At 37.3% G+C, this 144,179-nt stretch overlaps 5 protein-coding genes and 1 long non-coding RNA gene across 7 annotated transcripts; 3 read left to right on the top strand and 3 right to left on the bottom strand.

The window, feature by feature from the left end:
* The first annotated feature begins 9,535 nt into the window (after positions 1-9,535).
* LOC133529310 (uncharacterized) lies at positions 9,536-21,174 on the top strand. Its single transcript, XM_061867006.1, has 2 exons — positions 9,536-11,720; positions 20,138-21,174. The coding sequence occupies exons 1-2, from the start codon at positions 11,685-11,687 to the stop codon at positions 20,732-20,734; spliced, it is 633 nt and encodes a 210-aa protein (XP_061722990.1). The 5' UTR covers positions 9,536-11,684; the 3' UTR covers positions 20,735-21,174.
* Positions 21,175-42,560: 21,386 nt separating this feature from the next.
* Positions 42,561-44,617, bottom strand: LOC133528793 (uncharacterized). Its single transcript, XR_009801056.1, has 3 exons — positions 44,491-44,617; positions 43,573-43,732; positions 42,561-42,804 (listed from the first exon to the last, which is right to left on the bottom strand). It is a non-coding gene; the product is annotated as an uncharacterized LOC133528793 (long non-coding RNA).
* Positions 44,618-44,703: 86 nt separating this feature from the next.
* On the bottom strand, positions 44,704-52,008 carry LOC133529338 (sulfotransferase 1A2-like). The gene is made up of 3 exons (XM_061867034.1): positions 51,857-52,008; positions 51,186-51,285; positions 44,704-45,016 (listed from the first exon to the last, which is right to left on the bottom strand). Exons 1-3 carry the CDS (start codon positions 51,903-51,905, stop codon positions 44,704-44,706), a joined length of 462 nt encoding a protein of 153 aa, XP_061723018.1. The 5' UTR covers positions 51,906-52,008.
* A 7,756-nt stretch (positions 52,009-59,764) lies between these two features.
* On the top strand, positions 59,765-127,610 carry LOC133528776 (TWiK family of potassium channels protein 18). 2 transcript variants are annotated; one of them, XM_061866240.1, is made up of 13 exons: positions 59,765-60,586; positions 90,776-91,029; positions 93,645-93,745; positions 104,650-104,794; positions 110,354-110,490; positions 110,930-111,031; positions 111,384-111,484; positions 113,754-113,878; positions 119,007-119,054; positions 121,803-121,976; positions 124,928-125,017; positions 126,155-126,284; positions 127,469-127,610. In XM_061866240.1, exons 2-13 carry the CDS (start codon positions 91,013-91,015, stop codon positions 127,535-127,537), a joined length of 1,239 nt encoding a protein of 412 aa, XP_061722224.1. In that variant the 5' UTR covers positions 59,765-60,586; positions 90,776-91,012; the 3' UTR covers positions 127,538-127,610. The 2 variants fall into 2 exon arrangements, with proteins under 2 accessions (XP_061722224.1, XP_061722225.1); XM_061866241.1 differs by lacking the exon at positions 119,007-119,054 and having other exon boundaries at positions 59,768-60,586.
* Positions 81,349-85,629, bottom strand: LOC133529142 (uncharacterized). Its single transcript, XM_061866780.1, has 2 exons — positions 84,742-85,629; positions 81,349-81,439 (listed from the first exon to the last, which is right to left on the bottom strand). The coding sequence occupies exons 1-2, from the start codon at positions 85,599-85,601 to the stop codon at positions 81,427-81,429; spliced, it is 873 nt and encodes a 290-aa protein (XP_061722764.1). The 5' UTR covers positions 85,602-85,629; the 3' UTR covers positions 81,349-81,426.
* A 2,989-nt stretch (positions 127,611-130,599) lies between the features above and the next one.
* On the top strand, positions 130,600-136,912 carry LOC133528781 (uncharacterized). Its single transcript, XM_061866247.1, has 5 exons — positions 130,600-131,427; positions 133,236-133,304; positions 134,280-134,353; positions 135,064-135,250; positions 136,287-136,912. The coding sequence occupies exons 1-5, from the start codon at positions 131,365-131,367 to the stop codon at positions 136,374-136,376; spliced, it is 483 nt and encodes a 160-aa protein (XP_061722231.1). The 5' UTR covers positions 130,600-131,364; the 3' UTR covers positions 136,377-136,912.
* The last annotated feature ends 7,267 nt before the right edge of the window (positions 136,913-144,179 follow it).

The raw sequence follows: 144,179 nt of genomic DNA, 5'->3' as shown, positions 1-144,179 counted from the left end.
AGTAGTTTAGGAGTTCTGGTGACCAACTCCTGACTCCATCATGAGACCCTGGACCTCATCTAGATCGATGGTGTTCATCAGGGCAAATCTATTGAGCCCAAACACGATGGAGTTATGATGAGTAGATTAGGAGTTCTGGTGACCAACTCCTGACTCCGTCATGAGACCCTGGACCTCATCTAGATCGATGGTGCTCATCAGGGCAAATCTTTTGAGCCCAAACACGTTGGAGTTATAATGAGTAGATTAGGAGTTCTAGTGACCAACTCCTGACTCCATCATGAGACCCTGGACTTTATCTAGATTGATGATGCTCGTCAGGGCAAATCTATTGAGCCCGAACACGATGAGGTTATGATGAGTAGATTAGGAGTTCTGGTGACCAACTCCTGACTCCATCATGAGACCCTGGACCTCATCTAGATCGATGGTGCTCATCAGGGCAAATCTTTTGAGCCCAAACACGTTGGAATTATAATGAGTAGATTAGGAGTTCTAGTGACCAACTCCTGACTCCATCATGAGACCCTGGACTTTATCTAGATTGATGATGCTCGTCAGGGCAAATCTATTGAGCCCGAACACGATGAGGTTATGATGAGTAGTTTAGGAGTTCTGGTGACCAACTCCTGACTCCATCATGAGACCCTGGGCCTCATCAAGATCGATGGTGTTCCTCAGGGCAAATCTATTGAGCCCAAACACGATGGAGTTATGATGAGTAGATTAGGAGTTCTGGTGACCAGCTCCTGACTCCATCATGAGACCCTGGACCTCATCTAGATTGATGGTGCTCGTCAGGGCAACTCTATTGAACCCAAACACGATGGAGTTATGATGAGTAGATTAGGAGTTCTGGTGACCAGCTCCTGACTCCATCATGAGACCCTGGACCTCATCTAGATCGATGGTGTTCGTCAGGGCAAATCTTTTGAGCCCAAACACGATGGGATTATAATTAGTAGATTAGGAGTTCTGGTGACCAACTCCTGACTCCATCATGAGAACTTGGACTTCATCCGGGTCAAAAATAATAATGCAAACCCTAACGTAATTTCAAGTGAAAATGCGTTTTTCAGAAAATCGCAGCCAAATAACACTAGACCTTACTCATAGTGTTGTGTTCCTGCCGGTGAGTAAGGTTGCCAGAGCTCAACGAGGGGTGGGAGGGGGTTAGGGTCGGCAACGCGCATGTAACTCCTCTGGAGTTGCAGGCGTACATATGCGGGCCGTATGCTTGTTTGCCACCGACTTAGTATTAAAAAAAAAGTAACACTGAAAATCCATCAATAAGCGAGTCTGTTAGGCATACTGTAAAAAATGAACTTTTATTAAGATTTTCTAATCGCAGTATATAGCACTTCTCGGAACTCCGTAGCTGATTACGATCGCAACGAATGCCTGACAATCGAGCACAGGTCCGTCCTCTAAGCGCGCTCCGCGCGGACTGAGAGCGGGGCGTCGCTGCTGCGTGATTTATACGTGTTTTAAAAAAATATAAATTTACGGCAATGTAGGTCCCATAGTTACGATTTTTTTTTTAAAGGGTAACATAAAGTTACAGTTTGCTATAATATTATTTTGAAAGCAAAATATGCGTACAATTTGAGGAAATAAAATATAATAAAACCCTGTTTTCGCCAAAAAAATGAAGAAAACTCGGAAGGTATTTTATCAGTTTTTTCAGATGAATCTTCGATTGTTAATCATTCCAGCCCCTCGTACGAGATATGTTGAATCAAATTGTAGTCATTCATGTACCAAATGATTCTTGTTTATAGCAAAATTGAGAACCGAAACGCCACATCTCACTGCAAAATTTGGAAAAGACTCCCAAAAAACCTCATTAAAAAAGAGGTTTAAAAGAGAAAATGAAAATTTGAACTGTTGGAGCCCCTAGTTTAGGAAACGATTATTTAAGTACGTTATCAGTTTTTGAATAAATACTAATAGTTACGTCGTAATCTTGAATGAAAAAGGAAGCATTTTACAAAATACGCTCGTCTGTAGGAATAAGGACTCTTAAGTCATACTTTATGATGAAGCTGTTGGGAGCAAATGTTTATCTCAAAAATACTCGGATTTGCAAATAAGCATGAATAATTTGAATATGTGTATAATAAGTCATGAATTTATAAAGAATCCCAATTGATTTGAAAATCCACGTAACAGAAAACCGCAGCCAAATAACACTAGACCCTACTCATAGTGTTGTGTTCCTGCCGGTGAGTAAGGTTGCCAGAGCTCAACGAGGGGTGGGAGGGGGACAGGGTCGGCAACGCGCATGTAACTCCTCTGGAGTTGCAGACGTACATAGGCTACGGATACTGCTTACCATCAGGCGGGCCGTATGCTTGTTTGCCACCGACGTAGTATAAAAAAAAAATTACTAATTAGGCCTATAGGCACGGTGACATTTACCAGTATTAGTACCAATTTTGAAACTGCCTCTTTCTGTCATAAAAATATAAACGCTTGGTAAACATTTATTCGCATATATCATTAAGTTAAAGCAATGAATGACGCATTTCTGTTTCGCTCTATGGTTGACTGGTATAGAATGCCTAGAGGCATTAAGTCCACCTGTTGTACTTTTTTTGTGTAGTGAAGTTTTAGTAAATAAATAAGTAGTAATTACAAGCGCTTCAATATTTTGTGATTAATAAAAGTTTTTTTTTTATATATTGCATTCACCGTTGTTATGAGGACCGGTTTGGCCTAGTGGGTCCACTACCCACTAGGCCAAACCGGTCGTCATAATCATAACCTGCCTACCCTGCCTACGAAGCTGATGGTCCCGGGTTCAAATCCTGGTAAGGGCATTTATTCGTGTGATGAGTATGGATATTTGTTCCCGAGTCATGGGTGTTTTCTATGTATTTAAGTGTTTATAAATATTTATATATTATATATATCGTTGTCTAAGTACCCTCAACACAAGCCTCATTGAGCTTACTGTGGGACTTAGTCAATTTGTGTAATAATGTTCTATAATATTTATAAAAAAAAGAGTATTACGTAAATTGATATTAATATCCTAAGTACCAATCTTTGCCACCCTTTTACAGGATTGTTATAACCAGGACATCGAAATAAAGTTTAACGAGTCATTCTTATTACCTTATATTTCCACCTGTTCTCGATAAAACCTTTCGACCCAGATAAACCCAATCAATCAAGAACTTAATCTAGTTTTTCCGCAAACGGTCTCACGTGTGACTGTAATGAGTATAAGATCCACCTGTCCGGCCTCTTAGCCACTATTAAATCTTTACCATGACCATGACACTCTTTAAACTATGTGTTACCATAGTTACATTTATACTGGTCGTCTTTAAACGCTCGTCCTCGGTGAGCGATTAATATACTCCTGTCCTGAACTCAGGATCATCGATCACTCTACGACCATCATAAACTGACCCTTAAGACCGTGGATTTCCAAAAACGCTTGAACAACACTACACTGGGAGATCCAGTATAAGCTGAGCTGTCCACTATTCTAAGATACTAGTGTTCGGAGCTCAGCTAATGATGGTCGTAGCTAATCGGTTTAATACAATCAATACCATCATCCCACTTACGATTTTTAAGCCTTATTTCAAAGGCATTAGGTATATGAATCGTCAGTTATATTAAGAGTGTTCGAAATTCGAATAGAATTGACTTTCGAAGCTGTTGGAGGTGACATGAGCTTTGACTGAGCCTCGGGGCTCATTTTGTTGTAATTAGCGTGATTGTATCCATATTTTGTTGACAAATTACTTTTTAAGTCCCATGGGCTTATGAATTATTAAGGTTTTTTGTCCAAATGATAATTTGTTTTGAAACTGGATTTGCAGAAAACATTTTTGAAGCATTTTTAGGGTTCCGTAGCCAAATGGCGAAAAACGGAACCCTTATGGATTCGTTATGTCCGTCCGTCCGTCCGTCTATGTTACAGCCACTTTTTTCTGAAACTATAAGAACTATACTGTTGAATCTTGGTAAGTAAATGTATTCTGTGAACCGCATTAAGATTTTCACACAAAAATAGAAAAAAAAAACAATAAATTTTGGGGGTTCCCCATACTTAGAACCGAAACTCAAAATTTTGGGGTTCCCCATACTTAAAACTGAAACTCAAAAAAAAAAAAAATGCGAAAGAATCTTAAAAATTAAATTGCCAATTACTCGAATTTTTTTCTACAAAATATTACAATTTATATAAAATACATATATACATACATATAAACAGTCAGAATTTGAGTAGTAATACGCAATCGAATTAATATTCAAATTTTCATTATGATTTTGTCCTCTTCTTCTTCTTCCTCGCGTTGTCCCGGCATTTTGGCACGGCTCATGGGAGCCTGGGGTCCGCTTGACAACTAATCCCAAGATTTGACGTAGGCACTAATTTTTACGAAAGCGACTGCCATCTGCCCTTCCAACCCAGAGGGTAAACTAGGCCTTGTTGGGATTAGTCCGGTTTCCTCACGATGTTTTCCTTCACCGAAAAGCGACTGGTAAATATCAAATGATATTTCGTACATAAGTTCCGAAAAACTCATTGGTACGAGCTGGGGTTTGAACCCGCGACCTCCGGATTGCAAGTCGCACGCTCTTACCGCTAGGCCACCAGCGCTTACGCACCCGGCACGGCTTACGGCTCGGACCCAGATCATTCTAGCTTAAGTCATACTTTATGATGAAGCTGTTGGGAGCAAATGATTATCCCAAAAATACTCGGATTTGCAAATAAGCATGAATAATTTGAATATGTGTATAATAAGTCATGAATTTATAAAGAATCCCAATTGATTTGAAAATCCACCTTACAGAAAACCGCAGCCAAATAACACTAGACCCTACTCATAGTGTTGTGTTCCTGCCGGTGAGTAAGGTTGCCAGAGCTCAACGAGGGGCGGGAGGGGGTTAGGGTCGGCAACGCGCATGTAACTCCTCTGGAGTTGCAGACGTACATAGGCTACGGATACTGCTTACCATCAGGCGGGCCGTATGCTTGTTTGCCACCGACGTAGTATAAAAAAAAAAATTAATAATTAGGCCTATAGGCACGGTGACATTTACCAGTATTAGTACCAATTTTGAAACTACCTCTTTCTGTCATAAAAATATAAACGCTTGGTAAACATTTTGTATAAGATTTAACAATTCGCATATATCATTAAGTTAAGGCAATTAATGACGCATTTCTGTTTCGCTCTATGGTTGACTGGTATAGAATGCCTAGAGGCATTAAGTCCACCTGTTGTACTTTTTTGTGTAGTGAAGTTTAAGTAAATAAATAAATAGTAATTACAAGCGCTTCAATATTTTGTGAGTAGTAAAGGTTTTTTTTTTTAATTTAGCATGCATTATTGTATTGCATTCACCGTTGTTATGACGACCGGTTTGGCCTAGTGGGTAGTGACCCTGCCTACGAAGCTGATGGTCCCGGGTTCAAATCCTGGTAAGGGCATTTATTCGTGTGATGAGTATGGATATTTGTTCCCGAGTCATGGGTGTTTTCTATGTATTTTAGTATTTATAAATATTTATATATTATATATATCATTGTCTAAGTACCCTCAACACAAGCCTTATTGAGCTTACTGTGGGACTTAGTCAATTTGTGTAATAATGTCCTATAATATTTATTAAAAAAAAAATTTGCACCAGAGTATTACGTAAATTGATATTAATATCCTAAGTACCAATCTTTGCCACCCTTTTACAGGATTGTTATAACCACGACATCGAAATAAAGTTTAACGAGTCTTTCTTATTACCTTATATTTCCACCTGTTCTCAATAAAACCTTTCGACCCAGATAAACCCAATCAATCAAGAACTTAATCTAGTTTTTCCGCAAACGGTCTCACGTGTGACTGTAATGAGTATAAGATCCACCTGTCCAGCCTCCTAGCCACTATTAAAACTTTACCATGACACTCTTTAAACTATGTGTTACCATAGTTACATTTATACTGGTCATCTTTAAACGCTCGTCCTCGGTTAGCGATTAATATACTCCTGTCCTGAACTCAGGATCATCGATCACTCTACGACCATCTTAAACTGACCCTTAAGTCCGTGGATTTCCAAAAACGCTTGAACAACACTACACTGGGAGATCCAGTATAAGCTGAGCTGTCCACTATTCTAAGATACTAGTGTTCGGAGCTCAGCTAATGATGGTCGTAGCTAATCGGATTAATACAATCAATACCATCATCCCACTTACGATTTTTAAGCCTTATTTCAAAGGCATTAGGTATATGAATCGTCAGTTATATTAAGAGTGTTCGAAATTCGAATAGAATTGACTTTCGAAGCTGTTGGAGGTGACATGAGCTTTGACTGAGCCTCGGGGCTCATTTTGTTGTAATTAAGCGTGATTGTATCCATATTTTGTTGACAAATTACTTTTTAAGTCCCATGGGCTTATGAATTATTAAGGTTTTTTGTCCAAATGATAATTTGTTTTGAAACTGGATTTGCAGAAAACATTTTTGAAGCATTTTTAGGGTTCCGTAGCCAAATGGCGAAAAACGGAACCCTTATGGATTCGTCATGTCCGTCCGTCTGTCCGTCTATGTCACAGCCACTTTTTTCCGAAACTATAAGAACTATACTGTTGAATCTTGGTAAGTAGATGTATTCTGTGAACCGCATTAAGATTTTCACACAAAAATAGAAAAAAAAAACAATACATTTTGGGGGTTCCCCATACTTAGAACCGAAACTCAAAATTTTGGGGTTCCCCATACATAGAACTGAAACTCAAAAAAAAAATGCGAAAGAATCTTAAAAATTAAATTGCCAATTACTCGAATTTTTTTTTACAAAATATTACAATTTATATAAAATACATATATACATACATATAAACAGTCAGTATTTGAGTAGTAATACGCAATCGAATTAATATTTAAAATTTTCATTATGATTTTGTCCTCTTAAAAGTTTATTTTTAAATGCGTAAATCTTTGCAGAAATGTCCCAAATCCAACCATAATCTTGATCTTCTTTCTTCTTTTTATCCTGTTACCCCCCACTGGGAATCATTTTCTTCCGCTGACTCCGGTCCTGGGCAGCTTGGGTAACCACCTCCCACCCGATCCCCAATACACCCATCTCTTGCTCCACGGAACGGCGCCAAGTAGAGTTAGGGCGACCATGTTTCCGTTTTCCGCGCATCTTCCAGGTCAGGGACACATTGGATAGGTGGGTGTCAGGCTTCCTGAGGATAAGCCTAATCCAACGCCATTTGCGCGTTTGGATCTCCTTATGTACGAACGGGTGCTTGATAATAATCTTGAGAGTAATACAAAAACAGAGTCAGACTCGCCCACCGAGGGATCCGTACAAATTTGTAGGTACAGCTATATTGTTTAAGATTTAATTATAAATGTATATTTTACCCCTGTACCTACTTGTAGCAAAGACAATTTGAAATAGAGGTGGATTGTCAAAGAAAGGCTGCTTTGAAGAGCTCCTCTTTCTCGGTGGAGTTAATACGAAATCCCAATTTGGGACAACACATGTATGTAATTTTTTGTTGACATGTAAAAAATCCATACGCCATAAGGCAAACGGTAACCACCAAATTTTATCGAAAAACAATCGACACCAAAATAAAAAAAATTCTATTAATGCCAAACAATAGATTATCAAATAAAATAAATTATGTAGTTAGGATTGATAAATCGTTTTATTTATTTTATTTTGGAATCCATCGCCACATGAGCATTTACGAAAGAAATCAGTGCGCTTTTCAAAATGTGTTCTTTTTCATTCGAAAAACTTCTAAAAGATTGTGATTACGGTCCCAGAAAAAGTGTCCAAAGTATCAATTCCGACCTCCGTGACTCTGCGGAAACTCTCCAACAATGTAACTCTTTTCCCACACGTTACAAGAGACCAAGAATTTAGATTAAAAATCCCCTTGTATAAAAAAAGTTCCGGCGATGTTGCGATGAAAATGATGAAATGAAGGAAGTTGTTGAGTACAGTCAACGCCGGCGGCTACATCAACAAACTGTTTGAAATTATTTGAACACAACTGATATATACTTTGGGAAACCCACTTTGTCAGTAGAAAAAGGCGCGAAATTCGCATTTTATATAGCGGTACAACCCATCGCGCCTACTTTTTTTTAAATTTTTCTAATGAGAGAAATGGCTTGCCAAACTATGTAGTAGGAGTATTTTATTAATGGGATCCAACAACAATCTAGGAAACTTTATATTAAAATAGGTACATGCGTGATATTGATATTAACTATAAACTTCTGTACCCCTAGTGTAAATATTTTCGACAGCGAAACGTGACGAACGCGTTTGCGTTAAGTGTCATTTTGTATGAGATTTTTGACTTTCCAAAACGTCCCGCTTGGCGCGGTGCTCAAAAACCCATACAAAATGAGACAACGCAAACGCGTTCGTCACGTTTCGCTATCGACTAAAATTACACTAGGGGTACCGTACATATAATATAAACTCACGTATTATTAAGTCGAATAAAGGCGCACATTGTTTCGTCCGTTTTACATATCGTGGGCTCGATCAGTTGAGGCTTATCTATATACGTATGTGTAGTATATCGTCGCCTAGTACCAATAGTACAAGCTTTGATTAGTTTGGGTCTAGGTCGATCCGTGTAAAATTGTCCCCAAATATTTATTTAATTATTTTTAGGCAACGTCGCGTGCAAAAACTTTGGAAAATATAAACATAATTTTAGTAACTATGGAGAATATAGGCAATCGGAACTTTTTCCGCTAACTGTACAGAAGGAAAACTTTACTATTAATTACAGGCTCGGCTTAAAAAATTCTTGGACAAATTGAATGGGCCTTAATTTTGTGATCAAAAGTATATTAGGTCGTTGATAATCTAGGAGTTTAGGAAGGTGTCCTTATACTTAGTGTGAGGTAAAATCCTTATCACTACTAATAATAAAATGCGAAAAAAACTCTTGTCTGTCTGTTACCCATTTACGCTTAAACCGGGTGGTAAACCGATTCAAACCAAATTTGAGAGGGAGATATTTATAGTATAAGTGCCGGGAAAAGGCATTGGATAGTTTTATCACAAAACTCATTATTCTAAGCTGACAAAGTCGTTACAAAATGAAGTTAATTTTATTTGACATAGGCACTGTCCCTTCAACATTCATATATTTATACTGCAAGCAGGCCTCTTACAAGAAGAAGGCAAGGGCTCTTTTACAAGTCAATACAACATTCAACAACATATAGTGACATGAAAAATACATAACAACATTTATAAATACAACAGCCAATACCTGGGTAAATATTACATTATAATAATCTTAAAATAAATAATTACTACAAAAAATAGAGATATATAGTCTCTATGGTTAAAAATACATGAAATCTGGAGATGTAAAAGGTCCCCAATGTCAGAGTATTAATACTAATAAGATTTGGAGGTGTAAAGTCTCTCCAAGTGTCAAAATAAAATTTATACTCAATGAATAAATCGCGTCTGGACTGTTAGCTAGCAGTCTCATAAACTAATGCTACAGAATACATAACTAGTATTGTACCAAGTCAAGTATATTATATAATATGACAGAGACGTATAGTCTCCACGGTTAATACATTCAGTTTGGATATGATATGTGTATCTCATTCTTAAAATCAAAAAATACCGCGAGGATTTGTATGTTGACAGTTTCCTATTTGCCGAAGACGCCGCCTTTGTAGATACGTCACCGGAAGAGCTTCAGAGTATGGTAGAAAAATTTAATGTGGCTTGCAAACTCTTTTTATGTCGATTAATGTCAAAAAGACAGTCGTAATGACTCAAGGCTTAAATCAAGATCCAACCATACAGTTGGATGTTTTGACTCTGGAAAATGTTGGAAATTTCTGTTACCTTGGATCAACCGTGACCAATAATCTCTCGCTGGATGCTGAGATTAATTTTCGTATTGGTAAGGCCTCCACAATTTTCGGAAGGCTCAGTACTAGAGTATGGGATAATAAACATCTAATCATAAATACGAAGATGATTGTTTATCAGACATGTATTATATGTCCATACTTTTGCACGGTTTTGAAACTTGGACGTCATATGCTAAACAGGAACGGAAATTGAACAACTTCCATATGCGCTGTCTTCGATGCATTTTAAATTTCTCGTGGAAGGATTGAGTCACAAACGAGAAGGTACTTAGCATCGCACGTTTACCCAGTATCACCGCAGTCTTGAAACAGAGACGCTTACGGTGGTTGGGGCACGTGCACAGGATGGAGCCCTCTCGTTTGCCACGTAAGACTCTCCTGAGCGAAGTAGCGCACGCGAAACGACCGGTTGGGCGACTAATGCTTCGTTTTAAGGATAGCGCAAAGCGAGATATTTTGTCCTTCCGGATCGATCCCATCGACTGGGAAAGGGAGGCTGAAGACCGCGAGCACTGGAGGAAGATCCTGGGAGATGGAGTAGTTGCACACGATGAAGCATGGCTTAAACTAGGTGAGAACTGAGACACCAGCGCGCTGATTTCCCACCATCGTCACCGGGCATGGCATTCTCCTGCCCGCTATGCGGTCGCGGCTGCCGCTCGCGAATTGGACTTACTAGTCATTTACGTAAGTGCCGTAATGTTATGGGCGCTGTTTAAACCATCATTTAATTGATGTTAAAGAGGATTTATAAGGTTCCCAGGGTCTGAGAAAGAAAAAAACACAATAATAATTATATTAATAAGATTTGGAGGTGTAAAGGCTCTCCAAGTGTCCAGGACCAGGACGTCTAAATCATAGTACAAACTCAGTTTTATTACCTCCTCTAAATCACTAACCATAAAACCGCTGACGCCATTAATATGATTGTATTTCACTTTCAACCTCTTCAGTAAATACAAAAGACATTTCGACTATTACATTGTCCTGAACAACATTTCACCTGTCTTATAAACATGGCTTTTCCCAGAACTTGCGAAAAACCCCACCTCTCACCACGTAAACCAAATTTCGTTATGGCATATATTTATGGCCCAATCTCGCTTGGCACGACCTTGCCGAATGTATACCAATAACAGTGACGTCATTTAACAGGCTTTACCCACTAGCTATCTTATAGAACACTGTGTCACACTGTGCCAAACGTTAAATCAAAAATCCAAAACACAATCATTTTAAGCTATTAGTTGGAAATCAGTGTGTTCGATGCGTTACGTCTGACATACATTTAATTTTCTACCTTATCACAATCATCATAAAGTCTACATTGCACGCGTCATATTATCACGTAGTTTACTTGAATATAGATTCTATCCTGGTTTGTTAAGGTTGAAAATCAAAATATAAAATGGTGTGTCATTCCCAACCTAAAAATTCGCTACGTTTCACCTGTGTCGTCTGCTACGTTTCACCCAGTGCTCAGTGGTTTCAATTTCAGCTGCCCATTTCGTGCTGTGAATACTCGAAATTGAACCGATTTCTGTAGGTTATTAAGTTCATTTTTTATTTTAGTAATTTTTATACGTAAATAGTGTTACTTCTCTTAACATGTTTTGAAATGTTTTGGTTTAGTTCGGGATTTTGCAGTGCTAAAGCTTGGTTCTTCGTAAGCAAAAAGTTCTTCGTTATTTGGGTATTTGAGGTAGGCTAAAAGCCGAACCTAAAGCGAAAAGAGTTGTGATTTGAATTCAAGTGCATAGTATTAAAATGGACGCCGGTATTATAGTAGCCTTGCTAAGTTTGGTAAGAAATAATAAAAATTTTATACTTAACTACCATTCATGAAGAATTTTATACTTTTTACATGCTTTTATTTAACTTGCCCTCTTATGTATGTATGTTAGTTTTTTAGTGGGTGTCAAATCTTGGAAGTTATATTTGATCTACTTCCCAATTTCCGACTGAGCTGAAATTTTGCATAAATCCGATGATAATCCAATATTATCATGACACGGAGCTGATCTGATGATGGAGACAGGAGGTGGCCATAGGAACTCTGTGATCATTTCATAAAAGAACGCAAACTAATTGTGTTTGGGTCTCGATGAGTATTAGTTGCCTGTGGAAAGAAAAGTACAGTCAGCGATAAAAGATTCTACCAAAAATGAAATTATTGCCAAAAACTTATTAGTGCTATTCGTGCATGATACAAAATATTGTTTAAATACAATATACATTAAAATTTATTTGTAGTTTTACATGTATATAAAATGTATAATTGTTGGTGCGATAAAGAATATTTACTTACTTACATTCAACAACCCTATTCTACTTAAACCCTACTATGTTTGTTGAATTTTGTTGTGCTTTACTTTTCGTTGCAGTAAGTTTTTTCTTGCAATAATAAATGACTTTTTATTTTTATTTATACTTGATTACTTTTACTTAATTTACCATGTGTGTGACTGGCCAAGTCTTGCATGAAACTTATTTGTGTCATGTTAATTAGCAAAGAGGTAAATAATTTATAAAATATTTTGATCCCAAAAGTCAGCTAACTTCTACTAGGAAACCCCGTAACTTCTTTACCAACTGCGTGAGATAACGAAGTGATCACTATAGTTAGCAGTGGCGGATCGTTCAAAGAACTCGATTCCCACCGGCTTGTCTAATATCAGCCCGTTGAGTACTTTCACGATCAGTTCATGGAGAAAAGGAAAGCAAAATTAGCGCCGGGTTCCCTACGAATATTTGTGACGCGCCGCCACTGATAGTTAGTATATTACTACTTTTTAATGTTAGGTACCTACAACGTAAATTATCTCAGACTAACAATATTACACCATCAGCGGCAAGCCCCTAGAACTTCCGCACGAAATTGACTTCCAATTTAGACTTTTTTTTTTCAGACAAAAATAGTAGATTAATTCTCAGCAGAAAGTTTATTGAATTTAATTACAGGGTCCTGTTTTAAAAGTGATTCCCGGGATCATTATTTGTTATTAGATCTGCTAAAAAAAACTAGTGAAAATATAACAAAAAAAATCGACAGTTATATTAGAAGACTTGAGGCGTATTCAGATTGACATCAACAGATCATATTCAAAACCAATCCTGATTAAATTCATAAGCTGTGTAAATATACCGATATTTACACAGCTTATGAATTTGATCAGGATTGGTTTTGGGTATATGATCAATCAATCAATCAATATCTTTATTGCTTACTTTTACATAGGAACATAGCTTAGGTACATAAATTGCTATATATATGGATCTATATATTTATACTTATATGGATGATGCCAAAAAGGTACCTAACGAATCTAGCGATAGCCGATTTCATAGAATTTGTCATTGCCATATTAAACCCACGTGAAGCAAGTGTCATAGCTAAAGCGAAGAAAATTTTCTGCAATTGATTTAAAAGTACTTTTCGTCAATATACACTTTAGTATAATTATTAATCTTGTAGCATCAAAAAAAAACGTTCACTGTTCGCAAAAAATTTCAACAATAAAATTACACTCAAAGGGTAAACAAGTTTATTTGAATAATGGGTTAAATAAACCCTGCATTTTAACACTATACAAATTATAAGCCAACCGTCTTAAAGCAAAGAGATTGAAATACCAGCAAGTGTCAATAAAAATTGTAATCAATATTTTCAGCAGTTGCTTTCCCTTACCATAAGTCAGCGTGGAAAGATCGTTTACTGATTTAAAATTGATATATTCTACAAACGTCAAAGGTTGACACCAAAATTCATGGAAAATTTTGTAACGTATGAAAATGTATATAATCTTTTTGCGTCTTTCAATTCAATTCAATTCAAAATATTCTTTATTCAAATAGGCCTAGCAACAAGCACTTTTAAATCGTCAAATTTTACAAATATCATCTTAATCTAAATATCAGAGCAATTTATTGATGCAGTTATTATTGTTCTAAAAAAAACATTGAACTATTATAGATATGGTAAACTTAATAATAAGAATTTCACAAAAAGATCGTCAAACATCAAAATTGTATAAAAATACTGGTCTAGAACCTTTCTAGAATAAAATCTAAATGTCAAAAAATACGGTATATATATACATTGAATTATCAATTTCATCATTAATAACATAACAATAAATAATTCATTCTTTACAATCACACTTAATCCCACGGTGTTTCATCATTCATGTAGTCTTGTGTGCTATAATAGGCTTTAGAGATAAGCTTACGTTTTACATAATTTTTAAATTTACTAACAGACAATTCAGTTATAATATTAGGAAGTTTATTGTAAAATCTTACACAATTACCCATGAATGATTTCTTAATTTTATGGAGCCTAGTGAAGGGCACTGCGAGCTTATGCTTATTTCTAGTATTAATATTATGTATTTCACAGTTTTTCTTAAAACTGGCAATGTTTTTATGTACATACAGAATATTCTCATAAATATATTGACAGTGCACTGTCATTATGTTAATGTCCTTAAACTTATCTCTAAGTGTGTCTCTATGGTACATTTTATATATTGCACGAATAGCCCTCTTCTGCAGAACAAAAATGGTATTTATCTCTGAAGCACTACCCCATAGTAAAATACCATATGACATAATGCTATGAAAGTAACTAAAGTAAACTAATCGAGCTGTTTTCACGTCTGTTAACTGACGGATCTTGCTTACTGCAAAAGCTGCAGAACTCAGTCTATTCGAGAGATTAGCAATATGGGGACCCCATTGTAGTTTAGAATCTAAAGTTATACCAAGAAAAACTGTGCTATCTACTAGTTCCAATTCCTCATCCTTGACAATGACACCTGTTTGCTCATTTCTTATGTGACTTGTAACAAACTTAATGCACTTAGTCTTTTTCTCATTTAACAATAAATTATTAACATTAAACCAATTTACTACTTTAGAAATAGCATTGTTTACATCACTGCAAGCTTGTTGCTGTCGTTTGACTTTGAAAATAAGTGAGGTATCGTCTGCAAACAATACTATGTCATGGTGGGTCTTTACAAGGTAAGGCAGGTCATTAATGTAGATAAGGAACAGGAACGGCCCCAATATTGATCCCTGCGGTACACCCATAGAGACCAATGACCCCGGTGATCGCTGTCCACTCACATCAACCCTTTGTATTCTACCGTGTAAGTAAGACTTTATTAAATTCAGTGCCGAGCCTCTTACTCCATAATAGTGCAGTTTCCTGATCAATGTTTCATGACAGACGCAATCAAAGGCCTTAGATAAGTCACAGAAGATACCTAAAGCATCCTGTGACTCCTCCCAGGCATCGAAGATCTGTTTAATTAGCTCAACACCAGCGTCGGTTGTTGAGCGACCCCGTGTAAAACCAAATTGTTTGTTGTGCATTAGATTATTAATGTTAAAATGTTTCAATAACTGACTCAAAACTATTTTTTCAAAAATTTTGCTGAATGTTGGTAACACTGATATCGGTCTAAAGTTAGTGGGGTCGGATGTGCTACCTGATTTAAATAAAGGAGTGACTTTACTATGTTTCATTAGATCAGGAAACTCACCGCAGTCAACACTGTTATTAAATATAACTACCAGGTCAGGCGCTACAACTTCTATTAAGGATTTGACAGTATGAACGGAGACTCCCCAAAGGTCACTAGTTTTTTTTACATTAATTGATTTAAACGCCTTTAATATATCTGAGGCACTCACATGTTCAAAATTAAGGTTTCTAGTACATTCTGGGACATTCTCTTCTAACAGTGTAACGGCAGACGAGGGTGATGAATTTAAGTTCTTAGTTGTGGAAGCTGGTACCTCGGTGAAGAATTTTTCAAATTCTGTTGCTATATCTAAACTGGAATCTACGATTTTGTCATCAATTTTTAGTTTAAGATCTTTCATCCTTTGCTTTGATCTACCAGTCTCCACATTAATTACTTTCCACGTTGTTTTAATTATATCAGAGCTAGTTTTTATTGTTTGACTTAAATAATTACGCTTTGCGATATGGCAATCTATTTTAAACTTCTTCGAATATTGTTTAACATATTCCTTAAATTCATCACTCGTATTGAACCGCCGTTCCTCATACAAGGCATACAATGCACGTCTTCGTTGATGTAACTCTGCAGTAGCCCACTCACTAAAAACTGATGCATCACTAACCATGACCGATTTTGTAGTAAATATCGCATTATAATTTTCCATAAAAGTGTGAAAGAATGAATTATACATATCATTAGGACTCATGTTGGAAGACAGAAAGGGTAGCGCCTGAATTAAACTTTGTTTCATTCGTTCCACGCGGTCAGAGGTTACTGGTACAAAAGTTATTTGTTTTCGCAAGGTATTTTTCCTTACAGCCTCAAACACCATTAATTGGCCTAAGTGGTCTGATTCTAACTTGCTGATTACATTTTTAGCGGTAGGAAAAATATCAGTGAAAATATTATCTATACAGGTGGCACTAGTGGCAGTCACTCTAGTAGGCTCCATAAACATGTGGTTGAGATTACATGATTTGAAAAGATTCAACAATCTACAACTTACTGTTGAATTTTCCAAAATATTTACATTATAGTCGCCGCATATAAGTAATTTCTTACTAGAAGGTGATATTTTAAGTAGGACGGATTCCATTATGCTTTCAAATATTTCAAAATTACTTAAAGGCGGCCTATACACACAGACAACAATAAATTGCTCCAATTCTACTGCACTTAGTTCTATAGTCCGCTCAACAGACATGGATACAATGTCCTTACGTTCCTTAAATTTTAACTGACTATTTAATATAATTAATGACCCACCATGTATGGAACTAAGTGTGGTGAACGAACTGCCCACCTGGTGATTATTAAATTGAGGCATTAATTCATTATTATTCAACCAATGTTCAGTAATACATAAAATATCAATATTATAATCATTCAAAAAAAATTCAATCTGTAAATCTTTTCCTCTAATACATTGAATGTTTTGATGCACCAGGTGGATGTACATTCCATGTTTGCAGTATTTTTCATCAGATTTACTAAAAGCTAAATTGCCAGAGACAGATTCTTTTGTCTTAAGAGCTAATTTAAATTATTGGTTATGACTGGAACCAAAACCAAGTTCATACCGGTCTGCTCAATAGAAGCAGGATAAACTGCCAAATTTTTGGCAGAAATGTCAAACAAATATGATAGCGACAAAGCTATTTGTCTTTTATAATAATTTGAAAGGTATAACTTACCTTTAGTCCAAAAAACCATAGGCATATGGTATTTGCTAACAAATTTGTTAGTGTCAATTATACTAAACTTATCACTATATGTACAAAGATTATATAAAAATATATTTAACTTACACCTAGTGTTATTTTCTGCCTCTGACATTTGATCACAATAGGGGAATGTGAAAATAATAATTTCATTTACTATAAGTGTCTTTAATTGTTCAAAGAATTTTATTAAATTATTTTTATTCACATTACCCCTATTCCCCATAAGAATAAGCAGTGTTGTCTTTGAATTAATAGTACTATCATTTAAAATTCGTTTTGAGAGATTTTCAAGGCTACTATGAGGCAGACAATTGTTGATTGTACTAAGTCCCTTTAAGTAATAGTTTAAAAATGTGCTCATATTGCTTCCAATTTCATCACAGTACATAATGACATTAGGTTCAGGTGTGCTTTGTTGTGTAAATAAATAAAATAAATAAATAAATATTATAGGACATTATAACACAAATTGACTAAGTCCCACAGTAAGCTCAATAAGGCTTGTGTTGAGGGTACTTTAGACAACGATATATATAATATATAAATATTTATAAATACTTAAATACATAGAAAACACCCATGACTCAGGAACAAATATCCATGCTCATCACACGAATAAATGCCCTTACCAGGATTTGAACCCGGGACCATCAGCTTCGTAGGCAGGGTCACTACCCACTAGGCCAAACAGGTCGTGTGTAGTGTGGAAGGAGCTATTATCATTTTGTTGTGATGGAGTCAAACTGTCACACAGGTTCGGCTCGAGTGCTCCACTCGACGAATGACCATTCATTTGCATACAAGCACATGACTGGCCATTGGTCAGAGACTCAACCCGCTCTGAATTTTGCCTAATTTGGGATATTAAATCATCCATGGCTAAAGAATATTCATTGATAACTTTTTTTGAACTCTCATTTATTGCATCTAAGGATTTAATTGAATCCTCCAAACTCTGAACTTTTAATTTTAATGTCTGTGTGTCAGTTTCATATTGTAATTTACTATGTTCTAACTGAGCAGAGTATAAATCTAACTCATCCACTAAGCTTACATTAACTTTACAAAATCTCAATTTTTTAAAAAACAATTTATTTATTTTTGACAACTTTTGTTTTTTTTTTAATAAGTCTATTTAATTTAATATATTTCTTTAGTTTGTTTCCGCTGCAACTTACTAACCTTGGTGTGGTGGTATCATTGGCTAAATCTGTAGTGGCCACAGGGTTTTCAATTGGTGCGGTAACCAACTGAGAGTCGGGCCGAACCAGTTCTTCGAATAAAGTCTGAGTGTGTGCTGCTGCTACATTGTTTTGGGCCTCCTGTAGCTCGTAGATTTGTTCGTGGGCGTCGTGCAGTGCTCTCTCCAATGAGTTGATGTCCTTCAGGGCCTGCTCATAGGCAGCACTACACTCAGTGAACCTGTCAACCGTCTCCTGAAGCTGGGCCCGCTCTGAATTTACATTATTATAGTCAGTTTCTAAAGAACACAGTTGCTTTTTCAGCTTATCATTGCTATTAAGTACTAATAATAGTTCCTTCTCACTGTCTTCTCTTTCACTAAGCAATTGAGCACAAGATTCCTTGGATTTTTTCAATTCCAGCAAGGTAAGTTGGAGTTTATCAGTCTCCTGCTGGCGAGCCGCTACGGCTGCTCTGCGGGTTAGCATTGTAGATGTTTTTTTTTATTATATTAAACCGAAAAAAAACAAGGATTCGCTTACTCAAGCCAAGTGATATTTAGGTACGTACTTACATGAAATAGTGACGATTGACTATGTCTACACTGTGTTCTAACCCTGTGCAATGATTTACGCTTTATTATACGCACACTTAGTAATTACTAGTGATAAAAACAACCAGAAAGGATTTTAAGGCGAACACAGATTTCAAATGTATAACCTATAACGGCTACAAATTTGAGATATTACAAGACACGTAAACGTCACTAAAGCACTTCACTTATTATGTATACATAAAACTTAATGTTAAAACTATTTAATACACACTTAAACAGCTTAATATTACATGAAATATCATTAAAATTAAAATAATTACAAGGGACCTAGCAAAATCAGCTGCTTATCGTTTGACAGCCAGGGTTGAATTCCTTTTGTTTTATAAAAAATAAAGGTTCAAAATGGGAACTAGATGTCTTTGTTTGTATATGTTTTTCTGCTAATCGTACTTTGCCACGAAAATTGAACGTTGACACCGATGTCTTATTTTATTACAATCAAAATACGCCTTCTTGTGGAATCGATAAAGTCAAGCTGGACTGCCCTACCCGAGCTTACGTCAGCTAGATTACGTCAAGCGGTCACAACGGTTTCATTTTACGAGCTTTTATTTACATACTTTCACCTGTCCCGTTGTCTGTAATGACAATCTTGCAAGCTAAATTAGACCCACGTCCCATTATTCGATGGACCTAAAACTTCGCACACTTATGTTAGTTGGGTGTAAAATGCCATCGCTGCTGATCTGATGATGGAGACCGGAGGTGGCCCAATGGCCAGATTCCAATGAATCTGTGATAAAATAACGCCACCTCAGTGTGCTTAGGATTATCTTGATTCATTGTACTTAGTATTAGTTAACTTTTGAATGAAAAGTAGAATATCGGGGATAATAGTTTGAATCAATAATGAAATTTTTGACAAAACTTACTTTTTATTTTGAAACAAACTGAAAAAAAAACAAGAGCTAGAGCTTAAGAGCTAGAGTCTGGCCTTAAGACATTAAATAAGATAACTTACTATTTTAGTCACTATATTTTATATGTAGTCCCCAACCCGCATTGGGCCAGCGTGGGGACTGAAGTCCAAGCCCTCTCGCGCATGACAGGAGATATATGCGTTGCAGTGGACGTATATAGGCAAAATGGATTCGGTAACCCAAATATTTTAAGCCAAATAAAATACATCATTGTATATTTTAAAAATATATATATGTTTTTCAGACAGCCATCGGGATGACGGTCGTCTGCCTTTACATATGCTTATGCATGCATCCATATGAACACAGACAAAAAGGCGTCAACAGAACCCCTCGCGAAAACCATGAAACCAATGCATCGGCACCAGAAGAAGCCAGTCAATTTCCTTCAAACATTGGTCAAGAATTCAACCACCTTTTCACGAACAATAACCAGAATATCCACCTTGTTAACTACAACACGACCACCCTTGCGACTATATTTGGTCAAAGGTGCTCCACCAATACTGAAGATCTCAACCAATCTCATATTGGCTGGTCGCCTAGAATCGATTATAGTTTCCATCAGCCTTCTACTAGCTATGATGATGGCTCCTCGTTAGATAGTTATATTAGACCTCCAAGAGTGGAGACCCCGCCACCTAGCTATTCTGAAGCTACAAGAGGTTACACTACGTTTCAGCATAACAATGTAGAAGCCCCTAGTGGGTCAGTAGATGATTCAATATATAGAGATCCTAGAGGTGGTGATAGAACAAGTTCTGATGAGGAAAGGATCAGGGGGGTTTGTACAGGTGAATGTCAATGTGGTGGTGCAGATCATATACAACTTACATTTTGAAATTGAAAGACATCTTTATGAAACAATAATATCACTACATATATTTACTGAAAGACCAAAAAAAACCCTCAAGAACAATCCAGTTTATATGCACGAGTAAGATATCCAACGCAGTCTTCGCCGTGTGGCTACAAATGGAATGTAGAATGAAATCACTATGCACAGAGCTGTTAACTTTTATCTCCCGAAGTGATATTTGAATTAAGTAGGTGTATTTGAGTACACTTCATAAATAAATGTGCCTTTTATTCTTGTGTGTGTAAAAGAAAAATATGTATATGAAATAGTATGAGATTGTGTATGTAAATTTTGTGTCAATTGCTTTTATTTATAGTTATACACAACCACCTATATTAACTTGGGATTTACATACAAATTGATGTCAATTTGATCTCATTTTGTTATTAAAAAACCAACCCACTGAAAAGCACTTAATATTTTTTATACAGGATGATTCAGGAGACGTGAGCAGGATCAAGCCTGCATATTCGGTTAATTATCAGCAACTGTTTCGTACCAGTATTTGTGAGATTAACGTTAATTTAATTTTTACTGTTAAAAAAAAAGAGTTTTATTTTATTTACGATATTTATGGTCACCCTCTTTGTTTTATCCATAATAAGTAACAAATTGAATGTCATCGGAGTCTGGTTACTTTTATAAAATCGTATCTCACTCAAGTGTGACATTTTATTTTCTTCATAATCAACGTGCTGTCATAACGGTTAAAGAGGTTTTATCTTTGTTAATTAAGTGTTGTAGGGTGTCCATGATTGTAGATAATCAAATTTGTCCTTAAGAAAAAGTTAAATAACAGATAAAAAGCGTGATTGTTTTACTTAAATATGACGGTGAACGATTCATTAACATTTACTGATTGTGTAGGCTTAGCCTAGCTCACGTCTCATGAATCACCCTGTATACCTCTCCTTGTCCAGCCCCTATCTCGTCGCAAAGCATTTTTTTCCAAAAAGCAATTAATACCTAATAATAAGAAAATGTATAACCATAATTCCATCAATGAATAACCACCAATACCTCTGGTCCCTCTTGAAGCAACAAGTACTAGTTTAATACGATATCACTTGAAAAACTAAGTAACTATTCACAATCTACGTAATTTACCCCCGTAATAATTAATCGATTCCTAACCGTATTATAAAGCAGTAAGGTGGGAAATACTTACTCATTAGTATGTTTACTAGACTGGATTGATCAGATTACACGTGCTTAAAATTCTCAAGAGCACGTGTAAGATCACAATCACACGAAATGGGAGGGTGTGGGGAGTAAGTATTTTGGCCTTTTGCCGACTTCCGCGAGTGCACGGGGAGCGGTAGCTACGGGTGCCATCGTGGGTGAAATCCGTCGCACCCGTCCGCGTCAGTTAGCCCCGCTCATGCATTTTTCGTTAACTTGTTCACCCGCTCTGGGTGCACAGTGCTCAAATCGGCGAAGGGCCTTATTTAAGAGGAAAGGGGACCGCTGCTTCTCCAGACAAACGTAGTCCCCATGCTCCTCTATGGATATTGACATTAATGGAATATATTTTACATAATTTTGATTAATATTAACCATAGCCATGCCCCTAACGTTTGACTTTTTTCGATATTTTTATTATTTTAAAAATTAGGTGCGAAAAAAGATTTCATGCAATTTTTTAAATGCTCCTAACTCTTATAATAATTAAAAATTTGAAAAAAATCTGACGTAAGGGTATAGTTGTGGTTGATATACAACAAATTGTGTCAAAACATTTTCAATAATGTTAATATCCGGAGAGGAAAATAAGGACTACGTTTGTATGATAAAGTGATTTCGCGCGGGACCTCCACTTTCCTCTAAGGTGCCGTAGGTCAGCCACCGGAGATTTTGAAAAATTGTAGCGTTCTTTTAGATATATTATTATTCATAACACGGATTAAAAAAATATGAATAGCATCTTGAGGCCTTTCTTTAGTAACTTCGTCGATTCAGAACCTGATTAATGAACTTTCGTTCGACGGATAAATATCACGAAAATCTAACATGAACTACTAAAAAAAATTTATAGAAAATCACTCACGGCGCCTTAAATGAATATTTCTTATTTTACGTCATTCTAGAAAATTTGTTTAAAAACAGGCGATCTTATCGCTAAAAAGCGATTTCAATTAATGGTCTACTGGCCTAATCGGTAGTGACCACTTACGAAGCACAGAAGCAGGAGGTCCCAGGTAAAAATACGAAATTCACAACCCGTGTCGATTTAAAACATGATCGAAGGGAATGTTTTAAATCGCCTTTCGTTGCGAATTTCCTACTTTCCGCACTTGTATCATAATAACTATGATCAGTTTAACCAATAGATAATGAATCTATTTGATACTAACTGTACCTCCACTAATAAATAATTATTATTTCATAATAAACTAATGTTTATGAAATCACACAGTACGTCTGCAGACAATACTACAGAAAAAAGCGAGTAAACAGAAGAAAGGATTGTAAAAATTCGCCTGCTACTGGTAAGTTTCGGTAGCTCACTCGGTAAAACGCCCGGTGTTTCAAATTCAAACGGTCGCAAGTTTGAATCTTGCCAAAGCGGTGAAGTTTAAATTTATTCCTCTCAATTTGATATCACCTCAATTTAAAAATTTATCTCAAAACCAATATCTATAATCATAATTGCGAATGCGAAATGATAAAAGCCTGTAAGGCTATTTCTGGAACTTATCCAATATTCCTCACAGACCAAAAAGCAAAAACTCACAAATTCCACAGGAAAGTGTTAAGGTGCTGTTCGGATTCAGACTACACCAGCATTACTGCTGCAGTCATGCGGCGTGACATTACTGCCGACTGCATTATATAAATACCTAAATATATGGGGACAATCTTACACAGATCAACCTAGCCTCAAACTAAGCAAAGCTAAATACATACTTATATACTTACCCCCTTATTCATAAACGTGTGATAAAGTTGACAAGCCGCTAACAATCGTTTGTCCCTTTCCGAAGTATTGGTATGATGGAAAGGGACAAACTATTGTTACCGGCTTGTCAACTTTAGCACACGTTTATAAATAAGAGGGTTAGAAAACACCCATGACTCAGGAACGAATATCTGTGTTCATCACACAAATAAATGCCCTTACCGGGATTCGAACCCAGGACTATCAGCTTCATAGGTACTAGTGTCACTACCTACTAGGCCAGACCGGTCCTCATTGCTGTCGCACAAAAAAACCGAGCAGTGACATCGATTTTGCTATTTGCGGCAACAATGCAGTCGGCAGTATTGCCACGCTATCATACCGCTACAGTAATACTGCCGCCTGCATTGCTCCATACAACTTCAAAAAGTTCATTAAAATTGACGTTTCTTGCAGTTATAATTGGCAGCATGAAATCGGCAGTATTGCAGCGTGACATTACTGCAGCAGTAATGCTAGAGTGTAGTCTGAGTAGTGTAAATATGTATGTTCCATCTCAAAACTATTCCGCCAGAGGGCGCCACTTGGTAGTTCGGCAAAGATCCGTTAGATGGCGCCACTTGGTAGTTCGGCAAAGATCCGTTAGATGGCGCCACTTGGTAGTTCGGCAAAGATCCGTTAGATGGCGCCACTTGGTAGTTCGGCAAAGATCCGCCAGAGGGCGCCACTTGGTAGTTCGGCAAAGATCCGTTAGATGGCGCTGGTAGTTGTTCATTGATCCCGTCAGATGGCGTTACTTTGTACGTGTAAGTAAGTTAGTTACCGATGAATTTAAAAAGTTCGGCAAAGATCCGTTAGATGGCGCTACTTGGTAGTTGTTCATTGATCCCCGTCAGATGGCGTTACTTTGTACGTGTAAGTAAGTTAGTTATCGATGAATTTAAAAAGTTCGGCAAAGATCCGTTAGATGGCGCCACTAGCCCCCTTCCCGCCGCCTCCCCGCCCTCCCCCGCCCCCTCCCCGCCGCTGCCCCTTGGTAGTTGTGCATATATCCTCGCCAGTTGGCGCTACTTTCTATGTTTAAGGTATTTATCTCCCGAGGGAAAACTTCGCTAAAATAGATGGCACCACTTTGTACGTGTACGACAAACAAAAAGTGACGAGGTGGCCTCCAGTGGCGAAGGTCGGATTCGAACCAGCGTCTTTAGCTAACCGGGGCGTCTTTAGCCAGTTAACGTCATGAACCCCTAGGCCACCCCGTCACGGTGAAACTGGTCCTAATTTCTCGTTTTTGGCTCAATTTAGGTATTTATCTCCCGACGTGTTGCATCAGCCGCCACCGTGGCGCCGACGGCCACCTGCAAATTCCTACGTGGGCGTCGAGGTCGATCGAGATAAGAGAGAGAATAAGTTAGATTTAAAATATGCATATATATATTTATATATTTATATATTGGCGCTACTTTGTATGTATCTGACGCCACAGAGCACGTGTACGCGTCAAGGTCGAGGTCGATGGCCTCGGCTCGCTCCCGGTGCGGTTGGTTTTGGAGCTTGCGGTCAGCAAATATATGGACTTTGTACTTTTCCAACTGCCCAATAAGTTTGTTTTAAAATATGCATACGGGCATATTTGCAAGAGCACATAATATAGAGTGGTTACAACCGGATAGAAAAATATATTTTTCTTGAATACCTGGGTATTCGATATTTATCCAGGTACTAGTCGTAATGTTAAACATACATGTTTTTACTTACATTACGGGATGTTTCATGTTAATCTAAAAGTTGTAACTATTTCTAGTTACATCTGGTAACATTTACATCACACTTTTTAGAAAAGGGAGTTTCTAAACCTAAGTATGTCGTTAACTAGCAAAGTCGAGTATATCTGTATGTGAATAATAAATAAATATCGAATATCCAGGTATTCAAGAAAAATACATTTTTATATCCGGTTGTAACCACTCTATATTATGTAATAGGTATTTTTTAGCTGACCTAATTCCGATTCCTGGTACTGGTGAACTTATTTATACCACGTCGGTGGCAAACACGAATACTGTCCGCCTGATGATAAACTGTCATCGTAGCATATGGACGCCTGCAACTTTTTTTTTATACCACGTCAGTGGCAAACACGAATACTGCCCGCCTGGTGATAAGCTGTCACCGTAGCCTATGGATGCCTGCAACTTTTTTTTTTATACCATGTCGGTGGCAAACACGAATACTGTCCGCCTGATGATAAACTGTCACCGTAGCCTATGGATGCCTGCAACTTTTTTTCTATACCACGTCAGTGGCAAACACGAATACTGCCCGCCTGGTGATAAGCTGTCAACGTAGCCTATGGATGCCTGCAACTTTTTTTATACCATGTCGGTGGCAAACACGAATACTGCCCGCCTGATGATAAGCTGTCACCGTAGCCTATGGATGCCTGCAACTTCTAAGTTGTTACATGCGCGTTGTCGATCACTGGTATTGGTGAACATTTTTATACCACGTTGGTGGCAAACAAGAATACGACCCATCTGATGCTAAGCAATCACTGTAGCCTATGGATCATGCGCGTTGTTGATCATTAAAGTATGCGAAATGTTGTGAAATTGCATACGGCGCGACCTGCCTGATTGTAAGTGTAGTCAGTGTAGCCTTTGGACGCCTGCAACTTCAAAGTTGTCACATGCGCGTTGCCTCGCCCCAGTTTGCGTGTTTGAGGACTACTAACGTATTCTAATCTAGAAGAACTTGTGTTATACAACTATTTCTACAAGTCATGGAATTGAATAAATATAACATCACCCAATTTCTCGATCCTGCATTATATATGTACTGAGACGTCGGTGGCAAACAACCATACAGTCCGCTCAAGTAAGCACCCTAGCCTATGGATGCTTGCAAGTACTATTGTATGTACTGGTGAATGTTTATTTTCGGTTGGTTTTGGTCAGATAAACGCCAGTCCATACAATAAGTATGACCATTGGGCGAGGTTTTCGACAGAGGGGTAAGCTCTTAAAGGCGACTCCGGTTTAAATGCTCTAAGGATTGTAGGCATTTAACGGAAAATTTGAGGAAATATTCAACCTTAAACGCTTTGAAATAAGCTTCATTAATAATTCACGAGAGCTGATATTTGCTTGTAATTTCATACAAAATATTAAGGACAGTAGACCTTATTAACCTTAAATACGGCTTACCATATTACCATACCGTATTAAACCTTAAGCACTTTGAAATAATACAATACTTAATTCACGAAGACTGATATTTGCTTGTAACTTCATACAAAATATTAAGGACGGTAGATCTTATTAACCGTAAAACTCTATCTGTCAAAATCAAATATATTCTAGATTAACATAAAGAATAATGACAAACAACGATCAACTCTAAGTACTAGAAATAAAGTAGAATTTTACTCAAATCGGCCGGCTGTAATGCGACATGCATAATTGAGGCGATGGAATAAAAGTTTCACTTTAAGGGGCTCCCTAGTGCCAATGACCTTCGATCTGAATCCCCTTAGTTACCTTACCATAGCTAGTAGCCAGCTTACCATATTTACTTCAAGTTTATTGTCTTCGAGATATTTGGCATCAAAGTTGAACAATTTTAGGCCAAAAAACTGGTTTTCTGGACATAACTTTTGTGTTAGTTAACTAGTTAGTTTAAAATTAAATTCTCTGACGAGTTTTTAGAGACGACAGACGAACCCAAATGTGTAGATTTCGTGTATGTAAAACCCTTCACAGCAATCGAGTAACGAAAAAAGTGTTTTTATAGACAATATTTAAAAAAATCATAAATAAATAAGTGTTCATGTTTCTTTTAAAATCGGCAGACCAGAATGGAGATAAAATATTGAAGACCCGATAGCCGTTCGTCATAAAATTCTATCTATTGTGCAAATGTAGGAGTAACGACTCAAAACTTGTCAAAAATCTGGACTGGGGACTGTGACAAGAACAAACAATAGCAACGCCTTCTCTGCTACTCCTACTGAAAGATAAATAGGACTATCCCGTTCGGTCATTTCCCCCACCGCTCATGCCATGGTTCAGAGAAATGTTATCATAAATGAGACCACATTACCGGCAACCTGCCACTAGCGCATACGCATTCTAAAATTAATTAAAAATCAGAAAATAACAATGGAGTACGTAATTGAGCTCGTTGTGAGGCTGTGGTTCAGTAACAAGGGGTTGGGGTATAATTATAAATGCGGAGATAGCGACGGAACAAATATTGCTTTCATCTCATCAATCGAGGCGCTAGCACCTGACGTGGACATCTACAAGTGGGAGGCAGCCCGGAGCGATCTGAAGAAGCTGATCAAAGAGATTTTGGAGGAGAGGTCCGTCCTCCAGTTACACTCGGGATACCATGCGGAGGGGCTACTGCTGGAGGTGCTAAGGAAACACAACATTAGATCATTGCTCTCCGTGCCTGTCAAACAGAAAACTTTAATCTGGAAAGACGCGGGGTTGTGGTTCGTGGAGGTGATTAACCCGAAAATCATAAAAAAAATATATGTGTTTGCGGACTAAGAATAATTGTATTTGTATGCATTCCGAAAATAAAAAAGTTTAAAAGTGAATGACTAATTATTTATTTATTTACCAATCATTTAGGTATTTTATAACGTCCCCATGCAAAGGTTTTAATACCATCGTCTAAAATTAACCCTTTACCGCATACGAAGCTATGTATGGCGGATATGATATTCAACTATATTGACAACTGTTAAAGTTCAAATTTCAACAAATATCTTTATAACATGTGGTAAGGGGTTAATCTCTTTTTCATTCTTTTAATTTGTACATATTGTGCTTCATCATCATCATCTCAGCCAAAAGACGTCTACTACTGGACAAAGGCCAAATTATACATGTTATCATAAAGAGGTTTACGTAAGACTAAACAGCAAGAGCATTTATTAAAATTTAATCGTTGTCGTACAGGAGCGGCATTAATACCTTTCGTTTTTTACACATTTTAATTTTGTTTATTTATGTCGTCTGAGGCTAATATACACGCATACATTTTTTGGTCTTAACGCAACCAATTCTCGCACTATTCTCCATTTGTTTTCATCCTTCATCATGCCTAAAACTTTTTATTGACTTGTGGTAAATTATATACATTGTTATGAGAGGTCACATTAGAGTAAATTGTCTATTTATAAGGGGATTCTACGTGTTTGCTTCGGCTCCACGCACGCATACCAAATTTCAGGTCCTGAGATTATGTAAATGACAGAGATAATAATTAAGTAAGTAAATATTCTTTATTGCACCACAAACAAAACAAATTTAAAAACATATTAGGTAGCAACAGGCGGTCTTATCGCTGTAAGCGATCTCTTCCAGACAACCTTAGGGTATCAGGATATAAAGAACAGTAAGTTTTTATAACAGGTAGTGCACGAATATATTAGAGGAATAGGAAAATTACACAAACATTAAGCAGACAGTACATACAGTACATTTACAATTTAAATAAACAAATAAATATAACAATACATACCAATATTAAAATAAATGAATATTAGTTACATATCTAAATATACATACATACATACATACCTAATATAACACAGTGACACATTAAGAGAGACAAGTAATGATTTTTCAGTAGGGTTTTAAAGCTAATTAATCCCTTGCTTTTAGATTAAATTGTCTTAAAGGACCTCTGCGCTGTTGGCTTCGGCCCCAAGCATGCCTCCCAAAGGTCCCGAGATATGGAAAGGACAAACAAACAAAATAACTAACTAACTAATAACTGGAACTGGAAGAGATCCCCGAAAGGGATAAGTTCGCCTTTGTACACATGATGTGTTTTTTTTCTGTTTTATGTTTCTTTTTGTACAATAAAGTGTTTTACTACTACTACTACAATAATAATAACTCTAGACCCTAGCTAATTACGAGCGTGAGCTCTAATATGCCCTCGTAAAGCCGAAACTCTGTCGCAGGTGGGGTAGTAAAGTTGACGAGAATCATTGTAGGTATAATTATAGGAGGGTTTCGGTAGGGATTTACCTATCTGACGTTTCGCATCAAGGTCAATGAGACTCGTGCCTTCAAAGTTCTTTACACTTGTTTCAAAACGAGAACGTCATTCTGACCGCAGAGATGCATAAGTACTCCTCCCATTTGTCAGGTGGTATAGCGTAGGTGGCGCGTAAGCACGTCCTTATTACGTAGGTGCTGCCCACATTGCTTCCGATTACCAGTTGATAGCTGGGAATAGAAAACGGCTTTCCAGTCCAGTCTGCAATCCGCCATACGCTAAACATGCCTACACCACCTTAGCTGACCCTTCATTAAGAGCGCCTCCATGTCAGGCATCTTGCATCGACTAAGAACTTCAGTGTTGGGCACGCGATCTTACCATCTTAAACGCAGAATGGAACGTGGCTTGCAAGCGAATGTCGCCTTTGTACAAATACCAAGAATCGAAAGAACCATGGCTCTGTACATCGACAACTTCGTTTCAACAGGTTTTGGAAACCTGTTCTAACCTATTTTGGTTTGCCTGTTCTGTTGTGACCTGTTTTGGAATTGGTCTGTTTTAATAGTTAACAGAATGGGGTATGTTCTATAAGGGCCATGAACACAACGGCTCAGATGGACTGGGACAACTACTATGAAACCAAGGCCAGGTACATACTGCGGTACTGGAGATCATGGAGGAACGTCTGCAGCAGCATCGAAAAACAAGCCCACAGCACAACTGGGCAGCCCGATGGTACATACACATCTTCCCCTACAGAGACCCAACGCGTTCTCTCGCTAGTAACCCACTTTCCAGGACGCGTAAGTCTCAACAATGAAGATCAGCAGGACGAGGAATACAGTACAACTGACAAATGGCGTACAGAATCTCGTCACCACTGAAAAACTCAGGCGTGGGCCCATTGACAGCTTTCATCCTTACAAGACGGCTGGTCCGGATGGGATCTTCCCTGCTCTCCTACAGTGGGGTCAAGGGCTCATTTAGGAAACCCTGACTGCATTAAAAACATTTATGCCCACTAGATTCTACTCAAATCATGGTGAGAGAGCACATATTTCATTACAAGACCTTTCAACATTACTTGTTCTTTATTTCTTAAAGTGCCTCGGTCCTTGATATTATTACTATAGAAGAGAAACTCCTAACAGAAGTGTCTTCTTACAAGTGTCTTGGGAGCCAAATCAGAAAGGATAACAGACTAGCCTCCGAGATCCCAACTAGGATTGCTGCGTCCACTTTCAGTCGGTTAACACATCGTATCCGGGGATCGCATAATCTAAAGCTGCAGACGAAGTTGTCGATGTACAGAGCCATGGTTCTTTCGATTCTTGGTATTTGTACAAAGGCGACATTCGCTTGCAAGCCACGTTCCATTCTGCGTTTAAGATGGTAAGATCGCGTGCCCAACACTGAAGTTCTTAGTCGATGCAAGATGCCTGACATGGAGGCGCTCTTAATGAAGGGTCAGCTAAGGTGGTGTAGGCATGTTTAGCGTATGGCGGATTGCAGACTGGACTGGAAAGCCGTTTTCTATTCCCAGCTATCAACTGGTAATCGGAAGCAATGTGGGCAGCACCTACGTAATAAGGACGTGCTTACGCGCCACCTACGCTATACCACCTGACAAATGGGAGGAGTACTTATGCATCTCTGCGGTCAGAATGACGTTCTCGTTTTGAAACAAGTGTAAAGAACTTTGAAGGCACGAGTCTCATTGACCTTGATGCGAAACGTCAGATAGGTAAATCCCTACCGAAACCCTCCTATAATTATACCTACAATGATTCTCGTCAACTTTACTACCCCACCTGCGACAGAGTTTCGGCTTTACGAGGGCATATTAGAGCTCACGCTCGTAATTAGCTAGGGTCTAGAGTTATTATTATTGTAGTAGTAGTAGTAAAACACTTTATTGTACAAAAAGAAACATAAAACAGAAAAAAAACACATCATGTGTACAAAGGCGAACTTATCCCTTTCGGGGATCTCTTCCAGTTCCAGTTATTAGTTAGTTAGTTATTTTGTTTGTTTGTCCTTTCCATATCTCGGGACCTTTGGGAGGCATGCTTGGGGCCGAAGCCAACAGCGCAGAGGTCCTTTAAGACAATTTAATCTAAAAGCAAGGGATTAATTAGCTTTAAAACCCTACTGAAAAATCATTACTTGTCTCTCTTAATGTGTCACTGTGTTATATTAGGTATGTATGTATGTATGTATATTTAGATATGTAACTAATATTCATTTATTTTAATATTGGTATGTATTGTTATATTTATTTGTTTATTTAAATTGTAAATGTACTGTATGTACTGTCTGCTTAATGTTTGTGTAATTTTCCTATTCCTCTAATATATTCGTGCACTACCTGTTATAAAAACTTACTGTTCTTTATATCCTGATACCCTAAGGTTGTCTGGAAGAGATCGCTTACAGCGATAAGACCGCCTGTTGCTACCTAATATGTTTTTAAATTTGTTTTGTTTGTGGTGCAATAAAGAATATTTACTTACTTAATTATTATCTCTGTCATTTACATAATCTCAGGACCTGAAATTTGGTATGCGTGCGTGGAGCCGAAGCAAACACGTAGAATCCCCTTATAAATAGACAATTTACTCTAATGTGACCTCTCATAACAATGTATATAATTTACCACAAGTCAATAAAAAGTTTTAGGCATGATGAAGGATGAAAACAAATGGAGAATAGTGCGAGAATTGGTTGCGTTAAGACCAAAAAATGTATGCGTGTATATTAGCCTCAGACGACATAAATAAACAAAATTAAAATGTGTAAAAAACGAAAGGTATTAATGCCGCTCCTGTACGACAACGATTAAATTTTAATAAATGCTCTTGCTGTTTAGTCTTACGTAAACCTCTTTATGATAACATGTATAATTTGGCCTTTGTCCAGTAGTAGACGTCTTTTGGCTGAGATGATGATGATGAAGCACAATATGTACAAATTAAAAGAATGAAAAAGAGATTAACCCCTTACCACATGTTATAAAGATATTTGTTGAAATTTGAACTTTAACAGTTGTCAATATAGTTGAATATCATATCCGCCATACATAGCTTCGTATGCGGTAAAGGGTTAATTTTAGACGATGGTATTAAAACCTTTGCATGGGGACGTTATAAAATACCTAAATGATTGGTAAATAAATAAATAATTAGTCATTCACTTTTAAACTTTTTTATTTTCGGAATGCATACAAATACAATTATTCTTAGTCCGCAAACACATATATTTTTTTTATGATTTTCGGGTTAATCACCTCCACGAACCACAACCCCGCGTCTTTCCAGATTAAAGTTTTCTGTTTGACAGGCACGGAGAGCAATGATCTAATGTTGTGTTTCCTTAGCACCTCCAGCAGTAGCCCCTCCGCATGGTATCCCGAGTGTAACTGGAGGACGGACCTCTCCTCCAAAATCTCTTTGATCAGCTTCTTCAGATCGCTCCGGGCTGCCTCCCACTTGTAGATGTCCACGTCAGGTGCTAGCGCCTCGATTGATGAGATGAAAGCAATATTTGTTCCGTCGCTATCTCCGCATTTATAATTATACCCCAACCCCTTGTTACTGAACCACAGCCTCACAACGAGCTCAATTACGTACTCCATTGTTATTTTCTGATTTTTAATTAATTTTAGAATGCGTATGCGCTAGTGGCAGGTTGCCGGTAATGTGGTCTCATTTATGATAACATTTCTCTGAACCATGGCATGAGCGGTGGGGGAAATGACCGAACGGGATAGTCCTATTTATCTTTCAGTAGGAGTAGCAGAGAAGGCGTTGCTATTGTTTGTTCTTGTCACAGTCCCCAGTCCAGATTTTTGACAAGTTTTGAGTCGTTACTCCTACATTTGCACAATAGATAGAATTTTATGACGAACGGCTATCGGGTCTTCAATATTTTATCTCCATTCTGGTCTGCCGATTTTAAAAGAAACATGAACACTTATTTATTTATGATTTTTTTAAATATTGTCTATAAAAACACTTTTTTCGTTACTCGATTGCTGTGAAGGGTTTTACATACACGAAATCTACACATTTGGGTTCGTCTGTCGTCTCTAAAAACTCGTCAGAGAATTTAATTTTAAACTAACTAGTTAACTAACACAAAAGTTATGTCCAGAAAACCAGTTTTTTGGCCTAAAATTGTTCAACTTTGATGCCAAATATCTCGAAGACAATAAACTTGAAGTAAATATGGTAAGCTGGCTACTAGCTATGGTAAGGTAACTAAGGGGATTCAGATCGAAGGTCATTGGCACTAGGGAGCCCCTTAAAGTGAAACTTTTATTCCATCGCCTCAATTATGCATGTCGCATTACAGCCGGCCGATTTGAGTAAAATTCTACTTTATTTCTAGTACTTAGAGTTGATCGTTGTTTGTCATTATTCTTTATGTTAATCTAGAATATATTTGATTTTGACAGATAGAGTTTTACGGTTAATAAGATCTACCGTCCTTAATATTTTGTATGAAGTTACAAGCAAATATCAGTCTTCGTGAATTAAGTATTGTATTATTTCAAAGTGCTTAAGGTTTAATACGGTATGGTAATATGGTAAGCCGTATTTAAGGTTAATAAGGTCTACTGTCCTTAATATTTTGTATGAAATTACAAGCAAATATCAGCTCTCGTGAATTATTAATGAAGCTTATTTCAAAGCGTTTAAGGTTGAATATTTCCTCAAATTTTCCGTTAAATGCCTACAATCCTTAGAGCATTTAAACCGGAGTCGCCTTTAAGAGCTTACCCCTCTGTCGAAAACCTCGCCCAATGGTCATACTTATTGTATGGACTGGCGTTTATCTGACCAAAACCAACCGAAAATAAACATTCACCAGTACATACAATAGTACTTGCAAGCATCCATAGGCTAGGGTGCTTACTTGAGCGGACTGTATGGTTGTTTGCCACCGACGTCTCAGTACATATATAATGCAGGATCGAGAAATTGGGTGATGTTATATTTATTCAATTCCATGACTTGTAGAAATAGTTGTATAACACAAGTTCTTCTAGATTAGAATACGTTAGTAGTCCTCAAACACGCAAACTGGGGCGAGGCAACGCGCATGTGACAACTTTGAAGTTGCAGGCGTCCAAAGGCTACACTGACTACACTTACAATCAGGCAGGTCGCGCCGTATGCAATTTCACAACATTTCGCATACTTTAATGATCAACAACGCGCATGATCCATAGGCTACAGTGATTGCTTAGCATCAGATGGGTCGTATTCTTGTTTGCCACCAACGTGGTATAAAAATGTTCACCAATACCAGTGATCGACAACGCGCATGTAACAACTTAGAAGTTGCAGGCATCCATAGGCTACGGTGACAGCTTATCATCAGGCGGGCAGTATTCGTGTTTGCCACCGACATGGTATAAAAAAAGTTGCAGGCATCCATAGGCTACGTTGACAGCTTATCACCAGGCGGGCAGTATTCGTGTTTGCCACTGACGTGGTATAGAAAAAAAGTTGCAGGCATCCATAGGCTACGGTGACAGTTTATCATCAGGCGGACAGTATTCGTGTTTGCCACCGACATGGTATAAAAAAAAAAGTTGCAGGCATCCATAGGCTACGGTGACAGCTTATCACCAGGCGGGCAGTATTCGTGTTTGCCACTGACGTGGTATAAAAAAAAAGTTGCAGGCGTCCATATGCTACGATGACAGTTTATCATCAGGCGGACAGTATTCGTGTTTGCCACCGACGTGGTATAAATAAGTTCACCAGTACCAGGAATCGGAATTAGGTCAGCTAAAAAATACCTATTACATAATATAGAGTGGTTACAACCGGATATAAAAATGTATTTTTCTTGAATACCTGGATATTCGATATTTATTTATTATTCACATACAGATATACTCGACTTTGCTAGTTAACGACATACTTAGGTTTAGAAACTCCCTTTTCTAAAAAGTGTGATGTAAATGTTACCAGATGTAACTAGAAATAGTTACAACTTTTAGATTAACATGAAACATCCCGTAATGTAAGTAAAAACATGTATGTTTAACATTACGACTAGTACCTGGATAAATATCGAATACCCAGGTATTCAAGAAAAATATATTTTTCTATCCGGTTGTAACCACTCTATATTATGTGCTCTTGCAAATATGCCCGTATGCATATTTTAAAACAAACTTATTGGGCAGTTGGAAAAGTACAAAGTCCATATATTTGCTGACCGCAAGCTCCAAAACCAACCGCACCGGGAGCGAGCCGAGGCCATCGACCTCGACCTTGACGCGTACACGTGCTCTGTGGCGTCAGATACATACAAAGTAGCGCCAATATATAAATATATAAATATATATATGCATATTTTAAATCTAACTTATTCTCTCTCTTATCTCGATCGACCTCGACGCCCACGTAGGAATTTGCAGGTGGCCGTCGGCGCCACGGTGGCGGCTGATGCAACACGTCGGGAGATAAATACCTAAATTGAGCCAAAAACGAGAAATTAGGACCAGTTTCACCGTGACGGGGTGGCCTAGGGGTTCATGACGTTAACTGGCTAAAGACGCCCCGGTTAGCTAAAGACGCTGGTTCGAATCCGACCTTCGCCACTGGAGGCCACCTCGTCACTTTTTGTTTGTCGTACACGTACAAAGTGGTGCCATCTATTTTAGCGAAGTTTTCCCTCGGGAGATAAATACCTTAAACATAGAAAGTAGCGCCAACTGGCGAGGATATATGCACAACTACCAAGGGGCAGCGGCGGGGAGGGGGCGGGGGAGGGCGGGGAGGCGGCGGGAAGGGGGCTAGTGGCGCCATCTAACGGATCTTTGCCGAACTTTTTAAATTCATCGATAACTAACTTACTTACACGTACAAAGTAACGCCATCTGACGGGGATCAATGAACAACTACCAAGTAGCGCCATCTAACGGATCTTTGCCGAACTTTTTAAATTCATCGGTAACTAACTTACTTACACGTACAAAGTAACGCCATCTGACGGGATCAATGAACAACTACCAGCGCCATCTAACGGATCTTTGCCGAACTACCAAGTGGCGCCCTCTGGCGGATCTTTGCCGAACTACCAAGTGGCGCCATCTAACGGATCTTTGCCGAACTACCAAGTGGCGCCATCTAACGGATCTTTGCCGAACTACCAAGTGGCGCCATCTAACGGATCTTTGCCGAACTACCAAGTGGCGCCCTCTGGCGGAATAGTTTTGAGATGGAACATACATATTTACACTACTAGTCTGAATTCGAATGGTACCTGTATAGTTACAACTTTATGGAAATCGTATGGAAATCCTCATGAGCCCAGATCCGTAAGGTAACAACTACCAATGGAAAGTGTTACAGATACGTCCTTACAGCTTTAGGCTCGGGAATGTAAATATGACGACAAAAGCCCTATTATTATGCCTGCGTTATTAATGTTGGATTACTATTAAAATAAGTACCGAGAATTAAGGGTTGCCACAAAAACATTGAATGAAATGGTATACATAAGATCGTACAATAATATTATATTAAGTAGCAAAACATGTTTAGTCATAAATGGAATGAAAAATATTCATGGTCGTAAGTAGTAAAAACATGGCCACCTTTTCAACCGGAAGCGAAGCTTTGGTAGATTCGGACTACGTTAAATCTGCATGGGATTAACAATGACAAAGTGTGGCTATGTCATCATTAACCAGCCTAATATCAACCGTGCAACCGACAGGGCACGAAGACGCGCCGCACATGTATAATGACAGTTTCTCACTTAGATCTAATCAGATCGGCACAGAGTTAGCTTTTACGAAGAGTCCGCAGATTGGAGTACACTAAAATAGCTCGGCACCAGACCCGCACCGGAGAGGCGTGCGACTTTTAATCCGGAGGTCGCGGGTTCAAACTCCGGCTTGTAAGTACCTTGTGACTTGTAAGTTTTGCGGACTTTTTTTGCAAAATTATTTATATATTAAAATAACAATTAAAAATTTACACAAACAAGCCCCACCCCACCGTCCCCGGTGTGAAGGTGCCCATGATGCTCGCAGCATTTCCACCATGGACAGCCTTTGCACCATGAACGACTCGGAGTGGGAGACCTCTCCCTTCTGCCTGAAACAACGGTCTAGCTGGCGTGTAAAAATTAAGAAATATCATTTGATATTTACTAGTCATATTTCGCTGAAGAATCATGAGGTGACAGGATGAATTTCAATAAGGCCTAGTCTAGTTTCCCCTCTGGGTCAAAAGATAAGTCGCTTTCGTAATAACTAGTTCCTACGCACAATTCTTGGGATTCATTGTAGAGCGGACCTAAGATTCTCTTGAGACGTGAAGAAAAAAAGTGGCTGTGACATAAACGGACAGACAGGCATGAAGAATCTATAAGGGTTCCTTTTTTTTGCCATTTGGCTACGGAACCCTAAAAACCGGGACGCAGGAAAATGATAATCCTTTTCAACTGTAATCTTCCGTAGCCTATTTGATTGTAAACAATAATTTAATTTAATAATTCTGATTCTGACTCAGATTATTTTAACTTCAAGTCGAAATAAATCACTTACACGTGTCGGCCAGCCAGCGGCAGCGCGTGTAATCCTTGACCTTACTTAACTGAGTGAAGAAATGAAATTCATAATATCGGCAATGATGCGGCTAGGCGGCGAACGCTACTCATTTTAACACGCTTTTATTTGGTCGACCTGTAATGGAATGGAATCTAAGGTAACTAATTTAACCATCTTCCAAGGATCGTAGCGTCATGAAAATTGGCAGCTAGTTCTGATGACAATACAATAATATGGTACTGCTGAACTGATCTGATGATGGAGCCGGAAGATATTAACTGGAACTTCGTGATGGAACATCGTATCTTAGTTGTGTTTGGATTTGTTAGAAAGGTCTTGTAATGAACTTTGACCACGATTAGGTTTCAAGGTCTGATGATGAAGCGAAAAGATAGGCACTGGCATTTCATGATGGAATATCGTATCATAAGCGTGTGTTTCTAGTGTTTTTGAAACTATTCATTTATTGTTATCATGGAAACTGACAGATCAGTAATGTAGCTACCTAAGTTAACATCCGAACGTCACTTTTAGGTAAAACTGTTTGATGTGAAGTGAAACATGTCGTTTATACTTAGTGATGTTTTGTAAAATACATATGTATTTTACTTTCCTAGTATTAGAAATGAAAAGTAGAGTGTTTAACTCCGGTGAGAGGCATCCAATTCTGACTTGAACTGTTGGTGCTCTCTCTTCGTTCGAACGCCAAAATACCTCGTCAAAACTAAGTGACTTTCATCCCTTGGTTAACAATCTACTATAGTATCATATCATAATAGTTGTGTACAAAAATAGGCAATTCAATATCATATTTTCTTCTTCTTTGTCGCTGTACTCTTTGCAGAGCGTCGTGGTCAACTGCAGACCTCAGGCGCAGATGTTGCTTGCCGTACAATTTCTCGCCATTTTCCGCGATTGGGGGTCATTCTGGCAAATGTGTTCAGAGGTCCCTTCATGGCAGATTTGATTTGGTCAGTCCATTGCATAAGTGGCCTTTTACGCGGTATTTTTCCGTTTGCTCTACCCTGCACAACTAGACGCTCTATGGAGTCGTTGTTTCGCCTCGAGACGTGACCGAAAAAACTGATTATGCGGGTCATTACGAAAGTCAAAAATTAAAACAGATATAAAAAGTAATTTTGATATTTCAAACGTCATCCAATCTATTTGAATAATAAGATTTTGCAGTGTGTGACAACCCTAAGGGCTAGATAGTCAATAAATCAGCGCCGGGAACGGAGCGAAGGGTATGGTAATGCAATGTTATTGATATTGGAATTAATTGTTGTTCCCGAACAGGCATAATCAACGGGAATCAACATAACTTCAGACGTCCGGATGATTGAGTTACATCCTAATTGATTCTGAAATTATACATTATCATATTAAAGACTAGCCAAAATACACTTTTGACGACCGGTCTGGCCTTGTGGGTAGTGACCCTGCCTATGAAGCCGATGGTCCCGGGTTCAAATCCTGGTAAGGGCATTTATTCGTGTGATGAGCATGGATATTTGTTCCTGAGTCATGGGTGTTTTCTATGTATGTAAGTATTTCTAAATATTTATATATTATATATATCGTTGTCTAAGTACCCTCAACACAAGCCTTATTGAGCTTACTGTGGGACTTAGTCAATTTGTGTAATAATGTCCTATAATATTTATTTATTTATTTATTACTAGCGACTCGGGACGGCTTTACACGGGTTAACAAATTATACACCCAAACTTTCCACAAGAATCAGGCTTTTGATAGATGAAAACCGCATGGTAATACGTACAGTAGTTTTCATTTATCGTCAACATATAGACTGGCCGATGAATCATATAAAATAATTTTTCAAATGCATAGAAAATAAGTCAGGTAACTTATTGGTAAAGTATTAACGCGCCACGCCTGATCACGCGTATGTCATGTAACTTAACTCACGGCCCCATTTGAAGAATTAGATACGATAACGATATAGGTAAGTTCTGGTTTAGATAAGTTCTCTTTTAGATATCGTTTATATGCCGTATAATTGACAGAAGCAGCTCGATTTGGACTACCAATGTCACTTTGACGTTAGAAATATCGTAGATAGGTCTTATTGGGACAGTGGAATCAAAATAAACGTCAATTTTGACATGTCGTTTAGTTATCGATCTTTTAAAGATCTTTCCAAGATCTTAAACGTGTCTTAATCATTCTTCGAATCGATCCATTACATACTGCCGTGTGAACAATATAGTACAGAAGAGGTTGGACATGCGGAACTACTTTAGCTCGAATAAAATGAAAACTATACAATTATTATGTAAAAAAAAAATTGTGACTATATTTTTTACCATCTACATTATTTCAAAAATACGATGAACCGTCAACCATAACAGGATTTGAATGATTAAAACTTAAAAACGTAATTATCTCGAAACTCATCTTTTAATGTTACATGAGTTGCGCATAACACGGAAAGAGAGACCTAAGCCCTCCTACGTGTACACGTTCAACGCAGCTGGCCAACTTTATTGTCACGCGTGCAATAGAGTATTTAAGAGCAAGTTCGGCCTGGCCAGTCACATTAGGGCTCATGCTAGACAACGTCCATAATGTGTTTATTTGGGGTTGCCGTCATCGATAACGATGAGGAGGACTATATATATGACAGCGTGAAATATCATGAAATTTCTTCAGTTTTTGCTAAAAAAACTCAAAATGCATCTCTTTCACTTTGTTTCGGCCACAAAGGGTCGGAAGATAGCAATTTGTCGGACAGCGCTTTTGCCGGAGGCCAGTTACTTCTTAACAACGGGAACTGCATCGAAGCCAGCTTTATGAAGTAAATGTGCTCATGACGTGCTCTATTTCAAGATGTTTTACATGGTAGATTCAACGAAACTTAAAATGAACGTCGTTTTTCGAATGTTTTGATGCTCACATATAAATGCGTCGATTATTAGGGATAGGATGAATGTAGCATGTACTAGGGCTTTTTCTTCCCTTCTTGGAGGGATGAAAGTGGCACTTTTCTGTTCTACTACTATTTTTCACTTTTTTCCAAACAAGTTTTTTAGCTTTATTAATATTTTGAGATATAATCATTTCCTCGTAGGTTATATGAAAAGCAGTATGTGTTACATGGTAGAATAATTATTTCTCTGTTGAGTGTTAACACTTACTTCCTCACTATAACTTTTAAAACTACACGCTCGAGATTCAATTATAGAATCTTTCGCTTCGTTCAGGATTCAATATGCGCCCACGCCGTAAATATGTAATTTTGCTCCCTAGTGATACAATCTACTATTTTCCATTGTAGGATACTCGACCTTCAATTTCAATTCCAAGGAATAGAGAAGACAAATGTGCTGTCAACTATTGGAATAAAGGTATCGTTCGAATTTAGACTGCGCCAGCATTACGCTGCAGTAATGCGGTGCGACTTTTGAATGGGAGTTTAAATCGGATGTTTCTTACAATTTAGATCCAGAGTATAAACTGTAGGTACTCATACAAGATGCTATTTAATTATTGTCGTAAAAAGTTTTTAAATAAAATCGCCAGTAAAACCGTTAACACATTCATCGCTGAGCTATGGTCGTAGCCGATAACATGGATTTCCCGGTATGTAGCGGAAATGCTTCGTAGAGGCAAAACGACGTGTGATTAATATGTGACTGAATGGGTTAATGCCATCAGCGACAAGGAGCCCAATTAAGATTAAACAACATGTTACCGTCTTGTTCTTTTTTGAAATAAGTTTGCAGATCATCGGTGCATGCGAAGTGAAGTCAAAGTCGTGCGTGAGATGCGCGCCAATCACCATACGTGCCACCAGGTCGTGTCAAAACTAATTCTAAAACACAAGTTGTTAAATCGGTATCAAGTTTTAGCGAAGACGTAATTTAGCAAGTTGGCACCATGTTCAAAGGTTCATACGTACTTTGAACAATAAAACAAACTTCATGCATCGCGACGGTCGCAAAAATGAGGAAGCTACATTAAATTGCTATTTTTATTGCAAAGGCGCTTCATGATACTGACTAATCATACTATTCATGTATGTATCTCAAATATTATGAAAATTGTTTCATATTGTGCCTAATCATGTTAACTATAGACCCTATAGTATTGATAGGGTATAATTGGAATAAAATGAAATTTGTATTTACTACGGAATTTGGAATATAACTAAGTGTAAAAGGTATATTTTCGTGTTAACAATATTAAGAAGTTCTTAAGGAAATCAAAAATTGTCTATTTCATTCTCAATATTGAAACACGATTTTTTAAATATTTTCTAATATAAGATAAACACCTTTTTTAAGGTAAAATTTGTATTTTTTTTTTAATATTCATGTATGCACATGTAAACTCCGATAAACGCAGAACTTATTACGATGCGGTAGTGTAAATGACAGTGAATAGCTATTTTACTATTCAAATTAAATACGATATGTATATGTTCTGGAAAAGTAAGGTCAGTATCTTCAAGGTGTACCTGTATCCATTGTTCGGCCTGTTCTCGAAGAGCGTCATCAAAATGCTCCTTCCATCCACCTGCCTTACCTAAAATTTTCAAAATCGAATAAGATACAAGAGAATCCGCAAGAGACACAAGGTCCGTGACATCGCTTAGAGTTTTTGGGCTTATGTTGCAGAGCCCCGCGGCTCAATGATCGTAGTTGAACTGATGTAGCTAGAGCAGAGAGTTTTAATAGCCTCTTAAGTCCCAAAATTACATTTAATCGAAATCAAACATAAATAAAAAAATGACAAATTCATATCGCAACGCAGGCTTCGTCAGGAGGGTACAACCATAGTCCCAGAATCATTTGATATTGCAACCTTTTATTCCATTATAGTTCAAAGTCCGATTTGATTTTGTCCTTTCAAAAGGTCCATCTAGATAATAAGAGGTTAATGATATCAAGAATTGGATCAGCAAGAGAGTACACTGACGTTCGAGACCCTAAGTATTGTGGGATAGGGGCAACGCTATGGAGATTTTTGGGAGATATATTCAAGCACTGAACGTTTCCGTGTGAACGAAAAAGTGGTGTATCATTACCTGCCAGTTATTTCTGACATCAGTTTTGCGAAGCTAACTTGATAGAACTATGTCAATCCAAACTGATGTCCTAACAAAACTAGTAGAAGAAGACTGTTTAAAGTCTACCCCAGCAATCAAATATAATGTCTTGTGCTTGAAAAAGTGAAACAGTTTTCATCTTATATTAAGTAGTAACAGTAGATTTATATGAAAAAGCAACAAAATTATAAGAAATATTTACTTGCTATTCCATTTTCATTATAGACTTGGAAACTTTCGCTTACCTTGTCCTACATAGACTTTGGCACCAGCTCCTTTCGGCTGAACAGACGGGTTGTTCCTCATGTTTTCTATGTCCATGTACTCACAAAGTTTGCGTACTTCTTGTTCAGAATATTCTTTGCCAAGAAATTTAGCAACACGTCGAATAGCAGAAGGCATGTCCTGCAAACAATTTGGCGCAGGTATAAAATAATATCTTCTTTAAAATGTTAGTGACGCTGCATACGACGAAGTAGAAGATCTCGGGTTTGGATTCTGGTAAGGGCATCTATTTGTGTGTTTATCACAAATATTTGTTTTTTGAGTTATGGATGTTTAGGTGCAATGTGCCTTATTGAGCTTGCTGTGTGATTAGGTCGGTTTGTGTGAATAGGCACCAATCATCAATTTGCGGAAACCTATCTGTATCAAAAATAAATTATTAAATTTAAAATTATTACTATATATTAATAAGAAATATTAATAAAAAACGGAAAAGGACATTGGAAATCTGACACCCACCTATCCAAAGTGGCTGTGACCTGGAAGTTACCCGGCAAACGGAAACATGGTCGTCCTAATTTTACTTGGTGCCATTCTGTGGAGCAAGAGCTGGGTGTATTAGGGAAGTGGTGGGAGGAGGTCCAAACTGCCCAGGACCGGAGCGAATGGAAGAATATGATTCGAGCCCTACACACCAGCGGAGGGTAGCAGGATAAAAAGAAAGAAGAAGACGGTTGTGTAAAGATATCGCCTTACAAGTGGACTCGGGTTATAAAAGATAACGCACGCGAGAACGGTCCGGGTCTGGACACCTGTCATAGAAAAAGAAGTGTCAAACACATGGGCCCGGACCTGGACCGTTATAGCGTGAGTCATCCTTAATCCCTACGCTAGCACAATGAGGATTAAACTGTTTTATGTTGATAATATAATGGTACCTTGACAGTATCTTCATAAAACAAAAACAGTATGTTGGGATGATTCCGTTTGGCCCACGCTTCTTTTAGAAGAGGTAAACATGGCGTAAATACAACTGAAATTAAAACTACAAATCATAAATTACATACATAAAATAGAAAAGTGTAAGTAATCAACACTATTTGAAAAGTAGTGTTAGCATTATAATGAAAAATATATCTCTGTCTATAATTTTAAATAAAACAAATTACATTACAAGGCAGTAATAATGAAATACCAAAAACCTTACTGAGATCATCAACAAAGAGTTCCCAAAACTGTTTAAACTCTTCAAATCGTCCATAATTCTTTAGACTCTTGTAGAAGTTGAAGTAGGAAACGGCGACATCACGGGGATCTCTTGCCACGAAGACCACCTTGGTGGTGTCGAGGAGTGTTGGGGGGAGGAGACTGAGGGCCAGGTGGGTGCTGATGAGGCGTGGGGAGGGACGGGTGACCAGGAGCTGGTAGCCAATGGGAGCGCAAGCGCCGTGGAGAGAGAATATCCTGAGGGTGAAGCGTTGGTAAAGGTTACATTCGGATTGCGACTGTACTGTTGCAACATTGCAGTAATGGAAAACAGACAATACGAGTGTTACTGTCAATTCCCTTGATGAAACTCATTTTGTCAGGGTAATTGAGGGATATATCGCCCGTATCTGTCGCATATATATATATTTTTAATTCAAGCAATTAATTTTTGTAACTTTGTTTTCCTTGATTTTATAAACAAAGTCAAAGTCAATATATTCTTTATTCAAATAGGCCTAGTAACAAGCACTTTTAAATCGTCAAATTTTACAAATATCATCTTAATCTAAATATCAGAGCAATTTATTGATGCAGTTAGTATTGTTCTCAAAAAAACATTGAATTATTATAGATATGGCAAACTTAATAATAAGAACTTCACAAAAGGATCGATGTTTTTATAAACAAATATATTCTAAGGTAACCGTTACAGTTAGAAAAAAATGTTTTATGAGTACGTCTACATTTTTTTGCTGCAAGTTGCAGAATATTTTGGAAATTTCCGAAAATTTCTGTAGACATTCATGAGAAATTCTCATGCCAATTTCTACTTAGAAAATTCCCGTTCAGATTAGGAATTAAAAATACCTACTCAATGTTCTTAACTGTTGACGACTGTCGACCTGAATTTAATTTTAATATACTTGTAAATGAAGCCTTCTCCTTCATTAATTGTATATTTTATCTGTGACACTTGTGTTTGAACTGACGTATAGTTTGACGTGTCAAATGTCAAGGGAGTCGTTGAATAAATAACGTTACATGAAGAATAAACTAAAATATAAAGATATACGTGGAATATTAGCCTTAAATGTTGTTTCTCTTTTCAGGTAAGAGTTATAGTTAAGTTTTTGTCCAATGAAACATGCATTTCATGCATACATTGTACCTTTGTTCTTAATAAAAACCTCCACTCTTTTCAGAGCAACACAAATTGGTTTTTATTTCACCGTGTCTCAACGGACACAATAAGATATTATAAAACAACATTTCTACGGCTATTGAACAACCATGGAAAAACTTAAGTTTGAATTTGTTGTGAAAGCGGGTGAAGATCCGAAAACAAATGTATGCTGCATGACGTCGATTACGAATGCCGACAAGAATATTTTTTTGATTCCTGAGAAGTTGCAACCAGTAAGATTGCACGAGATGATTATTAAAACTCCAGCATACGAAAAGGTAAAACTCACGTTACAAAGAAGACATGATAAGAGACAAGTATGGATATCGATGACACCAGAACAGCTCGAGGTTTATATGGATGAAGACGGAAATATGCAGTTTCAAGGATATTTGTTAGAAGAGATTACAGTTGGACCTCAACTACAAGCGTCAGCTGCGGGTATTTCAGAAGAGGCCCTGGCAAAGATTTTGGAAAATTTTGCTGATAAAAAGAGGGATATATTCAAGCATCAGAACGTAAAGAAGCAGACCGAGAGAATGGTTTTAGATAAATTTACCAATAAAACGACTAATGCAAGTCAATGGTTAACTACTTTTGAGACTGAGTGCCGTCGTGTAGGAATAGAAGAGGATATACCGAAGATTGAGGCGCTGAGGTTGTTTTTGGAAGATTCCTGTTTGGACTGGTACAGGTCAATGATAATTAAATTTACAGTGGACTCAGAGTGGTTGCAATGGAAGAAAATGTTTTGTGAAACTTATGCGGACAAAGGTTGGTCGCCGGTCAGGTATGCAATGTTTTTTAGATATAGACAGGGATCTTTACTTGAATATGCCATAAAAAAAGAAAGGCTTTTGCTAGAGATAAATAAAAGGATGGATAAGTCTACGTTGATAGATCTTATTGCTATTGGTTTACCAATATTTGTGGCTGATAGGTTAGACAGAGAAGATCTAAAGGAAACCGAGGATTTATTTAATAGTCTCAGAGGTTTAGAGCACTTGGTGAGCAAGAAGATTTGGGAAAAAAAGACTGTGGGTTTAGAAAATAAGACTAAAGAGAAGAATGGAAAGGACTATCATCCATGCAGAATTTGTGAAAAAGAAAATAAAGGAAACCGGTATCATCCCGAATCCTTATGTTGGTTTAAAAATAAGAATAATGACGGACCAAAACGGGAGCAAATAAGAAGCGTTAATCATTCAGAGTTAGAGGTAGAATTAAATGAAATAGATCCAAAAAACTAGTGTTTCCGCCATTAATTAAGACTAAGCTATTGTTGAATAATACTTTACAACTTCTAGGAGTTTACGATTCAGGGTCTAATGTATCTTTGATTAATTCGAAGTTGTTACGTATTAAAAATAACACTATTAGCAATAAGGGTGTAACTGCTAACTTGAAAACAATTAATGGCGCAAAAAAACCTATAGGAATGGTGACTTTAAGGATAAAGATTTTGGATATGGAACATGATGTTAATGTGTTTGTAATAGATGAGGAAAATTTTGACTATGATTTCTTGATTGGGTTAGATTGCATAGGGAAATTTCACCTCACTCAACATGACACTTTGGAAATTACACAAAATACACTGATGTTAGGAAAAGAAAATAATGAGAAAACAAGAAATTCCGGAAATGCTATAATGTATCCCTGTGTATCGAGTCCCGAGATAGGAACAAAAACAAATATGAGCTTAGAACATAAAAATGTATGTTTAGTAAAAGAAACTCAAAATGAAACAAAAAATAGATATGAAATAAACTTTAATGAACACATAGAGGTTGAAAACTTTGTTGTTGCAGTGAATCATCTGACTTTGCTGCAGCAATCTGAAATAGATGAACTGATTAGCAAATATACAGCACTTTTCGCAAAAGATAAGTTTGATATAGGTACAGTGAAAGAATATGAGGCACACATTGACTTACAAATAGATAAATATTGTAGTAAAAGGCCTTATAGGTGCACAATTGAGGATAAGAAGGAAATAGAACAACAGGTATCACAGCTATTACAAAAAAAATTAATTGAGGAGTCCTATAGTCCTTTTGCCGCTCCAGTAACATTAGCTTACAAGAAAGAAGATGGGAGAAAAACAAGGTTGTGTATAGATTTTCGAGACCTAAACAAAATTGTAGTTCCTCAATCACAACCGTTTCCACTAATTGAGGACTTAATGATTAAAACAGGGAAGTGTAAATTTTTCTCAACACTCGACATAAACTCAGCATTTTGGTCAATCCCTATGAAGGTTGAGGATAGGAAAAAAACTGCTTTTATTACGCAAGAAGGGCACTATCAATGGACCTGTCTCCCTTTCGGTTTAAAGACCTCACCTGCCATTTTTCAGAGAATACTGAGCAGTATTATAAGGAAACATGAGTTGTCGGATTTCGCGGTAAATTACATTGACGATATTTTAATATTTTCAGAAACATTTGCAGACCATATAAAACACTTATCTTTGCTGTTGGAGGCAATATCCAAGGAAGGGTTTAGATTGAAATTCTCAAAATGTAACTTCGCACAAAATTCGGTAAAATATTTAGGCCATGAGATACAAAATAATACTATATCTCCGCTGAAAGATAATTTAATTGCCATTAAAGATTTCCCAACACCAAAAACACAAAAAAATGTTCGTCAGTTTTTGGGTAAGATAAACTTTTACGGGAAATACATTCCAAATATATCGATTATATTAGATCCTTTACATAATTTATTAAGAAAAGGACAGAAATTCATATGGTCAGGAAAATGCCAACAATCCTTTGAGACCATAAAAAAACTACTGTGTTCAAAACCAATTTTAGCAATCTTTGATCCGGATCGGCCAATACACATTTACACGGATGCATCAATCCAAGGCATAGGCGCGATCTTGAAACAACCGCAGGATAATGCAGAAGAGAAACCATGCGCATATTTTTCAAGAAAATTAAATGACACTCAGAAAAAGAAAAAAGCTATATACCTTGAATGTTTAGCGATAAAGGAAGCAGTAAAATACTGGCAACATTGGCTTATGGGGAAAAAGTTCACAGTTTTCTCTGACCATAAACCTCTTGAAAGGATGAATATTAAAGCTAGGCCGGATGAAGAATTAGGAGACCTGACATATTACCTGTCACAATTTAATTTTGAAGTAGTTTATTCTCCGGGAAAATACAACTTAGAGGCAGATTGTTTGAGCAGGAACCCGGTATTAGAGCCAGGCGAAAATCAACATGAAATTTTAAAAATCGTTAATTTTATCAAACTAGAGGACATAATAAATGACCAAGATAATAATGAAGATATAAGACAAAATAGAAACAAACTGAAGCTAAAAGATCATGTATACTATAAAAATATTAAAAAAAAAGATAAGATTATTCTAACTGAGGATTTTTGTAAGAAGATTATTGAAAACACACATAATTATTACTGTCACATAGGCATAAAACAAATGGAAAGCAAGATCAAACCTTTTTATGTAGCAAAAAATTTATCTAAGCATATCAGAGAGTTTTGTGACAACTGTAAAATTTGCATAAAAAATAAATCTAGAGGCAAATATAAATTTGGATTAATGTCACATTTAGGTCCTGCTACATACCCATTTGAAATAGTGTCTATAGATACTATTGGTGGATTTGGTGGCTCACGTTCCACAAAAACATATTTGCATTTACTTGTAGATCATTTTACAAGACATGCCTTTATCTTGACATCAAAAACACAGAATGCTAGTGATTTTATAAAGTTTGTTCAAAAAGTTCCTCAGGGCAGTAAAATTGGTATGATTCTGTCTGATCAGTACCCGGGTATAAACTCAAGAGAATTTAAACTCTTTTTAGAACATGTAGGTATACCCATTATATTTACTGCAGTAAATGCTCCATTTTCTAACGGATTAAACGAGAGATTAAACCAAACTCTGGTCAATAAAATCAGGTGTAAAATTAATGAAAGAAAGGATAAGTTGGCATGGACAACCATTGCTCACGAATGTACCCAACGGTATAATGAAACCGAACATACAGTGACAGGATTTTCTCCAAAATATTTGCTGGAAGGACAAAGTGTAGATATTCTTCCGGTAGAATTGAAGCAAGGAGGAACGTGGAAGAATTTAGTAGAAGATAGAAAAATTGCGTTAGAAAATACGATAAAATCACATACTTACAATAAACAACAATATGATAAGAACAGGAAAATGTGTGAGCTCAAAGTAGGAGACTTGGTATACGTTGAAAACGGAAATCGCTTAAATAGAAAGAAACTGGATGAAGTAAAAATTGGTCCGTATAAAATCATAGAAAAAATATCAAACTCGATTTATAAGGTAAACACGGGACACAGGAAATTGGAGTCAAACTTTTTCCACATAACTAAACTTGTTCCAATATCAAAATAATTTTAAGTACCTAGATAGTATAGAATATGTATAAATATGATATGATATTTCTGAGTGGGAGGGGGAGATGTAAATGAAGCCTTCTCCTTCATTAATTGTATATTTTATCTGTGACACTTGTGTTTGAACTGACGTATAGTTTGACGTGTCAAATGTCAAGGGAGTCGTTGAATAAATAACGTTACATGAAGAATAAACTAAAATATAAAGATATACGTGGAATATTAGCCTTAAATGTTGTTTCTCTTTTCAGGTAAGAGTTATAGTTAAGTTTTTGTCCAATGAAACATGCATTTCATGCATACATTGTACCTTTGTTCTTAATAAAAACCTCCACTCTTTTCAGAGCAACACAAATTGGTTTTTATTTCACCGTGTCTCAACGGACACAATAAGATATTATATACTTACAACAAAAAAATTGATCGGATCTGTCAATGCCAAAAGTGACATTTTTGTTTGAAAAAACGTCACTTTTAACACTAACAAATCCAATCCATATCGTATCTAGATCTAATTTTTGTACATTAAAATTAGAATCAGGTCGTGTTTCGTCTAACTTTTACGTCACTTATTGGCGTCGAAATTTTTCAATTTAATTTAGCTGTTAGAAGGTTTGACAATAAAGCGTGAAAAAATACCGAGAACATTTCATGGGAACTTTGCAATTTTTGAAAATCCTCTTTGGCACATCGCTCTCAGTCTTCAGGGGCCCACTGCTTATCAGTTCGCCGGCCTGTCAGTTGTTCGGAACTGTCATCTTTGTTTTCTAACTGACAGCCCGATACCGTCCGACGGACTGATAATCAGTCCCTTTAGTTGTTTTTACTCACTCGAGGAAAGTATTGCGTTCCGACAACGATATATCCGAAGCTCTTTTATAATCCATATTGTTTTGTAACAGCCATAGCATTTCAGCAGTCATGTGTGTACCTGTTTATATAAAAATATAACTATAAACTTAGCGCGAAAAAAATATATGAATAAGACAAAATATAGCAAGAAAGTCAGTGGAAAGTTATCAAAATTTTACACCAGTATTTTAAAAAGTCTAAAATTATATACTCGTAAATATTTGCGGCATTGTGCATGTATGGGATTTTCATCTCTAGAACCCAATTTTAGTGGTATTTTTAATTTGCGACTGAAATAAGCGGCCGCACTTCTGTACCAACGTAGTGATAAATTCAACCAAATGTGCGATGAATCCAAGGCATCTTAAGAGCCTCAGGAACACGCCGCCAAAAAGCCGCACCCATACAATTGAAGTTAGGTACGCTTTCATTTTAAAAAACTTATATACTTACGGCAGCGGCTTGGTTTGTGTGACTCTCAATTCTATTTTGTAGTTAAGGTGATCTGTAACTTGGTAAGGACCCACTATCATCTTCTCGAACCAACATAGCTCTGACTGCATCAGCATGAGGCTTATAGCACACTGGTAGCAGATAACCGGGCTCATATCTAGCTAGCTCGTGGAAGTCCTTGAAAGATAAGGCTGTACCTGAGCGTGGAAAGGTAAGGAGCCACACATCATCAGCGCGGACCGACATGGCTCTGACTGCATCGGCATGAGGCTTGTATCGCGCTGGTAGTAGATAACCAGGTTCTCCATATCTAGCAAGCTTGTCGAAATCCCCTGGAAAGATAAAGACATCACTCTTCACTTTGAATTTAAGTTCTTTATAGTACGAGCACCGTGCCCTAACATGGTCATTAACGGAAAAACAAAAGTTCCGACTTAAGGGCTACCAGCTAGCAATGCTAGCATACAGGTACTTGCCGTCCGCAGAACCGATCGGGTTATGAACACCGAAGTTCGCTCCAAAATTGGTATCGTAGATGTGTCTTTGTTGCTTGTTTTTTAAAGTCGGCCATGGCTTTTCATAACCAACTATAAAATTAAATTGTTAATTCCTCTATGAAATAATTTCAAACTAGCTCACAGCACTTTTTATTTGACTGTGCAGGTTTATGCTTACCAAAGTTTGTACTCAGTTATATAACAGATATAATTTCAGATAACACAACTCGTATAATTATTTAATTTATTATTACCTACGTTAACCCGCAAAGAGTAATGTATTTGTTTATCTGGGGCATTACGCAAAAGGAGCGGTTTTGTAGAATTAATTCAGTCAAGTACGGACATTAATTGTGCACAAGAGTTCCGTGTAATATTAATTTGTATCATATATGCAAGTACACGTATAAAAAGCGTATAGGCCAGGGTCTGTTTTAGGTATCTTTATTTTTTCTAGATAGGTTTAGTTTTAGTAGTTTTATTTTATAAGTAGTCATAATTAAATTGTATTCAAAATGTATCCTTTTTTCATCATAAATAAATTACACTTATATTTAAAAGCGTATGGTACATTGACAAAGTTCAAACTTCGATATTGTGTGCAATAACAGAGTAGAGCAAAAGTAGTATGATTGATCTACACTTTTCTTTAATATTCATATCAATATGATTACGAGTTTAATCATGAGCTCAGCAATCAGATTGAATTTGATATGATTAAATGTTAAGATGTTACGAAAAATTGTTACCTATTTAACCTAACGACTTAGTTGATTAAATCATATTCAGAGTATTATTCGTTTAACCGTAGTACAGTCAGCATCAATGACAGCACATGAAACAACGCTCCAAAAGTATCTGCCACCCTGGAATACTTTTCCAAATCTCTAATCGCAATATGGAATTCACTACAGGTTGTGTTCAAAAGTATCTGTCACAGTCTAATTATTGTACATATATAGCTATATCTCATTTTGTTAAGTCATTACAGAATGGAAGAGATAATTTTAGAATAGAATAAAATAGAAGAAGAATAAAATAGAATAGAATTATTTTATTCGTAAACACAAACAAGACAAATCACATAATATAACAAAAACATAAAGTGCCAGAAAGTATAAAGTGCCACAAATACCACGAATTTTGACGCAAAGTCTGAGCTATACCTTTTAATAACACTTTCAATAAAAAGAAACATGATTGGATTAACTTGATATCCAATATTTGAGTTTTATTCAGTACCGTAGTAAAGATCTATTTTCGATGTTATTTGTTTATTGAGTTTGATTTCAATGATTTAATCATGAAGATTTTTAGTCGAATCAATGATTATAATCATAAGTGTCAAGCTCTAGGCAATGATACGGTATCTAAATTAGAAAACGATCGCTGTAATTGACTCAAAGAACGATGTTGTGTTGTGATTAAATGAGTGAGTTAAAGGTTTCCATTGGCAAGGAACCCTATAAACGTAGGGCAAGATAATCTGTCTGGTTTGTTTGTTATTTGATATGGATTCGTTTACATTCTTGACCAAGGCTTTGTGCAAGGATTGAGAACATGATGACTTGTACATAATGTACCAATCAGGGCGAGATAATCTCTTATAATAATAAAGGCCTTTAATATCTACGCCATAACTATTTTATATTTGAGGCTGGAATCGAACCTGAGTCTTCAGTATTCGCAGATAAAAATCCCTATTTTAATAGTAACTGTGCCTGTATTTTACAAATTTATTTGGAGATAGTTCGAGTCGATAGTTTATTATGAAAAAATCATCATTATATGCAGAAAAAGTTGCGAGAAGAATTTAGTATTTAATTAAATAATTTTTTTAATCATTTATTGATATAGTATAATATTTTATATTTACAATTGTTTCTGTAACTATCTATACATGAGTAGAGAAACCTAAATTACAAATTTAAAACTAAACTAGCCATAAAATGAAATAATTTAAATTGTTCAATACCTAGTTATAGTATCGTACTTATTACAATATGAATTGTAATAAGTACGATGGGAAGAATGTGTCAAGATTGGAGGATAGAGTGAATGCATGTGGCCTGTTCTTAAAGGATACTAAAGAATCTTTGTGGTTTAGCCCATTGGATGACTGGTAGAGAATGCCTCAAGGCATTAAGTTCGATATTTGTACCATCTTGTATTGTGCAGTAAAGATTTCATAAGTAAATAACAATTTTTCCATTTCAAATAGGTACAGATACAAGTTTTCTGTCAACTGTACATTCAATCCTTTATCTAACTAAACATAGCAAAAGTGAAATATTTGCAGCAGTCGCACTGAGTGTTTGCTTTTCATATTTTTGATGTGCACCGTGCCGTCCGTGCCCCGTGCTCTGGGAAGTATCAAAATGTTAAATGTATTTCAACGGTTTGTTGATACAAATACTTTTTACTGTTACACTCTCAACCAAAACTCCACATATGCTAAGTTTTTAATTTTACGTTGGTTAAAAAGATATGTTAAGCTTTGAAAAAAAGGCTAAAGTAGGGACGCTAAGCTTTAAGAATTTCGTACTATCGCACGCGAGTAATTAAATTGTTGTCCCGCCCATGACGGCGGTCAATGCCACTGTGCGAGCGGGATAGCAGTGCGATAATAACAGGCAGGTAAATGAATGAAATTCTGCGTGCTTAGCGTTTTTAATTTACATGAAGGACGAAGAACATCGAATACCTATTACGTACCCGACTACGAATAGCTCTAAAATTAATGTTGCTGGTCTACACTAGGAGCAATTAAAAAAAAATCCTTAGTCCTTAACCAAGCGTTATCTCAAAACATCTTATACCGACATCAAAGGCTACCCGCATAAAATAAGGCAGAAGATAGTGACGATGAGTTGATTTCCATACTCGATAACTTGACAAAACTCTCGAAATCAGTAGATAATGACGTATGATATAAAACCTCATATGTCACATATCATATGTCTCATATGTGTATTCGGCTCTGGGAATCGAAATAATATGCATATAGTCATTGTTTCAGATTTATTGAGCAAGTTGCCGAATACATTCTGTTGTCTTTGGGGGATAACATGAAATATGAAGAGGTATTTGCACGAGAATATTTATACCGTGTTGTTTCCGACTTCTGTTAAGTTTAGGGTCAAAGGCAGTATTTATTTCTACTTTTCAAAATGTATTCTTAGCTTAGTGTAGTTCGCAGACGCAGACGTTTCTCCTTGTTAAAAAATAATTAATTATGGGTAGCACATCGTAACTGGTGATTTCCAATATGACTTGAAACTCCAGTAGCCGTTTAAGAAGTGTAACGCTCTTACGGTAGATGTCGCTTGGGTCCCCTAGACCCATATATATGGTGGTAAAATTTGCTGGCTGTGGAGATGGTCTCGGTGGTGTTGTTGGCAGAGCGCTGGAGTATCGATCCAGAGGCCGTGAGTTCAAGTCTCACCCAAGGCAGTCAGTTTTCCACTTTCAAAAAAATATTCTAAGCTAATTTTAGGCTTTACAGGTATGTGGACTTCAAAGTGATGTTCGGATGTCAACTGCAGCTGCATTACTGTTGCGGCGTTGTTGTTGACGCCGCTGTATCTGTCAATATCCTTGATAAAATTAGTGATGGAGTTAACGTTATAGCCGTGGCAGTAATGCGGCGGCAAACGTCCCTAACGGGACAGTGACGAGCATTCGGACCTTACCCATTCAGTGCGTCGCGTGAAAAAATCAAAAAGATGCCCTAGAAATCTCTTTTTTTTTTTGTATTTACTTTTATTATGTTTACTTTTTATTTTAATATTTATGTGTCTCGTTGGCGTACGTGTCGCTACAAGCTCATAGTTTTAAGTCAGGTCCCCACAGAAAACCAGCGCCACAGATTGTCGCGACATTATGCTGAGTGGTGGGTGGAAATTTGTTTGCAAGGGGGGGGGGGGGGTCACCTCTCTTTTCAGCTGACAATATTATGGCGTTAAATAAATGTATCCTGTTCCTTGTAGGTACTTTCCTGCGCTACATCTGTGGCTTTCCTCACAGAAGGGTCCTCATGATTCAAGTGCAATAAGGACGTTTTCATCTGGAATTCCAACAGAAATTGTAATAGGAAGGTCTTTATTCCAGAAGCATAAGGACCCTTCTCTATGGAAAGCCACATTTGATCCACTTCTTGATTATTTTCATTGCCTTAAATTTTGTAATAATATTAAAGTTCATTTATGCTTGATTATCCAGACCTCTGAAATGCATAATAATATTTCATTCATATTTAAAACTGCAAAGAATGGCGGTAGATAAAACTCATAAAACACAGACATTGTGGACTTTCTGTAATTTCCCAAAGGCGTTCGTCTGCAAGTGGACGCTTTGTACTTTACTCAAGAAACCTTTGAAATGCTATTAAATATGAATGCAGAGCGATTTTAATGTCTTTTTTGAAATATTACTTTTATTTTTTAGTATAAAAAAATGTGTCTACGTCGAAATTGAGAGTAGCCTTACCCCGACAGCGTTAGCAGTGTCAAACTGACATATTTGCTAACGTCTGCGGAACTTACTTTCTATACATCTCGCTCACACTAATACACGGTGTTTTTACAAGCTTTTATTTACTTTCACCTGACCGTTGTCTTTTTGTAATCAAATCTTGCAAGTTAAATTTGATCCACTTCCCGGTTTCCGATTGAGCTGAAAATTTGCATACATAATATATGTAAGTCGGGTGACAATGCAATATTATGGTACCATCGAGCTAATCTGATGATGGAGACAAGAGGTGGACATAGGAACTCTGTGATAAAACAACGCAACCTAATTGTGTTTGGGGTTTTTAGAATTTGCTCGATGAGTATTAGTTGCCTGTGGAAAGAAAAGTACAGTCAGCGATAAAAGCTTCTACCAAAAATGAAATTTTTGCCAAAAACTTATTTTAAAACTCCGTTAACTTCCGGGTATACTCGTAGCTAAATACGTTTAAGGAAACTGAATGGTTATATTATTATTTTTATCCTAAAAATTACTAAGTAACCCCGATGCATCTTACAGTCGAGTACATAAATATGTATACATTACTTAACTTTAATCCATTGCAATAAGGTGAAAAAATGTATAAGTACATATTTATGAACTCGACTGTACCTATGAACTCCTATTGGGTGCGTGTCGCTCTTAATTTTACAAATATACGAGTATGTATTTTACATGAATATAAAAACTTTGTAAAAATGAACTTTTAGAAAAAAGTACTTCGTATATACGTCGAGACATCTGAAAATATTATGTAAGTATAAAAATAATAAACGACATAAAATATAACTGTTTATTCAGGAACATGTACTTTAAGGATAAGCAAGCTAGTGCTCGTGTAAGGTCGGGTGTTCTCGTTGTTTGCCGATGAGATTACTTTCTCTCGGCAGTCAACAGGAAGGGCTTCAATTGGATCGAATCTATCATCCTAAGTCCCGATGTACCTACTCTTAAAACCACGAATCAAATTGAATTCCAAATTGAAAACTGCAAAAATGACTCTTGGACTTGAGAAGTACCAGAGGGAGGAGAATGATATAAATCATTTTAATTTTATGTGTGCCTGTTTGAATGTATGTAGATAAAGTTTTCACCGTTTTTCAAGTGAATGGAAATCGTTTATCCCAGAATTTCGAGTTACAAAATTGAGCGCTCAAAATTCAAAAATTGCCCCCAAATCTAGAATGTACGAGATTTCCTGTTTAAAAATCAAAGCGGGACAAAAATCAGAATTATTGTTTTTTTTTTTTAATACCACGACGGTGGTAAATAAGCATACGGCCCGCCTGATGGTAAGCAATCACCACAGCCTATGGACGCCTGCAACTCCAGAGGTGTTACATGCGCATTGCCGAACCTTTAAAAACCTGTACTCTCCTTTTCTGAAGAATCCCTTACTGTAGACCCTCGGGAAAACCTCGGAAGGGAGCTCATTCCACAGTCGGAGCGTCCGCGGGAGGAAAGTACGAGACCATTTAGGTTCTAGGGTGTGAGGATGAACTCCCTGCCGACGGCGAGCGGTGCGGTGATAGAAAGTGGCCGTTGGCATTATGTCAAACAATTCTTCAGAGCACAGCCCATTGTACAAGCGGTAGAACACACACAAGGAGGCAAAGTCTCTCCTAGACTTGAAGGTTCAATACCGCTTGTGAGTTTAGGATCGTCGACGATTCGTACAGCGCATCTTTTTACTGAGTCGAAGGGACCAAGCTGGCATCCAGCTGCTCCTGCCCAAAGGTGACAGCAGTGTTGTGTCATTGGAAGTAATTCATTCAAAATGAATATATGATTGCGTAACTTATTTGTTTTTCTAACTTTCAAGACATAAGCACACAGTATCTCATGGATACAGCTTTTCGTATTTTCCAGTCCGCTAACCGTTTAGGTACATTCAAGCTGTTAGCGGCTGCTATGTAACTCAAAAGTGGTTATATTTTGCCATTTGTAGTCTGCCTCTTCCGTACTCGAGAAATGTTCATATATTATACCCTTTTGTACACTTCCGCAGGAAGCTCGGCCGAATTTGCCATACAAACGCAGTTTCGTTTTCATTTTAAAACTATGTGTTGGATTATAATTAAACTTTGCACATACAAAGGCATGAGGTATATCTATGTTTATTAGCTCCAGCTTATAAAATAATCCAAATAGAGCTAAAACAAGTTTTACAGTACATATGGGGCTACTTTATAGCACTAGTGCGAGAAGTAGCATATTACGTTACTGTGTCGAACATTTAAAGGGCCATATGTACTGTAAAACGTTGTACGATACATGTGCGAATAGGTAATTCGCAACTCGTGTCGATTTAAAACACTCCCTTCGGTCGTGTTTTAATTTATCGCCACTCGTTTCGAATTTCCTATTTTTCGCACTTGTATCGTAATGTACTATTGTATGAAAATCTTAAATTTGTCTTAAGCTGAATAAATAGATAACAGGCATAGATATACCTTATCTGATTGTAAGTACAAAGTTTCAGAGCAATCTAGTTAGTCGTTTTGAAATGAGAGCGTAACTACATCTGTATGGAGGAGCATACTGCGGACTCTCAAAGCGTTACTCTGGATCTGTGGGCAGGATTAATCCTTGACGAGGCATCAATGATGAATGACGTCTACCTGTCAAGAACATTGGTCACGGCTCGTTGACCTGTCCCACATACGTCGGCCGCGCACCGAAATACATCGCACAATAAAAACTAAAATTGATACGCCGCGCCGTCGCGTGAGCGTATTCTTGGACGAGATCGGCAACGAGCGGGGCTCGCAGAGCCGACGAACTTCTGAATCTTCTGATATAGGGCAAAATGAAGAAATTTAAGATGGCGGCCGGTTTTTAGAATTTTGACTACATATTCATATTAAGAGGCGTTTTCGCAGATACATGTCGTGGCAGTTTAGGTTCCGTGGGAATCTGCCGAATCCTATCAGAACAGGTGGCATAGCAAAATACTATGTTATGTTTATTATATGTATGTTAGTCTGTAGGGTATGTAGTGGGCCTTTGTTGCCTGAAAATAAATGATTTTTAATTTGATTTTGACTGCCTATACTTATATAATGTTCGTACGCAACAGACCTGTCTGATAATGAAACATTGTTTTAACAAACGGAAACAATACCAAAAATTGCGGAGTAGATTCCTAGAACGACGTGTTTGTACTAAATAATTACAGCGCCAATAATATGAGCTTGCTTGTTTAAAACTGCGGGTCGATGGTTTGAATCCTGGCCTGGAACGTTAACGAGTTCAGACGATGATTTTTTATAACAATCTTTTCATTTCGGCTAAGGTTTTTTCATATTTCTATTTAGTAAATGACGTGCGCTACGAGTTCACTGCTGCGTCTGCGCAAGTTTGATCTATAGCGCGTCGTAAACCGACGGCGCAGCGGTTAGTCGCTGCCTGCGCCTCGGCCACCAACATTCCTCACACTAAACAAAAATCTAAGACTAAACCTAACTTATTGTGGACGCTAAACGTGGTGTGCGCTTATGTTGAGATCTTAGACCTCATAAGAGCACGGTAGAAATAAGTGATAACTGTAGTGAAATGTTAGTGACAAACCGATAAGTGTTATGATAAAGCCTAAACTCACAAGTGCTACAAGTGCTACAAACTGTAGACTATAATTTTATTCCTTAAGATCCTGGTCAAAGCTTTTTGTGAAAAAGTGTAGACTAGGATCTATTTTGAAAAACACGTAAGAATTTTTAGACAAGTGTTTATCTTTTACTAGTAACTAGTTTTCTTAAGTGTTTTTCTTGATTTCGTTTGAGCAAGCTTTCATTTAATTGAAGTGTGGATTTTATCGAACCTATAATTGTGAAATTGGTGTTAGATTGTTAGTTTCTACTTGGATTTTCTTAGTGTGCTGTGTTGTGTCTGGATTAGAGAGGCAGCCTTGTTTATTTTGTAAGTATAATTTATTTACAGTAAAAACCTGAATTTATTATTGTGTCATTTGCCTTATAAACAGTTTCATGAGGCGCTTGATGGGTAAACGCGGGTTGAAATTTTATATATATATTTTTAATTTTTTTTTAAGTTTAGACCAAGCGATGTGCGAAATAAGTATTCAGCCTTGGTCACTGAAATCCGTTTAATAATTTATTTTTAATGTTCATCTATTGAATGCCATGCGTTTTCTACAAATAAATAATACAGGATAGCCCAATAATACGTGCTATTTTTAAAAATTTATTAACACTTAACAACACCTAAGTGGGGTATGTTTATAAAAAAATCTTTCAATATTGCGGTGTTCGCTGTACGACAGCAGATCGAGAACAGCATTCGGGTATCATTTTGGTCTCAAATTGTTCATTAAACATTTGTTTAAATTATCAACAAAATCATTTAATACTATACCGGGTTACCTACAATAATTAGATACTTATAGATATTATAAGCTAGAAGAATGTCAAATTAACAGTGAATTGAAACTGTGATGCCTACCATCAACTTTTTTATAGACTTTGAGCCATAACACTAGCTGCTTAACATGCACTATAACAGCTATTGTGGGTCTTAAAGCTCTAGCTGAACTTCTTAAACGCTTTTTTGTCACCTCAGCCTGTAGGCTAAGACTATGCAGCTATTCTAGAGCCATTCTATCAGTTCTATGTCTAAAGGTTATAAAATAGGTGCTAAGTGTCGGCTTGTTGAGTAGTACCTAAAAATTAAATATATATTTTAATCCAAGTCTTTCCAAACATGAATCTTTACATGGTGTTAAAACCCGTGGCTACGTTAAAGGTGTTTTTACATGATTAAACTGACGTTTATTTAGGCGTGTTTTACACACATATAGGCACTGGTCCCACCGCGAGCGAGTAAGCTATGAACTATCGGCTATTTTCTAGCTCAAGAAACGAACAAAAGATAATCGCTTTCGTGTAAATAAAAGAGAGAGATATATATTTATAGTTCATAGCTGGCTTGTTCACACCGCCGGCGAAGACACTCTCCCACCGCCCGGCGAGTAAGCGATAATTCCATACAATGTTTACTAGCCGCCCGCTGATTGTCAACTGTTTCTAGTACATAATTTTACTAGTTGATAGCCGAGCTCGCTGATAGTTGGCGGTGGGACCACTGTTTTCTAGTTGACCGCCGCGATAAAAGTTAGTCCCGTTCGCAGTTCTACGAGTACAAGAGCGGAAACGGACCCATAACAATATATTCTTTGAACTCACATTTTAAAAGATAAAAATTAATAGCCCCATTATTTACAACAAACGCTTTCAATATGATTTAAAACGTTCATTACGCATTACGACAAAATTCTAAGACGTTTGCTAATGAAATATGTTCGTTGGAAGTGATTTTTCTTTTTTGCCGTAATAAAAGTCATATAAATCATATGAAACGGAGCCGTACTAAAATATTATGAAACCAGCTCATTTGTAAACACGATTTACGTGAATATAATAATATTGTGCGACGTATCAAAGAAATGAAGAGTATTACTTTATTTTTAAATTATGTTTACAGTGAATTGAAATAGGTATTTTATGTTCTCAAATCAGCCATGAAATATATTTATGAAAATAATAGTAGTTTATGTGACGGATACACAATGAAAAGCATTATTTAAATAAGAATGTATGTATATGAAACGAGCTGATAGCAGGTTACATAAAAACACCTCAGGAGTGTCTACTCACATGACATTTTTATTTTATACTATGAACAGCTACGCACATATTATAAGCACTATATGATGTGTTCAGGAACCGCATTGTTACGCCACACTCAACAAAACGTCATCTCCACTGATTCTAATAGAAATGAGATCAAAGGCTATAGTCGGACTTTCATACATTTGCGACCTTTGATTGTAGAGAATGGATTTTTTTGTGGTAAGCACCCCTAATGGTGTCTATTATTTTGCCCAAAATTCAGCTTCTTATGTTTGACAGTTTCTGACTTATGTCACTTATACGGTTTTCAGAAAATAATGATTTTCTAATAAATTTTTAACCCACACAATTTTTTTTTTAATTGTTAGTCCATATTCTATTAACTAAGAGTAAGAGACCCATCTTTAGAGAAAATATTAATATCACTTGTTTAAAAAAAAGGAAATAAAAGGAATTGAAAAGTTCAAACTTTTTTTATGTATTACGAGCTAGCGACACCTGCAGTTTTTGTTCATAAAGTTGTTTGCTATTCTTGTCTACTACTTGCGTAAGTTTCAACTTTTTGCATTTGGTACTTCCAAACCTACTTTTTGCATTTGGTACCACAAAAAAATCCATTCTCTACAATCAAAGGTCGCAAATGTATGAAAGTCCGACTATAGCCTTTAATTCGTTTGTTTGAAGATATATTCGAAATTTGAATGTCATTGTTATATTTTATTACTACGCAAATAATGTATTTAAATCTAAACTTAACTCGACGACGACAAAATATAATGATGATGATGATGATGAGTGTTATAAGCGCAGACAGCACTAAAAGTGGCCAAGTGGTATTCATATCATTTTGAGTGCCTCCACGAAAAAGCGTTGCGCCACCAGGAATCGATTGTTTTTTTTAAATCACAGTGGTAAAATAGATGAATTGGTTTTCTCAGGATGTATTTCTTCGCCGAAAAGTGAATTATCAAATTATAAAAAAAAAAATAAAAAAATCTCAGACAATTAGTACAGTCCATATTTGTTAGTATCAACTTACAACCTATGTTATGTTACCTTCCGCACAATAAATTACATAAATTAAATTAGGTAACTTTAGATTGCTGGTTATCTTGGCCGATTTACCGAACTGCACGTTTGTGAACATGCAATTCGATAAATCGTCCCAAAATACCGGAATCCAACCGCTCGGCTATCATTTTCAGGATCCCGTTGGTGCTCCCGCGTATACGGTGTACCACTGATGCATTCTTTTTTCGCATAATAGCATAAAAATCATCCACATGTGCGTCCGCAAACATGCCAGAAGCACTACAGTATCACTAAATTATCACCATCAAATGTTGATAAACGATTTGAACTATTAATGTTATTTTACACTTACATGTGGGGCTATTTTTTTTAATATATTAAAATTAAAACTTATATATAATACATATTTATTCCCGCCAAACTGTAACGTTTATTGGCGAGAGGCGCTCAGCATTTTACCGCACTAAGGGCCAACGCTAGCTGACGCGGACGCCCGCCGCGGGTGCTATTTGTAGGTGAAATCCGCCGCACGCGTCCGCTTCAGTTAGCGTTGCTCATACTATTTTTCGTTAACCCGCTCGTCCGCTCCGTGCACCCGCGCCAGCTAGCGGAGGCCCTAACGCGGTACCTAATTAGCACTTTACTTGCCCAAGTCGAAAATAAAGGGTCATAATATGTTCTGTAAAACGTTGTACGATACACGTGAGGAGAGAATAGGTAATTCGCAACTCGTGTTGATTTCAAGTACTCCCTGCGGTTGTGTTTTAATTTATCGCCACTTGTTGCGAATTTCTTACTTTTTGCACTTGTATTGTAATGTATCATAATGTACAGTCAGCATCAAAAGTAGCGGATCAAACAACTCTTCAAAAGTATCTACGAGTACCATTCATTGCCCCACCGAGTTTCTTGCCGGTCCATATTGGGATACCCTCCTCCAATGGAGGAGGGATTTAAATCTTCTCGGGTCAGAGGTGTAGGGTTAGAGCCGGCGCAGCTTTATTTGACTTTCATAAGCGCATTGTAATGTGCCTACTTGAATAATAAACTATCTTTACAATTAACTATGCTTAACTACGTCTTTTTAGGGTTCCGTAGCCAAATGGCAAAAAACGGAACCCTTATAGATTCGTCATGTCCGTCTGTCTGTCCGTTTATGTCACAGCCACTTTTTTCCGAAACCATAAGAACTATACTGTTCAAACTTGGTAAGTAGATGTATTGAACCGCATTAAGATTTTCACAGAAAAATAGAAAAAAAAAACAATAAATTTTGGGGGTTCCCCATACTTAGAACTAAAACTAAATTTTTTTTTATCAAACCCATACGTGTGGGGTATCTATGGATAGGTCTTCAAAAATGATATTGAAGTTTCTAGTATCATTTTTTTCTAAACTGAATAGTTTGCGCGAGAGACATTTCCAAAGTGGTAAAATGTGTGCCCCCCTGTAACTTCTAAAATAAGAGAATGATAAACAAACAAACTTCCACCGAAAAATGGTTTGAACGAGATCTAGTAAGTAGTTTTTTTTTAAAACGTCATAAATGGTACGGAACCCTTCATGGGCGAGTCCAACTCGCACTTGGCCGCTTTTTGATATTTTTTTTGTTATTTACCCAATTCGGAAGACATGTCCAGCAGCTTCACGTCACCGAAATGAAGATGTTGCGATGGATGTGTGGCGTTACGCGATTAGATCGCATACGTAACGAACACATCCGTGGCAGCCTTGGAATTCGTGACGTAGCGGATAAGCTGCAGGAAAGTCGCCTCCGATGGTATGGCCATATAAGCCGCAGACCAGTAGACTACGTCGGAAATAGATGCCTCAACCTCACTGTCCAAGGTCCTAGATCACGCGGCCGCGGTAGGCCTAAGAAGCGCTGGCCGGAGGTCGTGAGAGCGGACATGGAAGAGAACAATCTCACACCTGAGGATGCCTAAGACCGGGCAAAGTGGAGAAGATTAAGTAGGAAAGCGGACCCTGGCGCTAGGCCGGGAAAACGTTAGGTTGAAGAAGAAGAAGATTCACCCAATAGTGAAGTGTTCGGATAGACATTCTATTTAGAAAGTAATTTAATTCGTGTTTGCAGACACATTGTTCTAAGGTTAGAAGTTTTCCTTTGTTTCCTATGAAATTTTCCTGAAATTTTCCAAGAGCTTTTCGAAATTTTCACAAAAAACTTACTAAAAATCCTATAAAAATGATATACATCTACAATAAATTTCTACCTCCGTGTGATTCCGACCTAAGGCGCATGGCAATGTATGAGCGAGACAAAGCTATGCGCGTATTAGCGGCATCCCGCTCGCACGTCGGAGCGACGTGTGAATCGGATGCAGTGTGCTAAGCGCCTAAGGCCTACATGCCGCTGTTATTAATAGGTTAATTGCGTCTGCGGTTGCTAACAGATGTATGGACACATTGTCGACGCTTCTAATGTAAACAACTCGGCCGCGTTTCACCACCACTTGCCTGTAGTTTGGAGAATAGAGACGTCATACGTTTTAAATAGTACAGTCAGCATCAATAGTAGCGGATGAAACAACGCGCCAAATATACTTAAATCGCTAAAATTTACGTTCAAAAGTATATCTTTTAAAGTCTTAATTGTTCTACATATAGAACTACCACATTTTGTTAAGCTGCTGTTGGATGTAATTATGGATCTACTGATGTATATTTTATTGAAATCCGCTAAATAGTTTAGGCGCTAGAAGAAAAAATATGATTTAATATTTGGAGTCCTTTCGAGGCGGTTGGTTTAATTTTTCTGTAATAAAACAAGTGTAAACAAGTTGTGAAGGGTAAGGGGAATCTACCGATGCGTCATCTAAACAAAATCCGTCCAGTATAGTAGTAGTCCAGATACAAGGTGTACTGAATCATCAGTACTTAAACCCATAACCCTACTTTCTGGTTCAGTCGAAGTCGAGTAAAATGTTAATATTGGGGTAGATCACGTACAAATGTATAGTTAGAAGTGGAATTCATATTCCTCCGAGTTTTCTATTAAGAGAATGTCCCCTGGAAGTGCATAAGCGTTAAACTTAGATTCAGCAAGTATTTTCTATAACAAGATGTATTTTTCCGCAAAGATATCAAGGACTTTTTTTGTGTAGAATTTAATAAGCTTTAATGTTGCCTTACACTATATTTTCATAAAGAATGTAGATTTAGAGTAAAACGCGAATTTCTTCAGGATGGTACACATTTTCCAAGATGGCTGCGATTCCTCGAGGTCCCCAAATGTCAAATGGGGTGGGCATGAAAAAGGGGCCTTTAATTTATTTACATACCAAATTTCATGACTGTTCTAGAGATTTCGAGGTTGGTCTTAATCCGATTGTGCTATAATGAATATTAACATTTTTATTTTGCTTTACTAAAAAAAAAAAAAAATTGTAACAAAGCGCCCAAAGCTCCGGACCGGCCCCGGTCCGGTCTAGTCATGCTTAAGTGACATCAATTTTAAGGACATTGGGTGGATAACAGTCCCTTAATCCTGAATCGAGCTTCAGGGCATGTTTGACTTTAATAATAGTCAAAATTGTAGGTATATTACCGCCATATCCCGATAGAGTCAGACCAAGCTAAGTTGGCAGCGATTTTGATAGGCCAGCCTGTGCAAGAGTTAAGTAAACGTCAGAATTTCATAAAACTTTGACATTTATAATAACACATGCACCGTCGGGGCTGTTAAAATCGCTGCCAACTTATATTGGTCTAACTCTATACATTATGAATACCTAATAAAAGTTTTAAATATTAACTATTAAATAAACATAGAATAATCTATAAGCAATTAAGAATTTGTAATACCTAATTTAAAAGTAACAAAAAAGTTTAATCGAAAAACCAGCCCGCGTCAAATGAGCGCGGTTTTACAATATGAAACGTCATAAAAACTCTTATTTTATCGGCGTCCCACAATAAAAGTTTTGGCAGCGCTTACACAGGTGAGTTTTCGAACGTTAATCACTGTATCCGTGCTAATATAAACTTTATTCTTAGCGCAGCAGAGTCTAAAATTGATCGGTTGCGATTTGACATGTTTACGAGGAGCGTTCAAAAATACGTATTACGTTGTCACCGGCATGTTATCTGATCAGTTGGGAAAAGTTTCAAGTGAAGTATTGGAAAATGATTTTATTTTTAAATAATTATAAACGTTTTGACGAGATATTTATTGAATATATTTCTGTCAGTCGATAGGCAATTATTAGCATGAATGGGGTTTCCGAACAAATTTATGAAAATTCGAGAACCAATTTAAACTAAAATGAGTCCCGAGTTTGATATATAATGACAACCGATGACTTTTAAATGTTCGAAGAAGTAAAATAATTGCTGCGAAACTTCGAGGAAAAGCTTTATAATACAGGAGGTTGACGACCAGTTTGGTCTAGTGGATAGTGACCCTGCCTACGAAGCCGATGGTCCCGGGTTCAAATCCTGGTAAGGGCATTTATTCATGTGATGAGCATGGATATTTGTTCCTGATTCATGGGTGTTTTCTATGTATTTAAGTATATATAAATATTTACATATAATATTTATTTATTTATACAGGATGATTCAGGAGACGTGAGCAGGATCAAGCCTGCATATTCGGTAAATTATCAGCAACTGTTTCGTACCAGTATTTGTGAGATTAACGTTAATTTAATTTTTACTGTTCAAAAAAAAGAGTTTTATTTTATTTACGATATTTATGGTCACCCTCTTTGTTTTATCATTAATAAGTGACAAATTGAATGTCATCGGAGTCTGGTTACTTTTATAAAATCGTATCTCACTCAAGTGTGACATTTTATTTTCTTCATAATCAAAGTGCTGTCATAACGGTAAAGAGGTTTTATCTTTGTTAATTAAGTGTTGTAGGGTGTCCATGATTGTAGATAATCAAATTTGTCCTTAAGAAAAAGTTAAATAACAGATAAAAAGCGTGATTGTTTTACTTAAATATGATGGTGAACGATTCATTAACATTTACTGATTGTGTAGGCTTAGTCCAGCCCACGTCTCATGAATCACCCTGTATATCGTTGTCTAAGTACCCTCAACACAAGCCTTATTGAGCTTACTGTGGGACATAGTCAATTTGTGTAATAATGTCCATAATATTTATTTATTGAATGAAAACAAAAATCATCAGTTCCGTAAGCCTTCGGTCATGGGTGGCCTCTATATCGCTCTTCTTCATTCAAAAAATTCTAACAGCCCCCGTGTAGCTAATAGGTCATGTTTGGTATTTATTTCGGATATATCAATAACGTAAAATATATTTCTGGTAATTATAAACTAAAACTAACTGTTGGACAACATTTTAGTACCATATTTCAACACTAGGTGATTGCACTCATGTTAACTTAGTCAAAATATGACTATTAATATGAAGAAGCTTACCCTTCCCACGTCATGCTAAAATAATTACACTAAAACACATATAGTAATGAATGATCTAGTCAAAGACCTTTCATAAATCTTAAATATCTTAAACCAAATAGACGTTTCTAATTGTACATGCAATAAAACCAACTGAAACTACTAAACTTCCATTCTAATTTCAAAACGATATTAGTCTATCAACATTCTATAGCTCATACGACTTTTACAAAGCACATAGGTTACCAACTTAGAAAAGAAGTTGATAGTATCTTACGCCGTGGTGATAGAGTCGGTTATTGTCAGACAAGGACGGCAGTGAGTTGGTTAGCTGGAATGGTTTGCGTGGGCTTGCCGATGCCAAAGCAAAACCTAATAACGACAGAATGTTTTGGAAGACATCAGAGGTTTCTCAAAGCAAACGCTTCTTAGATCCTAGTGAATAATGTTTATCTAAAGTTGTTTAATATGTTTTTCACCACACCAACTGGTAAAGGTCTTCTTGATTGTTCAGAAACTAATGAGAAAGTTGCATTTTATCCACATGTGGGGCAAAGTAATCAGATGCAATTTTTGAGTTTGTTTTCTTATGTTAGCTGGTATAATTGACTTTTAAATGATGATTTTGAAATTAATATTTTTATTACGTTTATTTGGATTTGATTTAGTTAGATTTTTTTGGTATTGCATAGTTAGTAGTTTCCTCGCGTTGGTGTGGTGAAAATTTTTGTGTTTCACTCGGAGGCAAAGTTGGTTTAACCCTCGTGCCTTGAAACCCTCGCAACGCTCAAGATTCCACTTCTCGAACCGGTCGCTACGCTCGTGGTTCAATTTTGGAATCTATCGCTTGCTCGGGTATCAATATTAGCACGAGCGGTTAAACAACAACTTTGCCCCCTTGTAAAACAAATATCTATTCATCACACTTGCTCGAAAAAAGATATTATTTCATGCAGGTGTACTGATGGACAAAGGCCCATATTGATCCTACGGGAGTTATGGATTGTGAAAAAAAAATGCTATAAGTGAATGAGTTATCGTTTTTTTTTATGTCACTTATACGAAACGAGAATTCATAAATGATTTTTACCTTTAAAATACTTACGTTAATTTTTTTGTGTTTATAAATACTTAATTTGATTAATTTAATAGCCGTTGCCAAGGGGCCAAACTTTTTAGACATGTTTTAATTTTATTCAGTATTCGTTTTTAGTTTTATTTAAAAGATAAATTAGTTTATTTTTATTAATGTACATTCGCAAATAAATAAATATAGCCGTTTAAAATATTATTACACAATATTCAATCATGGCTCCAGGATAATAAAGGTCACAGCTCATTAGAGCCACCCCGCACCCGACCCTCACCGCCTCGCCTCGAGCGGTTAGTATTCTTCGTATGGATTTCTATGGGCATGCGCTCACTACATCAACTTCGTACCACCACCGGATAAGTTGATGTAGTGAGCGCATGCCCATAGAAATCCATACGAAGAATACTAACCGCTCGAGACGAGGCGGTGAGGGTCGGGTGCGGGGTGGCTCTAATGAGCTGTGACCTTTATACCGGATGGGTCCGTGCTATCGATGCCTGACCTGTCAAAGAATGACAATATGGCGGACGAATGTTTGAAATGTCACCGTAATTAAGAATTATTTCGCTTAAAATTTTGTTTTTTTCGTAAGTGTGATGATAAAACATTGTAAGGGGTAAGCATATCGCAAAGTCGGGATTTTAAAACATTAATTAACACCCTCGTTTCCGATATTTCAACTGCAATACAATTAGCATGCAAATATTGTTGCCGAGATATGTGCGCACTTCTACTTATTACATATTTATAATCATTTCTCTGGTAAATAAAATTCATTCTTTCATTTGTCATTTCTCTTGAATCTCGACTAAATCATTGTCAGAAACTGTTTGAAAGTATACAAAGTACGAGTAGATATGATATGACCCACTACGATAGCGATGAGAGCGTGGCCGTCCGTGCGAACTGCGAAGTCAAACAAACCGACACAAACATAAACAATGTAGATGTCTCAATCGTACCGGTTTCTGTTCCCTTAGTACAATGTGCACACACATTTATTTAGGCCTGTTTGCATTTCTATCGTTATTTTATTCAGTACTTATTAAAGCTTTCAGAATAAGTACAGTCAGTATCAATAGTAGCGGATGAAACAACTCGCCAAAAGTATCTGATATTCCGGATAACTTTTCCAAATATAGATAAATCTCTAAAATTTACATTCAAAAGTATATCTTTTACCATCTTAATTGTTCTATATATAGAACCATCACATTTTGTTAAGCTGTTACAAGATACTTTTGAAACCTTGTTTGATCCGCTACTTTTGATGCTGACTGTACATATACTTACCGATAAATCAGGAGAAACGGCCCAATTCGAACTTTAAGGTACGTCAAATATTGGGTCTAGATACGATATAGACGTGTCAAGAGACGTTTTTGTTTGAAGAAACGTCATTTTTGACACTGACATATCCCATCCATATCGTATCATGACCTAATATTTGTCGTATCTTAAAGTTCCGATCGGGCCGTTATTCATTTAAAATGAAGTCTGAAGTCGCTTGGCTAGGCTAGGGTTCCGTACCCAAAGGGTCAAACGGGACCATATTACTGAGACTCCGCTGTCCGTCCGTCTGTCACCAGTATCTCATGAACCGTGATAGTTAGCCAGTTGGAATTTCTACAGATTATGTATTTCTGTTGCCGCTATAACAACAAATACTAAAAACAGAATAATATAAATATTTCTTTCCAATCTCGAGGTTCTCATCCAATCACCGAAGTTAAGCAACGTCGGGCGGGGTCAGTACTTGGATGGGTGACCGTTTTTATAGATAATTTTACGGAACCCTTCCTGTGCGAGTCCGACTCGCACTTGGCCGGTTTTTTTTAAACTGTTTCGTGATGGCAGATCGGACCCAAGAATGGATTTAAGAAGTGGAGCCACCAAGATTTTACTTTTAAGTTTTTTTTTTTGTGAACACACTATAGGCCAAGTTCTATTTTACATGACTCGACTGAAGGCAGCACTGCAGTAGGTATCTATTTTTTTTTTCTTTTTACCGTCTCCATGTTTATGTAGGAATATTGTGCCTTTGTTTATAAAGTAAATACTTAGTTTAAACTCTAGACCAAGTGTGGTACCTATCGTTTTCACATAACTGAGATGCAGAATTCATCTATGCTATCATCTTGACACCATATTGAAGTAAAATAATATAAAATATAATCAAATAAACGTAAAATTAATTCACGCTCCTCGCCTAAACCGCTGAACCGATTTAGGTGAAAATTGTTATAGTTTGAGTCCCAGGTGACGACTTAGGATACTTAAAATGCCAAAACTCATCGCTTAAAGGGGTGAAAAGGGGGGTGGAAATTTGAATTGGGAATCAATAACCATCGAACCGATTTACATGAAATTTTGGATTGTTCTGCATCTTTGATCTAGTTGAAAATTATTGAAACTTGACTTCGTACCTAAACATAAACAGTTATTAACTTCAGACATCGCCGAGGCTGAAACAACCCCTTCCCCCAAAATCTGGGTGGCTCCACTTCTAAAATACAGCTTAGCGGCCCGATTCGAAGAATGAGATACGATAAAGATAACATAACGGTAAGTTTTGGTTCAAATAATTTCTCAATTAGATATCGTTTATATGTCGTATAATAGATAGAAGCAGCTCGATTCGGGCAACCAATGTCACATTGACGTTAGAAATATCGTAGATAGTTCTTACTGGGATCACAGCGGAATCGAAATAAACGTCAATTTTGTCATGTCGTTTAGCTATCCATCTTTTAATCTTCCTTTCCTTTCCAAGATCTTAAACGTGTCTTAATCATACTTCGAATCAGGCCGTAGGAACATAAAAAAATTGTTCTGCCAAAGGAAACCTTTGGTTCAGAGAAAGCTGTATTTTTGATCATGTACAAAAACGCGACTATGGTGAATGCTGAATGATGGATGACCGCTTGAAGCCGCCTTTTCGTACAAACGTGGACTATCTTTACTTTGTGGACATTAATAATTTTAGATTTTTTAATTATTACAAGAGTCAAGTGAAGTGTGGAATTTTTTAATACACAGAAAACATGTTATTGAATTCATATTGGGTAGAAATGTATTACAAATTACTAAACGCTCGGAATATATTTTTACGTTACTAACTGCACCAACAGAATCAGCGATGTACATGTGAGATATGAGGCAGATAAGACGATGCGCTAGGATGCGACATACTCGAGATAATTTTGGTTTTCGCTCCTAACTCCTATAATAATCAAAAATCTAAAAATAACAAACGAAGAGGCATAGTAATGGCTAATAGATATCAAATTTTGTACAAATATATTCCATAATGTCCTATACAGGGTGATTCATGAGACGTGAGCAGGACTAAGCCTACACAATCAGTAAATGTTAATGAACCGTTCATCATCATATTTAAGTAAAACAATCTCGCTTTATTTCTGTTATTTAACTTTTTGGGAAGGACAAATTTGATAATCTACAATCATGGACACCCTACAACACTTAATTAAGAAAGATAAAACCTCTTTAACCGTTATGACAGCAGTTTGATTATGAAGAAAACAAAATGTCACACTTGAGTGAGATACGATTTTTCAAAAGTAACCAGACTCCGATGACATTCAATTTGTCACTTGTTATGGATAAAACAAATAGGATGACCATACATGGCGTAAATAAATTATAACATTTTTTTTTGAACAGTAAAAAAAATAAAAGAACGTTAATCTCACAAATACTGGTACGAAACAGTTGCTTATAACTTACTGAATGCTCAAGCTTGATCCTGCTCACGTCTCCTGAATCACCCTGTATATCCTTAAATGAAAATGGAGACAACGGTACCGGTTGTGTGGAGAACAGCTCTTACCCTTTCTCTTAAGAGCCCAGCTGCAAATATCGTATCTCAGAGATTAGCGGCACTCACAATTTCCGATAACAAACGACGCGCAACAAGAGGATACCTAGCGACAAGGAGACAAATCGTTGTCGCGATTTATACGCAGGTGCGGAGGCAATGATAACCTTTCTTATTAGACTCGTCACTAAGCATTGAGATCCTATGTAAGGTATCCATGGTAGGTATTTTTTTCGGAGAAAAAGTATCGCAAGCTCACGCAATACATCTTTAGATATCTACTTATATTTAATTTAAACTAGGGCAATATTTTAAACCATTATTTAACCATTTTTTTTTTTCTAAATTGAAAAAAAAAAAAAAACCTAAATTTAAAGCTTTTTACATATCTTCTAACTATTGACTATTCTAACAGTCCCGTTTGAAGGCAAAACACACTAGTATAAAGAGATCAAGCACGCATGTTGCAATCTTGTATTATTATTTCACTAACAATGTTTAGCTATAACAAGAATCTGCCTAAAATCTCGTCTTTAACCTGGAACCCGATTCAGATAATAACAATTTGTTATAATTTTGATCCGTTACACCAAGATTCCTGACTACAAGACTGTAACTAAGCTAATTTTGATGTATGGATGTGAAGCTTGGACTCTCAGAAAGAAGAGAGCAAGCTCTTAGTGGCGGAGAGGAAAATTTGGCGGAAGATTCTGGGGGCCTATCAGAGATGAAGATGGAACTTGGAGGCATAAGAAGAATAGGGAGCTAGAGCAGCTAGCTGGTTGCGGTGCCCAATATAATTCGCGAGATCAAAGCCACACGACTCCGCTGGCTCGGTCAATTGAAGAGGATGGGAGAGGATCGTGTCAGAAAAGCGTATAAGCGTACCTGGTCGGAAAATGTCCGTCTGGGCGTCCCAGATACCGCTGGAATGACGAAGTCCTAAAAGACCTGTCCACCCTCGCAAGACCCAACTGGCGTGAAGTGCCGCAGGATAGGGCACTGGCGCTCTCTTGTGTCAGAGGCGAAGATCTTGTTAGGGTCACTGAGCCAGTGAAGTACTTAAGTATAATTTTGAACTAGATTTAATACGACATTAAATATCGCTCCCGGTGCATGCAATATGAAATGAAAGTCGTGCGTGAAATGCCCGTCAACACTTCAATTCCCAATATGATAGTCTAGATCGTATCAAATCCAGTTCCAACCCATAAAATTAGAATCGATCTCCCGATTACCGAATAAATAATGTACCAGTAAACCGAATTCGTACAAACCAGTCCCGTGTTCGGACCAAAATAGCTCGTTCTCAGCCCGTTTTCTTCGGCGAGTCTAAACAGCGGTGAGAATGACAAATGAAGTGTGAACGCTTGGCTTAACTTTATCGATGTATAATCAATGATTGCTTTTTGTCGTACACCTATAAATTTTAAAGTTCATACGGAAAGGGTTATTGAAAATAAAGTTTCAAAAGTTGACCGGTTATAAACTAGTGGCTCTATGAGACCTCGCAACAAGCTTAAAAAATGTAAAAATAATCATCGGGTTACTATCACAGCGCACTCACAATGGTTATTATTCTTCAACACACTTGCTCAGAACGGCGTTTTTATACCACCGATTTTTGGCTCATAATCCTATATATTAAACACGCGTGATTTTTCAGTATATTATAACACTCGTGCTTTTTCATTAGGTATATTATCCGACTGAATTAAGAAGGTAAATGATTGCTAACAATATGTATGGAAACGGAGCCTTCTTAAATTGGTCGAGTACATTTTACAACGCTGGCGGCGCTCTTTGTAACATAATCGTTTGTCTAATTCTATCATTTTGACTTATATATTTGTAAGAAAGGGATAAAACATAAATGACATAATTGAGGCATGTAGGTGGGTTCTCTGTTCGAAGGCACTTTTTGCTACATACGGGTTTTCCAGTGTTATCGGCTACGCTTGTTGCGCGTAGCTCGCGCTGGCACTGACGGCCCAATTCGAACAATGCTTATAAGAGGTCGCATCGATACGATACCGATCCGTCAGTGTCAAAAGTGACATTTCTTCAACCAAAAACGTCACTTTTTACTTTCACATATCGGTATCGTATTGGTGTGAGATCTTATAAGTATTGTTCGGATTGGGCCGTGATTGTGTTAATATTACTCCTTTACATCAGAATATAATTGGATACTTCGTTCCTTCTAATAATATCATAAAACGGGTTCAATAATTTGTCAGTTCTTTAACCGAAATAACTTCGTAATTTTGTGAATATTTCAAAGGCGTCGGGAAAATGACTGTCAGGAGCGATAATTTATTCACTGGTAAAATATGATGTTTATAAATATCTTCATTTGATTAAATTTTATGTGTGGGGGTATTAACTTGCGGGTACATACCGACCGTACGGCTTCGTTACTCGAAAAGTAATACCCTCGGGTGGCAAAGCAATATTTTAAATTTTCATGCCATGCGGCGCGCAGCCTCGAGGCGGCAATTTTTTAGCCGCATGTGCGATTGTCGGAGAGCGTCCATATCGAGGTATCTTGCCGCACGAGCGGAAAGACTAAAGTTATATGTTATGATTTAACAGTCTGTCTATGAATATCATCAAATTTTATTTATACTCTTATAAAAACGATACTTGTTCGATTCCATTTTGTTTATATTATTTTATTGTGTAAACTACAATATTTTTTTTTCTTTATTTCCTTCTTTCTTGATGCAAACAACCGCTATTCTTTTGTAGAAACAACTAATAATGTTAGATTGTCGATAAAAAAGTTCCTTATTAATTTAATCTGTAAATCTTTTATTTAAAGTTTAAACCCGCTCATAAATCTGGTAATGTGTCGAAATTAAAATATATTTTAAGTACACGAAAGAGAATAACTTACACCCTGGTTACAGTGCTATGCTACTCCGGTCTCTGCCGGATTACCCCAAAGTCAAGACATATCTGTGATCGATGCGGTAAAAAATGCCGATCGGCCCAATGGCCGATAAATCAACATTTATACAGCCATCGCAGACCTTATTAATAACTAAAATAATTGAAAACTGTGTCGACCGACACTCGACATTGAGTTTTAACAATTAGGTGTGTTTGAATTATTATTAAGGATTTCAACAGCTTTACGTCACATACATACTTACAAATTGAATTCAAATCTTGGGCGCAATTTCAATTAAATGTTTTTTATTTTTATTTTAATGCCACTAAAAAGTGGTCAATTTTATTGAGAAATATGTAAAATAGGGCATGGTGAAGAAGTTCAATTTTTTTTAATTTTTTTAATATTTTTGATAAAAATCTTAATAAAACAATATCTGTGAACGTCGCGAAATGTTTTAACTCCCGCTGCTGGACTAAGCCCCCCCCCCTAGATTTTCAATCCTCCAGGTTAAGTGTAAGCCTAGATGACAACCGTATATTGACAAACGCCAAATGGAAAAGAAAAAAATTATCGTAATCATATGACTATCTCCATACATTATTTAAGTATCAATTGGCGTTTTCGATCATTCTGGCTTCGAATGTCCAATTCCCAGTATGTCCAGTTTCATTGATTGTTTTCTACGTGCGAATCGCCCCTTACTAAACTTTAACGTGACGTCACGATCAAGTTGAAGTATTCTTGAACTTGAAGTATGAAAAACAACAAAATTGCTACTTCGAAGGTGACACATTGCGTTTATATAGGTACCTACTTAGTTACGTTTGTATATTTTTGTTTATAAATTGTAAGGAATCAAATGTTTTCCTTATGGAAATTACAAAAAAAACTTATAATATTTTTATTGTCTGAAGTCTTGTATTTTTTGTCATTTCAATTTTTTGTGTCTTATTTATTATGATAAATTGATCACTTTCCGTGTAGGTATTTAACTAAAATTTTGTTATAAAATTCAACATGTCCCATCATCTCTACTGCAGCTGACTGTACTCTTAATGATTTGTTGACGTAAATCGTAACTAAAACACTATCCAGCGCTAAGTTAAATTGGAAGCAGGGTTGGTGCGAACATCGTATCAGTAAAACATTAACATTGTATCTATTTATTTCTTGTTTAAAATCCAATGAATGTTTGTTATACATAGATATATTTTATTTTTTGTATACTGACTTGTCAAAAGTGCTTATTTTTAAGCCTACTTGAATAAACGATTTTTGAAGTTGAAGTTGAAGTAGGTAGGTACTATTTGGTATTTAGTACCTAGGAACACCTAGGTGTTTCTTTTTATACCACGACGGTAGCAAACAAGCATACGGCCCGCCTGATGGTAAGCAGTCACCGCAGCCTATGGACGCCTGCAACTTTGTACAAAATATACTGAGTGTAGACGCTAAAACCTTGTATCTACTTGCAGATTTACAATAGCAACAGGAAGCTAGCTATTAAAATGAGATAGTGATACCTACCTACCTTCACCATCTTCCCTCTTAAGTAGGTTATAGGTCTTGCTGTGCCCGCCCACCGCCTCCGTAAGGTTAGTACGTCTTTCGTCGGGAACTGTACACGTTTTTATAACAAAGTTCCCACTGATATAGTGAATTTGCCTCTTAACAAATTTAAGTCACACGTTAAGAGCTCTTTGTTAAGTAAGGCGTATTATGCTGTTAATGATTTCATAGATGATAAGGATGCCTTTAAGCCAGTAGCTTGATCTTGATAGTATGATAAAAATGTCAGTAATAGTGTTTTCGTTTTCTTCCTGTCAAATAACCATACTAGCGTCCAGTAGAACTGACACAAGAGAACATCATGTTCTCGTTTGATTGTATTATTTTAGTTTTGGACACTTAGAGACCTTATACACCTCTAAGATTTTATTTTATTTTAAATTTTATTTTATTTTAAATTTTATTTTATTTTAAATTTCATTTTATTTTAATACCTATTTTAATGATTTGGACACTTAGAGACCTGTACATCTCTAAGTCAATTTAAATTTATAATTTAGTTTTATAGGTAGGCACTCCTTATGAATAATATGTAGTTGCGTTTATGTGGCGCTATGCCGTCTTTAATGTAACTTACAAGCACAAATGTTGTATCTCACAATTTTTTTATTATATTTATATTAATACAACCCGGCAGCTTGAACATGTCATGCTCGCTTAAAAGTCTTTACTTACGGTGGCGTCGTTGATCGGGTCGCCACTTTCCCGAATGAAGGTTGAGGGAGGCGATGGCTGAGATACACGTCATACTCGTGAACGGGTGCTGTTTGTGGAGACCGGTCTGTTTAAGCTTACACGGGGTACAGGTTATGTTAAAGTATGTAACTTTACTTTTGAGTGACATTAACGTGAGACACTTCATTCGGTTCTTGTCTGTTTTAATTTTTTTGTCTTTTAATTATTTATATAAGAATTCAAGCCTTGGCGACCCTCTACATCTCTAAGGATAATTTAATATATATTTTTATATTTTATCTCTGACACTTAGAGACTTATACATCTCTAAAGAATTTTAGTATTTTATGGTTTTATTTTTTTATCATAGTTTTTTTTTTGTGTAATTTGACATTTAGAGACAGTATACATCTCTAATAAAGTATTTATTATTTCATAGATTCGATATTTGTAATTGTTTTTTTTTTTTTAATTTATTGTTTGTAAAAATGGACATGTAAAAGTGCCCCTGTGGCCTATTTGCTGAATAAATGTTTGATATTTGATATTTGATATTTGAAATAGCTCGTTTTAAAAGCTTTTTTACAAGCTTTTATTTACTTTTTTAGTTTCCCTTGTCCCGTTGTCTGTAATCAAATCTTACCTATTCTCCCCCGCGACCGCCCCGCGGATAGACGTAAACAGTACACTCTCGTCAATTATTTTATAGTTTTCGAGTAAAATGGCAAAAGTGACACTGCAAGCTATTGAAAAATTGATCTTAAAGGCTATGGAGCCACTACAAGAAAAATTTTTAGAGATACAACTCAAAATTGACGGAATCTACGCTAAATTAGAATCGAACAACGACAAATTTCAAAAGACACAAGACAAGGACACCGAAACGTCTAAACGAGGTCAACCGAGGACGTCCGAGGCAGCACTGAAGAACAAATCAGAGCAGTTGCTGTCAGGTACGTCACCAGCTGGAGGGACGGAGACGAAGTCAGCGCGCGCCCTGCGTGCGAAGGCGAGAACTGCGCCTGCGACGACGGCCGCGCCGATGCCGCGCAAGTCCTTGTCTCTCAGACCGGAGTTGCCAACTACATCTACATCTGTCGCACCTCTCGCACTACAGCGTAAGTGTTCCCCGCAACCGACCATCGCAACTGCAGCGCCGAATGCCTCCGATATAAAGCCGAGCGATGACATCGGCAACCCACCGTGTGTGGCCATAACACCCGCGGAGCAAGACGCAGAGTCAAGAGATCACGATATAGGCTGGAAGAAGGTATCCTATAAGCGCAATAAACCATCACGAAAAAACGTCTTTGTAGGGACAGGTAACGAACATGTCGACATCAAAGCGGTTGAAAAGGTTAAATACTTGCAGGCGTGGTCTTTTAGACCAGAGACAACGACAGAAAACATTGTAAGCTTTTTAAGAAAGACTATTGACTCAGACGATTATGTCGTATCTAAAAGAGAGATTAAAACGAACGAGCATGCTGCATTTCTGATAGGAATTCCAGAAAGTTACTTTGACACGTTTAATACGCCGACGGTATAGCCACCGCGTGTTAAATTCACACAGTGGTTTCGAGGCCAACCCCGCGCTGCGCGGGGAGCCGCTGCCATCGCTGCTACGCGCCAGTAGCGAATCTAAACTACCCGCCACTGTCGCACTAAAAAACAAAATAAAAACAAATGTTCAACCTGTTTCGCATGATGTTGTATTACGCATATGTCATCAAAATATCCGAGCGTTAGACAACAAAACGCAAAGATTAGAGGTCTTACTGCAAAATGAGATGGCTTGTGATGTACTGGGTTTAACCGAGCACTGGCTAACCGAAGCTAAGTTGCAATGCGTTAACATAGATGGCTTCAAACGGATATCTAGCTACTGCAGAGCGGAGAATGAACACGGCGGATCATGTTTATATGTGCGTGACCAGATAATAGCTACAGAGAACTTAGAATTGACTTCTTTGTCCGCGGATCGCTATTGCGAAATCTCGGCTATAGATCTTTTAGAATTTAATGTAACTATTGTTTGTTTGTATAGATCTAACTGTCAAATAGCTAACAACGAATTCCTATGGTACCTAGAACGTCTGCTCGAAAAATTGTCTAATGTCGAGAGAGTTTGTGTTATTATAGGGGACACCAACATAGACGACTTAGATTATTCAAAACCGGTCTATAAAAGGTTACATGACCTCCTTCGGGCCCATGACTATGAAAACATTGTAAGTTTTCCCACAAGGATCACGACAACGACTGCAACCAGTCTGGATCACATGTACTGGAACGGGGAGCGCGACGCACTGCGTGCAACTCCCGTAACAACCAATCTTAGTGACCACCTCGCCGTGCGCGCCGCGCTGGTGCGTCCGCGCCGCGAGCCTCCGCCTCGCACGCGACGCGCTCGCGTTTACTCGCCTCGTAACTATGCCTATTTTGGCGCAGCCATAGAGAGCGTAGACTGGCAACAAATTATAGACAGACTGATATATATGAAACCGGGAGCGATAGCAAGAAAAACGACCGTTTGCTTTGACGTCTGTTTTATTACTGGTCTTGTAGGTAGATCACAAAACTATAGCATACAGATCATATCCTCCACCATTAATTTTGGAACCTGTTAAACAAACAAACACGCTAATTAACAGGTGCTTAACTTAAAAATACTTCTTAAAATCTACGTTGACTCTGGGACGCAAGCGTCGTTGGGCGGACGGCAAATCCTCACTTTGATCAGCCGCGTTATCAAAACCGGCGGCTGCCTGCGGCAGAGACGGTGCCTCCGCTGGCGGTACATGAGGCATTTCTCGTTCACCCTCTGTGTCAGCGTCCTCACAGTCATTCCACTCCTCCCTGCCCTCTGTTGATTCGTTATTCTCACTTAACAGAATTTCTGGGAGCTCTGTGCTCGGTCCAGGTTCAATGGTAGCCGAAGGTGGAGCAGGTGGGGGTGAAAATGATTGTGACTGTGACATAATGGTTTCACTAATTAAATCAGAATTTTGTTCTGTTTCCTGACGCTTAAATATTTGGTCGACATGACGAATACATTCGGTATTATAATCAGCTACAAATACTTTGTACATTCTACGGCCAATTGAATTTAGCACTTTTCCTTTTACCCAACTTTCTTTTCTATCAATATACCATCTAACCCATACTAAATCGCCGGTGCGAAATTCCCGACTAATATTAGAGGCTTCCTGCAAAAAAAATGTTGGGTCATTATCTTTTGGCAGTAGAAGGTCCAATCGTGTCCTTAATTCGCGACCAAACATTAATTTTGCAGGTGTCGCCCCAGTAGAAGTATGTACAGTATTTCGGTATGTAAACAAATATCCCCGCAAGGAGTCATGTACAGCTTGTACTGGCAAATTTTCTTTTAATATTGATTTTAAGATTTTTTTACAAATTTTTACACTTATTTCCGCTTGTCCGTTACTACACGGGTTGTAGATAGGAGACGTCATGTGCTTAATACCATTACTGGAACAAAATTCTCTGAATTCCGCGGAAGCAATTTTTACGTCATTGTCAGATACAAGCAAGTTAGGGATGCCAAAACATGAAAATATTTGCTTTAACTTGCCAATCAACGCTTTAGTTGCCGTTCCATTTTCCATATGACAACACTCTATCCACTTACTATACGCATCTACCAGAATCAAATACGTTCGAGAACCGATTACCATATAGTCGATATGAACGCGTTGGAAGGGTGCGCCCGGGCGCGGCCACGACGCGGGCGGCGCTCGCGCCGGCGCGGCGCGCATCGCGGCGCACGTCGCGCACGAGCCGGCCCTCTGTTCGATATCGTTATCTATACCTGGCCACCACATCCTACTTCGTGCATTACTTTTCATCTTTACAATTCCCAGATGAGAACTGTGCAATTCATCTAATATGCGTACCCTGAGTGCTGCGGGAACTACGACCTTGTGGCCCCGCAATAGGCACCCACTTTCATACTGTAAATCTGCCTTATTGCGGAAATAAGAAAGAATCGACATACATTTAATTTTCCTTGGCCACCCCCGTTGCATGTACTTAATAACGGTTTGTAATACGTTATCAGTTTCGGTCGCTTGCTGAATGTCTTTATGTAAAACAGCTGGTGAACATGAATTCAAAAACTTTAACGAGGAATAGGTATCATGCTCATGGTCACTTTTGCAACAAGTATCCGCTAACGGTGCGCGAGAAAAATAATCGGCCACTATATTGTTTTCGCCCGATGTATACTGCACATTGTAATTGTAAGCAGATAAAATTATTGCGTACCTTTGCAACCGCAGCGCTGTCGTCATTGAAATTCCCGTTTTATTATTAAATATAGATATCAACGGCTTGTGGTCAGTTTTCAAAATAAACGGATCGCTTCGACCGTACAAATACTGGTGGAATTTTTTTACTCCAAATATTATAGCCGTCGCTTCTTTGTGAAGTTGACTATAATTTTTTTTCACTAGCCGAAAGTGACCTTGACGCGAAGGCGAGCGGCCTCTCGACTCCGGTGACGTCACGTGAACTAAGTACCGCTCCTAAGCCTGAGGGTCCCGCATCTACCCCCAAAACAAGTTGAGCCGTGGGGTCAAAATGGGCCAGGACTCTCTCCGAAGCCAACTCACGTTTTACGCGTTGCGCAGCCTCTCGCTGACGCACACCCCACTCCCACTGAGCTTTCGCCCCGAGCAGATCGTATAACGGCCGCATAACACTAGACGCATTAGGGATGAAATTCCTATAATAATTAATCATCCCCACCAAACGCCTAACCTCTGCCACATTAGTAGGATCAGGCGAGTCCAATATGGCCTTGACTTTTGCGAAACTACTTTGCAAACCACTTTTACTAATTGAGTAGCCGAGATAAGTTACAGAGTCTTGGAAAAATTCGCACTTTTCTTTTTGCAATCTAAGCCCTGCTTCATTTAACCTATGCAATACTTTTTTTAACCGATCCAGATGTGTTATTTTATCGGGGCCGGTAACACAGATGTCGTCCAGCCAACAACTTACTCCGTCGATACCTGAAAGTAACATCTCCATAGACTTCTGAAATATAGCAGGCGCATTGGCTAATCCATACACAAGACGAGTGTATTTATACAAACCTTTCTGTGTATTGATGGTCGTGAGCTCTTGTGACTCGTCACTTAATACAAATTGATTATAAGCGTTTTTTAAATCTATTTTGCTATAATGCTCACCCCCTCCTAGTTTTGCAAATACTTCCTCTATTTTCGGTAGGGGATATTTATCGATAATCAGGTCTTTGTTAAGAGTCACCGAGAAATCGCCAGCAATCCTAACTTTTCCGTTTTCTTTTAATACCGGTACGATAGGGGTGGCATATTGTGAATAGCTAACCGGTACTAAAATACCTAAACTAACTAATCTGTCTAACTCACGTTCAACTTGCCCTTTCAATGCAAATGGAACTGCGCGAGGCTTAAAAAATTTCGGGACACTGTTAGGTTTTAATTGTAAATGTACTTTTAATTTATTAAACGTCCCTAACTCGTCTTGCCACAATTCGGGATATTGTTCCAATAATGTAGCCACATCGCCGTCAGCAGATAAGTTTTTATTGTTTACATTTTGCGTTAAGGTCAAGTTAAATGCGGACATAAAATCTCTTCCCAATAGAGGCGGGCCTCCGTTTTTGACTACAAAAACTCTTAATTCCTTAGTTTGTCCATTATAGGTCAAGTGACATAAAAAAATCCCAGGGGTTGAATTTTATGTCCGTCATACAAACACATCCTAATATCACTATCTAACAATTTATACTCGCAAAACATGTCATTATATAACTTTTCTGACATAACACAGGTAGCAGACCCGCAATCTAGTTCCATTTGTAATTTTTGATTGCCAATTAATACATTTAATTCTATCGGCTTAGTAATTACATACCTTAAGTTAAACATTTGACATTCCTCACAATCGTCTACCTCGCTGCGATTCAACGACGACGATTCGCCAACGGAAACGTTATGCACTCGCGCACTTTCACCACAAACTTTCTTTAAGTGACCCTTTTTGCCGCACTTTTGACACTTATACGATTTATAACGACAATTGATTTCCGTATGATTTTTCATTCCGCAAACCGTACACTGCTCGGGAGTCGAACGTGGATCCCGCTGACCGCTGCCGCTCGCGCTAGCGCGACCGCGCGCGCCTCTCGCGCCACCGCGATATCCACCCTCCGTTTGCGCTCGAAAAACTGGCTCCTCCTTAATGGTAATTAATTTCGCTTCTCGGGCACTCTCCGTCTGTTCTGCCAACTCTAAAGCCTTGGCAAAGTTTAGTGACGATGGCTTTTGCTCGAATAGTTTATCGCGCACGGAACCTGAGCCCAGACCGAGCACGAAACGATCCCTGAGGTTCGTCTCCAGGGCAGAATCAAAATCGCAATAACTTGCCAGACCTCTTAATCTTGCCGCCCATTCGCTCAACGTTTCGTCTGCACTCTTCATCGCCCCGAAAAACTTCGCCTTATCCGCAAAAGTACACTGCTTTTGTTTGAAATGTTCGTCGAGTAATAAAACCAGCGCGTCATAACTTAAGGAATCTATCTCCTTTGGATAAGCTAAATTGCGCACTAACCGATAACTTTCATCCGATAAATGTGTAATCGTGATGGCACTTTTTTTTTCTACTTCCGATATACCGTTCACTAGAAAAAACTTTGTTAACCGGCTCTTGAATATCGCCCACTCGGTAGTCTTATGATCAAAAATAGGCAAATTTCCTAAATACGATTGCGACATAATTAAAACGCACGAATTATCCTCGTTAGCCAGATGATATATATGAAACCGGGAGCGATAGCAAGAAAAACGACCGTTTGCCTTGACGTCTGTTTTATTACTGGTCTTGTAGGTAGATCACAAAACTATAGCATACAGATCACAGACACAATATGTCCGTGCAAAACCTGATCATATCCATCAACAATATAATTAGGAACAAATTTGAAATTTGTTTTCCGCTTACCACGGTAAACAATCATAAGAGGAACTCATGGGTAACTAGTGACATATATGAATTTAAGAAATTATTATTTGACATAATAGACATTGGAAAACTTTTGCCCGGCAATATGACAATTTCGAACTTAATAACGGACATGAATAATAAATACACCTTAATGCTTAATTTAAAAAAATCGTCCTTTTATACAAATAAATTACACAAGAGTACTAACACTATCCGGTCGATGTGGACAATAATAAATCAGGAGAGAGGCAGATTGATCAATGACTCGATAGAGTTCACGGATATGATCAGGGATTGTAACGGTGATCACTTTATATGTAAAAAAGATGCCGCCGATGCTATGAATCGCGGACTAGCCGGGGCAGCGGCGGCGAGCGGCGCGCGGCCCGCTTCGCGCCCCGCCGCGCTCGCCGCACTGCGCGCCGCGCGCCCGCCCGCCGACAGGTGCATAAGACTAAGGCCTTTCACGTCAGACGAAGTGTATAGGATCATTACATCCGGGATAGCAAGGAAAGCGACGAGAGATATATTCGATATCTCGGTCGTCTTACTCAGTTCTGCAGCACCGCATCTGGCACCCATACTGGCGGCAGCATACAATCGGTGTATCCGCGAGGGAGTATTTCCGGACGCTCTGAAGAAAAGTCGTATAGCTCCGCTATTTAAGGGCAAGGGCAAGAGAGAGGCCATCGACGGATACAGGCCGGTCGCCATCATCCCGGTTCTAGCCAAGGTGTTCGAGTACGGCCTTAGTGCGAGAATAACCGACCACCTCATGGCAACAAACGCGCTATCCGACCGGCAATATGCATATCGCAAAGGCCGTTCGACTACATCCTTGACACGTCACGTAGTACGTCAAATACTAGAGGCTCGAGAGTGCAAAAAACAAGTCGCAATTTTATGCTGTGACCTGTCTAAAGCGTTCGACGTAGCGGACCATGACGTTTTGGAAGACAAACTGCGCCACTATGGCTTTGCCAATCGAGCTCTCGAGCTCATGATGGACATGCTGCGCGACAGGTCTCAGGTGGTGGTGGCAGACAGCGGCCGCGTGCAGTCGGACGCGGTGCATACCAGCATGGGCGTAGCGCAGGGATCATCAGTTTCTAATATCTTGTTCTCCCTTTTGCTTAACGACCTACCCGACGCTATATATACCGGCGAGATTTTCATGTATGCGGATGACGTTGCGGTGGTTGTGTGCGCACCGACCTGTGATGCCCTAGATGCGCAACTAAATGTGACTGCCGCATGCCTATCAGATTGGTTCCGAAGTAACGGTCTCATTTTGAATATAAAAAAAACTCACTTCATTCACTTCGATCTCTCGGGTAGGCAGATGGAGTCACTGTCAGTAAACGCGAACGGAATTAATATAGATCAAGTCACAAATACGACCTTCTTGGGCTTTGATTTGGATAGAGGACTGACTTGGGCGGCCCATATCGATAAGGTGTGTGGTAAACTCTCAGCGTCCTGTTTCGCCCTAAAAAGGCTGGCTCGGATCCTCCCCCGCGACATGGTGCGAAATTGTTATTTCGCATCAGTGCACGCACATCTGCAATACGGAGTAGATCTGTGGGCTAGTGCTGCAGATTGGGAAAGGGTGTTTCGTCTCCAAAAACGTGCCGTACGAGCCATAGTTCGCATCTCACAAACGGAGCCTACGAAGCCTCACTTTAAGTCTCTGGGCATATTAACACTGCCATCGCTGCTGATACTCCAAGCAGCAGTGCACGCGCGAGAACAGTTGGAAGATACAGTTTTGAGCAAAAGTAACGAAACGTCTCGCCGTTATGCGGTACGTTCCACTCGAATTGGGAGAAGACTCCCAGCCGTGTCGCACAAGCTAGCCAAGTCAGCCAAACTCGTGCACGTTATGGGTCCGAAGGTATATAATCATCTACCCAATGAAATAGTTAACACACACAGCAACACAATCTTCAAAACAAAACTGAAGAGTTGGCTAATCGAGCAGGCTTTCTATGACCATAAAGAATTCTACAGCCGTGATCTTACAAAATCAAATATGTAAATAATATAACGTACTCTGCATGTATTAGTGCAGTTATCAGCCATAATCTTATGTGTTAATTTAATGTTTTATATTTTCCTATAGATATAGGCAATTACTGTGACCTGTAATTTTTATTACTAATAAATTGATTATGATTATTATGATTATTATTATGATTACAAGTAAAATTTGACCCACTTCCCGATTTCAGGTGAAGTTCAAAATTTTCATACATATGTAAGTTGGGTGACAATGCAATACGAGTTTGCCATCGAGCTGATCTGATGAAGGAGACAGGTGGTGGTCATATACTCTGTAATAAAACAACGTAACCTAATGTAGTTGGGTTTTTTAGAACTGTGTCGACGAGTGTGGGTTACCTGTGGAAAGAAAAGTAGCCAGTAATCGAAACTTATATCAAAAATGAAATTTTTGGCTAAATGAAATTTTTGACAAAATGAAATTTTTGACAAAATGAAATTTTTGACAAAATGAAATTTTTGACAAAATGAAATTTTTGACAAAATGAAATATTTATCATTATCTTGCCCATAAATATTTATTGTTCAAACCCGAATATTAATATTTACACAACCCTGGTTCTGAGTGTTTTCCTCGAATCGACTCCTATTAATTTGTTTTGGAATCCAATTTGAACTTACAAATCAATGTTAATTTGATCTCTTATTTCCCGTGTCAAGTGTTCGTGGTATGCCACTCGTAAGTATTTATATACGGAAAGCTAGATGCGTTGCTAATAAATAATATGTCAATATCTAATCAATAACATATTCTTAAAGTTGGAATGCCACTATTTCGAACGCTTGGTAAAAGGATATTGCTTATTTAGCTAGTTTAGATTCAATCAATCGCACAAACACTATGCATCATAGTCAAACTGAAATGCTGCCTTTAGAAATGCGCGTAGGTAACACTGAAACTTTTTGGACTAGGCTACGACAGTGTGCAATAAATATAAACATATTTTTTTTGTAAACAAAACTAGCTGTTTGCTCATTTCTAAGTTGCTTTGCACTTGATTGTCGAATTTTAGGATCATTTTTTAAATTTATATATATTTTATCTTTGACACGTAGAGACTTTTACATCTCATTCGTTTATTAAAGTTTATATTTGTGTATAATTCTAATCCTATAATTTAAATTAGGATACGCATCCTTATACAAACGCTCAACTCTCGCTCGATCTCCCACAGAAACATTAGAGGGAAGCACACAAAAATATGTGATATAATATCTTTAGTCAATACAGACGCAGAGGAAATTGAATTATGCAATATGGGCAAAATGGGTTACCTTTTTTATTAACCCATTGTAACCCTTACTGCAAAGACGTAAGGTCTACTATCGACCATTCAAAAAGTTTCTCTGTGTACAGTGAGAACAGGGTAATTAATGGATAGAGTAAATAATGGCGTTATTCTGTGAGGAATGGCTTCGTGTGGGCAACGCGAGGATATCTACTCTATGAATAGGAATGGAGCCAGATACTGATTTAATCATTTGGTACGGTTTTGATCTTATTCTGACAAGACCTTGAATATCGCTTTCGCTGCTTGGAGCATGCAAAACTAGCAGGCCGATTCGAGCCTTAGTTAGGTACTCGATTTGTTTCCGATATTCTTTCATTCATTCTTTAAAAATTATCCTTCCGGTGTTTCTATTTTGCCAGTATCAATGTATTAGGAGCTTTAAATACGACTCAAACTGTACGGTTAGTACAAAACTGTGTACGGTGATTTCATCAGTTGTAAAGCGATAGCTGGACTTTATGAGTAGCACGTGGACTACCGGCCGTTGACTCCAAGATGGTGGTTAATTGCGTTTTAAGACTAATTCTCCATTCACTGCACACTACCACATTAGTTTACTGCACAATAAACTATCGTTATTACACTTTAAACAATATTAATGAGCAAAAACCAAAGGAATCAATCACGAGGCGTGACTATCAAGATGGCGCTCGAACCGAAAAAAAAAAGTTACATTTCTTCAGCCAAAAACGTCAGTTTTGACACTGACAGAACAGTATCATATCGGAATGAAATCGAATAACTAAAACTCGAATTGGCCTGGTGAGAGTCGTGAGTGAGATGCGCGCCAATCACCAAGATGATCGTTGAGGTCGTATCAAAACAAGTTTTAAGCCATAACTAATTGTTAAATTAGAATCGGCCTCCTGATTTTCTGTGGAGTGTTAAACCGTGGATATGTTAGAGTTTAATAAATAATGATGTTTTCTGTTTAGCAATTAAATAAACTACATGTTAAAGTAATCCAGACGTTAAAATAAGGTAAACTTACAACTACTTATAGGTAGACAACATGCGCCGAGGACGTTCGTCAATTACGTGTCTACCAGGCCAATTCGGACGTGAACCTGAAATCAAATCGATATTTGAATAATATTGGAATCATATCAGTTAGCTCTGCTGTCTTTCGCGCATTCATTTCGCTCTGACTTTACGTTTTCCCAAAAATGCTGAAATAATTACCATCAATGACATAAGTAGGTTTCAAGGGCTCTTTCACCAGACATTATTACATTTATAGACACCATAAGGTGACATGAAAAAAATGTACATTGCAACATTTATACACCTTCCAATATCTGGGTAAACATTACATTATAATATTTAATTTGAAAATAAATTATTACTACATTATAACAGAGATTTTACATTTTCATCAATTAAATGAATTATTATTAACCATAGAGACTTATAAGTCTCTATATTCAATAATACATTAAATTTAGAGATATAACAGGTCCCTAATTGATGTCAGATTTACTACTACTACTAAAATAAAACCAAAAGCGTCAAATCGAAAATAATACCTATTAAATAAGTGTTTATAATATATATGTATACCAAATTAATCGTAAAATATTTCATTGTTTCAGATCCTGTTGCAATCTGATTAATTAAAAAAACTAGCTGAAATAAAAACATGGCGATTAGTTAGCAAATACTTCAAAATCATATCATTTGCCATTCACACAAGTCCACGCGACATCAGCAATGACACAAAGTATTAGTAAGCGCTAACCGGGTCATCGCCCAGAAATGCTCATAGGTGGAAAGAGTTTTGACATGTGGTGAATCCAAGATGGCGGCATTAGACGCGACAGGATGACAGCATGCCCCGGCGCAGGAGGTCAGTATTTTAAATTTAAACACAGCGGAACTATCGTAAGGATATAATTGATAATTGTCGTAGTGACATTCGAAAACTCGTTGAATGGTTTCCTGTATTATTGCGTATTTTTTTTAGTCTCTTACGTTTATTATGCGTGGTAGAGAAAAACTATAACATACTAAATTATATTTAAACTATCATATGAATTTGTGGAAATCCGTGGTCTCTGCCTACTCCCCCGGGAAATTGACGTAACTATATGTCTCGATACGAATTCCATAACGTCGGATGTGAACATTCGACTGAAATGACATTTTAATTTAACACCGCGGTCATAAATAACGCATTCTCTTTCGAATAAGCTAACTCTGATACTTATTTCCATCATTTTTAGTTTCCGAGATACAGAAAGTTCATAGGTCTGATTTGTGAATTTTCCAAATTTCTGTGAGGCGTTAAACATTATTTCACATCCGTCTTTTTCCATAGTTGTGCCTCTCACACGTTTTGATTTTGTGGACGTGGCGGTAAATAACTTGAGACTTTATGGATCTAAAACATAGACACATTGTGTGGAGTGTATCAGTAGATACGACGTTTTGCCTATAACCTTAGTAACAATACTATTTGAACTTTAGACTTTATGGTCACAATATTCAAAATCTTGAGTGTAAGCAAGTCAAAATACGACTTTATACCTCACTTGTATTGTTCAATCGTCGGATCAGATACATTCTGCATAAAGAACCGCATTTTTAAATACTACAAAAAATATATCTAGAATAGAATGCAAAAAATCCTTGCTGAATAAAACAAATGATTAGTCTTTCTTGCCCTCATACTTTGTGACATAATAGTAAATTAGTGTCAATTTTGTTTTTGATCTCCTAAAAAGTTGACTTTATTCACATACGACCATATGGAACTGGAGGCGCGATGTATGTATGTATCATATGACTCGACTAAAATACAGAGAATAGACATTAAATATGAATTACCTGCTTAAAAATAGAAGGCGGGATTTTTTCGAGGGAATAAAGTATGAAATAGTTCAAGCCAGGAGTATACAATTATTTTAAGGATCAACAACTCGCATGTGATACTCCTGGAATTAATTTATTATTATTATTATTTCTTATTATTAATATTAATATTATTAATAATTTATTCCTTTATTTCTCTTTCTTCTTAGGGTTATGTTTTTTACAATATGGATATAAAATGGGATGGGATATAAAAGTAAAATATAAAAATACATTAAAAAATACTATACAAAACACATATAAACACATTGTAAAAAACCTAACCTAGGGTGCCGCCAGCAGCGGGGCAGGGCCCAAGCTGCCGGTGGTCAGGGCCGCAGAGAGAGGAACCGACGTACTATACGCGCCGTGTCCAAAATTACTGCCTTCTGCATCTGACCCTTGATCCAGCCACCTAGCGAGAGTCTCTCTAGGTGTTGGTCGAGACTCTTCGCTATGAGACCGTTCGCTGACACGACTATCGGAACAATGATCGTCGAGTCAACATCCCACATGGCAGTAATCTCGTGAGTCAAGTCTAGGTACTTACTGGACTTGTCCTTCTCGGCTTTCACGAGATTCTCGTCATGGGGGATGGTGACGTCGACGAGCACGGTCCGGCGCTGCGATCGGTCTATCAGCACGATGTCAGGCTTATTGGCAACAATAGTCCTGTCAGTGATGATAGATCGATCCCAATAGAGCGTGGCACGGCCATTTTCGAGAACTGGCACAGGTAAGTACTTGTAATACGGCACTTCGTGGTCCACAAGGCCGTATAGGAGAGCAAGCTGCTGGTGAATGATTCTGGCTACGAGATTATGTCTGTGCAAGTACTCGCCGTTAGCAAGATGAGAAGAACCGGAGATGATATGCCTAATTAATATTAATATTTATTATTATATTAATTCTCGCGGAAGTGTTCCTATTAGACTAACGACATTTATTTATTTATTTAATCTTTATTGCACAAAAGAAAACTTTATAGTACAAAAGGCGGACTTAATGCCATGAGGCATTCTCTACCGGTCAACTTTTAGGCAATAATGCAGAGAGATTGTGGGCGGTGCTACTTTACAACAACCAAATATAATACAATAACATACCATACATACATAAATATACATACTTATATTTCGTATAATATATACATAAATAATGACAAAACATATAGAGCTTACACATATATTATTAATTTTTCATTCTGCTAGCAAAGAAAGCACGTAAGGATTTTTTAAATGCAAACTTATTTTGAGCATTTTTGATACCGCATGGAAGTCCGTTCCAAAGACGCTGCCTGCACGGAAACATTGGGACCGATTCGAACTTTAAGATACTTACGTCAAACATTTTCTATTACACTAGACTTATGTTGACCGGAATATGGACCGTGATTACCTTTTGTATTGTTTTCGAGCTCCCGATATTTCAACGTAGTTACATGCATCTTGTTCACGGGTAACTGAAGATAGCGGATAGGTGTCAAAGTTGTTTACGCCGCGCTCGGTCTACCCTCATTCGTGCGCGTCGGCTGCGTTCGCTTTCAAGTTTATAAGTCTAGTGAAACATTAAAAACAGTACAAAGTTAAAATGTTCCATATAAAATTGCAGGAGACTGGCGTCACGCCTGAGGGACTACCTGCGCAACTTCCTGGCCTTCTTGTTCAGCAACGTCGGCGTGGTGGTGCTGGTCGTCGCTTATACTGTGGCTGGTAAGTTTTATGTTCATTTATATGAATTATAGTAGAAGTTCAGCGAAGCGTACGGTGCGGCGGACAGCGTGGCATCAAATCCGTATGGCCGCTCGCAAACGTTTGCATTCGTTTGTTATGAGCGCTGCACGCCCCACTGCACGCTCTGCTCAAGCGTCCGCTCAGTTAGCACTTAGAGCATGTGAGGGACAGTGGGCCTTCATAAGTTGCACCATATCTTCAACAACCCTTTTGTAATTGATTCATCTCAGTCCATAAACGAGCAGATGGACGGCTAGTCTTTAACGGAAGGCATCCATAAGTTAGTAAAAAAGAAGTAGTAATATATATATATATATATATATATATATATTTGTAATGTGTATGCTAGTTTTAAGGTATTTATTTATGGGTCACTAATTGCGTAAAATAAAGTTTTTCCAATCATTTAAATTACCTGCAAATCAATCAACTAACGAGTATCAGAAGCAAATGAACGTAAAGTTTTCTCCTAATGTAGATACCTTGAATTCATCAGTAATAATAAGTATAGAGAAATATTTAATCTTGAACAAAACGCTGATATTTACAAAAATATATCTGCTTAAGATAGAAATTATAACGTACTATATTTCGAAATTAGTTTGCGCTACAGCGTTAATCATCCTAATCTACAAAATGAATTGTAATATCTTCACCAACACAGACAATTTGTTCTTGAATCGCATTAATATTTTACAAGCAATTGGAGAGAATGATAGCGATCGCCATGGACACAGTTTTGGAGTCAATTCATCACGCGCTGTAATTAATGGGGGTAGTGATGTACCGGTTTGAGGAAATTTCCCGACTTAAAGCAAAATAAAATTAAGTGCCGGAACTAAGGTATTTATAATTTTGTTATGTGTTTGATCGTAATTTTGATATGAATATTCTTAACAATGGGTCAAGAGAAACACTTATAGGCAAAATAAACCGTTAGGAATTACTTAAGGATTTGAAAAGCTTAATTAAACAATAATACCCACGTAAAAAGAAGGATTTTCATCGTACGGTTTTCCTTGCCCCCAGCCAAATTAACTGTTTCTGTTACTTATGGCATGATTTCTTAATAATAATAATAAATAGTGTAAGCAAATATGAATTTTACGTTGGCAACATTCTAAAAATACCTAAATGAATGTGAGAGTGATGGGTAATGTTTCATGCCTTACCTGGCAACACGTTAGTTAGGAAGCGGTAGGGGTAAGCGGAAGCTAAGGAGAGTGTTGTACAGACTCGTGCACTTGGATTGAGGAAGTCAAAGAGACGACATCTTGATGGTAACGGGTTGAGCAAAGTTAAAGAGGCACTTCCATTTTATAATTAGAGCACTCGGATATATTTATAATACTTAGGAACAAAATGTCTCGGGGAACAATTTCTCATTCTAGTCTTAGAAAACCCGTTCTATAAAATAGAACTTTATCCTTTTATTTTAAATTGTCAAGCGCCGAAAAGAGGTCTACTTATACAGTTCTGCTGAGTTTGTCGGTCGTTATGACATTTTGTCAATCTGCAGATAAGACATTGACAGGCCAGTGCGAACACACCTGACATCGTACCGATATTTTGATAATATTGGAATCATTTAAATTAGCTGTCATTCGCACGTTCATTGCGTTCTGACTTGTCCGTTACGTACATCAGCGAGACACCCGCGCGAATCACAGCTAACTGATATGATTCAAATATCGATTTGATGTCAGGCACGTTCGCATTGGCCTGTAAGTCTCACGAGAATGGGGTAAAACTGAGAAATAAAAGGTAAACTCGTTTTATCTATCTATAGTAATGCGTGAAGCCTAGAGGGACATTCTGACTTAAGAAAAATAATCACAGTTGACTGATGATTTATTTGGTATAAGAAAATAAACATTTTTAAAATGCGTGCCTATAGTACCACCTAAAAGTAATCTTATAGACGCTACGCGCTTTCTGTGTGTTGCGTCAATAAGTTTACTTTAGGGCGTGAGGGTTTAACCACGACTCACGCTAGACCGGGCCGGGGCCGGACTGGAGCTTGCGGCGCTTCGTTTTCCATGGAAAGCACCACGTGATCACCGATCAGCCGTCATAGAAAATGACGTGTCGGACGTCTCGTCCGGGCCCGGCTCGGTCTAGCGTGAAACATCCTTAAGTTCTCTGCTGGGTTGGATTTTTAAAGAGGTTTTATCTGTACTACCCATAATCTTAAGAAACTACGAACAACTCGTTTATCATTCGATAATAAGTAATAATAATAAATAATAATAAATATTATACGACATCATTACACAAATTGACTAAGTCCCACAGTAAGCTCAATAAGGCTTGTGTTGAGGGTACTTAGACAACGATATATATAATATATAAATATTTATAAATACTTAAATACATAGAAAACACCCATGACTCAGGAACAAATATCCATGCTCATCACACGAATAAATGCCCTTACCAGGATTTGAACCCGGGACCATCAGCTTCGTAGCCAGGGTCACTACCCACTAAGCCAAACCGGTCGTCAAATTTGATACTCGTAAGATAATCCTTTTTTTTAAAGCAATGTTTCTGTAGCCCATCCCTAATGCCACACAATGCCTTAGTAAAAAGAAGCCAAGTTCTTTCAATTTAATATACAAAGAATGGCGGGCTTTGAAAAGTATTTTATTGTTAGAAAATTTGATTTATGAGTTGGTTATTAGCTTGTGCTTGGTGTTCGAAATTTAAAATTGTTGGGGTGTTTTGTTATTTACTTGTTACATGAAATTCCATTGTCTTTATAATTTTATATCAATTGAAATAAAAATTAATTTTAAGTTTTTATTAACTTTAAACACGCAACTTGTTCAAGCGTAGCAATTTTAAAATGTAAGTTAAGTATAATTTAATACACTTTTTAGGGTTCCGTAGCCAAATGGCAAAAAACGGAACCCTTATAAATTCGTCATGTCCGTCTATCTGTCCGATTATGTTACTCAAACTTGGTAAGTAGATGTATTCTATGAACCGCATTAGGATTTTTACACAAAAATAGAAAAAAAGCAATAAATTTTGGGGGTTCCCCATACTTAGAACTGAAACTCAAAAAATCTTTTTTTCATTAAACCCATACGTGTGGGGTATCTATGGATAGGTCTTTAAAAATGATATTGAGGTTTCTAATATCATTTATTTCTAAACTGAATAGTTTGCGCGAGAGACAGTTCCAAAGTGGTAAAACTTCTAAAATAACAGAATGAACGATCTAAAAAAATATATGATATACATTACCATGCAAACTTCCACCGAAAATTGGTTTGAACGAGATCTAGTAAACAGTAGTTTTTTTTAATACGTCATAAATGGTACGGAACCCTTCATGGGCGAGTCCGACTCGCACTTGGCCGCTTTTATTAAGAGTCCGCAGCAAACTCGGCCGAATTCCTCTTTCCCATACAAACGGAGTTTCGTTCTCATTTTAAAACTATGTGTTGGATTGTAATGAAACTTTGCACATACAATGTCATTATGAGGTCTATCTATGCCTGTAATTAGTATATAGTTAGTTACAGCGTATAAAGCAAAACAACTAGAGTAAAAACAAGTTTTGTATGAAAAATTTGAATTCGCTGTGTTTTTTACCCATGGTATCTGAAGATACATAAACTAATTACAGGCATAGATATCCTATTGTAAGTGTAAAGTCTAATGCATCTACACTATTCAAGGAATTATCCAAAAAAATAGCAGACGCTACCCGTGATCGTAGAGCTGGCAGCTTCCTCACACAGAGAATAAGTATTGCGATACAACGAGGAAATGCTGCCAGCATCTACGGCACCATGCCGCAGGGGGATAGTTTTTAATTATTTATTTTAAGATTTAGTTTTATTCATTTTTAGATTTAGATTTTATGTTTTATATGTATTATGTTGTGTTTTTAAATAAATTGTATTTACTAATAAAAAAAAAAAGTGTAAAGTTTAAGAGAAATCTAGCTAATCGTTAGGTACAGATCGTAGAGCGTAACTACGTTTGTATGGAGGACCGTGCTTGCTGCGGACTTTTAATACATAACTATCCCTAAAATAATGGTGAAGTAAAGGTACCTACTTCATACATGTAGAGGTTACTTAAACGCAACGGTAGCGTGTGGTCATGTGAATGTGAGCGCTATCATAAGAAACATTTGCGCAAACCCAGATCCAAACATTGGCAACTTTTCCCCACAAAAAAGAATTGCAACCTAAAAGGCTTTTCCCATCAGTTAATCATGATTAGTGGACCCCTGCTGGTTCGGGCATTAGACCCTATCACTCACACTTGGATGTCGCGGGTCGTGGTACAAACAATTACCCTTTTCAAATTACCAAAAAAGTGAATACTTGCACAGACCATAGATTATACTAAAGTGTGAATGCTAAGCATAAAGAATTTCATAAATTTCGGCAGTGGCTCGGGAGCTGGCACGTATTCGACACAACAATGACGTTTAAAAAAAATCTCCGAATGAGCTGTTTCACGAATTTGAACCATATAAATAGGATGATAAAATTGCTTTTTTAAACGGGTTTGTTCACTTGTGTCAGGGTCATAAGCAGTAGCAGTAGTAACCGCTGCATCAAAGAAACAAATACGAGTACCTTTTTCATCACACTTGCTCCAAAAAGATCTTATTTCATGCAGATGTAATGAGGGACAAAGGCCTATATTGTTCCTGCGGTAGTTAAGTATTGTAAAAAAAAGCTATAAGTAACTCCTTGGGAGTTATACCTTTTTTTTTATTATGCATACGAATTTACTAAGTGTAAATGAGTTTTACTTTAAAAACATTAAGGATTATAATTTAGTATTTTAGTTCATGTTTAAAAATATCTAGTTGAAAGGATCTGTAGATAACGTAACCTTTAAAAGTATAATTTGTATTTAGCCAGGCCAAAGTTACCCCGTAATAAGTTCTCGTAGCAAGAACTTCCCGTTCGGTCCGTCGGAGCCCGTAAGTAAATAGTTTAGTCGAAAGGCCGTGGCAATTTATGTCCCAATGAAATTGGTCCCTTGCTTTATTGACTGTTTATTATTTACATAAAAACTATTGACTTTTTAGTAATAAACCTATTTCTTAATGAAATACTGGGTAAACCATAATGAATCCTCAGTTATTTACCTCCGCAGGTCGCATTTCGCAACCGATTCTCGTAAAATTTTGTGAGTAGGTTGGGTAGGTAGATATAACTTTTTTGTCCTTATTAAACATTTATGTCACTCAAAGACTATTGTGAGTGATAATGAATCAACTAAGTTCTTTTTACATTTTTTAAGCTTATTGCGAGGTCTAACTCATGGAGCCAATAGTTCATAGTGATTTAATTTAAACTAAAACGGATTTTAATCGCGTGCACTTATGGCGCGGGCACACTGGGGATTTGCGAGCGAGTTGAAAGCGAGGCCAGCGTGCAACGTGCTTTCAACTCGCTCGCAAATCCCCATTGTGCCCGCGCCCTTAAGTACTTACATTGTGATGTCAAAATTATATCTAAATGATGTCATGTACAGAGAGGTACGAGCGAAATGACCGCGCGACGGGCAATCATTTACATATTCCTTTAATGTCGCAACTCACAATATAATTAAATTGACCCCTGAGGTCCTGACGTTTCAAATCTAACAATGCGTTCTTGGTTATAGATAGAGCAGAATATTGTGATCATATTATTGCACGAACCTAACTGCCGCCATACAACGAAGTAACGTTCCCATTTTAAAACGACATTCTGTACCCCTAGTGTAAATTTAGTCGATAGCGAAACGTGACGTACGCGTTTGCGTTAAGTCTCATTTTGTATGGGTTTTTGAACAGCGCGCCAAGCGGGACGTTTTGGAAAGTCAAAAATCTCATACAAAATGACACTTAACGCAAACGCGTACGTCACGTTTCGCTGTCGAAAATATTTACACTAGGGGTACTGAAACAACATGATACTTTACATGAACATTTAAGAAACTACATAGTATCTATCGGCCCGACTCGAACTTTAAGATACGATTTGCATTGGATATGTCAGTGTCAAAAGTAACGTTTTTGTTTGAAGCAAATTCATTTTTAACACTGACATATCTAATCCATATTGTATCTTCAGCAAGTGTTTGACGTGTCTTAAAATTTGAATCAGGCCGTATGTCTAGTACCTACTAGTTTGCTGTAATTAAACATACATAAATGTAGCTTCAATGTTCATGTCAAGTTTTAAACGTTTGTAATTGTATGAAAGTCAGTTATGGCGGCAGGTTCATGTCACTTATTTTTAAATTCGACCAAGGTTTTGTATTATAGACAATGTTGAGCAACTGAAAATATATGATAGTCATTGGGGATGAACTGAAAACCAGCGCTCTGGCTGCTAGTCTACACGTCACCACAGCAAATGATGAGATCATCCCTTTTACAATATTATGATGTTGCTGTTCATTTCACAAGTTAGTAGTTTAGCGTCACTGTATAAAATACAAAAATAGGAAATTCGAAACGAGTGGCGATAAATTAAAACACGACCGAAGGGAGTGTTTTAAATCAATACGAGTTGCGAATTACCTATTCGCACATGTATCGTACAACGATTTACAGTACATTATGGCCCTTTAAACACAGTAACGTAATATGCTAATTTTCGCACTAGTGCGGTAAAGTAGCACCATATGTACTGTAAATAAATATTATAGGACATTATTACACAAATTGACTAAGTCCCACAGTAAGCTCAATAAGGCTTGTGTTGAGGGTACTTAGAAGACAACGATATAGGTATATAATATATGAATATTTAAAAATACTTAAATACATAGAAAACACCCATGACTCAGGAACAAATATCCATATTAATCACAGGAATAAATGCCCTTACCAGGATTTGAACCCGGGACCATCGGCTTCATAGGCAGGGTCACTACCCACTAGGCCAGACCGGTCGTCAAATCGTAATTGATTCAACATTTGTAATGTATTCTGTTATTTTTATGACTGTAAAAATTGGACATATAAAAGTGCCCGTGTGGCCTATTTGCGGAATAAATGTTTGTTTGTTTGTTTTAGGAAACCTTAATTATTTTTGTTTTTTTATTCTTACCTACATGTGTACGACTAGGTGAGTTGCAATAAATCATAATTCTATTCTAGTCTATTCAAGTCTAAAAGGTAACAATAAGTAAATCGCATTAGCGTATTAAAGGGCCAAAAGAGCCAGTGGCCTGAGAACCATTCAGTGCTAATGAAGCCTCATCTTTCCTCTCCTTTGTCTTTTCACAGGTTGTATTGGCTTCAAAGGAAATTAAGGATGGGTTTTGGTCATAGATGACTTATGTATAGATGGAACATGAAGGCGAGGCGTACGTGCGTTAACTTTGCCTGATCCGATATCGGATATAGAACCCTAAGTCCGCGCAGTCAGGCCGCGAGGCGCGCTGGCTTTAGCGGTCACCAATACTACAAAATTTATACCTACGTTTACGCATACAAAAAAATATGGTTCCGACAGGAGACGGAGGGATCCAACTTGACAGGAGTGCGAATACAATGTTAAAACCCCATGAGAAAGAGTTCTCTGTCGCATGAAGTCCGCTTTTTTGCGTTAAGGTGTGTTTAGCAATAAATATTACTTAAAGGAATGAAGAAATACAGAGAAACACATTATGTTGTACATTTTATTTCCATCCGATATCCGATATCGGATCGGTCAATGTGAAAAAGCTTTAAGGGTTGCGTTGTGCTATTGATTACGATGGCATACTCGTAGTGCTCTACAGTAAATCACTAGTAGGTGTCTGCTTTATGAACAGGAAAACGCCACATTTCAGTACAGGTGCTTTTCAGCTCATTGCGTAGTGGAAGAAATACAACTACAAATACAACTACAAGTACTACTACTGAAGTGCAACTGAAAATAGCCCATAATACTTTTCACACTGTTGGTGGCTGTAATAGCGCCCTGGCTTTTCCATTGTCGGACGAGGCCATAGCACTGTTCAAACTAGTAAAATGGGCCTTAGTAAGTGTAAGTGTAGTGTAAAGATAAAAAAAATATATGCAAAGAGCAGCGTACAGCGTGACAAAAATGGACAAAAACGTAAATCCGTGGTCCGCTTGCATGGTACTTTTTAAGTATGTACAGAGTATAAGTAAATCACGAAGACTGATAACCTCCATAGAATGATAGAACGCCATGAGAATCGTCAATGTTGTAGATGGCATTCCATATTAGTTTTACATATTTGTTATTTACGTATAAAATCCGATATTTATGATTGTACATGCAACTGCGGCCAGAAAACTCAGATTTTACGTTTAGAACTCCTAAAAAGCAGTAGGTGACAGATTTTGTATGTATAATAAAAGGTATACCAGGAACGCGATGGAGATTTTCCGTTGTCCGAATTGAAAATTAACTAGTCTCATTTAATTAAAGATGTATGTGGTGAACGGGATTGTTTGTACTTGCTTGTAAAAGTGTTATTATACATTCCTAATCCTAAAATACTACCTAGGGATGTAATGTATTTTTTCATCACACTTTCTAAGCTATGATGTCCGTAAATCCTGTAATTTACATCCAAATTAGGTACACGTTTTATTTTTCCATTTTTTCCCTCACGAGTCTCATGAAAAATATTGTGTGTGCCACGGCCGGTACAGGAATTACGAACTCGTATGAATTAACTCATTCAACTCAATTCACACTCGTTCGTAAATTCTTGTTTACCACCCTTAATTACACAATGTCCTGTAATGCGACATCTATGGGACGCAGTCTATTTTCGAATGTTTTGTTTTTGCAGTTCAACGTATATTATTACAACGTATTGAAATTGGAGCTTCCAAACAAAGCTATTGTTTTGTTCCAATTTATTACAATATTATATACAATATACAATAGAATGTAAGATATTTTAACAAAGAAAATACGGTTTCATTTTCATATGTATCGTAACAAATACGTGTATCAAATTCATCGATTTATGCGTGTATGGACTCTAAGGAAATATGGCGATGTATAACAATGTCTGCCTGTTAAACATAAAATCTGAGTATTAGAAAGCCAACACTAGAACGTATAAGTATTTTCAAGTCGAAATATAAAAATGACTATTATCAAAGTATAAAAATGTCTATTAACATAGTATGTAAATGTCTTATATAAAATCGACGATTTATAATGTCTATAATAAAAGAACTAAAATTTTAAAAAGAGAACGAATAAAATGTCTATTTTCTTTACTTACTGGTAAGTAAAGAGAATATAAATTTTCTTTAACATCAATAAATATCACTAATTATTCCTATAGATATTATATTTCTATAATAGAATATGTAGCTTTTAAATTATATGAAAAACGCATGGTTGCGCAATACTTTTGGCCAAGGCTGTATATTATTATGATCCCAGGATCATTATAAAAGCTACATTTATATATTCTATTATAGAAATATAATATCTATCGGAATAATTAGTGATATTTATTGATATTAAAGAAAATTAAGAAAAAAAATACTATATCCTTTTTATTGCGAGACCCGATTTTTTAGAGCTTCAGTTTTTGACATTGATGAAATATTGCAAATGTAGAACATAGTAAAATATTATAGTTTTTAATTTGTAACTTTATTTAACACATTATGTGAATAGAGCTCATATAGAACCAACGACATGGGAGAGTCTAGCTGGTGACCGTCCACAGTGGAGGCATATTGTGCAGACGCAGGTGCGTGAATTCGAAGCCAGGCGACGCACAGAACTTGACGATAAGCGTGACGAGCTAAAGGCCAGACCACCTATGGCCATAACATATAATTACGTCGGAGGGGTGCTGACCTGCAGCGACTGTGGCCGCACATTCGCTGCTAAGATTGGCTACGTCAGTCACCTGAGAGCGCACCAGCGACACTCTCAGCGGTAGAAAGCAGTTGCTGTGGCCGAAAACGGCTAGGAGACGATGATGATGATGATATGTGAATATGTTTATATTATTATCTAGATGTTGGTATTAACTAAAACCCGTTTAATGATCATTTCACTAATGGTAATTTTGACATGTAATGTATGTGAATTAATAATAAATATGAATATGAATATTTTCTTTTAGGCTATTGTCGCAACATCTTTATATTTCGTCTAATATACATGTGGACATTTTTATACTTTGTCAAAATTATACAGGGACGGAATTATTCAAGTGGACATTTGTATATATCGCCATATTTCCTTGTAGTCCAAACACGCATAAATCATTGTCAAATTTATCCGAACAAAAAATAAAATTTATATATAGAATGTACTGAGAACATTCATAGAACATTTCTCGTAAGTCTCGGTAGCTCAGCAGCCGGTAAAGCAGTGGGCTGGCATCCTTCAATCGCGATATTCCCTACATTTAAAACATTTAAGAGAGTTTTTTTTTTAACAAGCAGAAACGTCTGCGAACGATCCTCCCCCCCCCCCCCCCCCAAAACCAGGTCTAGAAAATAAATAGGTCCCCCCAAAAATAGGTCTTCTAGACCCATACGGTGGAAAAATTCGCTGCCTAGGGATGAGGTCTTGGTGGCTCAGATGGCAGAGCGCTGGAGTATCGATCCAGATGGCGTGAGTTCAAGTCTCACCCAAGACAGTATTTATTCCACTTTTAAATTTATTCTAAGCTTGATTTAAGAGGGTGAAATTGTGCAAATCAATTTTGATACCAGTTTAACCATTTCTGGCCTTGACTGCACGCATAGTGTATAAGTCTAGAGTCTTAATTTGAAGACTTGAATAATAGAAAGTGAGGTAATGGCATTAATAACGACATTGTTACACATCATTGTTGCAAATGCAACGTAGAATTAGCTTGTTCTGACTCTGTTCATGAACTTTTTATATAAAATCCTTTTTTTACAGGTGCATTTATGTTTCGGGCGATAGAAGGTGCGAGCGAGATGGAGCGAGCGCACAACATGACGCTAGAGCGAGACAACACGGCGCAGTGTCTATGGCAGGACGTGCTCAAAGTCAACATATTTAATGACACATATCTTAAACACAGGTAAGAAAACATACATAGAGACCTAGTGTTTAAAATTTCAATTTTCGTTTAATACTACGTCGGTGGCAAACAAGCATACGGCCCGCCTGGTGGTAAGCGGTCTCCGTAGTCTATGGACGCCTGCAATTCCATAGGAGTTACATACACGTTGCCGACCCTCACACTCCGCACCCTCGAAAATTTCTGGCAAACTTACTCACCAGCAAGAACACAGCACTGAGTCGGATCAAGTAATTATTTGGCTGCGGTTAATAAGTTATTGATACGAACTAATAGTTAATTATACGAACATAACACGACTTGCATTGCATGTCGTACTCCAAGAAAAAAAAATCCAAATAAACGTACCCGTAAGTGGCTTAAGTGTCACACGTACCCACCGCCAAAAGCCGCTTTCATAAAATCGATTACAACAACAACAACAACTCAATTCAATTCCGTTGGCGCTACGACTCTTTGTGCATCTTAGCCTCCACAATCTTCCTCCAGTTGTCGCGGTGCCTGGCGACCTTCTTCCAGTTGATAAACTTTCCCATGTTCCTGAGACCTTCTTCGACACAATATACCCAACGACGCTACTTATGCCTGCCTATTCGGTCTTTTTTGTTGCGGCGACCACCTTGTCATAAATTTTTTGCCCTCTTGTCCGGCATCCTTTCAAGGTCCCAAGGACCCGCCCCTTTTAGCTGTTGTGACTTACAGAACCTGACGATGTTTTCGTGCTTTATGAGTACAACTACATTCTTAAAATGAAATTCGGCATAAACATTAACATAAAATATTTATATATCTATGTATGCTAATAGTTTTTGTTGCAAAAAAAAATATACGAAGAAAATAGAAGTTTTGTATTTATGTAAAACTTCTACTCGCTCTAATTTCTTTATATTACAATGTCTAGTAATAAAAATAGTACCGTTCATAGATATATGTTACTTAAATGTTGATGCCAATTTTCATTTCAATTTCGATTGTCGTTTTAAAATGAGAGCGTAACTTGTATTGTTGTTGTTGTGTTGTTGTTGCCTAGGATCGTGTGACTCTTAAGAAGTGACACATTTTCTACGGGTGAGTTAGACAGCCTAGTCGTGCGCGAGGTCTATCTATAATACGAATCCAGGCATAATATTGTATGCAATTTTTTTTATAAATTACTACTACACTTTGCAACCAAGTATAAAATTAGATTAGATTAGATGACTTATTTCATGATAAATTTGCATTGATATTAAAAATATAAGAATTTCAATCATGAGTCGTCAAATAAAATAACAATACTAATAAAAAAAAACTAATGAATAAATAAATAAAGAATTCCTTTAGCATTTATTTGAAAACAACAAGCAATCTTATCGCATAATTTAGCGAGCAATGCTTGCCTCGGCATCCGAGCGCTCGAGACTCGATGGAGCGTTACATTCTCCACATGACTACGTAAAGGAGAACTTTATAGTGGGAATGCTAACCAATTAACCATTTATTTTCTAAATTTAAATACTTGTAGGGTTAAAAAAAGGGGATAGACACGTATAAGCACAAAATGTATCTCAAGTACATAATCTATTTTACAGTACATATGGTGCTACTTTACCGCACTAGTGCGAAAATTAGCATATTACGTTACTGTGTCGAACATTTAAAGGGCCATAATTATGTACTGTAAAACGTTGTACGATACATGTGCGAATAGGTAATTCGCAACTCGTGTCGATTTAAAACACTCGCTATTGTTCGCACTTGTATCGTAATGTACTATGAAATAAACACACAAAATATACACACTTGCTCCAAATGGCGTTTTTATGCAGCCGATTTTTGGCTCATAATCCAAGATATTAAACACGAGTGCTTTTTCAGTATATTATAACACTCGTGCTTCTTCATTATATTATCCGACTGAATTTAGAAGGTAACTGATTGCTAATAATATGTATGGAAACGGAGCCTTCTTAAATTGGTCGAGTAGATTTTAAAACGCGGCGGGGCGCCGGCCGGCCGCCGGCGGCGGGCGAGGGGCGGCAGGCAGTATGACAGATGCAAGACTTCTACTAACCGATTTAACAATTAAAATTTGTTTAATATGAAAGTTCCTTTTTTCGTCGCAAGTGTGTGGAAAAACGTCGTATGAAACGCGTGTGCTATGGTCATTACAGACATCGGCTTTCTTATTGCGAAACACAATAACGCCTCGTGTGTAATGACCAACTTAGCACACTTGTATCACAATGTACTATTTCATCACACTTGCACGTAAACAGTGTTACTGTAGGGTGTGCCAGCCAGCATATCGAGATGGAAGGGGCTATATTATGCCCATGGGCATTTGGGCATAACTTTTTGGGTATGCTTAAAAATATTTAATTTTATTAATTTGTGTGTACCACGGGCTGTGCAAGAATTACAGACTCGTTAAAACAAAAATTATTACTTCATTCTATTCATTACTACAAACTTGATGCCACTATAAGTTCATATTATTACAGTAATTTGACATTTATGAGACTTTTCCACACTCTATCTTAACAAATCTGCGCAGAATTGAGTTGGACTGATTCTGGAAAATATTATTCTACAACCATTAAAAAGAATTCCCTTAGCATTTGAAAACAGCAGGCAATCGTGCCGCATAGCTTAGCGAGCAATGCAGATTGCGTCGGCATCGGCACGCGAGCACTCGAGACTCGATGCAGCGTTACATTCTCCACGTGACTTCCGAAACGAGAACTTTATGCTAGGCATTTTGTTTAGTATGGATGTATAGATCATTTGGGTACTTACAATAATGAAATGCTTACGAATCCGGCGCCAAAAACCTGTGCCCTTGTCATATTATTAAAGGTTAGATTGCGTCATTGTAGATGACACGAACTATTAAAATCTGAAACACTAACTAAAAAGGAAACTATTTACAAACAAACTAATTATTATGTTTCGCCAGATCATTTTAAAAATATTGTTAAAACTTAGACGGTAAAAAGTCTGAATCTAAATCTAAGAAAACTGAACTTTAACACTACAAGGTACACATTCGAAATCAAAGGATTTGTACTCATATTAAAACATATCAAAATAAAACAAAGTAAAAATATATTTGAAAGGAATGGTAGAATGGTCGTCACTGGGAGCTGACCTAATGTAAACCTTATTGAAACGAGATAAGGTCCAAAGATAGTTAATATGTGAGTGCAGTTGGCTGAACACTAATTGAATCGGAAGTTCCAACGGCAATCGCATCGTTCTAGTGCATTCTCGATGCATATTGCATGTGCATTCTTTTATTGCTAAAGGAACGGGGAATTGAAAATATATCGACGTTTGTACGTGGTATTCGAAGTAAATACACAGATTTATTTAGTCAGGTGAATAAGTTCTTAGCTAAGCGAGTGAGGTAGTCTAAATTATCTCAAGTTAGGGCACCACTTATGAAACATACATTTAAAAGATTGATTTAAAACCCAAATTCAGAGTATTTTTGATAATTCTCTGAAATTTACATATGAAATTTCTACCACTTTACGCGTTAAAAGTTTAATTGTCCTAGGAGTCTTTTATGTTTTTGACGTGATTAATAATTAATAGTGCAACATAATTATTTTAATAAATTGAAACAATTTTTTTTCTCCTATCATCGACAATAAGGTATGGCACCTTATGCAATAAACCAAAATTAATGACACGTCAAACTTGAGCAGCACTGTGAGTCTTGTACATACATACATACATACATACATACTACATGCATACATACTAACTACATACATACATACATACATACATACATACATACATACATACATACATACATACATACATACATACATACATACATACATACATACATACTTACATACATATAATCACGCCTATTTCCCGGAGAGGTAGACAGAGACCACGGATTTCCACTTGCTACGATCCTGACATACCTCTTTCGCTTTCTTCACTTTCATGACATTCCTCATACACGCTCGTCGGACTCTTGTTTATGGCAAATGTTGCTAGTGTTTAAAAACTGATATTAAATACTTATTTTACAAGATTCCTGGTTTACGTTTCACTATAAACGCCACTCTCTGTAACATTAAATCAGTGCTTAGATTTTGTTTAGATTTGTTTTTGAGCACCGCTTTTTCTGTTGTCTATTCTAGTTGTTAAAGAAGTGAATAAATTGTTGTGGTTCGTTTTAATTGTTAAAAAGCGTTCGTTTTAGTGTTTATACCTCGCACCAACTATGCTTCTCTCTTTGGCCTAAAGATTGACTGGTAGAGAATACCGTGTGGCTATAAATTCCCCTTTTGTCACGGTATATTTTAACTGTGCAATACAGTTTAAATAAAATAAATAAATAAAAAGCTAATGTTGAATGATATTTAACGATTCGAAATTATGTTTTGCAAAAAAAATCTCCAAGGCATTTCACAACGACCAGCCATACGCTGCGATTTTAATTTTTACCAGAATTGATCGTTTGGGCCACCTTATTCAGGGGCTTCTCTTACTGTGTAGTTAGTCTGACGGCCCGATTCGAATGAGATACGATCACGATAAGTTCTGGTTTAGATTAGTTCTCATTTAGATACCTATGTCGAATAATTGACAGATGCAGCTCGATTCGGGCAACCAATGTCACTTTGACGTTACCAATATCGTAGATAGATCTTATTGGGATCACAGCGGAATCGAAATAAACGTCAATTTTGACATGTCGTTTAGTTATCGATCTTTTAAAGATCTTTCCAAGATCTTAAACGTGTCTTAATCATTCTTCTAATCGGGCCCTGAATCGGGCCGTGACTCGCGGTCGGCACTAATATTTCTACGGTTCTACATGCAATATAGGTACTCACGGTTACTTTATGGCAACAATTTTGGTTTTACACTGAAAAAAATAGATAGCCGAACTGGTTTTGTAACTTTACTAAATAACTAAACTACGGTTATAAGAAAATAAACTTTGCATAAATTTACAAACTTATTTTGTAGTGTATACCCAGTACCTGAACACTGATAGCCAAACACGGTTTTGTAACATATAACACATAGTTCGCAAGTCCCAATTTTTGTGTAAACAGTAACCAAAATTTTGTTACAGTTATGCAAACATTTCTTTCAGTGCATCTATTTAGGAGATCCGCATCTCCTCAGTTATTGGTAAAACTATCTATCATAGAGAAATCTAACTTCACCATTAGTGCCCAAATTCGCCCACGAAGAATAATAAAATATACTTCTATTGAAATTACGATGTATTACCCAGCTAGCGTAAAAGTATTTTTAAAGTAAAAATAGTAAAAAACGAAAAATTCTAGAATTACTTAACTTTGCCACCCGTCCCCAGCTTCGCCTTCGATGATTATACTAATTATTTTGTACTGATTACTTATTTTGTATCCTAAAACTTGAATTATTAAACATCCATGACACAATTAATTTATCATGTAGTTATTAATACCCGTTATGCACTAATTGCGAATTTTGGGTAACAAGTCTTGCCAACCCTAATTTAACTGAATTTGAGCTGAAACATTAATAATAGAGTTTGATGTTTTTTTTTCCTTTCAGGATAAGCATCACAATCCAGCAGTACCAAGACAAGGTGGTGTACGCAGTAAAACGAGGTTGGGACGGTGGCCGGTCTTCGAGACAGTGGTCTTTCTCGTCGGCCTTCCTGTATTCCCTCACTGTGATCACAACTATAGGTAAGAGTGAGACAGATGATATGTACAGTAAGAAGCAAGACATTACAAAACAATACAACAGTACCAAGACAAGGTGGTGCAACGAGGTTGGGACGGTGGCCGGTCTTGGAGACAGTGGTCTTTCTCGTCGGCCTTCCTGTATTCCCTCACTGTGATCACAACTATAGGTAAGAGTGAGACAGATGATATGTACAGTAAGGAGCAAGACATTATAAAACAATACAACGGTACCAAGATATTGAACACGTGTTTAAAGTAAGTTTCAAGCCTTATTGAGCTTACTGTGGGACTTAGTCAATTTGTGTAATAATGTTTATTTATTTATTTATTTAAGCTTCGTAGGCAGGGTCACTACCCACTAGGCCAAACCGGTCGTCAAAAATTATAACCCTATCCTGATTTAAAATCTAAGAGAAGGTGCCTTTGTTGCCTTGTGCAGGGTACGGGCACCTGTCTCCGCGCACCAGTTGGGGCAAGGTCACCACCATTCTGTACACTCTGCTGGGAATGCCCCTATTCCTGCTGTACCTCGCTAATGTCGGTAAGTCAAAATGCGTCTGTTATAACTTCACAAGAATTAATAACAAGCCAAAAGGATTCTGTATTCTGACCATGGTTTTATTTTTAAAATTACATATAAATATTAACTCGGTGGAACTTAACAAGTCATTAACTTTAAATTTACCTATGATGTGAACCAGGGGTCCCGCAACTATTTGACCAGCCAGGCCTTCGCGTCCTTTTCGCAGGCCAGGTTGGCAGGCCAGGGTCGCGGGCCATATTTTGGAAACCGCTAACATAAATGCTCTTTATCATGAAGTTATTGTAAATGCTCACGAACTTAGCCGATTTATATTAAAAAAGAAAGTAACTGTAAGGTTATGTTTCTGCAGGAGAGCTTTTAGCGCGGTGGTTCAAATGCATCTACGCACTGGTGTGCCTGTGCCGCGGATGTCCAGGGTTCACCAGGAGACGGGTCATCAGGCTACGTCAGGTAATAATGATTCGTTAATACCTGGAATTGTCTAACGCTGGGATTCAAGTTATTGGCTGTATGCAAAGTATTTATAGCGTTTTCACACCGTCCAATCCAAAATCGGATGTCGGATGACGTTGGTAGAAAAACAGCTGTTTGAAAAACCTTATCAAGTCCTTTTATTTTCATATTAACGCTTTGTTTAGAACAACAAACAGTAATTAATTGTATAAAAAGATACTTTTTTTTGCTTTTTGTTTCTTTTTAGTCGTATGCGACATCAAATATCGCATCGGACAGTGTGGAAATACTCTTTAAGCGTGTGTGAAGTGTGCCAAAGATGTGATTTCACATACCGTGATTTTAACGGGCTCCAGTTATCAGAATACTTTATCTACTTTTTTAATCAAATGGTAGATAAACTTCCACGTGCTGTTAAATAATTCTCGGAAGAGCAAAAATAGCAAAATCTAGTCCATGTAGTCAATAATAAATATTTTTATCATTTTATATGATTCCCTTTTACAAACGAAATCCAACGTGTGACATAAAAGCGTATTTTTTCCTGTAGGAAAAATTATAAAAGCTAATTGCATCTTATCGGAGTCTAAAAGCGATGCCATGTAAATCTTGTACAAACTAGATCAGTGGAAAAGCAAATACGCAAACCGACAAATAAACAGTGGCCGAAATAGAAAAATGGCCGCGGAACAAACGAATTGAATAAATTTGAGGCCCGATTTGTCGCCCAGAGCATGAATATATTCCACCCAAGGTGACTAACCTTTTATCTAAACTTGTGATAGCATTTCAAAACCAACCTTATATTTTGCATCTTAGTGTTGAATTTCTGATGATGGTTAAGAGTGAAATACGAGGTGTATAAGGTATTTTTCAGAGTTCGCCCGACTGTTGGTTTTCCAAACTGCTTTCTATGTCAGTTGATAAATATAAGGGCTATTTGCTTTGTGTGCGGGAAGTCGTGATCAGAAATGATAAAGCACGTTGCTAGTGAATTTAATGGGGGTAATTATTTTTCCGTCTTCTTTGGACCAAATGCGAATAAAAATATATATTTACGGTCCGCCCACCACCGGACCTCGTAATATCAATGAGATTCGTGGAACTTATAAATGAAATAGCTTTTGATATTTAGGTCGCTTTTCGGTGTGGAAAAACGTCGTCAAGGAATCAGACTTAATAAGGCCTAGTCCCCCTGAGTTGGAAGTTCAGATGGCAGTTGCTTTTCGTTGGGGATAATGCAATTAGTAACTAACAAAGGCAGTAAGGTCCAATTACTTTGTACATTGTTTGAATTTCGAACTCTTTCGACTTTGTTAGTTGCGTGGTATTGCACTATCCCCGACGTTTTGTAAAAAGTGTCTGCGCCATTCTTAGGAAATTATGGGGCTATATGGCACACCACCAGTACTTTACCTTAAAGACGCAACTAGTAGCGTAAATATACAGAGGAAGGCAAGTATGATTAGGTATGACGAGTTTCTTTATAGCGTATTTTAACGTGTATGCCTTACGGCGTGTTCCCGATACTGTTTTCAAAATTAAACCCGAAACTGGGTATTCCCGGGATTTGCCGTACAATCTCAGCCCTGGGAGCATTCCCTAGCCACACTGCTGAGCAAAGGCGTTCTCAATTCAATTTTGTCGTTTGCCATGTCCCCACCGTTACCATATAAGTAGGATGCGACCCAGCCGTCCCGCCATCTCCTTTTTGGATCTTCCTATTTACCCTGTTCTTGCTTTGTCTCCCATGGGTCTCACTTGGCCGGTTTGGCACGGCTCATGGGGGCCCGGTCCACTCGGAAAATAGTTAGACCCAAAAATTTACACAGGCACTAGTTTTTACGGAAGTGACTGCCGTCTGACCTTCCAACCCAGAGGGAAAACTAGGCCTTAGATATTGGGATTAGTCCGGTTTTCTCACAATGGTTTCCATCACCGAAAAGCGACTGGTAAATATCAAATGAATAAATAAAATAAAATAAATAAAAATAAAAAGTCATTTATTGTCGCAAAAAATAAATAAATAGTACATACAGCAAGCAGCAGCAAACATTATTGACTAATCGTTTTGACTGAGCAACTCGACGAGCAATGAGATATTTAGTTATCGAACATAAGTTAAGAAAAACTCTTAGGGATGAGCCGGGGTTTGAACCCGCAACCACCGGATTGAAAGTCCAACGCACATAGGGGCGCTGGTAGTCTAGCGAACTACCAGCGCCCTTAAGCAGAGTTAAGATTTTTAAATGGTTTTTTTTTACAGTTGGAGCTGAGCGATGCCGAGAGCATCGAATGCCCAGAGCACTGGAGGAGGCGGGCGCTTGTTTACGAGTCCGATGATACTGCCGACTATGGGCCACCGATACCGCACCCATACAACTTGCCGAGGTAAGCGTTATGTGCAGTCAGCATCGAATGTCCGGAGAACTCGAGGAGGCGGGCGCTTGTTTATGAGTCCGATGATACTGCTGACTATGGGCTACCGATATCGCATCCATATAACTTTGCGAGGTAAGTGTTATGCAGTGATTCCGATGATACTGCCGACTATGGGCCACCTATACCGCATCCATATAACTGCGAGCTAAGCGTTATATAGTGAGTCAGATGATACTGCCGACTATGGGCCACCGATACCGCACCCATATAACCTTGCGAGATAAGCGTAAACTCTACCTATACTTATTATAGTTATAAGTAAATCAACAGCTCATTATATCCTACCGATCTGTAATTTTGCGTAGTGAATTTGATAATTAGACTGTTGTTTTAGTATCTGGTAGGTATATAAAAAGCGGCCAAGTGCGAGTCGGACTCGCGCATGAAGGGTTCCGTACCATTTAAGACGTATTAAAAAAAATCTACTTGCTAGATCTTGTTCAACATTTTACCACTTTGGACACACATTTTACCACTTTGGAACTGTCTCTCGCGCAAACTATTCAGTTTAGAAAAAAATGATGTTAGGAACCTAAATATCATTTTTGAAGACCTATCCATAGATACCCCACACGTATGGGTTTGATGAAAAAAATTTTTTTTTTAATTTTTTATGACGTATTAAAAAAAAACTACTTACTAGATCTCGTTCGAACCAATTTTCGGTGGAAGTTTGCATGGCAATGTATATCATATATTTTTTTTAGATTTTTCATTCTGTTATTTTAGAAGTTACAGGGGGGGGGACACACATTTTTTCACTTTGGAAGTGTCTCTCGCGCAAACTATTCAGTTTAGAAAAAAATGATATTAGAAACCTAAATATCATTTTTGAAGACCTATCCATAGATACCCCACACGTATGGGTTTGATGAAAAAATTTTTTTTTTTAAATTTTTATGACGTATTAAAAAAAAACTACTTACTAGATCTCGTTCGAACCAATTTTCGGTGGAAGTTTGCATGGCAATGTATATCATATATTTTTTTTAGATTTTTCATTCTGTTATTTTAGAAGTTACGGGGGGGGGGGGGGGACACACTTTTTACCACTTTGGAAGTGTCTCTCGCGCAAACTTTTCAGTTTAGAAAAAAATGATATTAGAAACCTCAATATCATTTTTAAATACCTATCCATAGATACCCCACGCGTATGAGTTTGATGAAAAAAGATTTTTTGAGTTTCAGTTCTAAGTATGGGGAACCCCCAAAATTTATTGTTTTTTTTCTATTTTTGTGTGAACATCATAATGCGGTTCATAGAATACATCTACTTACCAAGTTTGAACAGTATAGCTTTTATAGTTTCGGAAAAAAGTGGCTGTGACAGAATCGGACAGACAGACGGACATGACGAATCTATAAGGGTTCCGTTTTTTGCCATTTGGCTACGGAACCCTAAAAACGATCTGCCTATGAGTACTAAAGGAATAACCAAAGGTGTTTTGAATTGAGGTTATTTCGACAGCAACATGTCGACTACAAAACGAAACGCCCGTTATTCTATTGTCTCAGAAGTCACGATATTATTTTAAATTATCCCTAACTACATTACCATCCATGGAACAAGGACTTCATAATCATAATTTATTATAATATACGAGTACGTGGGTTCTCATTGTCTTGATATTTAATTAACTAGGACCTTTCACTGGAAGATTATGAGTGTGGTATACTATAACGATGTAGCTCTCAGTTTTTCACGTATTCATTTAACAATTTTCTGTATTTAATGATATGTTTTCATTTACAAAGTATTCAGTGCAAGCATATATTATTTAGTTTCTGAGTAATCTACGTTTTTTCTTGTGTACTACACGCATTTACTCGTGGAAATCATTAAATAATCACACACATAAACCTGTGTGTTGCTTATATTTACTTACTTATTATACGAAGTATTATTGCGTTAAAACTAACGTATCAAATCGGGTGCATAGATTGACTTAGAGTGCGACCCCGGTTTGTTCTTATTTTGACACGACCTTGAAGATTGCTCACGCTGTTTGCTGCATGCGAAATGAAGTGAAAGTCGCGAGGAAGATGCGCGCCAATAACCAAGACATAGTCAAGGTCATATCGTAATCAGATCAAAATGATAACAATTTGTTGAATTAAAATCGACCTCCTTATTTTTGAGTGTATTTTTGGAAATCATATTGCATGACTGATTAACAAAAATCAGATTGCACACATTTTAATTAAGTAGTATTTTTTTTGTGCAAACGATATTACAGTTAATTTTTTCGTTGTAATTAACATTTGAATAGACAATTTATAAATTAATCTATCTTTAGGAAAATACGCTGTTAAGCTTAATAGCGCAATAAAGAAAAGACATTTAATGATGAAGCTTATATTTTCAGTGTTTGTAGTAGGCCCTCAGAATATAATACGAGTCCCAGTTAACCCTTGACGATTCACCATGCACAGGGAGTATGGCAGCCGTATTCGAACAATGCTTATGAGATATCACAGCAATACAATTCCAGTTTGTACTGACAGACTGAAAAGTGTCATTTTGGACACTTATGACACTGACAGATCGGTATAGTATCGCTGTCACATCTTATAAGTATTGTTCGAATACGACCGTGGATATAACAGCATTACCCATCCTTAAAAAAATAAAAAACTTCCTCAAAATATTACCAACAAAAGTGTCAGATACTGGGTTATAATTAGAAAGTGTTGATAGTCCAACTTAAATGCTAATGTCATGAAGCAGTTACTAAGAAGCTTAAGCCAGCCCTTTATAATTAAACTTTTATTTTATCAACAGATTTAACAAAGCTTACGTCAACTTCATTGTTATATATCTTGATAGCGTAAATTATGTCTCGAGGACTCCTGAAAGTCGTAATACCTATCCTACTCTACTCTGACGACCGGTTTGGCCTAGTGGGTAGTGACCCTGCCTACGAAGCTGATGGTCCCGGGTTCAAATCCTGGTAAGGGCATGTATTTGTGTGATAAGCATGGATATTTGTTCCTGAGTCATGGGTGTTTTCTTTGTATTTAAGTATTTATAAATATTTATATATTATATATATCGTTGTCTAAGTACCCTCAATACAAGCCTTATTGAGCTTACTGTGGGACTTAGTCAATTTGTGTAATAATGTCCTATAATATTTATTATTTATTTATTTATTATTATTACTAAGCGTTACTTATATCTGATCTAACACTTAACGACTTGGATGTTTTTATCCAAAATGGTGGGAAAGTGCCAATGACAGGGTCGAGTGTAGAAAACGAGGGGAAGTCTTTGCCCAGCAGTGGGACACAAAACTAGGCTATTTTTAAAGCAAGAAATATTACTTTGCTAATCCGCGAGAAAATAACGTGTTAGTCAATCAGTGCTAACCCGTTATACTTACTTGCGTATTTTTACATGCAATTAATATTCCCACCCTCCCATTGCAATCATCCATCCTGCGGATGCCTCGTAGAGAGGCGATACACGTGTCGAGTTTTGTACTTTTGGTGGTGGGTTGTTATATTTATTTGCGTATTTATTTTTGCGATGGGAGGGTGGGAACATAAATTGCATGTAAAAATACGCAAGTAAGTATAACGGGTTAGCCCTGATTGACTAACACGTTATTTTCTCGCGGATTAGCAAAGTAATATTTCTTGCTTTAATTAGCATGGATTTCCGCAAAGTAACGCCTGATTCTATTCATTAGGCTATTTTTATTTGTTCGCCTGTTGTATTCCACTGCTGGGCAAAGCCTTCTTTCTTCCACACGTCTCGGTCTATGGCAGTATTAGGCCAATCTTTCCGAGAGACGTCAAGATCGTGCCGCCACCTCCTTCGAGGTCTGCCGTGACGCCGCACTATGTTTGGTGTCCACTCGCTAGTTTGCTTGGCCCACAAGTCGTTTGGCAAACGGCAGATGTGCAGTGGCTGTCAGGTCTACGTCGGCTATCTTTTTGGAGCGCAAGATGGCTGACAAAAAATCTATCTCTGTATGTAGGTTACCTCATCACGCTTAAAAGGGGGTGAATTAGAAGGAAACAAAAGATATGCCGGTCGCGCGGTTCTTTTTTCACTTTTTCTTATTACTCTGATATATCACTTGAAGAGATAACATTGCTGTGATATGCAGGCTAACGATATATAGTTCGTGTCATCCACGATGACGCGCAGATTTTTCAAATCTAACCTTTAATAACATGACATTACGAGTTAAGGCACGTGTCTTCCTGAATGACACGATCTATAAATGAAAATTAGATGTGTTTCGTGTTTTTTTTTATCGAGCCAACTGAGCCTCTAAAGGTTTTTGTTCGAATCTGCCCTTGCAAATATAGTCTACTTTTGCAGCGCTGAAATATTGAAATGTAATAAATATAAGAGCCTCGGTAGAGAGTACCATTTTGTACCATTTGACGTTGAAACTCTAGGTCCGCGGCGTCCCAGCGCGCACAGATTTTTTGCAGAAATCGCGAAGCGTCTGGTTGACGTAACTGGTGACTGAAGACCTGGCGGCTTCCTCGCACAACGTATCAGCATTGCGATACAACGAGGAACGGCCTCAAGGGCCTATTTTAGATTTAATCTAGCTATGTAATCCATTATGTATAATGTCTACTTTCCGTGTAATTTTTATGGCATTTGCCCTAGATGAAAACGTGTAAAAATTCAATATAAAAACTAAAATTTTGCCAGATTTGTGCCAGCCTTTTTTAAAGTCTTACACACAGTCAAAGCCTAGTCTAATAAGAAAACAGAGCTACCTATAATACAGTTTACATTAATTTACAAAGGTAAACCAATTATCAATTAATCTTCGACTGCTATTGTAATAGGTATCTCAGTATTTACACAGAGTTGAAAACTACGCAGTATTCAAATCTACGCAGCGGTAATTCACATCGTTATTTAATATTTTTATACCTAGAATCTTGTCATACTTTTCGCTGCGATTGGGCAAGCTTCGGTAGCTTGGTTATATACGTACTTATCAGAGGAATTTGTAAAGCTCCTCGTTGTCAGACACCATATGGGGGACTATAGTTACTAGTACAAATCTGGCGCATACTGAATTCCTTTATCATTCATTTCCAGGCAACAAAGGCACACAGATACATACCCACCTCACAGACTAACATACAAGTACATACATTTTATTATACTTATAATTTTAAAAAATACAAATGATTTTAGTGACACAATAGTTTTTTTGCTACGACACCTTTTCTGGCGTAGTATTCGGCGGAAATGCACACCCACGGAACCGCAATAAAATACCGTAAATATTGCCTAATATATTGAGTTCCCATATGAAAAAACAGCGTCAATATTTTTATTTTCTCTTGTACTTAGGGATATGTATTTCAGCACGCGGTCAAATGCTGATAGCGACCCTGCGGCACCCAATCTAAGGCGGAGCCGGCATTCGTTGGTGGTTTTAGACGGTAGGCCTCTACTGGTTAGTCCGTCATCGCCCCTGGTTTCCCCCGGAATAGGTGGCATGCGTAAAAGCATTACCCCAGCGTTAAAAAAAAAGAAAAAGAAAAGGGATATGTATTTCAACCTTATTGGCACTAACCGTCACTTTTCTATAAATTTTCTTTCTTTTTCACCACGTCACGAAATTACCACCAATCGGAGATTAATTCTTATTTGAAAGCGTTGGAGCTTAACAAAAGAACATCACACAATCGGGCGAGTGGCTCAAGCATAGACCACTTCTGAAAGACGCCGCTTTAAGGATTACTCACGCTTAAACAGTTCGGATCGAGGTGTTCCACACTTCGTTTTCCTTCATGTGATCATCGATCACCCAGTATAGAAAACGAAATGTCGTACGCCTCGGCCTGGAACCGGGCCGATCTAGCGTGAGTCATCCTTTATCAAGTGTTTACAGTAAATGTTGTGGAACAATCATCTACATTTCTAGTTATTTATTGATATATTCAAAATCTAAATGTGAGACTTATAATGAATATAAAGTGATGTAGTGTGGCGCGAAACAAAGCGGACCTGTAAATAAAATTTAAATTTGAATTGAATTTGAAATTGAAGTTGAATCTTGTTTCTCAGAGCTCTACCCTGGTGATTACATAGCATAACTTGCTCAGGTGTAAGGGGATACCCGAATCTAAGGGGTAGAAGTATCATTGTCTACACTGTTAATTGGTATTACACATTTTTATAAATAGCAAAAAAGGAAAAAGTCACGAAACTCGAACTTGTGACCTTTCAGAACACCGGTCTGATGGCTCTTAACCAAATGAGCTTTCCCTTGCTTCCTTTTTTTACACGCCTTAGGAATGCGCAAATAGCAACATCTACTGTAAGAATGCTCTATTTTGAAGGCACCGGAGCTGCGGAGTTATATTTCGAATTCAGGAACATCGTGTAATCCCATACTAAACTAATTTAATTTAGTATAGTGTTAAGTAGTACACGGAACGTGGGTCGACCTTTGCTCCGCTTTAAGGACTGCGTAAACCGCGACATGGTTGCGTTTAATATCAATTGTGACTCGTGGGAAGAGCTCGCAACAAACCGTGTTGAGTGGAGGAACAGTCTTTAAAGAGGTCGCGAAACCCATGGTAGGTCCTGGTTTCAAGGCTTGGCCCGAACACGGGCATTAAAACAGATGTGCGATGAGGGTCGCGTCGGTGCGGAGTTTATTTGCCATTTATGCCGTTCAAGAATCGGTTTATATAGCCACGAGCGGCGCTGTCGCTAGATCATAGATGCTGCTTAAATCATCTGTAAAGATGTACAAGGCCTGATGATGATGATGATGATGAAGTAGTATAGGGGGGGGGGGGGGTTGGATTTGCCCTGCAGTGGGACACAACAGGCTAATAAATAAATAATAAGTAATATAGTTTACATTACACCACCCGCCCACACTTACAGCGTGACCACTCTCTCCTGCAAAATTAATAGAAGCGGCAACGTGTAACCACGAGTTTACATGCATGCTTCATCTAATAGGGAAACGATCTGCCGGTTCAAGGGTTAGGGTCTCAGGGTTAATCGGCCTAAAGACCCCTAATGGACGATCTGAACACGTTAAATGGGACAATGGGATCCTTTAACTGGCTTAATGCGGCCTTTTGAGAGGCTGGATGGGACAGTTGTAGTTTTATGATGACAGTGAGGTGTGAAATAACTCATTTTTAGGGTGTTTTCCCATCTGTGCCCGTTCCACGTGACTACCGCCATACAATACAGATGGGGAATGATTTTTATGTAGCGCTTATTCCCATCAGTGCCCGATAGGAACACATATGAATAGAATAATCCATTTTTAGGACATAGAAAAAGTTAAAATATTATACAGCTTAAATTTTAACAAAAATACCAAAAATAATTGGCAACGAACTTTCATCTTGTGGGGATTGTAAACTGGACTAAAGCAGGATTTTTTTCGTATATTTGTATGTATGTTGTATATGTTCGGGTTAAATATTGCAAGCTAAATTAGACCCACTTCCAATTATTCGATTGAGCTGAAACTTTACATACATATAATGAAGAGTGACAATGACAATGCAATATTATGGATCTAATGATGGACACAGAAGGTAGCCATAAGAACTCTGTGATAAAATAACACAAACTAATTGTTCTTGGGTTTGGTAGAACTGTCTCGATGAGTATTAGTCGCCTGTTAAAAATAATGTATCTACAGTCAGTGATAAAAGCCTGTCTTCTTTTTCTTCTTCGTGTCCTCATCCCAGTTTAGCTGGGGTCGGGCCTCCTTGTGCATCGGCGCCAGGATAATCTATCCTGGGTTGTCGTTGGTGTAAGTTTCTGGGCTTTTAAATCCTTCTCCACAGGCTAACTGGTGGGTATAAAATCCTGTCTCAATTTTATTTTTTTGACAAAAACTTTTTACAGGAGGCCAGACTACCTCCGCAGCGCATCCATGCCGGTCCCCCGCGCCCCGCGCGCGATGCAACCGCGCCGGTGGTCAGAGCCTCCCGAAAGTGTGTCCAGTGACTTCAGCTACGTTACCTTCGACGCTCAGACCATCACTGTGCCCATCAGCGTCTGTGTAGCCATCATGGTCGGGTATGTGCAGACTAGCTTTCCAGCAGGCAGATAAGTATTCCAGCTAGTAGACAAGCATGCTCGCAAATGGTCAAGCAACTCCACCGGAGTCCAATGGAAATTGCAAATAATATAAAGAAACCAATTTTCCGTAATTTCTTTGTAATCTCGCACTTTTAGCGGACAACCTTGATTTTATCAACATTAACGGCCCGATTCGAAGAATGATTACGACACGTTTAAGATCTAGGAAAGATTGATAACTAAACGACATGTCAAAATTGACGTTTATTTCGATTCTGCTGTGATCCCAATAAGATCTATCTACGATATTTCTAACGTCAAAGTGACATTGGTTGCCCGAATCGAGCTGCTTCTGTCAATTATACGACATGCAAAGGATATCTAAATGAGAACTTATCGAGAACTTATCGTTATCGTATCGGCCGTTAATATTATTAAACCGTTTATTTATGTCAATTACTAGGTAGTTGAAATATATCACTACACCAAACAAATAATAAAAACAAATGTATGTTCGCGATAAACTCAAAAACTGGAGAACGGATTTTCATGTGGTGTTCCTATCAATAGAGTAATTCTTGAGGAAGGTTTAGGTGTATAGTTTGTTAAGGTTTCGTGTAACCCAAGTCCGGGCGGAACGCTAGCCTTAATTAGTAATGTTTCAAAGAAATCATCGTAAAAGTTTTAAGTTATTTGCAATTTCTATTGAACTGTACGTTAGCGATCACTGTTTTCATCAGCATATAGCCATCGTGGTTGAGTACCGTAAAAGGTGCCTACTTTGCTCCCCACTGGGCTCCTCCAATAGTTGTTATGTATAAAAACTATACCACAACCTCATACCCCCTTAAAGCGCAAAAAAAACAGTCGAGGTAGTGGGTTCAAGCATCCTTGCTGCTTGATTGTCGTTAGGAAATACATGCGAAAAGAGAACGCGCCTGCAACTTCAGAGGTGTTACATACACCTCTGAAGTTGCAGGCGTCCATAGCCTGCGGTGACTGCTTTTTGCTTTGGTGAGAGAATTTTAATTATGTTTCGAATTTCAGAGCAAAGTAGGTATATTTTACGATATGTACAATCCAGCATTATAGCCAGCAGCCAAGCTACCACGCCTGTGGTTTGTGTCCAGTGGACAGGCAGACAGGCAGCCTAAATCTAAAAACACTGGACCTGTAATTAGGTAATATTTATTTTACACAAAACCCAAAAGCCGAAAAATTTCACTCCAATTATTATAGATAAGGTATGTAACGAAATCCCAACTCTGAAGATGTGCGAAATTTCCATATTTATAGAAACGGTCGATGTGACAAGTCACGTCGAAGTAAGCAAGGTGATATGAACTGCTAAACTAATATACTGCCAATTTCATAGGTGGTTACCAACGCGGCGGGTAGCACAGCCTATTCGCTGTTATAATTGACCAAGCTATTCAATTCAATTTAATTCAATATTTATTTATTTATAAAATAATAATTTTACACGTCACAACATTCAAATAAAATCTATAGTAAAAAGTTAAATTATAAACTGAAAATAATAAACAAATCAAAATATATAATAATTGTTGCTAATGACGTGAGGAAAATACTAACTGTAAAACATTACAAATTAATTTGTGAATAAAACATTACATTCCCATGTTGCGTTTGTTATTTTTTGCTGATGAGAATCAGTTTTTAAAGAACAACTCTCGTCTTTTCAAGCTTGTGTGATGAAAAATAATTTGTTACCTAAGTAAAAAAGTTAAATTGTTGTCCACCGAATAGAAGTAAATTAAATACAGTTGAGCAAATTTCAGGTGAATTTTCATTAATATGAGCTCAAACATGTATAGATATTTATATCGGAAAATGGACACTTATAAAATTTAACATTGATTTCTAACAATGGGCAACAATGCATTTTAAAGAAAATGTCAAGATTAAAGAAACTGTTATAATTCTACCGCGTTACACCTAGATAACTTCACTTAATTTCCAGTTAGAAGGTATGAACCATACTGTTCTACCTTAGGGATGGCTTGGAAACATTCGACCAATGCCGCCGTGACCCCGGTGGCCGAGTGGCTCAGGCGCCTGCCGCGATAGCAGAGAACGCTGGGTCGATTCCAGCCTAGGGCACTGGAGGCCTTGGTCATTTTTTCTTAATATATGACATTTATTTCAGTTCACTTAATTTCTCATGCACTAATCAGCATAAGTGATCTTTAAGGTCGTATCAAATAAGACGATAACCGTATCAAATCATTAAATCAGAATCGTGCTCCAAAAGAAGAGTGCCCGTTTCCCATACTGTTTCCCGCCGGTTTCACCCTTATCCAAATATGTTGTCCTCCCTGCCGCTATCTAGAAATCCAATAAGTCTCTCACGGTTGAATGCATTCGTTTTTATAATGGAATCGAGCGAGCTTACAGAAAGTTCAAATGGCCCCGCATCGATTTAAACCCCCCTCCATTGTTCCACAAATGGGGGAAAAAGGTTAACGCGACTTGAGAACTCGTTATCTTAGGCTAGAATGTTTGTTGGCGAAAAATATAGCCCGTGCAGTTTATTGCAGGTGCTCTGTGTACAGTGCAGAATTTAACCATACCATATCGTACCTTGTCACATTTAGTATGAGTCGCTAGGGATCTCATACTATTGTCACAGGCCAGCGCGAGGCCAGAAGACGAGCTGAAGATAGGAAGGCGTGGCGCGAGCTTGTGAAGGCCCTTTGCACCTCTGGGGTGCTTTAGGACAACAACAATATATATTTGTGATGAACATACAAATAAATACCCTTATAGGCCACGCCGGTTGTGTCCAGTCCGCGGCTTTACCCATTTGAACCCGGAACCTCCTGCTTCATAGCTAGCTAGCTATATAGCTATAGGGCTATAAGCTCTTCTCTTTATTTTTGCTCTTGAAACCCCACCCGTTAAGTAGTTATATGGTATGGTTACAGGTACATCATGTTTGGGTCCATGATATTCGGCATGTGGGAAAAGTGGGACCAGCTGGACGGGGCCTACTTCTGTTTCATTTCGCTGAGCAGGTTAGTACAATATTTTTTATTTTATTTCTATACCATTTCGGTGGCAAACAAGCATACGATTCGCCTAATGGTAAGCTGTCTCCGTAGCATATGGACGCCAGAATAAAAAAAAAACTAAATTCAAAAATGTATTCTGCAAGTATTCCTCAAGGGCTCTTTTACAAGTCAATACGACACAGTGACATGATAGTGACATGTAAATTACAACGGCCAATACCTGGGTAAACATTATAATATAATCTATAATGTTAAAATAACTACTACAATATAACAAAGTTGTTTAAATCTATGGTAAATTTTACTTTCAATTTGGAGATGTGAAAGGTCCCCAAAACGTGCAAAGGCTCTCCAAGCGTCAAAATGAAATTATAAGTATTTCTATGACGCGCAATAGCAAATTATTGTAGCCAAAAGAAAATAACGCTATATGACGACATAGATTTTGGGTTGTCAGGGTAACGGATAACGCTCTTGCAAACCCAATTAGACAAGCTATTTCTACACTGCGCGAACCTCAGAGAACCTTTTAATTAAAGCATTTTTACAGTAACACACATATGGGATAAGTACCAACTTTAATAAACTGTGTGTGTAGCATCTTTAGACATAAAGTGCAGTTTAACAATGGTTTAATTCATCTCAAATATTATATGATACTTACAGCGCAATCCATCTTTAGTCCAAATTATGCGACCTTGTTTAACCGTAAGGTCATGTGTCTCTGTTTGACCCAAAATTCAAAATTCAAAAATTTATTCTGCAAGTAGGCCTCAAGGGCTCTTTTACAAGTCAATACAACATTTATAGTAACATCATATAGTGACATGAAAAATACATAACAACATTTATAAATACAACAGGCAATACCTGGGTAAACATTACATTATAATAATCTTAAAATAAATAATTACTACAATACAATAGAGATGTATAGTCTCTATGGTTAAAAACACATTAAATCTGGAGATGTAAAAGGTCCCCAATGTCAGAGTACTAATACTAATACCCAATGGTTGACTGGTAAATAATTCCTTTTGGCATTAAGTCCGCCACTTGTATATTTTTCTTTGTGTGTATAAAGTTTAAATAAATAAATAAGTTAGATTAATGAAACTAAAGCGATTCTGCACTCCATAGCATCGGCTTCGGCGACTTCGTGCCCGGCGAACGAGTGTACACACAACGAATAGAGACCTCCTTCATCGTGTGCTCCATGTACCTCATGCTGGGCATGGCTCTAGTGGCCATGTGCTTCAATCTCATGCAGGTAAAACTTAATAATATGCTACGAAAAAAAAACTACGGTTTAACTCGCGTATTTTGAGTTACTCGCGCGACATGTTTCGAAGAGCCTAAGTCTCCATTTCCAGCAGCGGTCGCGATAGTGCGTGGCTTTCAGAAACACGATCGTCTTAATAATTGACGCGCATCCCATGTACGATTGTCACTTGACTTTGTAGTTCGTATTAAATGAAAGAATTATCGTCATCCCTTACAATCGTATCTAAATAAATACTAAAGGTCGTATCAAAATAACAGGCTAATTAAAATTTTCGTTATTGAAAGTAGCTACTGTATGTAATTGCATGATTTCTATAATAATCTAATTAGTTTTTTTATTTATTTAATGGATGTTAATTATAAGATGTAATGTTTTGAAAAGATGTGTCCCGCCGAGTTTCTTGCCGGTCCATATTGGGATATCCTCCTCCAATTGAGGGGGGATTTAAATTTTCTCGGGCCCGAGGTGTAGGGTTAGAGTCAGTGTAGCTTTATTTCACGTTCATAAGCGCATTGCATACTTGAATAAAAAACTATCTTTATCTTTATCTGGAATCTCATTGAAATATGATACTGATCTGATAGGTACTGATCTGTCAGTATCAAAAGAGACGGTTTTGGATTCGAGTTTTAGTTATTAGATCTCATCCCAATATGATTCTGATCCGATTCTTATCTGTCAGTGTCAAAAGTGTCCGTTTTTGGCTGTAGGTTGACATAATGCCCAATTTAGCGAGTCCTCTCAGCGCCACTTGCACCATCCCACCAACCCTGGGTTAACCGGTTAAACCGATTAACTCACTGTCAAATTGTACTGGTATCCATCGTAACTCCAGGTTTAACCGGTTAACCCAAAAACCCGGGCCCTAAAGGAGATTGAAACCATCTCATATTGGAATGATGTCAGATCTTTGTTTGATCAGTATCACATTACATTGTTGGAATTGGTCTGTATAATCATCATTGTAGGTACCTAGACAACGATATATATATACATAGCGTAGAAAATACCCATGACTCAGAAACAAATATCGGTGTTCATCACACAAATATATGCTCTTACCAGGATTTGAACCCGGGACCATCAGCTTCATAGACAGGGTCACTACCCACTAGGCCAGACTGGTCGTAATAATTTGTTAAATCTGAATCTATTCAATATGTTTTCAGGAACAAGTGCGCCACTACTTCGCGGGGATGAAGCGCGCATTAAGAAGAATATGTCGTTGCAAGAGATGACGACATACTATTCAACTAATGTATATAATGTTACGTAATTCATTATTTTAACTAATTATACTTCCCATTTGTACATTTTGTTTTTATTCAAACGCCCCCGGGAAGTAACTACTTATTAGAAACGTTAAATATTTACTGAATTGAAAGTTTAATGAACAAAAACTATTCCTAATTAAAATATCGCTAACAGGAGTTTTTAACCGATGATGAGGCTTTCTCGAGTGTAGCCTACAATCGGTATTGGATATGGTCACTATAGCGCGGCAAAGACTGACAGATGAGCGTCGCGGCAATGGCGGCCGTCGTTCTGGAGTTTCCCAAGTTATGTCTGTTTTTATTGTATTAAATCCTTTATTTGATGATGACTGGTGTATTTAGTTTAACAGTACTTACCAGGAAGTCACCCTTTTAACTGTTAAACTTAAGTTATAATTATTTTGTAATATTAGTGATATCTGTTTTTTTTTTATAATTTAAGTTTTACAGAAGCTAAAGTATGACTAGGCAAACCAAAGTAGGACAAGGCAAGTTAAAGTAGGACTAGGCAAGCCAAAGTAGGATTAGGTAAGCCAAAGTAGGACTAGGCAAGCTAAAGTAGGACTAGCAGTAGGTAGGGCATGTCAGCTGAATGCACCCGGGACGCTGGGTCAAACTAACCACAGACTGGGTCCCACAGGATGGACCTCGGGGCAGAGGAAGACCAAGACGGAAATGGCGGGACGACCTTGATACATTCTGTAAATATAAATAATGGCGGTGGCCAAATGTAAGACGGGAGGCCTTTGTCCAGTACCCGTACCATGAGTCGAAACTGACATATATGGTATCGCGAACGTAATTTACTTTCTATACATTTCGCTCGCACTTATATGATGATGAGAAAGTAAGTTACGTTCTAGATGGTGGTCGCTACACAGTAATGCCACATGAGTTGCCCACTCACGTGAGTATCGCGACTCTTATATGCTAGGAAATGGATCTGAATGTAGGTGAGCAACGTAGCGCTTATTTATCGTAAAATGTAAACGATAGAAACATGGTTTTTAGGTATCCATTCAAACTGGTTACTGGGGGTTTTCAAAAAAAAATGTACCCGTTTAGCCTTAATTATCCTTAATTTTTTGTAACGGGCCATAAAACATATATGGTTAATTGCGTTACAAAACTGACAATACACTTAAATCGACCCGCATATATGTAAACCGTGATTACCTTTTATAAGTGGTAGTGAAACCAACCGTGAATCATTCAAAACTGTTAAAACTGACAATTAAAAGTGGGACACTTTTTTATTGCTTAAATCGATAGTGTTCGTGATTCTAAGTAGAAATAACCTAAAATTTGTCGGAATTGTAAATAAAAAGGTCAGGGTACATTTCTTTCTGTAAATGCCCTACTACGTACATTTGCTAACACTTATATTAAATAAATAGTGACCCATATATATTAAATATTCAATCAAACATTTATTCAGCAAAGGGTGTCAAAGTTTACATGTCCAATTAATGCGTGCAAAATAAATAACAAATACAATTACAAGTATGGAATCAATTAAATATATGATACTTTATTAGAGATGAATACAGTCTCTAAATGGTGAATTACACAAAAAAACTATGATAAAAAATACAAACAACAAAAACTAAAATTCTCTAGAGATATAAAAGTATCTAAGTGTCAGAGATAAAATATAAGTTAAAAAAAACTATCATTAAATTTTCCTTAGAGATGTAAAGGGTCTCCAAAACTTGATTTTTTATATAAATAATTAAAAGACTACAAATTGATGAAAATGGTTTTTTTTTTTTTTTTAATAATTCCTCAGTACATTACTAATTTTTTATAAATGTGTAATTAATTAATCTATGCGATCAGATAAGAATGGCACTTAATAGTCGTATATATTTTACCACATAAATAAAATAATTCTAGGTACAAACTTATAAATATATATTCATTATTATAAAGTACTATGGACGACAATATATATACTTACTACTAGCGTACCAAGCGACAATATACATATTTAGATACATAAATTACTTCCATAACTCAGGAGCAAATATTTGCTAGTAAATGCCCTTACCAGTATTCGAACCGGGGACCCTCAGCTTCGTAGGCATTGTCACTACCGAGGCTATTAAATTGTAATATTTTGGTTTGTTTATTTACAGACAGATTCGGGGGGTGAGCTAGTATGATTATGGATCGCAGACTCAGACGGCGCGCCAGTCGTGGCGCCAACTCTCCAGATATCGGCAAAGATTAGGAGGAACGTAGAGGGGTAACGTCAGAAGGGATGACTGCGATGTTGGGGTTGCCTGCGAAATTATCATAGCTCGGACAGATCACCGTAATACAGTTGTTATTCGGAAATAGAACAAGATTTGTTACTTACAATATTTTTAAATTAATTCCTATATGATTTATTTGTCGTCGGTGACAGGAGCCGACGACATTGTTCTGTTTACCACTTCTGCAGAATGCTCCAAAATCTGAGCAACGCAAGGAATCTCAAGTGATGACCAATAGCACAAAACGTAGTGTCTAGGTAGACGGGCAGATTATAATAGTTTATGTGACTGTTACATAATGAAAGACATTCAAATACGAGTGTGGGTTTATGACACGAATGAAATGTGTTTAATAACAAACGATTATTTCATGTCTGTACAATACACTGCTTTAACTACATCGATATCATAAGCTTCAACAAATTTAAAGTAATTTTATACTTACAAGCTAATTAAAAGACAAACTAAACGTCAAATGGCGGTAATGAAAACTATTTCGCGCATGTCACGCATCCTAAACGTACAACCACCTAGCTGCTGTCTTAGAGGTTGTTCAATGGGGGTGAATTTGAAGAAAATGTCAAAATTTTTATATTCAATTTTTTACAAAGTTTTTAAAGAAAGTAGATTTACTTGGTTATATTAATAATAAGACCATAAATAGACAACAAACTTAACTAAAAGAATTGATAGTGATTTTATGTTTCCAGAAAACTAAAAATCGCACTTATTTTTTTCCTGGTTATTATATATTAATAAAAAAAAACTAAATAAAAAAATAATAGGGACACTCTTGCACAAATTGACTAAGTCCCACGGTAAGCTCAAGAAGGCTTGTATTGTGAGTACTCAGACAATGAAATTTCTAAATCAAAGGTTTCTTTGGAGGTCTCGGAAGGAGACATAAAATAAGTATGTTATCTTTACTATTCCGTAGTTTTTGAGACTAGTAAATTGTAATTGATGATCTTTCGCTGTTATACACCCTCCACACTTGGATTTAAGAAAGTAGACAATAATATATCAAAAATGATTTCGTAGTTTTTTAGACTAGTAAATTGTAATTGATGATCTTTGGCTGTTATACACCCTTCACACTTGGATTTAAGAAAGTAGGCAATAATATATCAAAAATGATTTCGTAGTTTTTTAGACTAGTAAATTGTAATTGATGATCTTTGGCTGTTATACACCCTTCACACTTGGATTTAAGAAAGTAGGCAATAATACATCAAAAATGATTTTCTTTATTCTTTGCCAAACGCAGTCAAGCTACTATGTCGCTGTTCGCTCGGTGCTTCCTATTGGATAACATTGATTTCCCAACTTCGAATCTACGTATCACAACATTTCATCCCATCAACCCACCAATGAAAACGCTGTACAGTTATAAAAACTACCAATCAGGAGCATTGTTTTCAAACGTACGAAATGATACGCAGTGTTGGCTCAAATCTGGTATTTCGGAGGTTTTTCTTTTTTTAAATAACTTATACTACTGTAAAAGAAATAAAAAGGTGATGAAATATAATAATGTTCAGTGTTCTAACAAATATGGTGCTCATGTATGTGGATATTGTGTTATTACTGATTTTGGTGAGTAACAAACTATTCAACTGTTTCGCGTTTTGTTAAAATATAGATAAGTACCTTATGTGAACTATACTTACAGTTATTTGCATAGAAATATTTAAACGAATTAACTACAGTAAGTAGGTATGTAAGTATGTTAAATTTGTTGTTGGCTAGTTAAGAACTTTCCTATACCTGATTAAATTATTTACATATGACTATACTCTATAAGGTGAGTATGTAGGTCATATTGAACAAATCTTAGTTGGTACATGCATTTCGGCGTATCATATGCCGATATTTTCTATGGAACAGTGGACTTTTTTCGTGATTTTTGGGTTGGCCCCATAGTAAAACTTGTTCAGTACGACTTTCATATTTTCCAGTATGACAGTTGTTATAGGTACTCGTAGCAAAAGTAAACAAATTAAGAACACCAGTGTTCATAGTCTTTTAAGTGTATATTCAAAAGCAAATAATAGTACATGGAAATAATAATTAAAAGTAGTTAGTTAAAATTCCTTCTTAGTCTTACATTTTAGGTTAGACATCTTAGGTCAGGGAGATTTATTTATTTTATTATCATAGTTCCTGAATGTCAGCCCAGCGGCACCCCAGCCACTTAAAGGTGTCGCAAAACATTATAAATTATAATATAAATAAATTAAATATAATAAAAAAAAATTAAATTAGAATAGCCGCATTTTTACATACATACATACATATAATCACGCCTATTTCCCGAAGGGGTAGGCAGAGACCACGGTTTTCCACTTGCTACGATCCTGACATACCTCTTTCGCTTCCTTCACTTTCATGACATTCCTCATACACGCTCGTCGGTTTAGGGTGCTCTTGACCTGGCCTTTCTTCAGGATTTCCCCGATTTGATCAGAGAAAGTCCGCCGAGGTCTACCCCTCCCAGCTCCCTGCCGCATTTTTAACTCCATTTTAATAAGGGATTCTAAGATAATAATATTTGCAAAAAAATATTTTACGTCTGAAAATATCTACACGGACAAACTGCCAGAAATATGTATACACTACTCTAATATATGGGCCATAAAGTCGTGTATACATATTTTTGTCACTTCGATCGTATCGATGTTTTCAGACGTGACTGTACTAACTTTTCATCTCAAACTAGATAAGTGTGTTTTTTTTAAGTCAATCCTCCAGTCAGTCATTCCAGCGATGTATAATATTTTTTTTACATTACCACAATTGGTTTACTAGTTTCCCCGATTTCCTTGATGTAACAAAAATATGTATACACTACTCTAATATATGGACCAAAAGGTTGTGTATATATATTTTTGTCACTTCGATCGTGTCGATGTTTTCAGACGTGACTGTATATGTAGAAGTCTAAACTAAAGCCAAGCCCCTTTGTATACTGTAATATATACTGGAAGAGATCCCATGTACAGGGATAAGTTCGCATGTTGTATTTAATTTACTCGGTGTTTTTTGTGTTTTTATTTCTATGTACAATAAAGTACTTATATACATACATATATTGAAGTTTGGTTGGACATTACACTTATGACGTAAGATTTAGGGCCGGTACAGACGGACTGCAACTCGACTGCAACTTGTATGGGAACTGCATGCCGACTGCACTTCAACTGCAACGTCGACGTGCAGTTCCCATACAAGTTGCAGTCGAGTTGCAGTCCGTCTGTACCGGCCCTAACATTTACAGATACACTAGATGCATAGAAAGTAGGTAAGTGACACACACGCTCGCGAATAATCATGCCAGTGACAAACTCGTGGTAGGGCTACAGTTTGAATAATTCCGTTCACTGTATTTATTATGGTTGTTTCAGCTGTGCCTAATATTATGTATGTGCACGTACTGCGTCGTTCGGATACGAAGGCTACAGCAAAACGGACAGGTACCTAATTTAAATATTGCTAATTTGCATTCATTTCGAATGTAAATATTTATTTACACAACCAGCAGAGACCCAGATTTTGATTTTAATTTCTTGTTCTAAGCCTGTCATCACTGAAATGTGGACAGTGACTTTTCTGGACTATTGTATTGTATTGCAGTACGGGCGATTTCCGCAACTCGACGACTGGCGCCTATTTTGCGTGACAAGGGGGGATGCAGGGTTGGCTACTCTTGCCAGCCCAACTCCTCGAGGAATCCTATCAAACCTTTGATGTTGAGTAGGACCTCAGGGAGGTCTCTCGGGATCCGAGATGTTTTGCCCTGTATGGGGCTACTCCGCTGCATGCCAGCACCACGTGAGAGGCTGTTTCTTCTGTCTCCATGCATCCTCGGCATAGGGGGCTGTCTGTGACACCTGTTATGAAAAGATGTTTGTTAAATAGTCCATGACCTGTTATGACACAGGTTACCATACTCAGACGGACCTTCCCTTTTCTGGACTAGAATGCTCACTTATGATAGCAGACAGATCAAGTTCATAAAGGTGCGCGTGCAACACGCTAACATTCGGTAGCTTACCTATGTAGTTACTTACTGTTCTATGGCGTTGCTCCACCGTTGATCCACAAATTTTCCTGTGGTGTGGAAGTACCTAGGCAGTTTCAGAACAAGAATTTCAAATCAGAATCAGGCGCAGAGTTTATAACTTAGCTTTCTACCTACACTATAATATGGCCAAATATAAGTTTCTCTGAATAGCATTTATTGAATAGTATATAATATACCATATAATATTACATACAATAGCAAGTTTGTTTATTTAGTAAAATTTATTTCAAATACATATTAAGTACCCATATATCTACTTTCCTTGCAATAAAATTGCAATAAATAAAATTTGGCGCACGAGCGCATAGTTAGGTATTTTGCAATTGATTTAGGTGACCACTGTTATAGGTAACCGTTGTTATAGGTGACCATTTTGCTGCGACCGACTAAAGTTATGTTCTCACACAAAAATGAAGAAAGTGGAAAGGAAGAGTTAAGGTAATTGAGAAATAATAATAAGGAATTAAGCTGATAAACTACTTCTACATATCTCAGTACAGTGGAGTGTTAACTGTCTAGTAAATAACTGTTTGAACCACTACAATTAGGTACTCAGCTTTATTTGCACATACTTTGCCTCTCCTTGCATTAGGTTTACGATCAAAATCATTATACTTTATCTTATTATTCTTTATTATCCTTTTGGGGATAAGTTCTCCTTTGTACATAATTTTTTTTTCTATTTTGTTTTGTCCGTTTTATGTTAACCTGTTATGTGTGTGTGTGTTTGTGTGTGTGTGTGTGTGTGTGTGTGTGTGTGTGTGTTTATGTGTGTGTGTGTAGAGTGATATACAATGCATACATACATACATACATTATTCTATCCGACTGTTGATCAGTAACCGTGATTCAGGAATTGTGCAGGCATAACGAACGGCGTAAAAATGTCTAACATAATGTTGTTTCTAGCGCCATAAGAGCGTTTCATACATTGTTGTGCACTTTGTACCACACAATTAGGTATAATTGCAGCATTAATTCATCAGGCTGTTAATCAGTAACTATCATATCTGCACAAAGAAGGGCGCAGAAATGTCTGACGTAATTTTATTTGTAATAGCGCCATCAGAGCGTTTCATATATTTTTGCTCGCTTTACACCACATACTTAGGTATTATTGCAGTGACTACATAAACCTTCTTTTGCAGAACCGTAGTAGCCTACCAGAACCCGTTTACCGGGGACTACTGCGTGAACAAATCCCGCCCTCCTAAGGGCTACCTCAACGCCCTGTCGATGCCGTCACCCGAGTCCACGGACAGCGGAGTTTCCGAAGAGTACGAGCCTTTGAAGCCTTTGGATGGGAGGAAGGAGGGAGACTATGGACCTTTTAACGTGAGTAGTGTAAAAGGGTGCCACCATTGTGGTGGACGATAAACGCAGACGTAGATTTCTGATTCTATATATATTTTCTCATCAATCATTAAGATCATAAACATCGACTACTTTTAATGGTTGCCACCTTCGGAATGCTCGCCTGCAGATATCTTATTCCTTTAGCAGGGTGATAGTTCTGAATTCAAATATTGTTGTCAGTTACCTATCAAAAGACTAGCACAAAGCTACTTGGTTGCATTGACGTTATCCGAGCCCACTGGGAGCAGGGTCTCTGACGAGTATGGGCCTTTGGACGGGAAAGATTAAGACTGTGGGCCATTTAATGGAATAATAATGGTTCCAGTATCCTGTCCACGGATATAGTGGGCAGTATGATGACTTTGCCTTTTAAACCATTGCATGGAGGAAAGATTTAGATTAGACAGTTTGATGGGAGTTACCTGCATCAACATTTAAGCTTTAAGACGTGACGAAGATCTCGAAAAGTTTTACAACGACTATAAGACCTTTGGGAACAGAATAACAACATAGTTAGACTCTGCTAGTGTTCTTGTTTCTAGTTCCAGTGAAGTTTCGGATCAGTCGGCTACTTTACAAGTTTTTATTTAACTTGCAATGTTTGTTTGTAATACTGGTTTGTTTGGGTCAAATCTTGCAAACAAAATTAAATATAGACTTCTCATTAATCGATTATGGGTGACAATGCAATATTATGGTACAATCAACACGGGATGTTTCCATAGGAACTCTTTGATGAAACTACGCAAACTACCTAATTGTGTTTCGGTTTGTTAGAATTATCTCGATAAGTGTTAATTGCCTGTGGAAAGAAAAGTACAGTCTGCAATAAAAGCCTATATAAAATGTAATTTTGACAAAAATATAATTTATATTTTTATTACTTGTATTTAGGCTAGAGCCCTTACACAGTGGGTACATGACATTACTTTAGTTTTAAAAAAATGAGACCTTTACTCCCGAACTTAATGCGAATGACACACCATCTAAGTGCAGGCCTATATTTTGTTCACAGATTCATGAACACGGGACTCTTCAGAGCGTGGGCGACGTGAACAGCGTCAACAAAACCTGGAACTGGAACTATAAGGAGTACCAAATATAAGTCACATCAAATGTACTGTATTCTTAGAACATATGGTGAGTGACCCTTCTGCATTCAGTAAAACAAAAATTGTGTGATTATTAATCATTGTATAAAGAATTTATAAAATGGAATAAAATCCATCTGTTTTGTCTCGCAAATAACTTCCCTTGCTCATACCTTAGGTATATCTTATTGTTACAGAATTTCCTAATGTAGGTATTGTAGTTACATATATACATTTATTTTACCCAAATTGTATTTACAAGGAACATATTACTAAATCTATTAAATATATGCGGTAATTTAGAATACGCATATACCGGGTGTGGTCTGTAATACAAGCATTATAATTAAAACATATTATACTCCTCGAACGATAAAACTTTTAATTATTAACAAGCAGAAACGTTTGCGAACGACGCTATTAAGCTTAAAATAAGTGGAAAGTTTACTGTCTGTCTGTGCTACTGCCTTGGGTGAGACTTGATCCAGGGGTCGGGAGTTCAAGTGTCACCCAAGGCAGTAATTTCTCCACTTTTAAATTTATTCTAAGTATGATAAAACTTATATTTTTATCAACTTTTAAAAGTGAAGAATCTTTTGATTTTCTACTTTTAATACAAAATAAATATTGTCTTCAATGTACGCTGACATAATGGTGATTAATCGTGAAATGATAAATTGCTTCTTAGAATAAACTTTAAAGTGCCCTAAACATGTAAACACAAGTTATTTTTAAAAGTTGCTGAACATAATAAATATTGGTCAGTTTGAGGAGTATATCCCGCAGTTTAATTTATCAATCATTATCCCTCATTATCTCCTGTTACAGGCCACGCCCGGTATATCAGTTGCATTGTTATTGTATCAAATAAATCATGCATCATTTGCCGATGACGTGGCGGAATCACTATTGTATTTCTATTTTAATGTCTAACCATTGGTCCGACATTACCCACTAACAAAAATGAGACTACATGGGGTTTAATAGGATTTAATATAATATTTATTTATTCTAATGCGCCGATAGTGAATCCGTGACCATGTGGCCTTGGAATGTTAATACGAATACATTTTAAAGGGGTAATTCGTTAATTATGGATTACTATTTTTTATTCAGTGGCTTAGTTTCTTTATTATACTCGAATTTCTTGAAAACACATGAAGAAGTTGCAGACTTGTTGTTCACGCGACTATTCTGCGTGAACTTGTTTCTTGAATTTTGTATTTAATGGAAACAATATATAAGTTATAACAAATTAACAATATTTATTGTAGTTTATTTTTATGCGATATATTGACATGTATCGTATTGTTTTTATGATGAATGACATGTTCGAAAATTATTTGAAATGATAGAATCCGCGCCGGGTCGTAGCAAAAAGGTTGGATCGTAACACTTGTTCTTTTCGTAAATTATTCTAAGACTCATTTATTAATGCCTAAAAGACTTTTGACGTTATTCATAAACTCCTGTCAACTCTTTCAAGCCTCTGATTATCGTTTGTCCTTATCCATCATTTTGGCTTCTGTGTTCATTAGAAAGGGATACAAGTTAACAAATGTTTTCTAAGTTGCATGAATAAGGGGATAAAAGAACAAGGTCATGGTAAAAAAAATCCGCTCATTGAAACTAGATTATATGTGACGTTCCTAAAAGGGTCCATATGCACATGAAGCATAAGAACCCTTCTTATTTCCTTAATACTTATATTATAAGTCAACTATTATATAAGAATATGTGTTGAGCTTCAACATATTTATTAATAACTAACGTAGTAGAATATACTTATAATTAATATTTATAAAAGTACTTTCAGTATGCAGGATAACATTCTAACCGCCAGCCATACTCTCCGTAGACTTTATAAGTCATACTGAACAACTTTTATTGGATCAATGCCAAAATCTAGAAAATGTGTCTGTCCCATAGATGTATAATTTAGGCATCCGGCATCACATCAGCCGGAATGTATGAAACAGGCAAAAAAAAAAATCCCGATTTAAGCATTGGAGGCATGATAAAAGTTGTTCAGTATAACCTATAAAGGCACTACGCAGAGTAGCTGGTGGTTTAAAATTCATCCTGTATTCAGCATAATGCAAAAAATATTGGCCAAGTGAAAAATTGCTTCCTATGAAAATTTCAAACCTATTACCAATTTCATGTAGGTAAGTTGTTGCAAATCAAAATAAATTATAACTTATAAGTTAAATAAAAAGTACAATAAAGTCCATTAAATATCGATTATAAATCAATATTCTTCGTTATTTGTATTAAGTCATAATCATTACATATAATGTGAAACGAGAAATTATACATTTAATGTGAATATAATTCCTTTTTGCTCATTATTTCGTTTTATTTCTGGAAAAGTAGTTTCATTTATAGGTTGAGTTAAAAATAAATTTTAGAAGATTTTACTCACTTATTTAAGTTTTACTGTACAAAATGATGTTAAATGGCGACCTTAATGACAAATTGGATTTAGAACTTTGTCAAAAATCGAGAAAACCGCCAAAATTCGTGTTTTATTTAGATTTGGGTGATTATAATCCTAAAGGACTAGTTTTTGATGGTAACACCTCAAAGCGTTTTTTAAGTAAACTAAATTTGCTACAATCTCATCAACACTCGTTCAAAATCTGTGCGCAAATCTTCATCACTGATAAAAAGAATTAACGTAATTTGAAGCAAAAAAAGATTTCTAAAATAAAATATCTAACCAATTATACCTACTTATTTAATTTACTTAATGCGTAATAATAATATTTATTTTTATTTTTATTTATTTAAACTTTATTGCACACATAAAGAAAAATGTACAAATGGCGAACTTAATGCCAAAAGGCATTCTCTACCAGTCAACCATTGGGTCAAACAGAGAACATTGGGTGAATCAATTGTTGGTGGGCAGTATACAGTACCTAACATAATGCGTACGCCAAGAAGCTTCACCTCAACAACTAAATGTTCCATGGAGCCGGAATATTGTGAAGGAGAAGAATCGACAATTTTATAGGGAATGTCAGCTCGAAGATACATAGCTACACCTCCGCCGCCTTTGCCTGTGCGATCGTTGCGTAATAGGACGAAACCAGGGAGGCTACAAGAAGTTGAAGGTATGCTAGGTTTTAGCCAACTTTCACTGATAAGAATAGCATGTACATTGCACGAGTAAAAAGAATCAAGAAAATCAGTGAAGTGGCTCAAGATACTCTGAGCGTTTATATGGCATACGTTGAAAACATTTTTATTACTATGAAACTCTCCTTTCAATGACGTACCAAGTGTAACAGGCTCACTCGGGTCGTCAAACGAGTGAAAAGAGCTAGACAAGCTGCAAGCAGAATAAAATGAATCGTCACATTCATCAGTAGACATAAAAATAAATAAATATAAATACCTACTATACGCACTATATATAAATAATATAATCTCACCAGACCAAAACTATCACAGGCCTGTTTAACCCGCCGGTCAACTACAATACACAACACTAATAATTATTGTAGAAAACTTAACTATACATTTATGTAAACTGCTCTGGAAGAATACATTACATTTGCCAAAGTAATAAGTTACTATAAGTGAAGTTAAGTAAGACACGTAAATTATAAGAAACGTTACAAAAACTCTGTGCAAAAACTTCATATTATTTCCGAACGTACCCTGCATTCAGCGGCTGTCAAATGTCAAGTAGTACGAGTGCTGTCACTTAAATAAACAAAACGAATTACAATTTACAATACGCTGATTGTCGGTAGACTATAAAAGTGCAAAAAGAAATTAAAAGAAAAGGGTACACATATAACAACAAGAAAAAGTAATAAATTCATCACTACCGCATTAAATATGGGCTTATTTCAAATTTGTTTTGGCTCGCCTCGCACTACGAGTCATCGTGTCGCTGGAGTTCTTTGAAGCCTTATCATTATCAAGGCCAGTAGCCGTGCCACTGGTCGTTGCAGCTGGTTGTGGGACGGCAGGTGGGCACTCGCTGACCAGCTTACGCAGCTGCTCCGCCGTAACCACCCGACGCGTCTTACCGGCCGAGACCTTGACGAAAATAGTACCTTCCAACGTCCAGACGCTACGCATGCCGTAATGCTTACGGGCTTCGAGAAATACGGCTTGACGATCACGTGTCAAGTACTCCGATACAACAACAGAAGATCCCTTAAGTGCAGTCTTCTTCCTCCAAATCGCATCTTTGACTGCTGGGTTGTTACAGCGCACCAAAATAACGCGAGTACGCCCCGCGGCAGCAGCACCAAGCCTGTGGCACACGGAGAAGGATGACGACGAAGCCTCCGCAAGCTGCAGTCTGTCCTGACATATGGCGGAAATTGTCTCGGCCACATTTTCGCCCGAAACCTCCGGAACGCCCGCAAACAGCAGATATTTACGCCGGTGACGCATTTCAATGTGGTCGATGCTGTTGTTTAGTGCTGTGATTTGTGCATTGATAGCTGATACCATGCCTAGAGTCAGCTGCTTGAACTTTTGCAGCTCCGCACTTAAGGCTTCAATTGTATCACACTGCGGAGAGGCTGCCTGTAGGGCTGCTTCAAACTCTGCAAATCGTTTTGTCATCATGGCTTCCAGGGAACTTTGTGCAGTAGATATAGCCTCCAGCGAAGACATTTTTGATATAAAGACTTTGTAAGTCCAAAGTCCAGTAAAGTGATGTGCAGTGAGATTGCCGGCAGGTGCTAATGTATAACTTTTTATTGGGACATTGATGGAACTTACCTACACTGTATTTGTTAATTTTACACTATTATTTTAACAAATTACTTAAGAAATACTGTTTTAATTCTAATAAATATTTATTTATGTTTAAGATGACTTGTCACTTTAATGAGCACCTACCCTCTTTTTTGTATTTAATAATTAATAAGATCAGTCATTTCGTATTAGAGTTCCGTGATCAACTAGTTCAATAGCGCTGAAATAGAGGTAAATAAAGCCAAGTAAATAAACTATTTTCCCCTAATGAAACGAAACGTTAACTCAAATGAATTCCGATCAACTGAAACACTTTCGTGCTTCATTACCCAAACCAAATCGTAGAATTTTAATAATATTCCCTTCACAGCACCAAATGCTGTAAATAATTCATCCAAAAATTATCTCGCATACATCATTTGCAGATTAAATAGCCTGGAAACCTGCAAATGGAATACAGAGGGTGCATCTATTCAGGCTTTAAAGTTAGGAAACCAATACGATAAAATAATTTGTGAAGATTAGATATTGAATTTCTTTTTTGTTTGTTTTTTTATTATTATTTTAGTTATTTTCTTGTAATTGTATTTTATACTTAATTGTTGATGTGCTTGTTTTTGTTTGTATGTAAATTCCATGTTGACGTGTAAAACTGCCCTTGTGGCCTATTTGCTGAATAAATGTTGAAGTTGAAGTTGAAGAAGTTGGGGCGCGCGTGTCGCGGCCGCTGCTGTAAACCATCGCGAGCGCGGAATTCCATTCTGGCCGAAGGGTTTGGTGTTTCGGCGGTTCCCTGGGTTTCTGCGAATCCTACACCGAACCAGGCGACGCAACAGAAAACTGGAAAAATTATATTCAGCTTTTAGGATTTTTATTATTGTATGTACCTATGTTAATCTGTAATCTATTATAAGTATATTTTGCATTGCTTTGTGTTTTATCTTCTTTATCTTCTTCTGTTGTGTTCTACCGATGGACCTTAGTTACCTGAAAATAAATTATAATTGATTTGGTTATTATATAGAAATCTTGCTCGCAGTAACATATTACTTGTTATCATGTTAGGATCACGTCTTTGAAATCAGAATACGCTTCCGGATCGGATTTACTGAATTTCCTCATAATAAATAAATGTAGTGTGACGTCAGAGTCGTTACTTTATTTTACAATATATTTGCAAAATGGGGTGTTGCATGCCATATTCATTTTATGTAAAAATATTTTAATATTTTAACATTACCGTATGTAATTGATGCCATCATTGACGTTTATTTTGATGTACATTTGTTTTTTTCAAGTTATTTACGATTGAAATAATTAAAAATAAATTATCACTTAAAAGTCAATTCCACCAGCCAACAATAAAAATTTGGATCTAATTACTTTGCTACTCTTGTGAATAAAATGCAACTTTCTCATTAGTTTTTGACGAATAAAGAGAGCTTTTACGAGCTGGTGTGAAAATAAGTAAAGACGTTTCATAATGGAGTCGATTTGACGGGTTACTACACTACCCTATTATTTTCAACGTTTTCCTAGAATTGGGGTTCTCGAAGGTACGAATTGATATTATGTTTGCGCGGCGTTGAGAGGGCCGTCCAATCAATTGAGGGAAAACAAATAGTTCTACCCGAGGATGGCCGTGATCGAGAGAGGATATGTTGTGATAGGTTTTAGGATTGGAAATAGCAATGTGCAAGTTGCCGAACATTATCGAAATTTCCGAGAATTTCTGGAAACTTTCATGAGAAAATTCTCATGCAAGTTTTCACTTCGGAAGTTCCCGTTTAGATTAGGGAGTATTACTCAGTGTTCTTAACAGTTGATGACTCATTATTTACGTCACTCATTGTCGTCTATTTTAAGTGTCAATTAGGTTTGGCAATAAGTGTGCAGAAAAAAAATTTCAAAAATATTTTTAATGCCTGGTTTACCGCCGATCAGCAGCCAGGCCGACGGGGACGCAGCTATGCGGTGGATTGAGATAGCAATATCGCTTGCGTCCCAGGCTTGTCGAGGCACGCATGTAAATCAGACTTAATTTAGCAATTTTTGAAAATTCTGTTTTGCACTATATATTGCTATCTACGAAGCTGGATGATTTAACAACGGTCCGAGTCCGGGCCGAGGCGTCCGGCACTTTGTTTTCTATGATCGGTGATCATCTAAATTCTTTCTATTTAAAATGAACTGTCGGATGCCTCGACCCAGACCCTTCTAGCGTGGGATCTTTTAATCTGATATTTCGACAAAAAAATTATAAAACTGCGAGGCTTTTTATATGGAAAAATCTATATCTAAGCGGTTGAGCGGTTAGTTTTAACAAGAAAAAGGAATCGATTAATTCGATTAAAAATAAAATTATGCATTTATAGAATCAATTTCCATGTGAATAGCTTTTTTGAAAAAATACTAACTAATTTCCAATGGTGCGTTTTAGCCTTATGTTCGTGGTTTTTACTTTTTAGCAAAAGTTGTTTTAAATCAGGCTTCGAATCGACAAAGTTACTAGAGAAAGGCATCAAGATTGCTAATTATATTTTTTTGTAAACCTATGATGACTATGATGTAAAAAAGCAAAATTTGCTAACTGAACTCACTGCACCTTAACATTTCAGAGAACTTTTTTCCTATAGAATTAGACAAGACCATAGTAAACTCATTAACAGAAAGTTTCATTTGTGCAGATGTCACCCAAGGTGCCAGGGGCTGCAAAGGATTACTGCGTTACCCTAACTAAGGCAATTAACGGAACCCTAGAGTGAAGGGTTCCGTCGTCAACGAATCGCTTTGAAGTCGAACGCGGCGGCTTGCTATAGGTTTATAAAGCGCAATAGGTAGATCTAGGTACTGTGTTATACAGCGGAAAAAATATATATGTCGCGTTAAAACATAGCCTACCTGTACTTAAGGCACCTACCAGTAACAGTGTTCGCACCTAGCTGTTCCAAATCTGCATTTAAACATTATATATTACCACTTTTATATGTATACTTTACCATAACAGTTTCACTTTATTTTGTTTTGTTACTGAGAGATAGAAGGATATTCCAAGTATACAAACATCAGGAGTCAATCATCGAAGTAGG

The sequence above is a fragment of the Cydia pomonella genome, chromosome 20 (genome assembly GCF_033807575.1).
Source record: "Cydia pomonella isolate Wapato2018A chromosome 20, ilCydPomo1, whole genome shotgun sequence".
In the NCBI taxonomy this organism is placed as follows: Eukaryota; Metazoa; Arthropoda; class Insecta; order Lepidoptera; family Tortricidae; genus Cydia; species Cydia pomonella.
This window is presented reverse-complemented; position numbering and strand designations above follow the sequence as displayed.

Excerpts from the sequence above, each read along its gene's own strand:
- LOC133529310 (XM_061867006.1), top strand. The coding sequence starts at position 11,685 with ATGGACGCCGGTATTATAGTAGCCTTGCTAAGTTTG. Across the intron at positions 11,721-20,137 it reads TAGTAGCCTTGCTAAGTTTG|ACAGCCATCGGGATGACGGT; the intron begins GTAAGAAATAAT and ends TATGTTTTTCAG.
- LOC133529338 (XM_061867034.1), bottom strand. The coding sequence starts at position 51,905 with ATGTCGGTCCGCGCTGATGATGTGTGGCTCCTTACCTTTCCACGCTCA. Across the intron at positions 51,286-51,856 it reads CCTTACCTTTCCACGCTCAG|GTACACACATGACTGCTGAA; the intron begins GTACAGCCTTAT and ends TTATATAAACAG. Across the intron at positions 45,017-51,185 it reads GAACGCAATACTTTCCTCGA|GATATTCTCTCTCCACGGCG; the intron begins GTGAGTAAAAAC and ends CTTCACCCTCAG.
- LOC133529142 (XM_061866780.1), bottom strand. The coding sequence starts at position 85,601 with ATGTCGCAATCGTATTTAGGAAATTTGCCTATTTTTGATCATAAGACT.
- LOC133528776 (XM_061866240.1), top strand. Across the intron at positions 93,746-104,649 it reads CGTCGCTTATACTGTGGCTG|GTGCATTTATGTTTCGGGCG; the intron begins GTAAGTTTTATG and ends CTTTTTTTACAG. Across the intron at positions 125,018-126,154 it reads TGTTTCATTTCGCTGAGCAG|CATCGGCTTCGGCGACTTCG; the intron begins GTTAGTACAATA and ends TGCACTCCATAG.
- LOC133528781 (XM_061866247.1), top strand. The coding sequence starts at position 131,365 with ATGTTCAGTGTTCTAACAAATATGGTGCTCATGTATGTGGATATTGTG. Across the intron at positions 133,305-134,279 it reads GGCTACAGCAAAACGGACAG|GTGACCATTTTGCTGCGACC; the intron begins GTACCTAATTTA and ends CCGTTGTTATAG. Across the intron at positions 135,251-136,286 it reads GAGACTATGGACCTTTTAAC|ATTCATGAACACGGGACTCT; the intron begins GTGAGTAGTGTA and ends TTTTGTTCACAG.